The sequence below is a fragment of the Muntiacus reevesi genome, chromosome 5 (genome assembly GCF_963930625.1).
Source record: "Muntiacus reevesi chromosome 5, mMunRee1.1, whole genome shotgun sequence".
In the NCBI taxonomy this organism is placed as follows: Eukaryota; Metazoa; Chordata; class Mammalia; order Artiodactyla; family Cervidae; genus Muntiacus; species Muntiacus reevesi.
In genome coordinates this window covers 40,372,159-40,507,512 of record NC_089253.1, presented here as the reverse complement: position 1 = coordinate 40,507,512, position 135,354 = coordinate 40,372,159, and the positions used below count along the sequence as shown (strand labels likewise).

The 135,354-nt window shown below is 55.0% G+C and overlaps 10 protein-coding genes and 1 non-coding gene across 17 annotated transcripts in view; 3 read left to right on the top strand and 8 right to left on the bottom strand.

The window, feature by feature from the left end:
* Positions 1–36,002: 36,002 nt before the first annotated feature.
* TRNAE-UUC (transfer RNA glutamic acid (anticodon UUC)) lies at positions 36,003–36,074 on the top strand. Its single transcript has one exon. It is a non-coding gene; the product is annotated as a tRNA-Glu (tRNA).
* Positions 36,075–39,607: 3,533 nt separating this feature from the next.
* RPS6KA4 (ribosomal protein S6 kinase A4) lies at positions 39,608–53,630 on the bottom strand. Of its 2 annotated transcripts, none has more exons than XM_065937634.1 (17): positions 53,477–53,630; positions 53,301–53,372; positions 52,422–52,640; positions 52,229–52,344; positions 51,351–51,458; positions 51,055–51,135; positions 50,878–50,981; positions 50,634–50,784; positions 47,716–47,880; positions 44,583–44,711; positions 44,305–44,438; positions 44,120–44,213; positions 41,890–42,063; positions 41,614–41,808; positions 41,140–41,299; positions 40,786–40,949; positions 39,608–40,537 (listed from the first exon to the last, which is right to left on the bottom strand). In XM_065937634.1, the coding sequence occupies exons 1-17, from the start codon at positions 53,529–53,531 to the stop codon at positions 40,343–40,345; spliced, it is 2,316 nt and encodes a 771-aa protein (XP_065793706.1). In that variant the 5' UTR covers positions 53,532–53,630; the 3' UTR covers positions 39,608–40,342. The 2 variants fall into 2 exon arrangements, with proteins under 2 accessions (XP_065793706.1, XP_065793707.1); XM_065937635.1 differs by having other exon boundaries at positions 53,347–53,372; positions 53,477–53,562.
* Positions 53,631–55,798: 2,168 nt separating this feature from the next.
* Positions 55,799–70,547, bottom strand: CCDC88B (coiled-coil domain containing 88B). Its single transcript, XM_065937074.1, has 27 exons — positions 70,488–70,547; positions 70,009–70,154; positions 69,732–69,843; positions 69,579–69,648; positions 69,421–69,479; positions 69,239–69,322; positions 69,022–69,165; positions 68,678–68,823; positions 68,475–68,556; positions 68,163–68,321; positions 67,464–67,610; positions 67,070–67,178; positions 66,533–66,669; positions 65,099–66,220; positions 61,657–61,784; positions 61,462–61,579; positions 60,857–60,952; positions 60,615–60,755; positions 60,027–60,283; positions 59,570–59,713; positions 59,172–59,358; positions 58,871–59,016; positions 58,546–58,644; positions 58,205–58,371; positions 57,436–57,642; positions 57,233–57,301; positions 55,799–55,997 (listed from the first exon to the last, which is right to left on the bottom strand). The coding sequence occupies exons 1-27, from the start codon at positions 70,545–70,547 to the stop codon at positions 55,942–55,944; spliced, it is 4,392 nt and encodes a 1,463-aa protein (XP_065793146.1). The 3' UTR covers positions 55,799–55,941.
* A 13,400-nt stretch (positions 70,548–83,947) lies between these two features.
* Positions 83,948–87,094, bottom strand: PRDX5 (peroxiredoxin 5). Its single transcript, XM_065937632.1, has 6 exons — positions 86,735–87,094; positions 85,413–85,547; positions 84,603–84,734; positions 84,492–84,530; positions 84,305–84,366; positions 83,948–84,193 (listed from the first exon to the last, which is right to left on the bottom strand). The coding sequence occupies exons 1-6, from the start codon at positions 86,918–86,920 to the stop codon at positions 84,088–84,090; spliced, it is 660 nt and encodes a 219-aa protein (XP_065793704.1). The 5' UTR covers positions 86,921–87,094; the 3' UTR covers positions 83,948–84,087.
* Positions 87,095–87,555: 461 nt separating this feature from the next.
* TRMT112 (tRNA methyltransferase activator subunit 11-2) lies at positions 87,556–88,502 on the top strand. Its single transcript, XM_065937633.1, has 4 exons — positions 87,556–87,696; positions 87,786–87,887; positions 88,041–88,130; positions 88,218–88,502. Exons 1-4 carry the CDS (start codon positions 87,619–87,621, stop codon positions 88,323–88,325), a joined length of 378 nt encoding a protein of 125 aa, XP_065793705.1. The 5' UTR covers positions 87,556–87,618; the 3' UTR covers positions 88,326–88,502.
* Positions 88,461–96,907, bottom strand: ESRRA (estrogen related receptor alpha). Of its 2 annotated transcripts, none has more exons than XM_065937630.1 (7): positions 95,556–96,065; positions 94,872–95,208; positions 91,154–91,270; positions 90,870–90,998; positions 90,297–90,464; positions 89,929–90,198; positions 88,461–89,509 (listed from the first exon to the last, which is right to left on the bottom strand). In XM_065937630.1, exons 2-7 carry the CDS (start codon positions 95,194–95,196, stop codon positions 89,250–89,252), a joined length of 1,269 nt encoding a protein of 422 aa, XP_065793702.1. In that variant the 5' UTR covers positions 95,197–95,208; positions 95,556–96,065; the 3' UTR covers positions 88,461–89,249. The 2 variants fall into 2 exon arrangements, with proteins under 2 accessions (XP_065793702.1, XP_065793701.1); XM_065937629.1 differs by lacking the exon at positions 95,556–96,065 and adding an exon at positions 96,706–96,907 and having other exon boundaries at positions 88,462–89,509.
* Positions 96,908–97,630: 723 nt separating this feature from the next.
* CATSPERZ (catsper channel auxiliary subunit zeta) lies at positions 97,631–100,976 on the bottom strand. Its single transcript, XM_065937072.1, has 5 exons — positions 100,553–100,976; positions 99,717–100,220; positions 98,806–98,885; positions 98,558–98,624; positions 97,631–97,830 (listed from the first exon to the last, which is right to left on the bottom strand). The coding sequence occupies exons 1-5, from the start codon at positions 100,974–100,976 to the stop codon at positions 97,721–97,723; spliced, it is 1,185 nt and encodes a 394-aa protein (XP_065793144.1). The 3' UTR covers positions 97,631–97,720.
* KCNK4 (potassium two pore domain channel subfamily K member 4) lies at positions 100,758–108,424 on the bottom strand. Of its 2 annotated transcripts, none has more exons than XM_065936759.1 (7): positions 108,407–108,424; positions 106,734–106,999; positions 103,419–103,542; positions 103,133–103,293; positions 102,759–102,945; positions 102,130–102,269; positions 100,758–101,439 (listed from the first exon to the last, which is right to left on the bottom strand). In XM_065936759.1, the coding sequence occupies exons 2-7, from the start codon at positions 106,920–106,922 to the stop codon at positions 101,035–101,037; spliced, it is 1,206 nt and encodes a 401-aa protein (XP_065792831.1). In that variant the 5' UTR covers positions 106,923–106,999; positions 108,407–108,424; the 3' UTR covers positions 100,758–101,034. The 2 variants fall into 2 exon arrangements, with proteins under 2 accessions (XP_065792831.1, XP_065792830.1); XM_065936758.1 differs by lacking the exon at positions 108,407–108,424 and adding an exon at positions 108,184–108,258.
* A 1,755-nt stretch (positions 108,425–110,179) lies between these two features.
* Positions 110,180–114,562, bottom strand: GPR137 (G protein-coupled receptor 137). Its single transcript, XM_065937628.1, has 8 exons — positions 114,058–114,562; positions 112,583–112,961; positions 112,450–112,499; positions 111,523–111,748; positions 111,261–111,410; positions 111,007–111,135; positions 110,781–110,896; positions 110,180–110,485 (listed from the first exon to the last, which is right to left on the bottom strand). Exons 2-8 carry the CDS (start codon positions 112,937–112,939, stop codon positions 110,326–110,328), a joined length of 1,188 nt encoding a protein of 395 aa, XP_065793700.1. The 5' UTR covers positions 112,940–112,961; positions 114,058–114,562; the 3' UTR covers positions 110,180–110,325.
* Positions 114,563–114,678: 116 nt separating this feature from the next.
* On the top strand, positions 114,679–126,206 carry BAD (BCL2 associated agonist of cell death). 2 transcript variants are annotated; one of them, XM_065937626.1, is made up of 4 exons: positions 114,679–114,769; positions 115,051–115,245; positions 124,946–125,136; positions 125,700–126,206. In XM_065937626.1, the coding sequence occupies exons 2-4, from the start codon at positions 115,059–115,061 to the stop codon at positions 125,823–125,825; spliced, it is 504 nt and encodes a 167-aa protein (XP_065793698.1). In that variant the 5' UTR covers positions 114,679–114,769; positions 115,051–115,058; the 3' UTR covers positions 125,826–126,206. The 2 variants fall into 2 exon arrangements, with proteins under 2 accessions (XP_065793698.1, XP_065793699.1); XM_065937627.1 differs by lacking the exon at positions 114,679–114,769 and adding an exon at positions 114,780–114,934.
* A 2,284-nt stretch (positions 126,207–128,490) lies between these two features.
* Positions 128,491–135,354, bottom strand: part of PLCB3 (phospholipase C beta 3) — a 16,193-nt gene continuing 9,329 nt past the window's right edge. For 2 of the 3 annotated variants that reach the window (XM_065937623.1, XM_065937625.1), the window contains exons 15-31: positions 135,175–135,271; positions 135,011–135,095; positions 134,620–134,744; positions 134,137–134,291; positions 133,896–134,057; positions 133,212–133,311; positions 133,022–133,126; positions 132,711–132,802; positions 131,280–131,445; positions 131,155–131,190; positions 130,850–131,042; positions 130,140–130,281; positions 129,967–130,043; positions 129,715–129,804; positions 129,567–129,624; positions 129,172–129,266; positions 128,491–129,089 (exon numbers count right to left, since the gene is read on the bottom strand). In XM_065937623.1, coding sequence (XP_065793695.1) covers positions 128,795–129,089; positions 129,172–129,266; positions 129,567–129,624; positions 129,715–129,804; positions 129,967–130,043; positions 130,140–130,281; positions 130,850–131,042; positions 131,155–131,190; positions 131,280–131,445; positions 132,711–132,802; positions 133,022–133,126; positions 133,212–133,311; positions 133,896–134,057; positions 134,137–134,291; positions 134,620–134,744; positions 135,011–135,095; positions 135,175–135,271 — 2,073 coding nt within the window. In that variant the 3' untranslated portion in view covers positions 128,491–128,794. The remainder of the gene's footprint in view (positions 129,090–129,171; positions 129,267–129,566; positions 129,625–129,714; positions 129,805–129,966; positions 130,044–130,139; positions 130,282–130,849; positions 131,043–131,154; positions 131,191–131,279; positions 131,446–132,710; positions 132,803–133,021; positions 133,127–133,211; positions 133,312–133,895; positions 134,058–134,136; positions 134,292–134,619; positions 134,745–135,010; positions 135,096–135,174; positions 135,272–135,354) is intronic. The other variant, XM_065937624.1, reaches the window with a different exon arrangement.

Sequence of the window (135,354 nt, the reverse complement as noted above, 5' to 3'; positions counted from 1 at the left end):
AAAATACTCTAGACATTATTAGCCATTAAGAAAACGCTACTAAAATCACCATGATACTATTTCACTCCCACTAGGAGGACTTATAAAAATAATAATAACAATAATAGTGCTGGCAAGGATGTGGAGAAATCGGAACCTTTGTACTCCGCTGGTAGATATGTAAAATGATGCAGCCAAGAAGAAAGTCTGGAAGTTTCTCAAGAGGTTAAACATAGAGTTACCGTGCGTGTGTGTGTGCCAAGTCACTTCAGTCATGTCCGATTCTTTGCAAGCCTATGGGCTGTAGCCTGCCAGGCTCCTCTGTCCATGGGATTCTCCAGGCAAGAAAACTGGAGTAGGTTGCCAGGCCCTGCTCCAGGGAATCTTCCCCACCCAGGGATCACATTTCTTGTGTCTCTTGCATTAAAGTAAAGTTGCTCAGTCGTGTCCGACTCTTTGCGACCCCATGAACTGTAGCCTACCAGGCTCCTCTGTCCATGGGATTTTCCAGGCAAGAGTACTGGAGTGGGTTGCCATTTCCTTCTCCATCCACTTGATGTTTTCAAGTGCTGATTTGTTATTTACCACTAGTATCACCTGGGAAGCTCATAGAGTTAGCATGTATGCATGTATGTGAAAGTCACTCAGTCATGTCCAACGCTTTGCGAGCCCATGGGCTATACAGTTCATGGAATTCTCCAAGCCAGAATACTGCAGTAGGTAGCCTTTCCCTTCTCCAGGGGATCTTCCCCACCCAGGGATCGCATTTCTTATGTCTCCTCTATTAGCAGGCATGTTATTTACCAGTAGCTCCACCTGGGAAGCTCACAGAGTTACCATATAATTCAGCAATATTTTTTCTCAGTATGCCCAAGAGAAATGAATACACCCACACTAATTAGCTTCCATTCAAAGGGAAGCATCATCCGACCTACCCAGACTCTAAGTTACAGCCTGACCTCAGGCCAAACCCTTCAATGGTCAGAGATCTAACAGGACTTAGAGCTGCAACAGGGAAGAGACTGGCAACTCCAAGAATGTTCCAGGTCTTTTATCCTTGGTTCCCAAAGGACAGCATCCATCCTTCGAGACACAACTCTTTGCTCAGGAGCCATTAACCTCACAGCCTCTTCCAGAAATGGATCTCTGTCTTCCTTCCGTCACCACAAAACCTGTCTATCTTCTCTACAATCTTTCCCTGTGCTTGGCGCTTGGTATCTGTTTTCCCATGTTCTCCTGCACTAACCCTGGGAGGTTAGTGCTTTTATAGATCCACACATCTTGCTCCAAAAGCCCTGAGGCCAAAAGGATTGCAGAAATCAGATTTCCTCAAATTTTAGAAAGGTAATATGAGGCATACACTGTGTATTATGAAACACCCTCAGGGGAGCCTGGGCAATGCCTTGTAATCAGACATATTAATATTTCCACAGTGAGATGTATGAATATTCACATTGAGTGAAATGAATAAAAGCTATAAATAGCCCTTCATCAGCTCAGATCACATTTTGCAGGGTCAAATTTCTAACCTGGTCTGTCTGCTTTGAAACCGCTGCCTTCATTCCCTGCAGTAACCACCTCCTAAACACACACACGCACACACACACACGTAAAACTTCCACCACATTGATTTCCTTTCTCCATCTTTCCATACAAAAGCCAGCCTTTGCTATATTCTGGGGCCCCAACCTATGTGTCCAGTCCTAGGGGACTGAAGAAATTTGATGCTTAGAGTCCATCAGATAATAAACAAATAAATGTATAACATAATGTCAGGTGGTGAAAAGGATCATGAAGAAAAATAAAACAGGATAAGCATATAAAGAGAAAATGGGGGTCTTCGGGTTCAATCCCTGGCCCAGAAAGATCCCACATGCCTCGAAGCAGATAAGCCCGGGCTCCACAACTACTGAGCCTGCTCTAGAGCCCACAAGCCTCAACTATGGAAGCCCACGCACTCTAGAGCCCGTGCTCTGCAACAAGAGATGCCACCGCAAAGAGGAGCCCAGGCACCACAAGTAGAGAGTAGTCCCTGCCCACCGCAACTCGAGAAAGCCTATGAGCGAGAACAAATTTTGCTGTTACCACTGAGACTGAGCAGGATGCTGTGGGGCTCCTGGGCTCCAGACCCTTCCTATGTCCCTTGGTTCTTGTTTGTAGGGAATAGACTTCAGCCTCCATGACCTTCCCTGAGATCCAAAAGGCAGGTTCGAACAGTCACTAATCAGGGAAGAGAGGGGACACAGAGACAAAGGATGAGCAGCCAAGAGGCAATTGTGCAGGGGACTTCCCTGGCAGCCCAGTGGTTAGGATTCCTCACTTGCAGTGCTGGGAGCATGGGTTCCATCCCTGATCGGGGAACTAAGACCCCACACGCGACAAAAACAACAGCACAGCCTTGGGACAGGGTCTTGGTTCCCCCACAAGGGATACACATAAGAGTATCTTTGAGTTCTTCTGCAGAACTAAAACCCCCAACAAACGGAAGATGTTAACTACTTGATATTAACTACTTTATTTTCTTGGGCTCCAAAATCACTGCAGATGGTGACTGCAGCCATGAAATTAAAAGATGCTTGCTTCTTGGAAGAAAAGCTGTGACAAACCTAGACGACATATTAAAAAGCAGAGACATTACTTCGCTGACAAATGTCCATATAGTCAAAGCTATGGTTTTTCCAGTAGTCGTGATGGGTGTGAGAGTTGGACCATAAAGAAAGCTGAATGCCGAAGAATTGATGCTTTTGAACTGTGGAGTTGGAGAAGACTCTTGAGAGTCCCTTGGACTGCAAAGAGATCAAACCAGTCAATCCTAAAGAAAATCAGTCCTGAATACTCATTAGAAGGCCTGATGCTGAAGCTGAAGCTCCAGTACTTTGACCACCTGCTGCAAAGAGCTGACTCATTAGAAAAGACTCTGATGCTGGGAAAGATTGAAGGCAAGAGGAGAAAGGGACAACAGAGAATGAGATGGCATCACCGACTCGATGGACATGAGTTTGAGCAAGCTCCAGAAGTTGGTGATGGATAGGGAAGCCAGGTGTGCTGCAGTCCATGGGGTCTCCAAGAATTGGACATGACTGAATAACTGAACTGAACTGAATTACTTGATGAAGCATTCTTTATTCCAGCGAGATCAGAGTTTGATAATCTCAAGAACCACAGAAGTTCATCAGGAAGCCCTCTGAGGTCAGATTAAAGGAATACATACACCCTGATCCTTATTATCAACCTTACCCTTTGAACCTGAGCTATAAAAATCCTCACTAAATCCCCTGGGTGGGGACACACAGTTTTTGAGGTCATGAGCCCACTGTGTCCCCCTGTGCCTGGCAAAGCAATAAAGTTATTCTTTTCTACTTCACCCAGAACTCTGTCTTCGAGATTCAGTTCAGCACCGGTGCAGAGAGGCTGACTTTTTGGCATCATAAGCACTCTGTTTTGGTGATTGTTGATCACTCAACAAACCCAGCAAAAGCCGATGGATGATGTAATAACATTGCACCAGCCTTGTGGGATGCTGTTTTCGGAGCCTCCTCTCCTGGCTCAGAATGCTTTCTGGCTGATCATTCTTCCTCAAAATTTGGCTCCCAGGGCTCATCCCGATGGTGTCTGAGCAGCTCAGAGTGTCTCAGATCTAAGTGTCACACAATCACTCGAAAGCTTCCTGAAACTTGGGGGACTGTGCTCTCTGGCACCCTCACAGTCTGGAACATGGAAAGCTCCTACATCGCTAGAGAAGAATGTCTCTGGGAACCAAAAGACGTCATCACAAGTCCACACTCTAAGGCTTGGGAACCTGACCCTGAGGACAGCCTTCGAGCCTCCTTGGAGCCAAATTAAACATCTTAACCTACAACCTAACGAGCCTGATGATATGGCTGCTGAGTCCACAGCAGACCCAAAGGAGCAAATTCAAGCTGAATGTCCAGGCCAGGCAACGAGGCCAAATCAAGGAAAGAAACAACAGATTCTGAAGGGCAAACAGCACCAGTGTATTAGTCGCTCAGTTGTGTCCAACTCTTTGTGACCCTGTGGACTGTAGCCTGCCAGGCTCCTCTGTCCTTGGGATTCCCCAGGCAAGAATACTGAAGTGGGTTGCCACTTCCTACTCCAGGGGGTCTTCCCCACCCAGGGATCGAACCTAGGTCTCCTGCATTGCAGGCAGATTCCCTGGCACAACCCAACTCACAACCACTCTGCCGGAGCAGTATTTACACGCCCATTTTACAGGAGAGGTAACTGAGGTTAGTAACTTGCTAAATTCGCAGACTTGTCAGTAAGGGTGTAGTGCGGACTCTGTGGACAGTAGTTCCTGATGCTCATGTTGACCTTGGTGTTGCTCGTAGGTAAAGCAGAAAGAACCAGGGAGAGATTAAAGGGTAACTATAGATTTTCATGGGGTGATGTCCCAGGTGAAGGGGAATCATCTAAAGAGCAGGGCACTGGGAGGAGGGGGCAGCTGAGAGCCCAGAAAACCATCCCCACCTCGGCGAGGCCCTGCTGCGAACAGGCTGCCCCCTGCTCTTCTCCTCCAGAGACCAGCATGACTGACCCTGCACTGTCTATCCTGGGTTCATGCAGGGCTCTCTAGGACTGGCTGCCAAGGTCGAGGGTCCTAGACAGACTAGGACATAAGTACAGGACCAGGTTGGATGTCAATGCTGGTTTGTTGCTGAGAAAGCCAGACTAGAGAACTCTCTCATCCTCCTGAACCTAGCTTGCCAGGCAAGGTGCAGGCCCCTGGTGAGGGGTCCCTTGGGGGCTGCCCCTGGAGGAGTGGAGACTGGTGTGGCCTATACGTGAAGACCCAAGAGTCACAGAGACTAGAGCCTGGGGACCCCTGCTCCCCCTCCTTCTGCCAGGCTCTGTGATGCTCTGAGTCCTATCTCTTCCTCACGCAAGGAGGTGGGCAGAGGTGCCCTGTTTCCTCTGGGGAGGTGGAGGGGACCCACGTCCCCCTAGGTGAAGTGATCCATGGGCACAGGCAAGGTGGGGGGAGCAGCTGGGGATGCATGCTCAGTCTGGAGTCCGATCAAGACCAGACAACCCTGGGATTTTGGAAGCCTTGGTGAACTGCCCCCCGTCTCCCAGGGTGGAGTTAATTTTTTTTAATGGTAAAATAGACATAACATTAAATTTACCATTTAAAATATTTTGAAGTGCATGGTTCAGTGTGTATTTTGGCCACCTGATTTGTGAAAAGCTGACTTGCTAGAAAAGACCCTGATGCTGGGAAAGATTGAAGGCAAGAGGAGAAGGGGACGACAGAGGACAAGAAGGTGAGAAGGCATCACTAACTCAATGGACATGAGTTTGTGCAAACTCTGAGAAATGGTGAAGGACAGGGAAGCCCGGTGTGCTGCAGTCCATGGGGCCGCAAAGAATCAGACACAAATGAGCAACCGAACAATGGCACCATGGTTCAGTGGCGTTAAGTATGCTCATGTTGGTATATAACCATCACCACCATCCACCTTCAAAGTTTTTCCGTTTTCCCAAGTTGACACTTTGCACGTGTTAGACACTAATCCCCCATTTCCACCCCCCCCCATCCTCTGACACCCACCCTGCTGCTTCCTGTCTCTATGAATCTGACTGCTCTAGGGGCCTGACACAAGTGGACTCATAGGTGTTTGTCTTTCTGTGTGACTGTCTTATGTCACTTAGCATTATTGGTATTATTTCACTTAGTTCTTCAGGGTTCGGCCTTGTTGTAGTATGTTTCAGAATTTCCTTTCTTTTTAAGGCTGAATAAAATTCCATCACGTGAATAGACCACACTGTTTATCCATTCATCTGTTGATGGACACTGGGTTGCTTTCACCTTTTGGTTTTTGTGAGTAGTCAAACACCATGCACAAGTATCTCTCTGAGACCCTGTTTTCAAATCCTTCGGGTATATATATACCCAGCAGTGGAATTCTTGCATCATATGGTAAATCTGTGTTGAAGTTTTTGAGAAACCACTAAACCATTTTCCACAGTGGCTGCATCATTTTACATTCACATCAGCAGTGCACAAGATTTCAATTTCTCCACGTCCTTGCCAACAGATGTTACCTTCTTTATCTTTTTCTTTTTTTTTTTTTTTTAGTAATGAGATGCTAATGGGTATGAAGTGGTATCTCATTGTGGTTTTGATTCACATTTTCCTAATGATTAGTGATACTGAGCATCTTTTCATTTGCTTATTAACTGTTTGTACATTGTCTTTGAAGACATGTCTGCTCAAGTCCTTGCCCGTTTTTTGATTGGATGTGGTTTGTTTCTTTGTTGTTCAGTTGTAGGAATTCTTTTTATATACTAGATATTAACCCCTTAGTATCTAGAATGGAGACTTTTGAATTGTGGTGCTGGAGAAGGCTCTTGAGAGTTCCTTGGACAGAAAGGAGATCAAACCAGTCAATCCTAAAGAAAATCAACCCTGAATATTCATTGGAAGGACTGACGTTGAAGCTGAAGCTCCAATACTTTGGGCATCTGATGTGAAGAACCAACTCATTGGAAAAGACCCTGATACTGGGAAAAATTGAGGGCAGGAGGAGAAGGCGTCAGCAGAGGATGAGATGGTTGGATGGCATCACCGACTCAATGGACATGAGTCTGAGCAAATTCTGGGAGAGAGTGAAGGACAGGAAAGCCTGGCGTGCTGCAGTCCATGGGGTCGCAAAGAGTCAGACACGACTTAGTGACTGAACAACAATTAGCCTCTTATCAGATATACGGTTTGCAAATATTTTCTCCCATTCAATGAGCTAACTTTTCACTTTGTTGATAGTGTCCTTTGATGCACAAAAGGTTTTAACTTTGCTGTCCAATTTATCTAGTTTTCTTTTGTTTTGCCTGTGATTTTGGTGTCACATCCATGAATCATTGCCAAATCCAGTGCCCTGAAGCTTTTCCCCTATGCTTCTTTCCAAGAATTTTATAGTTTTAGCCATTAAGTTGAGGTCTCTGCTCCATTTTGAGTTCATTTTTGTGTATGGTCTAAAGTAAGAGTCCAACTTCAATGTTTTGAATGTGGCTATCCAGTTTTCCCAGTGCCATTTGTTGAACAAATTCTTTTTATACAAACAAAAAAAGCTATGTTTACCGTTCTTACAGAACTGTAAGCCACAGTGAAAATACAAATTAAACACAAACAAAACCAATGACCAGTAAAATTCAAACAGCACTAAATTAACACAAGGGATGATGTTATTTTGCTGAAACAAAATCCCTGTCACCCAGCAGAGTATAACAGGTTCAGTTGAATGGCTCACCACGGCTCTCTGCTGGAACCGCTGCCTGAATGTGTCTGCCCCACATTACTCTGACTCTTCTGTTTCCATCAGCTGTGACATTTAACACTCCAATATGGTCATAAACACACACAGAGATCATGAAACCACATGGCCACGTGCATTCACACATGGTCATGCAGGTGAACCAGAATCGAGTGTTTAAGTTATTGTTAATGTGAAACCCTAAATTAAGAATCCTTGTTAAAAAAAAAAACCATGAATCTCAGACATAACGAACAGACTGGTGGTTGTCAAGGGGGAGGGATTTCGTGGGAGCGATGGAGTGGGAGGTGGGGGTTAGCAGGTGTAAGCATTTACGTATAGAACGGATAAATAACAAGGTCTTACTATAGAGCACAGAGGTCAGGTCAGTTCCTCTCTCAGTCGTGTCCAACTCTTTGTAACACCGCGGACTGCAGCACACCAGGCTTCCCTGTCCATCATCAACTCCAGGAGTCTGCTCAAACTCATGTCCATCGAGTCGGTGATGCCATCCCACCATGTCATTCTCTGTCATTCCCCTCTCTGCCTGCCTTCAATCTTTCCCAGCATCCAGGTCTTTTCCAGTGAGTCAGTTCTTTGTATCAGGTGGGCAAAGTATTGGTGTTTCAGCTTCAGCATCAGTCCTTCTGATGAATATTCAGGACTGATTTCCTTTAGGATCGACTGGTTTGATCTCCTTGCAGTCCAAAGGACTCTCAAGAGTCTTCTCCAACACCACAGTTCAAAAGCATCAATTCTCCAGTGCTCAGCCCAGAGAACTATATTCAAAATTCTATGATAAATCATAATAGAAAAGAGTATTTAAAAAAAAGAACGTATATATGTGTTTAAGTGAATCACTTTGCTGTATAACAGAAACTAATACATTGTTAATCAACTATATATCAATAAATTAATAAGTAAGAACTCGTGAATCTTGAATGCTTGTCCAGGACCTCGGTGAGCCCATGGACTCCAGATTAGAAACCTTGTATTCAGCGGAGGTAGCTCAAAAGCTTCTAGAATAGAGAGGTGTGCAGTGGCTTTTCTATGGCATCTAAAGGGTTCTGTTTGCAAATGTAAACAATTAACTTTCCAGGGAGCAGAGCTGCATCCCTGCAGGTTATGCTCACTGAAGACAAAAGTGTCTTTTCTAAATCTGGATTCCTGGGCTCATCTCAAGTGGGCCGTTTTTGCTGCCCGGCGCTACTGCCCTGGAGGGGGCAAACCCCCTTCACAGCCAGTGGCTACTTCATCCTTCCCTCCAGCCTGCCCCCTTGCTTCCTTTTTCGCTGAGAACTTCCTCAGCTCCCCCTGCACGTCCTCACAGCCTTCTCTCCCGGTCCTTGGAGGATCTGTCTGTCCCCCAGTGCATGCCAGAGCCTGTCCCCTCTCTCGGGCTCAAAGACATCCTTCCAGTAAGTCTCCCCCTCCCTCGGCATCCATGTCTGTCCTCTCTGTTCAAACATTCCCATCAGCAGCTCACCCTCCTGCCTTACGTTTTAAAGATTCCTCTTGATCTCGCTCCCTCTTCAGGTGCCATCTTATTTCTCTCCTCCCTTCCCTCAAAGCCCCTCCGAGGCTTGGTCTCTGCCCTCTTCCCACCCTCCCCTAAACCCGCTCCAGGCGGTCTCAGAAGCCCAGCCGCTCTTCAAGTTCGCTCGATCGATCCCACGTTAGCAAGTCGATAGTCAGCCCTGTGGTATCACACCTCCAGCTCCTTGCTGCCCCCTCTCCCGTCCTGAAAGGCCCCCTCCGCTGGGCCTCCAGGCTGCTGCTCAGCTGGTTTTCCTCCTTCCTCATGGCCCAGCCTCCACTGCGGCTTCAGTCCCACCATATGCTGAGCACATCCCAATTGACATCTCAGCCCAAGCCTCCCCCTACACGCCTGACTCACGGCCAGCTGCCAGTCCCACGGCTCCACTGGGGCTCAAGCAGGTACATGAAGTTTAACCTGGCCAACTGGGCTCCCCTCCCACCGCCTTCCCAGTCTCACTTATCGACAGTTCCACCCTCTGGTTACTCAGACCCTCACTTTGGCTCCGCTCATGACCAAAAAGCACAAGAAAAGATGCTCAAGCATCATTAGTCATCAGGGAAATGCCAGTCAAGTCCACAATGAGATACCCCTTCATGCCCACTAGAGTGGCTATAATGTAAACAAGCAGCAGACAATAACAAGTGTTGGCGAGGATGCAGAGAAAGTGGAACCCTCACACACTGCTGATGGGATTGCAAAAGGGTGCAGCCACAGTGGGAAAAAATTTGGCAGTTCCTCAAAAAGTTAATCATAGAGTTACCATATGACCCTGGAGAAGGAAATGGCAACCCACTACAGTCCATGGGGTTGCAAAGAGTTAGGCATGACTCAGCAACTATCACATTACCATATGACCCAGCAATTACACATCTAGGAATATATCCAAAAGAATCGAAAACAGTGTTCTAACAAAAATTTGTACATAAGTGTTCATAGAAGCGCTGTGCACAGGAGCCAAAATGTGGAAGCAACTCAAACGCCCATCGACAGATGAATGGATAGACAAAGTGCGGTGTAACCGTACAATGGTGTATTACTCAGCTTTAAAAAGGAAGGAAATTGTAGGAACTTCTCTGGCAGTACAGTGGTTGAGATCCTGTTCTTCCAGTTCAGGGGGGCATCGGTTCGATTCCTGGTCTGGGAACTAAGATCCCACATGCTGGGCAGCGTGGCCAGAAACAAGGAGGGGGGAAGGGAAGGAAATTATGACACAGGCTACAACACAGATGAACCTGGAAGACATTATGCTGAGTGACATAAGCCAGACACAAAGGCCAGCCTATTGATTCCATGAATAAGAAACATCGAGAACAGGTAAATCCATAGAGACAGAAAGCAGATCAGTGGTTGTCAGGAGCTGAGGGGAGTGAACGTGGGGACTGATTGCTTAATGCATACAGGGTTTTCATTTTGGGATAAGGAAGATGATTTGGAACGAGATCTGGGTGATGAGTGTAGAACACTGTGAATGTACGAAAGGCCACTGAGTCGTACCCTGGAAAATGGTTAGTTGTATTGTTGTTTAGTCGCTAAGTCATGTCCTTCTCATTGCGACCCCATGGACTGTAGCCCTCCAGGCTCCTCTGTCCGTGGGATTCTCTAGGTGAGAATACTGGAGTGGGTTACCATCTCCTTCTCCAGGGGATCTTCCCAAGCCCAGGTTCGAACCTGAGTCTGCTGCATTGGCAGGTGGATTCTTTACCAGAGAGCCACCAGGGAAGCCCCATTTAACTTTATACTGTGTGAATTTTGCCTCAGTAAACAAGCTTCCCTTCTTCCCCTTATCCTGCACCCTTACATCCAAGCGCCATCAAAATCTGTCCTCCCCCACCCCTGTCCTAGCCACTGTCCCCTCTCACCAGAGGACTCTAGGGCCCTCCTAATGCCTAGCTTTGGCCTGCGCTCCTCACAGCATCCAGGGATCCTGTTAAAGCACAAGTCAGATCACGTCCCGCCTCTGCTCTAAACTCTCCCCGGGGCCAGCATCACACCCAGAGTCAAAGCCAAAATCCTCTTTCATACTGAGCGAGGTAAGTCAGACAGAAAGACAAATATCATATGATACCGCTTATATGTGGAATATTTTTTAAAAAGGTTACAAATGAACTGATTTACAAAACAGAATAGAGTCGCAGATGTGAAAAGCAAACTTACAGTGAGCAGGAAACGGGGAACAAGTTGAGGTTGGGACTGACCCGCGCACAGTACTGTATATAGAATAGATGACTAATAAGAACCTCCCATACAGCACAGAGAACTCTACTTAATACTCTGTAACGGCCTCTATGGGAAAAGAATCTAAAAAAAATAGAGTGGATATATGTTTGTGTTAACTGATCCACTTTGTTGTACACCTGAAACTAACAGAACCTTGAAAATCCACTACAGTTCAATCAAAATGCTTAAAAAAACCAAAATCCTCACGGAAATCCAAGACCCACAGAGCTTTCTGTCCCCGTCGCCCCTCATCTCCGCTACTCCAGCCATGCCAGCCTCCTGTTGCCCCTGCCCTGGGCCACCACCTCCCTCCCCAGCCCCGCAGAGACCCTGGCCTCTCCCTGCAGAGTGCCCCCCCGCCCCCCGCTGTCTGTGTGGCTCAGCCCACATCCCTCCTCCATCCCTTCCCTTCCTCTCAGCGCCACGCAACCAAGCGCCTCCACCCCCTTCTCCAACGGGGCTTTATCTCTATCACCTGCTATTGTCTCACCTATAATACAGTTTACCTCTTAACCTTGTATTCAGTCTGTCTCCCCCACTGAAATATAAGCTTGGGCGATGGGGGAAAGGAGGGGGGAATTCCCTTGAGAACACGCCCAATAGATATTTGTCAAATGAATGAAAGGGTTCAAATTCATCTGACCCATCTATTTGTATTTGTTTTGCAGAGGGTGTGTGTGTGTGTGTGTGTGTGTGTGTGTGAAACTGTTGCTCGTAGGGATTTCATAAGAAACCAACAATGCAAAGCTGGGAAGACTTGCCATCAAAGAGGGAAGGATGTAAAAGGAACGGGATTGGCTTAGACTGTCCCATATGGGATGTGACTCAAAAGCAGATTACTCAGACTCAGGGAATGTTCCACGCCAGTGACATGTGCTGACAGCAGCTACCCTGAAGGAAGCAAATATTCTCACCGTCATCCTGAGACAGGCAGAGCCTGGGCAAAAAGCTGAGGGCCTTTGTCTGGGGTGAGGCCACACGGGGGGAAGGGGCCTTTTGTGGGGCAGGGCTCTGAACGTGTTCGTTTATCCCTCGTTTAGTCTGACTCTCTGCAGCCCCATGGACGGCAGCACTCCAGGCTTCCTTGTCCGTCACTGTCTCCTGGAGTTTGCTCAAGCTTGTGGCTATTGAGTTGATGATGCCATCCAACCATCTCAACTTCTGTCACCCCCTTTTCCTCTTTCCCAGCATCAGGGCCTTTTCCAAACAGTCAGCTCTTCACATGGGCACCTCCTTGAATCCCCCGCTCTTGACCCCTCACGTACTTCACCGTAACCCTGCACTACCCACCCTTCCACCACCAGAGCCTCCTTTCTGCCAGTTCCCAGGTGAGCTATACCTGTGAGCCAAGCTAAGGTGTCAACTTCATCTCAGAACCACTGCACGACTCTCCAGAAAGAATGTTTTCCTGGACAGATGTTTTGTGGCAGCAACTTGAGAAAGGCTCATGTTTCTTAGGCAGCTGGTCCTCCTCTCCCCCCAAGCTTGCAGAGGTCGAGGGATGTGGGGTACCTGCAGAGCTAATCATGAGATCTGTCAGTTACAGGACACAGGCTATGGATGATTTATATCAAACTCAGTGGTCAGAGAGCAGGCATATCTGGCCTCATCCAGCCTTGTTCCAGATGGGAGTCGAGGTGGCTTAATGAGAATGTATAAACTACAGCTAGAGAATATAAATTGGAACAGGTTGTGAAAGAAAATAAAATAGCTGAATACATGGAATGAGCCAGGGAAATGGGAGGGTGAACAAGAACGGAGAGAGGGACACCCAACCATCCTGGAAGTGGGGAAGGCTTCCTGGAGGAAGTGGTATCCAGGCAGACTCCGAAAGTGTCGTTGTTGTTATTATTCAGTCACTAAGTCACATCTGACTCTTTACAACCCCATGGACTATAGCCCGCCAGGCTCCTCTGTCCTCCACTATCTCCCAAAGTTTGCTCAAACTCATGTCCATTGAGTCAGTGGTGCCATCCAAGCATCTCATCCTCTGTCGCCCCCTTCACTTCTGGCCTTCAATCTTTCCCAACATCAGAGTCTTTCCCAAAAAATTGACTCTTCACATCAAGTGGCCAAAGCACTGGAGCTTGAGCTTCAGCTTCAGCAACAGTCCTTCCAACAAATATTCAGGGTTGATTTTCTTTAGGATGAACTGGTTTGATCTCCTTCCAGTCCAAAGTACTCTCAAGAGTATTCTCTAGCACCACAGTTCGAAAGCATCAATTCTTCGGCGATCAGATTTCTTTATGGTCCAGCTCTCACATCCATACATAACTACTGGAAAAACCATAGCTTTGACTAGACGGACCTTTGTTGGCAAAGTGATGTCTCTGCTTGAAGGGTCAACAGAAGTTTAATAGGCCAAGACCTGGAGGAAGGGCCCTCTAAGCTGAAGGGCTAGAGTGTACAAAGTTACAGGGTGAGAGAGGGAGAGACCAGTGGGTAGTGGGACCCCCCACAGGTGAGATTCCCCTCCCCGCTCACAAAGTCTTAGAGAGACGCCTTTGACCTGGCTTCTCAGGGAGTCGTCCTGTACAGCCTGGCTCCCCAGGGCCAGTAGCACACACTGATAGATGGGGGTCTGCTCCCACCCCTCCTGCCTGAGCCCCGGGAAATCAGCCTGCACCATCTGCCTGTGAAGACAAGGCTCAATTCAGAGGGGCTGGCAGAGACCCTTGACTCGCAGTCCAGAAGCTACTAAGCTTCCACTAAAAGATGAGACTCACTTGGCTCCCTGGGTCCGTTCTCAGAGCGGGAGTGATCCCGAGTGACTTTCAGCGACCTCTCCCTCTCTGCACAGTGACTCACAGGGACTGGGATTCTGGTGCCCCACGTGATGTCCCACGTGGAAGGGACCCTGTTCTGGTCATCCACAGGCCTTGAGTCTGCACAGAATGTGACTGGCATTTATTACAGTCACTGCTGATATGGAAGGGTGTGCCAGGGCAGATAATGCCAGGTGGAATAAGGAAGGATTCAGGAGGAAAAAAAAAAGCCACACATGGGGAAAGGGTTTCATCTTAGGACAGGTCGAGACTTGTCCAGGAACTCTGTAAGCACAGACAGAACCCTGGGCTAAGATAGAGCTCAGGCTTGAGTGAGCAGCAGCTGACCTCTAGGGACAAAGTTTTGTGGGGACACGGGCCCCAGGAGGCAGTTGGAATAAAGTAGATTTTCACTTGCACGTTTGTCTGTTTTCCCTTTTCGTTCAATTCCTAAACCAGCTCACTCAACACAACTGGAATTTCAGTTGTGCAAACTCTAGGGACTGTGGCCATGGGAAAGAGCAGGAGTCACCCTGACGTCAACAGTCCCCTCCCTTGAGCGGCCCCTTCCAAAGGCCAGGGAGGGGCGTGGGGGAGCTAGAGTTTGCGGCCTGAACCTCACTCAATGTGGGGCTGGGGGTATCCTTAGAAAAAGAATGCAAAAGTGTGAGTACAGTTTGCTAGGGTTTGGGGGTGGCGGGGGGAAGATGAAAATCAGCAAAGGAAATAGGCACATAGGGCAACCAGGTGCAAGCTTCCAGCTGTCCTCTCCCAGTGGAGAATTTAATTGGGCACGAACTGGAGAAAGGCCAGTGTTGAATTCTCCCAGTAACAACCTGGGACAACATCTGAAGTATGGCCAAGCAGGGAGGTCACGGAGCCTGCAGAGCTGTACTGGGGGTCAGTCCTGCAGGCAGGCAGCTCCCACATGGCTGAAGTTAACCACTCATGCTCAGCCTCCCTAGAACCCAGACTGCTCCAGTGTGGCCAGGGCCCCAGGTGAACAAAAACAACCACCAAAAACATTGCTGGCAGAAACTAGCTAGCAGGCCTGAGACCCCAGATGAACAAAGATACTCTATCAGGAAGGATATTCCAAGGACCCAAGGATTAGCCCCCAGCAGTTGGTCAAGGCCAGTTCTCTCTCTGGCTCAGGCAGGCTTGGAGCAGCCCTCTTCTGCTGAGTTAAACCTTTACTGCACAGACCCCTGCAATGTAGGCGGAGTTCAGTTCGGTTCAGTTCAGTGACTCTGTTGTCTCCGACTCTTTGCAACCCCATGAACCACACCACACCAGACCTCCTTGTCCATCACCATCTCCTAGAGTCCACCCAAACCCATGTCCATCGAGTCAATGATGCCATCCAACCATCTCATCCTCTGTCACCCCCTTCTCCTCCTGCCCTCAATCTTTCCCAGCATCAGGGTCTTTTCCAACGAGTCAGCTCTTTGCATCAGGTGGCCAAAGTATTGGAGTTTTAGCTTCAACATCAGTCCTTCCAATGAACACCCAGGACTGATCTCCTTTAGGATGGACTGGTTGGATCTCCTTGCAGTCCAAGGGACTCTCAAGAGTCTTCTCCAATACCACAGTTCAAAATCATCAATTCTTTGGTGCTCAGCTTTCTTTATAGTCCAACTCTCACATCCATACATGATCACTGGAAAAACCATAGCCTTGACTAGATGGACCTTGGTTGGCAAAGTAATGTCTCTGCTTTTTAATATGCTGTCTAGGTTGAGTTAACATGCTGGAAAAACCACAGCTGGGCCCAGCTCTATTGCTGCTGGAGTGAAAGGTTTGTGGAGGTGATGTTCACAGGGACAGAAGGGAGCAAGACCCTTCCTCCTCCAGCCTTATAGTCACTCCCTCCAACATCCCTAGTGGGACCAGAGTCCCAGCCCTGGCATCACATCATAGATGAGTACTGAAGGGTAGATATGAAGCTGAAAGGCGCTAACTTGTTGATGAGTGACGTCTACCCTTTGCCTATTTAGCATCCATATACACTCCCTGTTCACATTTGAACTTCCGTACAACAACAAAAAATAACTCTCTGGTAACATAACAAGGTGAAACAAACCTTCATGCAAGCTCATCCTCTCCCCTAAATGTTTAGTGAGGACCAAAGTCCTAACAAATACTGTGTTCATCACCAAAGGCAAGCATACTCTCAGTCTCCAGGACTTGCTAATTTCTCCTCCAGGACTTGCTAATTTCTTGCTAATTTGGTTGCAACCCCATCTGAAAATTCTGCTACATAAATTAGAAAATTAACTTTGCTGTTATTGCTGCTCAGTCACTAAGTTGTGTCCCACTCTTTGCAGCCCCATGGGCTGCAGCACACCAGGCTTCCCCGTCCTTCACTACCTCCTGGAATTTGCTCGAACTCATGTCCATTGAGTCGATGATACCATCCAATCAACTCATCCTCTGTTGCTCCCTTCTCCTCCTACCTTCAATCCTTCCCAGCTTCAGGGTCTTTTTCAATGAGTTGGCTCTTTGCATAGGTGGCCAAAGTATTGGAGCTTCAGCTTCAGCATCAGTCCTTTCAGTGAATATTCAGGACTGATTTCCTTTAGAATTGACTGGTTTGATCTCCTTGCTGTTCAAGGGATTCTCAAGAGTCTTCTCCAGCACCACAATTCGAAAGCATCAAAATTAACCTCCAGCTTGTCAAATAATGATAAAATCAGGAAGAGGAGGAGAAAGAACAAAGAAGAAATGTGCATTACAGAGCAGGAACCCAGTTTCCCCTTGGTGATCAGACTCAGTAACCCCAGGAGCAGAGTAACTAATCCCCTTTGCCTGTTGGTTAGTAGGGGAGGAGCCCAGGGGGGCCAACTCAGTTCACTAACTAATCACATCCGCTGAAAGAAGCAGTCTGTCCTTGAGAACTAAAGACTCCAAACCAGCAGAATTCAGAGTTATTGGGAGAAGAAACAAAACAAACAAAAAAAAAAGCGCTGAGTGGGATATTAGGGGTTATGAGGAAAACTATTCTCACTCCATCCCTTGATTCCTGAACCCGTGTATTCCAGCCATGGGAAAACAACCCCCGAAGTGGGTCCCGGGGTCAATCAGATACAGCATCCTGTAAGGAAGAGCTCCATCCTCTCAGGGTGACATCTAAGTGAGTCTTCAGAGACCATCCCATAGTACCACCAGGCAACAGTTTCTGGGTGGTCATGTATTTGGTAAGAACAGAGAGCCCCCATGAGCATAAGACCATTGCCACCCTTCTTTTGCCATGAAACAAACTCCTTGATCAGGAGTAATCCTGTACAAGGCAGTAAATGAAGCCCCTGCAGAGTCCACAGTGCTGGCGCTGGCAGAAGCAGGATGGCCAAGGAAGGAAAATCCATCTCCAGAACATGTGTCTCTTCCAAAGGAGACACCATAGCCATGTGAACATGCTCTGTGTGAGCAGGCCCTGACTAGAGGGAAAAGGCCCCCAGACATCCACAAGAAACCCTTTCCTTCCCTCCCATGTCATTCCATCCACCTGACTCCTGAGAGCCACGTCTGCAGCTGGGGGCACCCCTTGGGAGCTGTCAGGGTAGTTTGCCCATCCTAAGAAGTCCCACCACTGATTTCTTACCCAGACCTCCTTGTTTTTGGCTGCATTGGGTCTCCCTTGTGGCACGTGGGCCCTCTAGTTGTGGCACATGGGCTCAGTTGCCCATGGCATGTGGGATCTTCACTCCCTGACTAGGGATAGAACCTGTGTCTCCTGCATTGGAAGGCGGATTCTTAACCACTGGACCACCTGGAAGTCCTTCTCTGTCACTTCTTCATCACCCATCTTCCAGTTCTTTCCAAAGCCCGGGTCATTCTGCTGGGTCAGGGGTTGGCAGATTTTTTCTACCAAGTTATAAATATTTCAGGCTTTGTGGGCCAGAAGTTCTCTGTCACCACTACTCAGCTGTGTTGTAATGACATGAAAAAAGCAGAGACAGAAAGCGGACAAACGGATGTGGCTGTGCTCCAATAAAACTTGATTTACAAAATCAGACGCTAGCTGGATTTGGCCTCCTGGAACTAAACCATTTTCAGCGGCCCATGAAGTACTCTAGGTCCAGAGTTCTGGCTTCCCATCAGTCCAAAAAAAAAAAAACCCTCAAAACTCAGTGTTTTGCTTGAATGTCTGCCACCCAGAAGGATTTCCTTTAACCATGTTCTTCGGAGCAACCCTGGATGGGGCCACAATGCTGCAGGCATCCACTTCCAGTCGATATCAGAACATGAGGCAGAATCATCCAGCTTCCCCGGTGGCTCAGTGGTAAAGAATCTGCCTGCAGTGCAGGAGACATGTGAGACGTGGGTTCGATCCCTGAGTCGAGAAGATCCCCTGGAGGAGGAAATGGCAACCCACTCCAGTATCCTCGCCAGGAAAATTCCATGGACAGAAAAGCCCGGTGGGCTACAGTCAGACATTACTGACCACACAGCACACAGATCTGTAAACCAGGTTCACAAATATCTTCTCCTCGATCAAATGTTCATAAGGCCACAGGTGCAGATCGGGGGAGACTGAATCCAGCGTCAACATGGAAGCAGACGGATCACGTGTTCATGCAGTATCCTTATGCTGAGCACATCCCCACTTGGGAGCTGGTCCTGCCGCAAGTGCTACCTCCTGATTCAGTGGGTCTGAGGACACCCAATTTCCACTTGGATGCTCTAGAAGATGCTGAGCTATTCAGCAAGACCCCTACCTCCAGGACTGATTCCTCTGTTCCCCAGCCACAGGGACAGTGCTTACTAATTATTAGCTCACAGCTAAGTCAGTCCAGGACTGGCCTCCACCCAAGGACATGACTCCACCCTGGAGGAAGTCTGAAGCTGATGGTCCAGCCAGTGGAGGGGACAATGGCCCAGCTCCCCTCCCTCAAAGTAGGACCTCTCTGAAAGGCCAACCCAATTCCAGAGCTGCCCTGGGACTGGCTGAGCCTTCTGTTGCTGCTTCATTGTACTTCAACCTCTTGTTGCTGTTCAGTCACTCAGTCGTGTCCATCTCTTTGTGACCCCATGGACCGCAGCACACCAGGCTTCTCTGTCCCTCACCATCTCCTCGAGTTTCCTCAAACTCATGTCCATTGAGTCAGTGGTGTCATCCAACCATCTCATCCTTTGCCACTGTCTTCTCCTCCTGCCCTCAATCTTTCCCAGCATCAGGGTCTTCTCCAGTGAGTCAGGTCTTCACATCATGTGGCCAAAGTACTGGAACTTCAGCATCAGCATCAGTCTTTCCAGTGAATATTCAGGGTTGATTTCCTTTAGGACTGACTAGAGAAGGGAATGGCCCCGTGAATCCCACAAACAGTAGGAAAAGTTCAGCGTTTCCCTCTGCCCAATTTCACATTCCTCACTGCCATACAGGGCTTATATATATATATATATATATATATATATATATATATATATATATATATACTTATTTATTTAACTTGTCTGCACCGGGTCTTGGTTGTAGCACAAATGATCTTTTTTCGTTGTAGCATGATAACTCTTAGCTGTGGTATGTGAGAGCTTAGTTTCCCAACCAGGGATCGAACCCCAGCCCCTCTGCATTGACAGCACAGAGTCTTAGCCCCTGGACCACCAGGGAAGTCCCCAGGGCTTATTCCTAAGAATACACCCCAAGAAACCTCCTGCCCACAAATCTCTGCCCCAAAGTCTGTTTCAGGGGCACTTGGCCTGAGACAGAAGCCCAGCCACGTGGCCACCTGATGCCCGGTGTTCAGCCTCTGCCCAGCCCTCGGCCAGGAGGGGATGCTTAAAGGAAAACAGGGCGTGCTAGAAGAGGGCGTGGTTTGCTCCCAAGTCCTGGGGGCCTGGGCCATGGCTCTCCTGCCGAGGTTTTCCAGCAGCTCCAGCAGCATTCCACTCCTCACTCGCACTCGGAGCGCCGTGGGTGGGCTGGGACTTAAGGCCCCACGAAGAGCGGCTTACAGGCAGTCTGGACTTGCCGCAGAGTCTCCTGATCTGGTCCCCACGAAAAACGGACACCGTCCGGCCCACTCAGTAAACATTCGGCATAACTCAAATGCAGTAATGTCGCCTCTGGGTTCAACAAAGAAAATCTCCATTCCAGAGGGGTAGGACGGGCTGGGAGGTGGGAGGGAGGTTTAAGACAGAGAGGACATAGGTATACCTATGGGTAATTCATGCAGGTGTACGGCGGAAACCCATAACACACTAAAAAAAGAAAAAGAAAGAAAGCAAATCTCCATCGTTTTGCGGTGAGTGGTGCAAGGTGCGGCAACTTGTCTTTCACCTTGGCAGGATATCCTGACCCCTGGATCCCCAGAAACCTCACTGAGGCATCTGGCCCCTGAATTTTTATGGGGTTGGTCTCTTCCATCTCACCTGCATGTGTCTTACTCATGCATCTAAGAAGCCTTCGCTCCCCAGGCCCAAGCAGCACACCAGCCAACCTCCAGGTAGCAGACGAGCGTCATGCTCTTCGGTCGTCGGAGATGGAGGTCTCTGCCGACCACACTGCGGCAGACAGCAGGAGGGTTGGGGGCTTTCCTGGTGGTTCAGCGGAAAAGAATCCACCTGCCAACGCAGGAGACACGGGTTCGATCCCTGGTCTGGGAAGATCCCACATGCCGCGGAGCAACTAAATTCATGCGCCCCAACTATTGAGCCTGTGCCCTAGAGCCCAGAGCCAAAACTACCGAACCCTCATGCTACAACTACTGAAGCCCACGTGGCTAAGAGCCTGTGCTCTGCAACCAGAAAAGCCACCACAATGAGACGCCGGCTCGCCACACCTAGAGAAAAGCCCATGCAACAGCGAAGACCTAGCACGGCCAATAGATAAATAAAATTATCCTTTAAAAAAAAGAAGGAGAAAGAAAGCAGGAGAGTTGATCTGACCCTGAGGCAAGCCTGGGAAGGGGACAGGTAAGAACAAACTGCCACGGGCGGGCCTTGGAAATCCGTAGAGAGAAACAAGACATCTGGCAGGTCGAGTGCTGCTTCCAGGGACCAGGGGCAAGCTGCTTTGCTCCGTGAAAACTCTACCTCGAAAAGCACCTGTATTTGGAGTCACTACCTGATGAAGTTCACCTAGAGATTCCCCAAGATCCACCTACCTTCTGTGCAGAGTGACAGACAAGGTAAATGGGGTGCGCAAGGAATCATTTCCTCTGTAACCCTCAAGCCTTTGATCTTGAAAGCTGCCCAGGGAGCCACACTGATCTGGTTTACTATTCATTTCAGTGGGGGGAGAGGAAACTCCAGAGACTCCTACTTCGCCCTCCATCCTCACAGCTCTTTCATCAGAGGCTGGAGGGACAAGATGGGGAGTCCGCCTGTCCCCAAGAACGTCTCCCCCAAATGTACATTCAGGAGCCGGGGAAGTAACCTCGGGAGGGGTCCATGGGTCCACCATGACTGGAACTCAGACCCAAACTCCATCTATCACTTGTTCTATTTTAACCAGGGGTCTGCAATAAGGAAAATAATTTTTAAAAGAGGAAGGCTCTATAACACAGCAAAGAGTCTAAGACTATGCAAACAAGGAAAAGAAAGGACCAAGGTGGTTTTGATGTTTAAAATCCTTCCTGAGCCCACAGAAAAGTCCCAGTTCTCAATTCCAGCTGCTCCATGCATCTGAGAACTTTACTAAGACACTGATGAGCTCCCTGCATCCCATCCCAGATGGATTCATCAGAGTCACCCAAAGTGGGACCTGAGCGTAGGTGTAATTGTGATTCCAATTGCTGCCAGTGTTGGGAATGTCCGTGGGAAGGAACCCTGGGTGGAAATAGACTCTGGAAGCCTGACCCTCTGCTGCAGACACGGGAGGGGCAGAAAGGAAGGTTTCTGCAGTCTCTGTAGAAATAACTCACATCTCTCAAATCCTAGAAAATTCAGTGCAGGAGTACTGAGTCACTTCAGTCACGTCTGACTCTTTGCAACTCTTTGTGACTCAATCTACTGTAGCCCGCCAGGCTCCTCTGTCCATGGGATTCTCCAGGCAAGAATACTGGAGTGGGTTGCCATGCCCTTCTCTGGGGGAGCTTCCCGAGCCAGGGATCAAACCCTCATCTCTCTTGTCTCCTGCGTTGGCAGGAGGGTTCTTTACCACTAGCTCCACCTGGGAAGCCCCAGAAAATTCAGAAGCACGTGGGAAAAGGTACATTCCCACCCCAGGGCCTCTAGGAACACCAGGATTCGAAACCCGCTTTGGATCAGGAATATCCCACGGTGATCCTTCAGCTGAGACACCTGTGGGGCAGTGTTCCCCAGACCTGAGCAGCCCAGGTCTGGGGGATTCCTGGGTGAGCGCAGCTGCTTTGGGGCCTTGCGGGGGGATCTCCAAATGAGACAGGAGGCCGTGTTCTCCGGGAATGATTTAATGAAACTTCAATCCCAATTTGGTGTCTCCTGTGTGGTCTCCACTGGTCAGAAAGTGGAAGGGAACAAGAGTAGAGTAAGGAATGAACTGCTCGGGACTTCCCTGGTGATCCAGTGACTAAGGCTCCACTCCCAATGCAGGGGGCTGGGTTCCATCCCTGTTCAGGGAACTAGATCCCACATGCTGCATTTAGGGATGAATAGCTGGGGGGTGGGGGGAGGGGGGCGGGGGGCGTGGGTTGACTGGATAATAAGACATCAGTCTGTCAAGGAAAGAAGGCAGATAGTGCCATCTCACTCAAACCTCCTTTTCCCTGACTTCCTCTATTAGAGAACCAGCAAACTAAAGGCGAGCCTTCCCAGACTCCCTTGCAGCTTGAATGGCCATAGTGGCCAAACCTACCCACCAGACTAAGAGGTCTGTAGGAGATTCTGAGAAAATAACCTTTCCTTTCTTCATCTAAGAGCCACCCAGTGGTAATATACAGGATTCAGTCACCAACTGATCAGAATGCCACTTGGGAGCAGAGTCTTTGAGCCCCAGCCATGCCTGGAATTAACCCTATCATTACCAAGTAGTAAGGAAATGGTTGAGTGTCCTCAAGGGCAGAAGAGGAGCGCTGGGGTCAGCAGCTGTTTACCAGCTGGTCAGAGGTGTTTCAAAATCATAACGACCAGGGAATGAGTCCTCCCAAAAGGTACTTGCTGAATCTCAGGCTTGGCACTGCTTCCGCCATCACTGGCCCTTCTCCCTTCTTCTGGCCTTAAACACACACACAGTGTGACCCTTTTAAAGGTAGGAGGAGGGACTTCCCTGGGGGTCCAATGGTTAAGAATCCACCTTGTGATGCAGGGGACACAGCTTTCATCCCTCCCTGGTCTGGAAAGATTCCATATGCCTCAGAGCAATGAAGCCCATGGGCCGCAGCTCCTGAAGCCTGTACCCTAGAGCACAAAACGAGAAGCCACTGCAGTGAGGAGCCCGAGCACCACAACTAGAGAACAGACCCCGCTCACTGCAGCTAGAAAAAGCCTGAACACAGCAATGAAGACCCAGGGCAGTCAAAACTGAATTGATTAATTTTTTTTTTTTTTAAGTTAAGGGATAGGTTGGGATGAGTCTCACCATCCTGCCTGGACCACTCAGGCAGGGAGGGGGACACGGCCATTCCTGAAGGCAGGGATGAGGGGCTGGTGGCCATGCTGATTGTATTCCAGGCGGGATGAAGTGGAGATGGCCGTAGGGCATCCTGAGGTGGGGAGTTTGTCCACAGTAGGAGGGTGGACTCCCAGGTTGGAGTCCATTCATGGAGATGGGGCTGAAGATGCAGACTGAGGTGGCATCAGTGTCAAGAGGACATTGAAATCATAAGAATGGGTGAGGCTCTATGCTAAAGCTGCAAGAGAATGCAGTTTGTCAGATTTCTTCTTGCTGTGCTGGCGGGGTCCAGAACCCACACAGGGGTGCAGTTAAGCTGAGTCACTCTGGGTGCCATGGAACAGCATTGGTCACTCTGGCCACCCGCTACCCATCTCTGGGGCATCCCTCACCACAAAGGTTGGATAAGAGGCAGAGACCACCATCCCCTCTAGAAGCAGAGAAGCAGCCCTCACTCTCCCGGCCTCCTTCCCTCTCTGGCCTAGCCTCAAGCAGCGCACACACCCACCCTAAACTGAATCAAGACAGTGGCGATCAGCGACGGTGTCCAATGTCAGGGACAGTAGGAGCTGTAGGGTCAGGGTGTTACCTGGGCACAGAGCCAGAGGCAGCAGCAGGGCCAGATGTGGTGCCCTATGTTCAGCAGTGGCCTCGGCAGACAGGTCCTGTGCATGATTTTTCCTGGGTCCTGGAGCCCCCATTTCTGGTGCCTGGTTCTCCAACCTCCTTACTTACACCCAGAAGAATCCCTTCCAGCCCGTCGGTGAGGTCAGGCGCCCCCCTCTTGGTACTTCCTAGGACAACTTCCCTCTCTGTCCTCTCTTGTTCCCCCCACCAGACTAACAGCCCCCACAACAGGGACCATGTCTTTGTTCACTTCTCTACCCCAGCCCCCAGCCCCCAACCCAAGAAAATGTTTCTATTTTTGAATGAATGTCTGACTCTTTGGGAACAGAAACAACCTGGGAGGGTGTTGACCCAAAGGCCTCATCCTGCAGGGAGACTCAAGGGCTGAAGGGTGCAGGATTTGAGAATCCCCCAGATCCAACACTGCAGAGGCAGGACTCGGGAAACGGGCCCCAAGAGGAAATCAGGAACCAGCTCAGTGATGGCCTTTCTAAGACCTGCCTGAGATTCGGGGGCCTCTGTCCCCTCTGCATCACCCAGTGAGCTGCGAGAACCACACAGAAGCAAGAGTTCGGGGATAACAGTCTCTTTCTCGTAAAGAAATCCTAAGAAGCAGAGTAGTGAACAGTGAAAGTTGCTCAGTGGTATCTGACTCTTTGTGACCCCATGGACTGTAGCCTGCCAGGCTCCTTTGTCCATGGGATTCTCCAGGCAACAATACTGGAGTGGGTTGCCATTCCCTTCTCCAGGAAGTCTTCCCAACCCAGGGATCAAACCCGGGTTTCCTGCATTGCAGGCAGATTCTTTACTGTCTGAGCCACCAGCAAAGCCCCCATGAAGCAGAGTAATGACAACTGTTTCCAAAGGGAAGGCTGGTCTCCCAAACTTGTGGGGGAGGGCAGGACTGGCCAGGACTTAAGCAGCATGGGATGGTGATGCACCTGGGCCCTGGGGTCCAACAGGGTTTTTACAAAGCCTCAGCCCTGACCCAGGCCACAAGAGATGAAACCTCCCTGTCCTCAGCTTTCCCATCTGTAAATGGGGCTCTCATGAGACCCACCACAGGCTGAAAGCAAGTAACACCTGTGAGGTGTGTGGCATATCGCAGGGGCTCATACTGCTTCTTGCCTGCTGGTCACCACGATGTTCCCAGACGGTGACACCTGAGGATGGTTATGTAGGGAAATCCCACCGTGAGGAGTCTGTCTAGGCGCTGCCTGCCTAGGGAGAAACAGACTTGATGGAGAACGCCCACCCCCCTTCTCCTCCTCAAGTTCCCCCAACCAACTTCTGAGCCCTCCCTGGCCTCTGCATTCAATTCACTGCCAGAAGGGACCGCCTCAGGCAAATTGCTGCCATCGATCGATTAGGTGGACAGAGATAGCTGCCCTGCAGATTAATGAATTGGCTCACAAGCCCATAAATCACCCCCAGTGACAAGCCTGGCCTGTTCCCAAGAAAATGTAGCGTCTCAGAGTGAACCACCTCCAGTGCAGTTTCCCAAACCGCATTCCAGGGAACCCTGGTACCTCACAGGTGTTCCTTGGTGTGCAGGGCATGGGGGGAGAGTTGGGAAACTCTGAGTCAAACGGGCGTTGTGGTGCAGGACTTGTCAGATCCTTGAATGTACTAATAAACTTCGTGACTTTCAAAAGAGGGGGCAAAGTAGACCGGATGACAAAAGCTCTGTACAGAGTATCTATTATTTCTTACAAATACCTTGAGCTTCACGGAACACAGTTTGCAAAGTGCTCATTGAGGGAAATTTCCCACCTCGATCTTGTTGAGGAGACTGAGGGCCCACCTCCTGCTGGGAGCAGTGGGGGTGGTCAGCCTGCTCTCCCCACTCTGGGGCTCTCCCGATGACATGAAATCTCAGAGCCCGCTGAGCCAAAATGCAGACTTGGGGTGTGAAGGGGCCTCTGCCTCCTCCTCTGGGCCCTTCCCCCGCACCCCCTTAGCTCCAGCCAAGCCACCGAGGCACAGAAGCCCCCAGGCTCCACGGCCACACACTGACATTCCGCCCCCTTCCAGCCAAGACTCTCTCCATCCTTGCCTTGGCCCCTGCAGGCCGCAGGAAGGCCCCTCAGCAGCACTCACTGCAGGTAAGTGGAGAAGCTCAGCCCCCTCAGGGAAGTCCCAAACCTTCCAGTGTCCTGCTCATCACACCTGAGGCTGGCAGTGGGGCGCAGGGGAAGGCGCCCAGCCCCACCCCTGGCCATCAGCTGTCTTCTGGAGCTCCAGGCCTCCAGGCTGGCCAATGCCCACACTGGGCCAGCTGCCTTGGCACCTTTGCCATCGCCGAGCCTGCTCCCTCTGCCAGCCACACACACACCTGCCCAGGTGGGACTTTTTGTTTATAGTCGTGATGTGTCTGGGGGCCATAGACCGCGCCGGGGTTGTGTGCTTCCTTGGCTATGACTGGTGGAAACCCGGGAGTGTGTATTCCACGCATTGTGACTTTGGCCAAGAAGTGACCGAGAATGGGCTTAGGCCGCGGAGGGATGGAGTGGACGCCTGCAAGAAAATCAGGCTTTTTTAAGCAGGTGTAAGTCGGAGACAAGGACGCTGAGTAAGCTGTACGTGTTAAATGAAATCACATCTCAAAGGCACTTGGTGCTGTGCCAGACTCACAGTTGATGCTCACAGATAAGTAACACTTTTATTCTATTTAAACACATATTTTGGCTATTGGTGAGTCCATCTTCCTTTGCTGCGGATAGTTTGGAGGGTGGTAGAACATAATAAAAATAAAAAGCCCTGATATCTTTTTTTAAAATCAGTGATCATGGAGAAGGAAATGGTAACCCACTCCAGTACTCTTGCCTAGAAAATTCCATGGATTTCCTCCGCCTCCATGGAGGAGCCTGGTGGGCTACAGTCCATGGGGTCGCAAAGACTCAGACACAACTGAGTGACTTTTCATTTTCACTCTCACTTCCTAAATACAATGGTGGTTCTGATTATTGCACTTAAAACTGGGATGTTGGACTATATTTTCAGTATTCTGTTAAACAGTAAAGTACTGTATAGATAAAATGATATTAAAAATTTAGAAAAAAAAAATCAGTGATCAATCACTGTCCACCTCATCACAAAGAAGACCCAACCATGAGGACTTCCCTAATGGTCCAGTGGCTAAGACTCCATGCTCCCAATGCTGGAAGCCTGAGTTCAACCCCTGGTTAAGGAACTAGATCCCACAGGCTTCAACTAAGAGTTTGCATGCCAAAACTAAGACCCAGTAACAAAAAATAAATCAACATTTCTTTTAAAAAGACCCTACCTTTGATTCTCCATCTGTGAAAATGAGCATTAAAGTAACTCAGAGAAGAAACCAGGCTTTATAAACTGCAAAGAGGTTGACTGTTATGTTTCTGACCCTCACTGTGTCAGATACTCATTATGAGCATCAGTTGGCAAAGGGATGTTTCTGAGGACTGAGTCCTTTGGCAAGCGCTAGGCTAGACAGAGCTACTAGGACTGAGGTAGAGGTTTTCGCTTTAAAAATAAAAGTTGTATATACCTTTAAATCCATCCAGTTGAATTGCTGATTCAATAAGCAAATATAGAACAGACGGAGAAAATTTACGAGCTCCAAAGACAGCAAAGAAGGCTGTGAACTTCAAGGATGTTAATGGAGCAGTTGCTGAAACCAGCTTTGCCAAGGGGGTAAGTCCCTACTAGGTCATAAGAAGGCTACCACATTGGGAGCCTGGCAGGATTTATGATGTTAATTAAGTTCATCTGATTCCAACTCCCAGTATAACCCACTTAGCTGTCTGAGGCTATAAATGAAGTCTCATCCATACCCATGTCTAAACTGCCAAGCATCTTAGCGCCCAGCTGTACACTCCCAGGGACATGGCCCATCTTCGCGCCTTCTCATGTGTTTTGCGAGTGCTCAGGTATAAGCCCCAAACTGTCCACCTCCTCAGCCTCACCCTGTGTCTCCTGCGCCTGCTGACCCATCCTCCAGGAAAGCAGCCTCCCACTACCGGCCATCAGGGCCCCTCTCCACCACTTCTGTGATGCAAGGCTGCTGGCAGGTCAGGCAGGGGTTGGGGCAGACGTGCAAAGCTCTGTGGCCTTCCCAGAGCTGTGCTGTCCTTTGTCACCCAGACCTGGAGGGGACACTGCCCAGGCCCAGAGCCTCACCACCTCTCCCAGAAATAGTTCCATGGATCTCTGGCCCCAAGCCCTCCCCTCCCCACCCATCATGCTCCATCATTCTTGCCTCCTCCTCCTCTCGCTGGGCACTTCTACACAAAACGTCTTCATTCTCCCTTCCAGTTCTAAGAGATGAAACCACATGTGTGTCCATTCCAACAAAGAGGACCAGACTGACACAAGTTTCCAGGCCTGCAAACTACAGGCTCTGCCTCCCAGTATACACAACTCTTGGATACCCTCCTACATCCATATCAAACTCCTCTTTATTCATGAAGAGAGGTGGGAAATTGGTATCAGTTAAGAATTGCACTTGGCGATAAGTTACAGTAGCTGAAATAAGAAAGAGATTAAACTTTTCTTACATGTAAAAAGAAATCTAGAGGCAGCCAGTCCAGGGTTAATATAACAGCTCCATAGCCCATCCCTGACAGTCTCCTCTATCCTGCTCTCTGCCATCATTAACACGAGGACCGTGTCCTTGAGGTCACCTCATGATCCCAATATAGTTACTGTAGCTCCAGACATCACATCCAAATTCCAGGCAGCAGAGAGTAGAAATGGGGCAAAAGGGCCTGCCTCCCAACTAAGTCAGCCTGCTTCAAAGAGCATTCCCAGAAACCTCACCCAATAACTTTTGCTTACATCTTCTTGGCTTCTTTCTGAGCATCAAGGAAATGTGGTATTGTAAAAGTCCAATGACACACCTAACACTTTAAGCTTTCTATTGCTAAGGAAGACAGGGGTGTGAATTTTGGATAAGCAAGTAGCAGCCCTGAACACACTTTCTTGAAAGTTAAGTGAAAATCAAACTAAGTTCTTCCCTAGTTTCTTGTGGAGGGCCACAGATGAGTGTAAGTCCATAAGCAGTGATTATGGCATCAAAAAAAGAAGCTGTGCAGGGTATTCTCAGCCCATTCTACACTTGAGATGGGATGCCACTTTGTGGTGCTCACCCTAACAATTCTACTACCATGTTCCCCTGCTAAATAGGTGTTTAAAACAGGAGCTAACCTGCTAACGCTCAGCTGGTGGTCTACTAGGACCTCAGGGTCTTTGTTTGCTAAACGTTTTCAGAATTCACTGCTCCTCATCCATCTTTTGTTCATGTGGTCTGTTCTTCTCCTTGAAACAACCTACTCAAGAATCCTGTTTCTAGTCTTTCCGGACCACAGTCTTCTCATTGTGGTACCAAGTTGTTGATCAGGATGGAAAACTGAGCTCAGATGAGGGATGCAGCAAAATCGTGTGATGACCAGCGTGATTTGTTTCTAAAAGGGCCACTGCCGTGTCTGTCTTTTTGAGCTGTCACATCTGCCTCCAATAAAGAAAGTCCAGGCTCTTCAGGCTCTACAAGCTGAGGCAAGAACCAAACTCTGGGTGCAAAGAAAGCTAAAACTTCTAGACAAGGGAGCAAATAACCACATATCTTTTAGGGGGAAATGTCTTAAAGGCCAGAGATAACTTTGGGAGACAGGTTGACATTATGATTAAGGCCTCAGTAGAGAAAGCTGAGTTCCAGGGCCAGCACCGCTGGATGTGATTGTGTGACTTTAGACAGTCTGTCTCGCTGAGCCTCATTTTCCTCATCCATAAAATGGAACAATAACAGATAATTACAATAATGTAAAATCTATTCGTAAAATGAAATCACCCATGCACAATACTTGGGCCAGTGCCTGGCTCCTAGTACAGGGCAAGTGCCCAAAACATCAGCAATTACTATCACTTGTTTAACAACATTATTAGTAATAATAAGGGTGCTGACTTGTCCTGTATGGCATGAACGATTTTAGCACAGGCTCTCGCTTGTAAATCTCGATAAATGGGTTCAACATCAGTATTATCCTTGTTGGTGATGGAGGAAATATCCAGAAAGTGTTTCCTCTTTCCACAGGCAACAAATGACAATGCCTCCCAGACTTCTGTGGTGGTCCAGTGGTTAGGACTCCACACTTCCACTGCAAGGGATGCAGGTTCAATCCCTGGTCAGGGAACTAAGAGCCCACACACTGTGTGACACAGCCCCAAAACACAAAAGAGATCACTTCTGGACCTGGTTCCTTCCAACAAGAAGAACCTTCCGGTGTGAGCCTCCAAGCCTCAGGCAGGGGAGAAGCAGGATGTGGCAGCCCCTGTGGGGAAGCTTAAGGAGCGCTGAGATGCAAAGTCCCCTTGGTGTCTGCAACTCCCACCCTCCGTCCCTCTGCTAACCCTGCAGTGCCCATCTGGGTTCGTGGGCTCAAAGGCAGCTTCTCCCCACTCCCTTCTGTGTCCAGCATCCTCCCAGAAGCCTGCTTTGTGACAGGTTTTTGGGACACAGTCAGCGAGCAGGCCCTATTGGCATCTGATGGGCAGAAAAGTAACATACACTTAGGATCTGGGGGTGAGGGGCAGGGGGCATGGCAGACACCCCTATACCCCAAAGGATACCCTCCTTCCAGTAGAGCTGTGATGGCCTGAATCTCTGGCAGAGGATACTGGTTTCTGAGAGCTCCTGCCATAAAATTGATTGTGTCCCTACGGAAAATTCCACGTTACAGAAAGCATGCCCGATGAGGCAGGAAACTTGAGCTGGGAGCATCAGGAGACCTGGCTTTGCCCCTCTGTAGCCCTGTGGCTGTGACCGAGTCTCTTTCCCTCCAGATCTCGGCCTCCCCATCAGGAAAGTTTAGGGGGTGGTCAGATCCACACTCTAGATTTAGATACAGCTCTAAAAACTGAACATGCATCAGGGAAGCTTGTTACAAAGGTGGATTCCAAGACGCTATCCTATAAATTCAGATGCAGCTGGACACCCCGGGCCCAGGAAAGTACCCGAGCCCCTCCCAAAGGACAGGGCACCTCCGGCTGCCACTCAGCGGGTGATTTCAGGCATCCTAGAGGCTCACTCTGAGCACGACTGTCTCCCGGGCCCCAGGGAGAATCAGAGGGAGTGGAGGGTCTAAGAGGGGAGCAGAGAGGGGGCAGAGGGTCCCAGAGGCCCTGACCTGGTGACTATTGTCTGCACATCACACCACACCCATCACCCACCCTGGCCAGGTACCCCCAGTCCACCTTCCCTGGCACCATCAGGGCAGCTGCAGGCACCCCTGGGAGATGCACCTTATGGAAATTGATCTTCTTGCCTTTCCTGCAGAAAAGTCCTTACCTTTGAGGTTTTCAGAAATCTGAAAAGAACAGCTATCTGGACTCCATCTGCCCTTCAAGCAAGAAGCAAGGGTTTTCTTTCAAGGAGATATGGTGCAAGCCCACACTCACAGGCAGGTGTGCGCTGTTCTGTGGGAGCCAGCCTGGGTCACTGGCTTGGACAGCAGCAACCTCCCAGCCTGGCCCCCAGGGACCGTTCCGCCCTCTGCCACCTCTCCAATTCCCACTCTGCTCCATCACCAGCATTGAGTGCTACCTGGGAGGTGTTCTATGGGCTTTGCGTGTTTCACCCCATCTAACCCCCACAACAAGTCCATGAGGTAGCTGGTATCATTGTCCCCATTTCACAGATAAGGTAACTAAGGCACTGAGAGATTCAGTAATTCGCCCTAGGTGACCCAGCTAAGAATTGGTGGAGCTGGGCTTTGCAGTCCACCAGTGAGGCTCCTGGAGGCTGAGCTCTGAGATCGCGTGTCCTCAAGCTCTCACATCCGCAGCCCCACCCAGGACCATGAAACCATTCATCCTGGTCCAGGTTGAAATCCCACACACCCCTGTTATTAATAAAGCACATCCAGGAACCTGGTGTGGGCAGGGGGAGGTGGTGACCAACAGGAAGAATAAGGTATTTGCTGCAAAGCTTCTTCCCGAAGGCTCTGTGCCTCCCTCAGAGAGTCCAGTGTGTACACACTCACACACACTCACACATATATGTGCATACTCTCACTCACATATACTCAAATAAACTCACCAACACACGTTTTGCTCATGCATGCATACACATTTGCACCCTCACACTCACACTGACACAGCACATTCATTGTGCACAAGACAAACACACATGTGAAGACACGCTTGCACACGTTCATATGCTCTCAGAACACACACCTCCTTTCACAGTCACATACACACACTCACACTCAGACACTCACACATCCTCACGCTTACACACGTATGTCCTCACACACACACATTCGTGTACTCACACGCACGCGGGTGTGTTCCCAACCGTCACCCACGCCCTGCTGGCTAGTCTGTTCCAAGCTGCTGACAGCACGTCAGTGAGGAGAGCTGCGAGCCGGGCTCGCGCTGGAGGGTGAGTGGCAGAGGAGGGGCGCCCATCTGGTCCCCACACCTCGGGGAGGCGGGGACGCCATCAGCGCTGGCGGAAGCTGGAAGGAGGGTGGGAAGAGCGTGCCCACTGTCTTGCCAGGACGTGGGTCCCTGTCCCAGGCATGCCTGAGCCGGTCCTCATCTTCCCCAGGTTCTCTTCATTTCTTTCCAGCCAAGTCGCTGTTTGTGAAGGGCTCAGAGTGTGCCCAGCGTCTCCCCGGGGGCCCGGCCAGCAGCCTTGCGGCTCTCCGCCGTGGGCGCAGCTCTGGCCCCGCTTCACCCAGTCAGCAGTGGAGACCCACCCGGTGAATGGCTCCCTGGTGTCCCAGACGCATCCCACCAGCCCTCACCGCTCGCCAACTACCCCGGACTCCCTGGGGTTCACTGCCAACCTCTCCACCCGGACACCCCAGCCCATCCCTGCCTGGAGAGAAGGAGGGGCTTCCCACCATCCCGCCCCGCGGCCTTGTGCCCCCCACCGCCACAGCCCAGCCAGCCTGCAAGCAGAGGAGAGAAGGGCCCCCTGGTGACCTCCAGGAGCTCTGCCAAGAACAGCGCGGGCGGGCGCGGGTAAGGACACACTCAGTTGCTGAGACGCGTCGTTTCATTTTCAAGGAGACAGCGGGTACTGGATCTTACCCATGCTGCTACAAGTCATATAAAATGATAGGATCTCTCTGAAGGGTAGTTGGATCGTGTATATAGAAGGCCTTTAAAGTGTGCAAGCGAGGGTGCATCTTTTAGCCTATTAATTCCACTTTGAGGAAACGTATCCTGAGGAAATATCTGGATAGTTGAGCAGAGATGTAGTACAAGGATGTTCATTGCAGCATGGCTTAAAACAGCCGAGGAATTGAAAACAGCCCAAGCAGCCAAAAATAGAGAACAGTTTAAGTAAATCTTAATATAATCACACAACAGAATATTATGTGACTGCAAAAATTTTTTTCATGTATTTGTTGATGCAGATATTCACAATCTATTTCTGAGTTTAAGACAGGCTACAGCAACTTATTTAGATTTGATGCCATTTCCTTTAAGAATTTCTATCCAGAGACTTCCCTGGTGGTCCAGTGGTTAAGAATCTGCCTTTCAATGCAGGGGACTCAGTGAACTAAGATCCCATAGGTCATAGGGCTACCAAGGCCACAGGCCACAACAAGGATTCCACATGCTGCAGCTAAGACCAAACACAGCTAAATAAATACACATTTAAAAAAATCATTATTAATAAAGAAAAATCAGGAAGTGAATACATCAAAATGTTAGCTAACACAGGTTCTCCATGGAGAGTCATGCCACCAATAATGAGTTTCATTTTTTCCTTTTTGTGTTTTCTAATTTTTTTCCTAAAACTGACATTCAATGAAGGTGAGTTTTTTCAATCATATGTACATATTACTACATTGGTTTGACTATACATGAACTATTACTGAAAGACTGCATAAGAACTGGCAACACTGGGGCCTCTGGTAACAAAAGGTTGATGGCAAAGGGTCACGACATATGAAAGGAAATTTTCTTCACTATGTACCTTTGTAGCCTTTGAATTTTGAATCATATGAGTTGATATCTTTTTACAAATATAAACTAAATTTAACTTTTGAAGCCAACAAATGAAAGATTTAAGGGGCATCTTCGACATTTCACAAAGCCCCTCTTTGCTACACAAAAAAATGTGGAAGGAGACTATTCATTTTGGAATTGCGAGCTCAGATACCTAGAGGGCTCAGAAGGATAAAGGAGGGACACAGCTGGTGTGAGCAATAGAGAGCGGTGGGGACTGGAGCAAACCAGAAAGTGGGGGCCCTCTCTATGAGGCAACACGATTCTGCTCCAGCTGACCAGGCCATCAGTAAAAGTCAAATATCCAGGCTTTCACATGCATTTTCTAATTTTAAAACATGTGCTGTTCCCTCCCCCAAAAAACTAAGTCTCTATAGGCCAGGTACTGGTGTTCGCAATTCCTACTACATTTTGTGGGGGTGGGCGGCTATGCTGGGTCTTCATTGCTGCGTGTGGGCTTTCTCCAGCGAGTCAAGCAGGGGGCTACTCCCTAGCTGCGGTGTGTGGGCTTCTCATTGTGGCAGTTTCTCTTGTTGCAGAGCACAGGCTCTGGAGCGCAGGCTTCAGTAGTTGTAGTACCTGGGCTTAGTAGCCTTGCGGCATGTGGGATCTTCCCGAACCGGGGACTGAACCCGTGTCCCTTGCATTGGCAGGTGGATTCTTTAACACTGAGCCATCCGGGAAGCCCTGGTAGGCAGATTCTCAACCCCTGGGCCACCAGGGAAGTCCCCTACTACATTATTGTGGAATATTCTTATTGAGAGATGCAAGGAACGTAAGGAGGGGTCAAACGGTGCATGTGGGGCACAGACTAAAAGCCGGCATCCCAACTTCAGTTCTACCAGCTGTTGATTAACAGTGACCTGGAGGGAGGTGAACACTTATGGGTTCCCAGGCCTTCTCAGAGGCATCAGGATTTTAACAGAACTGGGAGCTCAAGCTTGCCCTCTGAGGCCATATAAGAGTGAAATGTGAAACTAGGGGACTTCCCAGGTGGTCCAGTGGTTAAGAATCCTCCTTCCAGTGCAGGGGACGAGGGTTCAATCCCTGGTCAGGTAACTCAGATACCACATGTCATGAGACAACTAAGCCTGGGGCAGCTAAGCCCATGTGCCACAACTAGAGAGAAGCCCATACCCACGACAGAAGAGCCAAGTGCCGCAATCAAGACCTAGAGCAGCCAAATAAATTGTTCAGTCGCTAAAGTCATGTCCAACTCTTTGTGACCCCATGAACTGCAGCACACCGGGCTTCCCTGTAAATACAGAAAAAGAATGGAATTAGAGGTCCAGTGTAGAAAGGCAAGCCCTTCTAGCTCTCTAGAAAGAGACAACCTCCACATAAGGCTGACCTGGTCAGAAGCCAAAGTCAAGGCCAAAGTCAAGGTGCAGAAGCAGGCTGCCAGACCGCAGGCCTTGATCACTTGCCTTTGGGCTCCCCACCTCTCTGCCGTGGCCGCCCTCTCCCCGCCCACTCTGCTGGCTCACACCCTGTCCTGACAACGGCCCAAGACTCCTGTCTGCCCTGCTGACTCCCTGACTACATGGGGCGGAGGCAGGACTCAAACCAAAGCTGCTCATGCCTCTGAGCCCCAGCACTTTCCATCCAACAGGCTTCCTCCTTGGGCTTACTCCCATCCTGAGTCCCAAGAAATGAGGCTAGAAAGACCTCTTTCTTAGGATGACTGTGAGTTGTGTGAAATGAAAGGTAAGGAAACTGAAGGTAACCGACTATTATTTTATGCATCAAAGCAGCAACGGTTTTATCACTGAGTGATAACACTCCAGGCTCATGAGCTTATAATGGGACATTTTCATACCCTGCTTCTGAGACTGTATGCCAGTACATTTGTGAATGGCTATTTGAAAGTATATTTCAAAGCATATATCAAAGTATGTAGGCAAATCTACAAAACAAGGTTAGATGGATGTCTGGCTAGGGCTGGAAGATGGAGGGAACAGGGAGAATGACTGCCAGTGGGTACAGAGTTTATTTTGAAAGTGAAAGAAGTGTCCTAAAACTGGGTTGCAGTGATAGATATACAACTCTGACTATTCTAAAAATCACTGGGGAATTCCTTGGCAGTCCAGTGGTTAGGACTTGGCACTTTCACTGCCAGGGCCTGGGTTCAATCCCTGGTCAAGGAACTAAGATCCCACAAGCCATGAGCCAATGTCAAAAAAAAAATCACTGAAATGTGCTCTCAAATGGGTGAATAATATGGTATATTAATTGTCTCTCAATTAAAAATTATATCTCAATAAAGTTTTTTTTTTCAAACCTTATAGCTTGCAGGATCTTATTAATAGTTCCCTGACCACAGATTGAATCCAGACCCCAGTAGTGAAAGCACCAAGTCCTAACCCCTGGACCACCGGGAAATTCCCTCAATAAAGCTATTTTTTTTTAATGCACAGATTTATGTACAAACTTGTCTCCACACCATTTATGAGAGAAACAAAGTTTTAAACAATCCAAACATCCAGCCTTGGGGTAAAATTAAAGCCCATCCTCACTGCAGAACTCCTATGGTTGAGGGGGGTCTGGAATTGAATCACTGGGATGGAAGGCACAACTAGGTCAGTGACCTTGAGCAAGCTGTTGACTTTCACTGAGGTCCACTTTTCTCACCTCTTGAATGGAAACGGTGCTTTCTTCATCAGCAAGCTGTGGGGGGACAAGGAGATCACCCATGCAGAGTGTTCAGTGTGGTCCCTTTGCACTGGAAGACCTCAGTCAGTCTCAGGAAATGCTGATGATCAAACTACCCCACCTGCACACATTCTCTAGTTCAGGGGTCCCCAACCTCTGGGCCAGGGACCAGTACTGGTCCATGGCCTGATTAGGAACAGGGCCACACAGCAGGAGGTGAGCAGCAGGCAAAATTGAAACCTTCCCCTACCTGGTCCATGGAAAAATTGTCTTCCACGAAATCAGTCCCCTTTCCTGCCAAAAAGGTTGGGGACCACTGCTCTGGTTCATCCTAACAGTCACAAGACTCCCTTTTGACAAATGGGGAAACTTGGGGGGTGTTAGGTGGCTTACAGTCCATAAAACAAGAGTCACAATGCCTTCCCCTCCCCTCCCCAAGCCCTTCTCCTGGGCCCCTCCCTCCTCCTTCAGACCCATAGGATGGGGTACAGTTGGGTGTCCTCACACCCCAATGGCCCTTGATTCACACCCGTGGGGTCCCACCTGCCCATCAGGCTCACTCAGTTTTACCCAGCTCCCATCCCCATGCCTCCAGTTACTTCCTTCTCTAAGGGGCAAACTTCAGAACAGGGGGGGAAAGGTCCACCCTGAGATGACCCCGCAGGGTGACTATGGGGAAAGAAGGCCTGAAGCAGCCCAAGCGGGACGGGGGTGGGTGGGGGGGGCTCTCGGGACAGCTGCACCATGCGGACAAAGAGCCCTGAACAGGGGGGCACAGAGGTGCTCGGGCCAAACTGCCCCACAGCCACAACCTCCCAGCAGGGATCACACAGGGGCAGTCTCGGGCCCCTGAGAGGACCACACTCTGTTCACTGCCAGGGCCAGGGGTATGAGCTGCTCTTCTGCTCCTCTCCCTCCCTGACAGGCACCAAGCCCCATCCAACTGACCTCTCTGTCCGACTGACCTCTCTCTAAGGATCACCAAAGGATGGTCCTCCCCATGAGCTTGCAGAGGGGAACCCATGACCCAGATCTAAGCCAATCAGCACTGCAGCCCAGGCCGCAGTGATTGGTTCAGGGTAGGCCTCTGACCTCCCAGAGTACATGGATCCAATCAGAGTACACCTCAGGATTCCTGCTGGGAATAAAGATTCTCTTTATTACTAGATTTCAGTTTGTAGCAACCTGGAGCACCTGCCCCCCATCTTGGGGCCAAAGGGGAAGCCATCCAGTCTGTAGCAACACCAAAACACACACACACAGAATAAAAAGCTGAGACTGGGAAGCTGAGTCTTGATCATATGTTTGCATCCTGATCAGTTCAATCCCTGGATAGGGAAGATCCCCTGGAGGAAGGCACAGCAACCCACTCCAGTGTTCCTGCCTGAGAATCCCATGGACAGAGGAGCCTGGCAGGTTACAGTGTGTGAGGTTCAGAGTCAGAGAGGACCAAGCGACTAACACGTTCACTTTCACTTTTTCACTTTCAGGCCTTGCCTGAAGCGACCCCTGGATTGTGTAGTTCAAAAAGCCTAAAACTCCTGTTCTGCTGAAGCAAGTTTAGGTTGGATTTTCCTCTACTTACAACCAGGAGAATCCTAAATGATACACAGCAGAGCTGTCAGATAAACACCTAAAATGACTGTTTGACCCTCATGTCAAAAGCCAAGAACAGACATACAGATGGCAACAAACACATGAAAAGATGCTCAACATTGCTTATTATTGTTGTCAGTCACTAAGTCATGTCCAACCCATTGCAACCCCATGGACTGCAGCACGCTAGACTTCCCTGTCCTTCACTATCTCTTGGGGTTTGCTCAAACTCATGTCCATTGAGTCAGTGATACCATCCAACCATCTTATCCTCTGTCCCCCCCTTCTCCTCTTGCCCTCAATCTTTCCCAACATCGGAATCTTTTCCAGTGAGTCAGCTCTTTATATCAGGTGGTCAAAGTATTGGAGCTTTAGCTTCAGCATCAGTTGTTCCAATGAATATTCAGGGTTGATTTCTTTTAGGACTGACTGGTTTGATCTCCTTGCTGTCCAAGGGAGAACTGCATGTCAAAACTATAATAAGCTCTCACTTCACATCAGTTAGAATGGCCATCATAAAAAAATCTACAAAAAATAAATGCTGGAGAGGATGTGGAGAAAAGGGAAACCTCTTGCACTGTTGGTGGGAAAACCACTATGGAGAACAGTATGGAGATTCCTTTAAAAAAAAAAAAAATTAGGAATAAAACTACCATGTGACCCAGCAATCCCACTCTGGGCATATGCCCTGAGAGAACCATAGCTCAAAAAGTCACATGTATGCCAGTGTCCACTGTAGCACTAGTCAGGATATGGAAGCAACCCAGAAGTCCATCAACAGATGAATGCAAAAAGAAGTTGTGGTACATACATACAGTAGAATAGTACTCAGCCATAAAAAGGAACAAAACTGAGTCAGTTGTAGAGAGGTGAACGGACCTAGGGTCTGTCATAGAGTGAAGTCAGAAAAATATCATATAGTAATGCATATATATGGAGTCTAGAAAAATGGTACTGATGAACCTATTTGCAGGGCAGGAATAGATGTAAAGAACAGGTTTGTGGACACGGTGGGGGAGGGAGAGGGTGGGAAAAATTGAGAAAGTAGCATTGACATCTATACATCACCACGTGAAAAACAGCTAGTGGAAAGCTGCTCTATAACACGGGGAGCTCAGCTCAGTGGTCTGCGATGACCTAGTGGGGTGGGATGGAAAGGGTAGGAGAGAGGCCCCAGAGGGAGGGGATATATGTACACATATGGTTGGTTCACGCTGTTGCACAGAGAAACCAGCACAAATTGTAAAGCAATTATCTTCCAATTAAAAATAAATTTAAAAAACACCAAGGACAAAGGGCATCATCTTATCCAGAAGGGTCTGCCCTGTCCCTCCTCTTTGAGGCCCAAGGGCCCAACGCCTGGAATTGAGCCCCCAGACCCCTGCCTCCACACCCCCCACACATACAAACACAGGTGCCACACAGCACTGAGTAGACTTTTATTTTAAAGTCAAAGGCACAGCCTGTATGGGCGGAGGCAGTGACTGTGGAAGCCCAGCTCAGACCCCCAAGGCCCCACCCCCCAGCTAGGGGCAGCCGTGCCAAAGGGGAGGGGACGGATGAGAAGGGGGCCGCCCCTTTTAGGGAGGGTCGCCTACCTCCTAACTTAGCCCCAATAGGGGGAAGCAGGTGACATAAAGTGAGGCAGAAATGCTTCAGGGGGTCCCCCAGGGCCTCTCGCTGAGCGCCCCCCCCCCAACACAGGTCTTTGGTGGACGTAATTGCACAGACAGTCCATAAAGTGACAGCTTGAGAGGTGCCCCCTCCCAAGAGCAGGTCCTCAGGGGAGGGCAGGGGAGAGGTCCCAGTTTCTCCCTGTGGCAACTCAGTGCTTAGAAATGCAGGAGCCCTTCCCAACCGGAGCAGCCCCTTGGGGTAGAAGGGCCTTCCACCAGATGACGCAGTATCTTGGCAGAGGGCCCCACACCCCACTCCCCAGCAGGCCCCTTCCTTCCCTGCATCTCTAACTGTAATCTGGTAAGACATTTTTAAAAAAAGAATTCTCTGCTTATAAAAATACTTCTGCTCTGTCTGGGGGTAGGGAGGGGGAAAGGGGGGGAGAAGGGTAACAATCCTGGGGAGAGGGGCGGCGCCGATGCAGGAGGCAGTGAGCCGGCCTCCTAGATCACAGACACGACGGGGGAGGCGGGGATCACAAGGGCAGGGGCTAGGAGGGGGGTAGGGGTCCATTGGCTCGTCGGGGGCCTCCCTTGGCAGCTGGGGCCCGGCCCGGGGCGGCGGGCGCGGGGGAGACGCGGCGGGACGTGGTGGCGCTCCGTAGCTTCTGTTTCCGCCGCTTGGCCAGAGGCGCGTTTTCCACGCTCTTCAGGAAGAAACCCTCGCGTTTGCCCCTGTTGAACGCCTGGCGGAAAGGAAAGGGTGAGTCCCACCGGCCTGGCCTCGACTTCCAGATCCCGGCTTTGGCCCCATCCCAGGCCCTCCTTCCCATCCCACTAGGTCAGGTCCAACAGGTCTTTGGCCTCCATAGCCTCTCAGAAGCTCAAGGCCTCCGCAGGTCACGGGTCTGGACTCCGCGGACCTCAACCTGGCAGGACTCCGCGGAGTCGCCTTCCCGAGGCCCCGCCCCCAGGATCAGGCCCCGCCCCTCACCATGAAGGTGGCGTTGAGCCCCGAGCGCACAGCGGACCCTGAGGATTCCAGCACGTCCGGCGTCCGCAGCGGAGGCGAGGAGCGCGCGCTTCCGTCCTGCAGCCATGAGCTGCCCCGCAGCCCCTCGAGCTTCAGCCGCTTGGCGGGATCCACAGTCAGGAGCCCTGGAGGCGGGGCGGGGCAGCGATAGCGATAGCGGGCCGCGTGTAGAGGCTGCACCCCAGAGAGGGCAGCCCCACTCTCCTCCCCGACAAGCCCCCCATCGGGACACCTGACCCGGGGGCACTCCTTGCCCCATCACGACCCCACGGCCTCCCCCTTCCCAACCATAACCTGTGACCTCCAGCTCCGCACCTCGGACCAGCTCCTTGGCTTCCTCAGACACGCCTTCCCAGGCCTCCCCGTCAAGAGAGAAGCGCCCCTCGCGGATCTTGCACATGATCTCCGCCGCCTGGCTCTGCCCGCCTTGGCCTGAGGCCCCCTGGAAGGGGACCTGGCCCGACAGCATCATGTACTAGGGGTGGGGGCGGGGGGAACAGGTGAAAAGTGAGACCAGCCCAGACTAGGGAGCAATGGAGGCCAGAAGACTGATTCAGCCCACCACGGGACAATGCACACTCTCCAAGAGGCTAACACCTGAGGCCCGTGGGTGATGAACTCTACCCATCAAACTAGGATGCCTAGACCCCAGTACCAGAGCGACCCTACCTATGTATCAGGGCATCTTCTGATCCCAGCCTCAGACCAAATCCTGCCACCCCCACCAAGAGGACTGCTGTCCCCAGGCTCGGAGGACGCTGACATCCCCTCAGAGATGCCGTCCCATACCAGAATGACGCCGAGGCTCCAGAGGTCACAGGACTCGTCGTAGCCCTGCTGGGCCAGCAGTTCGGGGGCCGCGTACTGCAGCGTGAAGCAGGGCGTCTGCATGGGCCCTGCGGGGCTTTGCGGGCGCAGGCGCGCGAACCCGAAGTCGATGATCTTCACCGGGGCCCCGGGCGTGTCATCGGCGTACAGGATGTTCTACGGGGGTGGCGAGGCGGCCGTCAGAACCAGGCCCTCCGCGCCGAGCCCCTCCCGGTGCGCTGAGGCCCCCGCGCTCACCTCGGGCTTCAGGTCGCGGTGCACTACGCCCGCCTCCTCGTGCATGAAGCTCACGGCCGACACGAGGCTGCGCAGGATCTGGCTCGCCTCGGACTCGCTGAAGTGCCGCTTCTTGCGGATGTGCTCCAGCAGCTCCCCGCCCTGCAGCAGCTCCAGGACCAGGTACGTGTGCAGCTGCGGGCAGCGCGACGGGCGGGGTCACCACCTACCGAGACCCCACCCGCCCGCCAGATCCCTCCCCGAGGTCACCATCGAGCCCCGCCCCCAGTTTCGGGCGCCTTCCACGTTCAACTCCGATCTCAAGACTACCACCCTCCCAACCCCCCACCCCCCAAGAACCACCTTAGGACTCGCTTGCGGCTCTACCCCGTACTGTTTTCCTTCCCAGGTGGCGCTAGTGGTAAAGAACCCGCCTGCCAATGCAAGGGAGGTAACAGATGCGAGTTGGATCCCTGGGTGGGGAAGATCCCCTGGAGGAGGGCATGGCAATCCACTCCAGTGTTCTTGGGCCTGGAGAATCCTACGGACAGAGGACGTGGCGGGCTTCGGTCCACAGGATCGCGAAGAGTTGGACACGACTGAAGCGACTTAGCAGCAGCAGCAGTCCCTTGGGCCACCTTAAAGTTCAGTTGCTCAGTTGTGTCCGACTCTTTGCGATCCCATGAACTGCAGCACTCCAGGCTTCCCTGTCCATCACCAACTCCTGCAGTCTGCTCAAACTCATGTCCATCAAGTCAGTGATGCCATCCAACCATCTCATCCTCTGTCGTCCCCTTCTCCCCTTGCCTTCAATCTTTACCAGCATCAGGGTTTTTTCCAATGAGTCAGTTCTTCGAATCAGGTAGCCAAAGGATTAGAACTTCAGCTTCAGCATCGGTCTTTACAATGAATATTCAGGATTGATTTCCTTTAGGATTGACAGGTTTGATCTCCCTGCAGTCCAAGGGACTCTCAAGAGTCTTCTCCAACACCGCAGTTCAAAAACATCAACTCTTCAGCACTCAGCTTTCTCTCACATTCATACATGACTACTGGAAAAACCATAGCTTTGACTAGGTGGACCTTTGTTGGCAAAGTAATGTCTGCTTTTTAGTATGCTGTCTAGGTTTGTCATAGCTTTTCTTCTAAGGAGCAAGCATCTGTTAATTTCATGGCTGCAGTCACCATCTGCAGTGATTTTGGAGCCCAAGAAAATAAAGTCTGTCACTGTATCCATTGTTTCCCCATCTATGTGCCATGAAGTGATGGGACCCGATGCCATGATCTTCGTTTTTTGAATGTTGAGTTTTGTGTTTTTTTGAATGTTGAGTTTTAAGCCTGCTTTTTTCACTCTCCTCTCTCACTTTCATCAAGAGGCTCCTCAGTTCTTCACTTTCTACCATAAGGGTGGTGTCATCTGCATATCTGAGGTTATTATTGATATTTCTCCTGGCAATCTTGATTCCAGCTTGTGCTTCATCCAGCCTGCATTTTGCATGATGTACTCTGCATATAAGTTAAATAAACAGGGTGACAATATATAGCTTTGATGTACTCCTTTCGCAATGTGGAACCAGTCCGTTGATCCATCTCTGATTCTAACTGTTGTTTCTTGACCTGCATACAGATTTCTCAGGAGGCAGGTAAGGTGGTTTGGTACTCCCAACTCTTTAAGAATTTTCCAATTTGTTGTGATCCACACAACAAACTGTTGTGGCCACCTTAAAACCCACACGCAAAAATCGTCCCCCTGCCCTGTTCCCTTGTCCATTCCCACATCCGCCTTCGAGTCCTCAGGCCCTCCTAGGTGCTTAGTCCCTCAGTCGTGTCCGACTCTTTATACATATGTAGCCTGAAGCCTGCCAGGCTCCTCTGTCCATGGGGATTCTCCAGGCAAGAATACTGGAGTGGGATGCCCTCTTCCAGGGGATCTTCCCAACCCAGGAATCAAACACAGGTCTCCCACGTTGCAGGCGGATTCTTTACTGTCTGAGCCACCAGGGAAGCCCAAGAACGCTGGAGTAGCCTATCCCTTCTCCAAGGAAACTTCCCGGCCCAGGAATCGAACAGGAATCTCTTGAATTGAGGCGACTTCTTTACCTGCTGAGCTACCATAATCCCGCCTCCCTCACCTCCAGGTCCTCAGGCCCCACCCACGGCGCACCCAGGCCCCGCCTCCTGCCCGCCTCCCCGCCCTCCTCGGGCAGCCTCCAGCACCCCTGCGCTCCGCCCCAGCCCAGGAAGGCGTCACCTGGTCGTGATGCACTTCGTGCAGCTTCACCACGTTGGGATGCGACTGGCACAGCCGCAGGGCAGCCACTTCGCGCTGCGTGTTCTCCTCCAGCCTGGGGGCAGGGTAGGCGGGGTCAGATGACCTCTGGCCCCACCCTCCCCAAGTCAGCTCTGCCGGACTCCGCCCGCCCCGGGCCCGCCCACCTGCGACTGAGGATCTTGACCGCGAACTCTTGGCCGCTCTGTAGCTGGCGGCAGCGGCGGCACACGGAGAAACTACCCTGGCCCAACGCGGGTTCCCGCAGGTCCAGTTCGTACTGCTGGAAGAAGGGCGAGTCCTGGGGGCGAAGGATAAGTGTCAGAGGTCGTAGCCGGAGCCTTGCGGCTATGCCGCGCCCCACCTCGGAGAGGCTCCGTGTGCACCTGGTGAAGACAGGTCTGGAGTCCCCACGCCCACTTCTCCCCACCCTGGCCCGATCCACCTGCATCATGACGCTCCTGGCCAACGCCGCCGGGCCGGGCCGGTCTCCAGCGCCAGATGCTTCCAGCACATCAGTCATCACCGCGTTGTTGCGGTCAAACAAGATGGATGGCGCCACGAAGGAGTATCCCTGGTGGAGGAGGGGGGTTGTCAGGGCTGGATGGGCATCCGGGGGCTGGAGGTGCAGAAGGAGCCGCTGAAGGCCCAGACCCAGCCAGGAGGAGGGCAGGGGGCAGAGGAAAGACCCTGCAGTAGGGAGTTGGGGGTGTTGCTTTTGCATCTCGGTGTACACAGGCTGTTGTGGACATTTTTACTCCACCTTGGATCCCTTGGAACCAGGTCTATCCCCTCAGCACTCTGGGACTCCACCTTTCTCATCACAGTGGTCCCCCAAGTGCCAAGGCCATCATCTGGCACAACGTAATGGCCCAGAATATGATGGGCTGAATGAATGAAAGAACTGTGCCCTGGTATCACACATACTTAGCTTAGGAGAATTCAGCTCTACCCACTCAGGACAAAAAAATCTTTATTACTTTCAAATCAAACTTTGGCCTCCTCTGCAAGGGGCTACTGAGGAAATGTAAGAGAAACCAAAGTTAATTTTTTTGCCTTTCCTAAGGATCCATGTCCTGGCAATTCAAGGAATTCTCAAGGGTAATTTTAAGGATGTATTGTTTTCTCCTAAAAACACAGCGCCACTGTATGCAGTCCTAACTAGGATGCACACAGGTGGAATTTTTGTCTATTAAGTTTGTTGATATGTCCCCAGTACCCAAGTCAGTGCCTGGCCCTTTGAAGGCACTCAGTACATATTTTTGAATCATTAAATCAATGAATGAAAGTAACCATCAAAAAAAAAAAAGTAACCATCAATTAGCAAGAAAACTTGCTCATTAGGACTGTGAGATCAAAGATAGATCCCAGTAGATCGAGGGATATTCAAGCACAGAGCTGTCACTTGTGAGAGCTTCACAGAGGGGACTGATCCATCCATAGTTGATACTGGCCTATTATTTACTATTTATGGACCGTGTCCTACCCAGCCATGACCCCAAGCTGGACCTAGGGACGCAGAAATTAAACACATAGCCCCCACCCTCTGAGAGTTTCAGACCAGGCGAGGTGGTCTCCGTCAGTGTCAGTATACAACCTGACAAACTGCTCAGAAGAAGGTTTTGTCTTCAGAGGGCTGGTGCCCAAGAAAAGGGCAACCTAGGGCCAGAGGAGCAGGGAAGTCTTCTCACAGGGCAGCGCTGGACAACGAGGCTTGAATTTTGCCAGGTGGGCAACTGTAGGGAAAGAACTCCAGGTGGGGGAAACTGCATGTGCAAAGGTACAGAAGTATGTTCTGGAACCTCTGAGAAGTTCCAAGGTGCTGGAGCACCAGGTGAAATAACAGAGAGTACTGAGCAAAGACCAACATCATATATAAATGAACTGATTTACACAACAGAAACAGACTCACAGACTTAGTGAACGAACTTCTGATTACCGGGGGGGAAGGGTGGGGAAAAGGGATAGTTAGGGAAAACCAGACACAGAACAACGGGCTGGGTCAAAATTGGGAAAGGAGTACGTCAAGGCTGTATATTGTCACCCTGTTTATTTAACTTATATGCAGAGCACATCATGCAAAATGCCAGGCTGGATGAATCAAAAGCTGGAATCAAGATTGCATGGCGAAATATCAACAACATCAGATATGCAGATGATACCACCCTAATGGCAGAAAGAAAAGAGGAACTAAAGAGCTGCTTGATAAAGGTAAAAGAGGAGAATGAAAAAACTGGCTTAAAACTCAACATTCAGAAAACTAAGATCATGGCATCTGGTCCCATCACTTCATGGAAAATAAATGGGGAAAATATGGAAACAGTGGCAGATTTCATTTTCTTGGACTCCAAAATCACTGCAGATGGTGACTGCAGCCATGAAATTAACAGACGCTTGCTCCTTGGAAGAAAACCTATGACAAACCTAGACAGCGTATTAAAAGCAGAGACATCACTTTGCTGACAAAGGTCCATATAGTCAGAGCTATGGTTTTTCCAGTAGTCATGTACGGATGTGAGAGCTGGACCATAAGGAAGGCTGAGCACCAAAGAATTGATGCTTTCAAACTGTGGTGCTGGAGAAGACTCTTGAGAGTCCCCTGGACAGCAGGGAGATCAAACCAGTCAATCCTAAAGAAAATTGATTGGAAGGACTGATGCTGAAGCTGAAGCTCCAATACTTTGGGCACCTGATGCGAAGAGGAACCGACTTGTTAGAAAAGATCCTGAAGCTGAGAAAGATTGAAGGCAGGAGGAGAAGGGGGCAACAGAGGATGAATGGTATCACCAACTCAATGGACATGAATTTGAGCAAACTCCAGGAGATAGTGGAGGATAGGGAAGCCTGGTGTGCTGCAGTCCATGGAGTTGCAAAGAATCAGACACGATTTAACAACTGAGCAACAACAAGGGAGTTTGAAATTGACATGTATATACTTCTATATTTAAAATGGATAACTAACAAGGACCTACTGTATAGGACAGGGAACTCTGCTCAATGTTAGGTGGCAGCCTGGATGGGAGGGGAGCTTGGGGGAGAATGGATACATGCATATGTATGGTTGAGTCCCCTTGCTGTCCACCTGAAACTATCACAACATTGTTATTCGGCTATATTCCAATATAAAAGTAAAAGTTAAAAAAAAAAAAAGACCACATCATGCAAAGCCTTGTATACCAAGCAAAGAAGCTTGGACTTGTCCAACAGGCCTAAGCTTCTAAAACTGGGTAGAGGGGGCCTGTGTCCCCAGGAATGTGATATGGTATGCCACAGTATAAACAAAGCATCTCTTCCTAGGTGTCCCCTTAAAACAATAGTTTTACCTAACAATAAAGAGAGATGATGGAGAAGGGAAATCGACATGAAATTTCAAGATAAACCAGGAAATTCAAAGATGTGTCCTGCCAAGGCAGTCTCGATGACGGACAATTCGAAGTTCGTCATGAATGGAGAGCAAGGGAGATGCCGAGTCCCCCTCAGGACACAGGGCTGTGTAGTGTCCACAGGTCAGCCGGGGCTGAGGCTGGCAGCAGCACCCCACTTCCCCTGCATCTGTGGTTCCATGAGCTCTCACTCACCTGGAAGATGCGAGGGTCCCCAGGTGGGGGGCTGCCAGGGGGTGAGTAGACAGGCTCCAGTCGGGTAAATTCCTCTGCAAAGTTGCCCACATCCAGCTCTGAGCGGATCTGGGGTCGGAATGGGGCTGGAATCTTCCTAGCAGCCAGAGCAGCCCAGTCCAGACCCTGGAGAAAAGGAATGAAAGATAAGGGATCAAAGAGCAGGAAGTGGAAACACTGTCCAGTCAGGCCACCCTCACTGGGCAACTCCTAAGTGAGGCAAAGGTCTCCGTGGCACTTGTGTGCAGAGCTGTTCTTCCTGCCTCCCAGCTTCTGTTTCCCTTTCTCTGATAACAGGTTCCCTGTTTCCCTTGGAGAACCACCCCTCCACCACCCTCAGCCAATTCTCGGACTTTTTATAGAACTGGTATGCAAAAAAAAAAATCTCTTTCTTCTACTGGACTTAAATCTGGAAGGATATGGGTCTGGAACTGCTGTGGTCCCCTCAGTGTCTAGTGATGAAAGGCCCAGGCAGAAAAGCAGAAGCAAGAGACAAAGTAAGAAATTCCTAATAATATAGACTCAGCACCTGGATCGATCCTTGCCTGAAATTAGACCGTTTTTCCTGACTTTTCATTTATGGTAGCTAAAACATTCCTTTTTATGTTTAAACTAGTATGGCATAGCTTGTTCTTGTTGCCTGTCCAACACCCATTCTCTCTCTCATTCTTGGGACTATAGCCCCTATTTTATTTCAGGAACCAATGTACAAACTAAAAAATAGTATTTTACAAACTTCCTTACAGTTAGCAGTGACCAATTACTTGTAAGCAAAAATTATGAGGGAGGAATTCAGAGAAAGACCTGAAGAGGAGGGGGACCAGTTGTTAAGTACCCTTTTTGCCCTTCCCTCCTTCTTCCTCATGCTTCCCACCTAGACAGCAAGAGGTCTAGCAGTCATTTTGATACCGGGAGGCAACCGTGGGAATGCAGGCTATAGTGTAGTGTTAGTTGCTCAGGCATGTCAAACTCTTGTGACCCCACGGACTATAGCTCACTAGGCTCCCCTATCCATGGGATTCTCCAGGCAAAAATACTGGAGTGAACTGCCATGCCCTCCTCCAGGGGATCTTCCTAACCTAGGGATTGAACCCGCATCTCTTATGTCTCCTGCATTGAGAAATGGGCTCCTTACCACTAGCGCCACCTGGAAAGCCCTGGGAATGGAGGCTACGTGCTAAAAATGAAGGAGCATTTAAAAAGAAAAAATCAAGCTTGGCTCCTTGACGACACCATAGCAGCCCTAGACTGCTGACCTCTGGATTTCTTTTATGTAGATAGATAAACAGGCAGACAGACAGACAGATAGATCTCTATCTTTTTTAGACTACCATTCATTCCAATCTCTGTTCTTAGAAGCCAGACTCTATTCCACAGATATCACCATCTTCGGTGCACTTATTGTCACATGCAGCCTAGAGGCATGGCTTGGGCTTAAAGGCCCCAGTTCTGGCACCAGGGACCTCAGCATTGCTATCAGCAAAGAGATTGTTTCAAGAGAAGGGAAAATAGCATCAGGCCTCAAAAGACCTGGGGAGGGGCGTGCGCTGTCTAGTCTGACAAGTGGTTCACCTGCTCCCAAGCACCCAGGGCCCAGGACGCACTCAGGGTGGGCTGATAAGGAAACTTACACTGCTCAGTCACTCTGCCCATAATGGAACACCTTCACCGTGGACACTTAAGACTCCTGTTTGAGAAAGCTTCTCTGAGGGCCCTTCCAGGCAGTACTTGCTGGGAAGATCCAAGGAGGTGGTATTCATAGCAAGGGTAACTGGGTGCCCGGCCCACAGTAAGTGCCCAGAATGGATGCTTTTGTTACTACATCAGACAAGGCAAATTTAATACCCACGTGTAAACAGAACATGACACTTCAGAGCATGGGCCTTCAGGCCACCTAGACCTGAGCTCTGTCACTTCGCTCAGTGATCTTGGGCAAATTACCTAACCTCTCTGACCATGGACTGTATAGTCCATGAGGTCGCAAAGAGTCAGACAGGACTGAGCAACTTTCACTTTCACTTTTTCTGAACCTGTTTCCTTGTCTGTGAAGATAAGGATAATCAGGTTGGTTCTGAGGCTTACATGAAATTATGCAAGCAAGGGGCCAAGACACATTCAATGTTACAGGGTCCTGCTAGGCAACGGGGGCTTCCCAGGTGGCTCAGTGGTAAAGAATCTGCCTGTTAATGCAGGAGACGTGGGTTCAATCCTTGGGTTGGGAAGATCCCCTGGAGTAGGAAATGGCAGCCCACTCCCACGGACAGAGAAGCCCGGTGGGCTCCAGTCCAGGGGATCGCAAAGAGTGGGACATGACTGAGCAACTGAGCATGCACACATGCTATGCAATGACTCTGGCCACACACAGTGCCCAAACCAGCGAGGGCTCACAAGGACAGAATTCACTCTGCACTGCACCCTAACCCGCGTGCAAGTTGCTTAGGACAAATCCCACGTGGCTGATTCAGACACATCCATCTGAAGTATAGGCACACAGACTGTACAGGTACAAAGACCAAAACCCTGAGTGGATGCTAACAGTCATGAGATGGGCCGACAGTAGACCTGGGGTCTGTTCCCAGCTCTACATTTGTACTGTGTGATCTCTGGCAGATCACCTTGCTTCTCTGAATTGTCCAATGAAAAGTCCATTCTCCAGTCCCTGCCAGTCCTGCCAGGCAATGAACCTAGAATTCTTTCCCACAAGGGCAAATTTTAATAGAGATGAATGAGAAGACAAGTCTGCTTTTTTTACTTGCCAAGTTTTCTAAATCAAGTGAAACTGTCCAGTCTCAGACCACCCCTCCAGTGTCCCCCAGCCCAGAGCAGTAGCCCAGCCCCGGTGTGTATAGAGAGCTATGGGGGTGAGCCAGGAGCCTCACCTGGAAGAAGGGGTGGTCCTTAACTTCCTGTGCCCCCTGGGGTCCTGCACCCAGTCGCTTCCTGGGGTCCTTGCAGAGTAGCCGCTGCAGTAGGTCCTGTGCCACTGGCCCGATCCGGGGGGGGAAGGGAGGGGAGCACTTCAGGATCCGTCTGGGAGGATTGGGGGGGGCGTCAGGGGCAGCGAGCCCCCCCTCCAGCCCTGCCCAGGCTCCTCGGCCGCCCTCTGCTTCCAGCTCTGCTCACCGAGACACCTCTGCCTGCGTGTTCCTCTCGCCCTCCAGGGTGAAGGGTGAGGCCCCTGTCAGCAGCTCGAAGAGCAGGATGCCAAGGCTCCACCAGTCTACAGCCTGCTGGGCAGAGCCAGGGTGAGGGCCTGCAGCCACCCCCGCCTCACCCCACCCCACTCCCGGGCCAACCCACCTTGCCGTGGCCCGACTTGCTGCGGATGATTTCAGGGGCCATGTACTCGATGGTGCCGCAGAAGGAGAAGGTCCGCTCTTTCTGGGAGGACAAGAGGACCCATTTGGGCACCCAGCAGCCCCCCACCATGGCCCAGAGTAAGACTCGCCGGACTTGTAAGAGTTGGAGCAGTGGGAACTTCCCAAAGGCAGAGCTACTGCACCCCCCCCAGAAATGCAGAGCCAGGCATGAAGCTGGAGCCAGGATAGGAAGCCCTGTATGGGGGGTTCAAGAGGCTGAGACCTCCCTTCACTCACCTCCTCTGTCAGGAACTCCTTGCTAAGCCCAAAGTCGGTGAGGACAATATGGCCCTCGGAGTCCAGAAGCACATTCTCCAGCTTCAGATCTCGGTAGATGATGCCCAGCTGGCAGAGGGAAGAGGGCGCTGAGGGTCCCTCCCCCGACACCCCCATCCCCCGCTCCTACAGCTCCTGTTCTGCACCAGAGCCCTGGGGCAGGGGCTCTCCAGTGGGGTGGGGGGCAGGATGAGCCTGGGCCATTGGACAGGAGAAGCCATTTAAGATGCAGCAGCACAGGGGCTTCCCTGGTGGTCCCGTGGTTAAGAGTCCGCCTGCCAATACAGGGGACACGGCTTCCAGCCCTGGTCCGGGAAGGTGCCACATGCCGTGGAGCAACTAAGCCCGTGGGCCGCAACTGCTGAGTCCGCAGCAAGAGAAACCACCGCAACGAGAACCCTGAGCCCCGCAACCAAGAGCAGCCCCCAAGCGCAGCAATGAAGACCCAGCATCGCCATCAGTCAATCAATTTCCAAAAAGCATGGAAGGGGTGGAGAAACACCGGAGAGAGGCCCCCGGGAGGAAAGCCGTGTGAGGAGCCCCGAATCACGACAGCTCTGGGAACCAGGGCATGAGGTCTCCATTTGAGGAAGTTCTGTGAACCTAGCCCCAGGAAGCAGCCTGTGAGAGTTCCCCGTGCGAGGAAAGCCCCCTCGAGGAGGCGCCAGCAGAGGAGACCCCAGCAGGCAGCACCCAGGCCTTCCTCCCAGGAGGCTAGGGGAAGTGGATCCAGTCCCCCCCACCTCACCCTACGGCCACCCCCTCCCAGGAAGCCCGAGGCGGCCAGGTCCACAGGCCCCTCCGGAGGGCCATGGCCTGGTGGCCGGGCCCTCACCCACCTTATGCAGGTGCTCCAGAGCCAGCACGATCTCGCCCCCATACACGCGCACCTCGGCCTCCTTGAAGTACTGGCGCTGGTAGAGGTGGGTGAACATCTCGCCGCCGTTCACATAGTCTGGAGGGGGTGGGAGTGGACGTTGGGAAGCGGCCCCCACGGGTGGCCCCGCCTGCCCCCACTGGGCCTGCCCTTACCCAGGATGAGGTGCAGCTTGGCGTCGGTCTGGAAGGCGTAGTGCAGCGTGACCAGGAAGGGTGCCTGGCGCACCAGCTCCAGCACGGAGCGCTCGGTGCGTGTGTGCTCCTGTGTCTTGGCACGCTGCACCAAGGCTGCCTTGCGCAGCACCTTCATGGCATACAGCTTGCCCGCGTCGTGCCCGCCCGCCTTCCGCACCAGGAACACCTTCCCGTAGGCTGTGGGGGCAGCGAGTGGGCGGAAGGTAGGCCATGAGCAGAAGGGTGGCTGCGAAGGTGGGGGGGTAGCGACGCCCCCACCCAGGAGGGTGTGCAAGGTGGGGGAAGGAGCCGGGGCGAGAGGCAGGTGTGCACAAAGCTGGCAGCGCTTTCTAAGGCAAAGACGTGCACACCCCCGGGAGGGTGCTCAGCAAACCTAGGGAGGGGATGTGCAAACCAGGCTGGGTGGGGTGGGGGCACGCAACTCCCCGGAGGCCTGCAGCACAGGGTGGGGGTGGAGCGTGTGCAGACCTGGGGATGGTCTAGAGAGGCGGGCAGGCAGAGGAAGGACAGTCAGCCCCGAGGTGGGGAGTTTGCAAAGTGGAGGAAGGCGACTCTCATATCTCACAAGGTGGGGGGAGCTGTGAAATCACACGGGGTGGGCTGCAAGCCCCCAAGAGTGTTGGCACATCCGGGGAGGACCTTGCTCAATGTGGAGCAGCCGTGGGAGTGGGCATGCCAACCCTGGCAGGGCAGGGCCAAGCAGGCAAGGCGGGCTATGCCGGGAGAGGGTGGGGGGCATTGCTGGTGGCCTGGCCCAACCCAGGCGGGTGTGCCCGCGCGGCAGGCCCAGAGCACCCTGCGGGGGGAGGGCATTTGCCGGTGGATAGGGGTCCTCACCTCCCGTGCCCAGCACCTTGAGCAGCTGGAAGTTCTCCACGCCTACCTTCTCCTCGTGCCCCGTCAGGTTGGCTGTGGGCACAGGGGGCAAATGAACCCAGCCAGTGCATGAACCCTCCCCGGCCGGCCGGGCCAGCCATCACCCGGCCGGCACCCCGGGCCACCCCCTGCCCCACCTTCGGTGATCTGCAGCTCCACGGCACAGCCCTCGTCCTCGTCCTCGTCCCCCATGGCCGGCGGGTCGCTGGGGCCCGCGCGGCTCGGCTCCGGGGCGGGCGGCGCCGGTTACATGGCGGCTCCGGCCGGGGCGGGAGCTTCCTGGTGCCGCCTCCGGGGCCGAGGCGGGCGCCGGCGCCGCCTCCCAGCTCCCCGCCCCGCGCGGCCTGAGTCAGGCGCTGGAACGTGACAGCGCCCGGGCTGCGGGTGGGCGCGCGGCGGGGGGGGGGGGCGGTCCGGTCTCCCGCGGGCGCAGGGGGTTGCCGCCAGGAGTGTGCGCTCTGGGACCCTGGGCGACCCTCCTGGGGACCCGGGAGTCCCCCTTGGGAGCCATGCCTGGGGTCTGTGGATAAGCCGGAGCCTCTGTGGGGCGGACACTCCCCAGCCAGGTATCGGCCCCAGGGCGGTAAGTCCACCGCAGGCTGTGCCCCGAGGGTGTGGGAGTCCCACTCCGGTGCTTTAGAGCCACCTTCCTCGCCAAGGCAGCCAGGCAGCTCTGTCCAATTCTTAGCCACCAGTGAAAGTGAGGAACTTCATACAGATCACATCCCTCTTGCCTGGTTCTTGATCACTTCTTGACTGCAGCAAATAGGGGAGGGGATCTGTCAGTCCCCTTGACCGATGAGCAGCGTGAGGCCACAGGCCACCTCCTCCTGCACAGCCCCAGCCCCGCACGCCTCACTCAGTGTGGCTCTTTGCTCTTGGTGCTGGGTGGGCTAGGAGGGTCCCAGAAGCCACGTGGCCCAGCCCTGCTTCCTGTCTGTATCCTCCGCCGCCAGCGAAGCCCTCTTCCCTGCGGACTTGCCTTTGCAGGGGAGGCCTGGGCAGGGGCAGGCACCCTGAGGGCCGGGTCTTGTCTCTGGGCTCCCCCTACCCATGAGGGTGCTTACAGGGGGCACTGAGAGGGCACCCAGGCTGACCTCCAGCAGGGATGGGCAGCCCGTTTTCTGACCAAATCTCTCTAGAGCGATCAGGCCTTTAAAAGCACCTCCAGGAACTCCCTGGTGGCCCAGTGGTTAGGGTGTGGTTCTGCCCCCTGTCGTCCCCAAGTCTGGTACAGAATGGACCCCAAAAAGGGGTGTCAGAGCCACATAGGGGTGGCCTCCCCCCCATCAGACTCAGCACCCCTGCCCGGCTGGTCCTCCAGAGCTTCATCTCCCTCCCTGACAGCTGATAGGGGCCACCGACCGTGGGGCGGCCATCAGAGTCACCACCCAGAGGCCGTATGGGAGGGGGCTTCCAGCTGCTCAGCCTCTCTAGAGGCCAGGGCAGGGGGTCCACTCCCATGCCACCGACCTCAGAAACTCAGTATGAGAGGAGGGCAGAGCGGTGGGTGATCCCCAAGGGGAGCGTTGTGGAAGCCCAGTCAGTCAGGCTACAGCAGGTCACCCCGGGGAGGCAGGCCTGGCCACCCCTCCCAGCTCTTGCCACCCCCAGATTCAGGCTGCCTCACCTCAGCCGTGCAGCCCCACCCTATTCTGGGTGGCCCCAGGTGCCCTGACTCACGTCCTGTCATCCTGTCGCCCAGCCTAATTGCTCCCCTCCCCGGCGTCAGTCACCCGAGAGGCCCTGGTCAGAGACCCCGGCATCCTTCCCAGCTCCCTGACAGCGCCCCCCTCCACCCCACCTCCTGCAGGCTGTAACTCCCTGGGGAGGGGCTCAGCCCCAAAGAGGTGGAGATGAGAGATGAGGAGGCAGGAAGCAGTAAAAGGAGAGAAGGGGGTGCAGGGGGCGGGGTGGGGGGCCCTCTGGGTATTTCACTGCCCCACAATCAGGACCCCAGACCCAGACCCCCACCCACTGCTGGCTACTCAGAGCCTCCCCGCGCTGGGATATCCCCGCCAGCCCAGCCAGCCCCTCCCGTGAGGAAAGCCCTTTGCTGCCCCACGCAGGGCAAGGAAGCCAACAGCCACCAGGCCCCTGTCAGCAGAGAACTCCAGGCCCCGTGTCCCTGGCACCGAGTGGCTCCTGGACGTGGCCGGTAGACACAGCGCAGTCAGTGGTCGTGTCCCGGCTTTATTCTCCTGTCCCTCACATCTGAGCCAAGGTTCAGAAATGGACCCAGGTCACAGTCCCCAGGGAATGGTCCTTGGCCCCCCTCCTAGGCCGGGCAGGGGGCGCTCTTGCCCACTCCTGCCTGCCTCCCTCAGCTGGGAGTTTCCCCGGGGACTTTCTCCTCAGTGAGGGCTGCAGGGCGGAGCCCCAGCAGGGAGCTGTCTGTGGGGGCCAGCCGTCCCCCTTGTCCGCAGACTCGTCCCAGCTCCAGCTCGGGCCCCCCGTGCAGGCCGTGGAGGATCTGGGGGCCCAGGACTCCTTGTCCAAGGGCTCGCCATGAGTGCCCTGCCTCCCCACATTCTTGGGCTGCCTGGAGTCCCCACTGAGACTCCAGTGCTGAGAACACTCCAAGCTCTCCATCCACGCGGTGTCACTGGCTGAGCGAAGGGGCGAGAGTTCGCTTCTCCGGTTCCTGCACCTCGAGGCCTGGAGGGAGAAGCTCAGCTCAGGCTTACCCTCTCCAAGGGGTTCCCAGCCGCCTGGCTGGGCCTCCAACACACCAGGCTTTCGCTTTGGCTCTTCCCTCTGCCAGGAACGCCATTCCCCAGATACATGGACAGGACACACTCTCCCCTCCAAGCCTTTGCTTCAGCTTCACCTCTTCTTGGAGGCCTGCCCTGAGCACCCTACCTGACCTCGCCACCTGCCCACCCGGGGCTCCTGATCTCACCCACCCTGCTCTCCTTTTTTCCCAGGACACTGTCACCTCCTAATACTGTAGGGCTGAGTTCCGCAGGACAGGAATGGGCACCTGAGATGTGGCCAGTCTGAACTGCAATGCGCTTGGGTGTAAAATACCACTGGACTTCAGACTTAGGGTGAAAAAAATGAAATATCTCATTAAGGATTTTTTACACTGACTACATGTCTAAAATGGTAATAGTTTAGGCATACTGAGTTAAACAAAATATATTAATATTCTAATGTCAATATATGTTAATAATGTGTTGTTAACATATATTAATAATTAATGTGAATATGTTAATAATGTTATTAACATATTAATATATGTTGTGGTATTGGAATATATTAATATATAATATCTATATTAATATGTATTAATAGAGTATGTTGGTGTATTGATGTATAATTTATTAAATGTATTAAATATATATGATATATAATATATTAAATATATATCATATATTTATATAATATATTAATATGCTAATATTAATTAATTTTACATGTCTCATTACTTCCTCTGATGGAGGTTTCCCTGGGGGTCCAGGTGGTAAAGAGTCTGCCTGCAATGCAGGAGACCCAGGTTTCATCCCTGGGCCAGGAAGATCCCTTGGAAAAGGAAATGGCAACCTACGCCAGTATCCTTGCCTGGAAAATCCCGTGGACGGAGGAGGCTGGCAGACTACAGTCCATGGGGATCGCAAAGATCCCCTGATGAGGCTACCTAAACATTTTAAATTACACGTGGAGCTCACGTCATAGTTCTAATTGGACAAGCTATTGTAGAAACTATTATTTTTATGCATATCGTGGGCTGTCTCCCAGCTCCCCATACCGGAATGTTCTGTTATATTCCCAAGTAACACATCACCTGGCATTCCAGAAAGGCTCATGGTCAGATGAGTGAATGGGTGAACGAGGCCTGCAAGGGGCCCAGGAAGGGCAAATACCCGCCTTCCTCCCAGACCCCCACTCACTCTCTCTGTTGGCATCTGCTTCGTGTTCCGCCAGGGTCTCGATGGAGCCGCCCCATCCCACGCCAGGTCCTGGGGGCACAAGGCGGCCACTGGGCCATGAGGGCCAGACAGAGGCAGCAGAGTGGGTGGGAAGACACAGGAGCCAGGAGGGAAGCCCCCTCCCCCAAGGAGCCGGTGGGCCCCCAGGGACCCTTCTCTCTCACCTTTGCCATGGGAGCTGGGTGCCCCCAGGGGCCCTGGGCGCCGCTGTCGGAATCGCTGCCGGGGGGTGTCCCCAGGACTGAATGACTCAGAGCTTCGCCCCACGGGGAATCTTGAGCTGAGTTTCCGCCGCTGCCCACCCGCCAGTGTCTCATCCCGCAGACACAGGGAGCTCTGTGCCCGGCGCATGGGTGCCGGTGAGGGGGACCCTGCAAGAGGCACAGGCGGGGGGGGGGTGTCCGAGCAGTGCCGGGAGGGCTGGGGGGAGCGGGGGCAGGGGGGCGGGACTGGCAGAAGGAAGCAGCATGGGCACCACAGGGGACAGGAGGCTGCAGAGATGGGGGCTGGGAGCCGGGGGGTGGGGCTAGGTTGATGAATGGAGATGGTGACTGGAGGCAGGACCCTGTGCTGGCTCTGACACTAACTCACTGTGTGACCTTGGGCAAGGTGCTTCCCCTCCCTGAGCCTCGGCTTCCTCGTCTGCTGTCTGGGATAAGTGACCTCTGACTAAAGTCCCCGCTGCTCCGAGGTCCTAGGCACCGCTCTGGATGGGTAGGACCGGATGGGTGGCAGTGCGGGCGGGAGGGAGGTGCCAGCCAAGAGGGACGCAGCAGGGACCCAGGGCAGAGAGTCACTGGAACCATCTGATGGGGGGCGGGCGGGGGAGGGGAAGCTGCAGCAGGAAAGGCCAGTGTGGGACACACGCACAAACCACACAGGAAGACCGGGGCACTGGCAAGCCCCTGGGGGCGGCGGGCCCCCCAGACCCACCTGTCCCATCCGCCTCCCTGCCCTCGGGGAGCTCCGTCTCTGGGGGGCCCCCCAGGCTCTCGGTGCTGCCAGCCCCATCGGCCCCCAGGCGCGGCCCCCCATGGGGGACCCCCTCCCGCCGGGGCCGCATCAGCCTCTTCACCTTGTCTGCCAGCCAGCTGCCCTTCCTGGGGGCAAGAAGGCACAAGAGGGGGGTCAGGCCAGGGAAGAAGGAGGACAAGAAGGCCATGTTGGGGGTGGCAGAGGCCAGGCCAGCCCTCACTTGGGCCTGGACCCAGAGGGCAGGGCAGGGGCGAGGTAGGGAAGACCTCCGGCCCGCCGGGGTGGAGGGGCCCGCTCACTTGGTCCGGGGCAGGGGCCCAGGCTCCAGCACGCGGTATTGGTCCATGATTTTCTCCACCAGCTTCTGCTTCTCCCGGCGCAAGGCGTTCAGCTGGTCCCTGGGAGGATGGGGAGGGAGGAAGTGGGCTTGAGGCCTGGGCAGGAACACGGGGTACACACGGGTACACCCCTGCTGGTTAAACAGCCACATGCCCCAGGATGGGTTGATACACTGTGCTGCCTGAGCCCCCGGGAGGGTCAGCCTCCCCTTTCCCCAGGCCTTCCCAGGGAATTGCCCCATAAACGTCCCAAGGGGCAGCCACGCCAGCCGCCGTGGCCCCTCACAGGTACTCGCGCTGCTCGCGGTGCAGGTGGTCCCGGCTCTCCAGGCTGCGCTCCAGGAGCTCCCGGTTCTCCCGGCTCAGCGCCTGCACCTCGGCCAACAGCTGCCGGTTCTCCTCTTCCTGGGTGCTCCGAAGCTCCATCAACAGCTGTCACAGGCAGACGGCAGGACAAGCAAGCGGGGGAGGCTGGGGGACGCTTAACCGGGCTCAGGGCAGCGGCCTTCCACCCGATCCTGGCTCTTTCCAACCCCACCCTCCCCTCCAGCCACCCTCCCTCCCCAGCCACCCACCCCTCACCGCACCTCGCACTGCGTGGTCAGCCGGCAAGCACTCAAGTCCAGCTGCTGGTTGGACTCCCGCAGTCGCTGGCTCTGGGCTTCCAGCTGTGCCCGCTCCAGCTCCAGCCTCGCCAGCCGACCCCGCAGCTCCCCGCGTTCCCCCTGTAACTCCCCGCGCTCCCGGGACACCTCCGCCAGCAGCATCTGAGCCCTGCGGAGGCAAGGAGATCTGATCTCCAGGAGGAACCTCCCCCTCCACCCCGCCTTAACTGGGCCCTTCCTGATGGCAGAGGACCCACGGAGAGGAGAGGCGGCAAAGCCAGACCCCGTGGGGAAAGGGACTAACTCACCATCAACCCACTTCTCAGATGGGAACACTAAGGACTGGCCCGGGAGAGGAGGGGCTGTGCCCAGGCTGGTACCTGTCATGTTCGCTCTGCAGCCTCCGGAGCTCCTCCTCCAGGCCCCGCTGCCGATGCCCATCCTGCACCAAGCGTTCACGCTCTGCCAGCAGGGCTACCTCCTGTGCCTCCACGTTGGCCCTCTGGGCCTGCAGCTGTTCGTGCCTGCGATGAACTAGGGGCTCAGGGGGCTGCAAGGACCGGGGCCAGGGCAAGCAGGCAGCTGGACCGTCTGGAAGTCCTCTGTCTCCTGAGCATAGGCCCCAGGGGGGCAAAGCCACAGGGCAGAATGCTATGCCAGGCACCCGCCACTCCGGACCACCGATGAAGCCCCAGGGTGAGCCCACCCCAGAAGTGCAGACAGCCCTGCCGCACAAGAGGGCACAGCCTGCTGGTGGTTCCCAGGGAACAGGGGGCCCGCTCTGGGCGAACAGGAGGCACCCGGGAGAGGAGCTGTGAGCTTGGAGGGGGTGCTCACCGGCCCTGCAGCTCCCGATGGGCCAGCTCCAGCGCACGCATGTTGGCCTTGAGGTCGCGGTGCCGGGCCAGCAGCCCCTCCAGCTCAGCCTCCTGCCGCCGCTGCAGCTGCGCCAGGGCCTCGTGGTCCCGCAGCAGGGCCTGCTGCTGTCCGCGGGTCTCCTCCTGGGAGCGCCGCGCCGCCTGCACCTCCTCCTCCAGCAGCCCCAGCTTCCGGTGCAGCTCCTGGCCCTGCGTCTCCAGTACAGACTTCTCGGCCTAGGCCAGAGCGGGGAGCGGAGTAGGGGGCTGCTGCGGGGGGGCATCCCAGGCCGGAAAGGAGGGTAAGGGATGGGGTGCAGAAGGCAGAGGGTGGAGGAAAGGAGAGAGAGTGCCGGGGAGCCGAGGGCCAGGGGCACAAGGCGGGGAGGGAACAGATGGGGCTGGGGTCGGGGCAGGGAAGGCCAGAGGGACGGATGGCCGGCCATGGAGGGGAGGGCTGGAGACGGGGTGAAAGGGGCACTGACGGGGGTGCTGGAGGCCAGCAGGCGGGTAGGAGCGGGGTCAGGGGGAGGGCCGTGGGCAGGAGGGGACGGGGGGCCGGGCCCACCTGCAGGCGGCTGCTGTTCTCCTGGGCCCGCTGACTCTGCAGCAGCAGCTCCTGGGCACGCCCCTGCAGGCTCCCCAGCTGCCCCTCCAGGTGCTGCAGCTGGCCCTGCAGAGCCGCCTTCTCTGCTGCCAGCGTGGCATTCTGTCGGGTGGGTGGGGAGGGAGGGTGGTTAGCAGGGGGCCGGGTCTCCGGGACACTGCCCCCTGCCCCCCCAGCCCTGCACCCACCAGCCTAACACTCACAGTGCGCTCCACCTCGATAAGCCGCACGCTCTGGGCCTCCATGCCCTTGGGCTCCGTCTTCTCCTGGGACTCCAGCCCCGCAGCACCCTGGCGCAGCTGCAAGGAGAAGCCCTGGGAGGTCACACAAGGGAGTGGCAGGGGTCTCGGGGCGGCCCAGCAAACCCCTGGCAATCCCACAGTTGCCAGCCGGGTGGTCTGCTGGGGACCCGCTGGCTATGTTCTGTCCTAGGTGGACAGCGAGCCCCCCCAAGGGCAGCGGCGGCCTGGTATGGGGCCTGCACCACACTGGTACTGAGCCCATGTGCAATAAGGGCATCAGAAATGATTCCTGACTTATGACCGTCGGCGCTGACCTCAGGAAGTGGTGGGGCCCCCGCAGGAGAGACACAGCAGGTGCCTCAGAGTCAAGCCACCAGGCTCAGTCGGGTTGAAGAATGGGGGCAACAAGGCCCGGGCAGAGCTACCTGGCTCCCAGCACAACGCTTCCTCCTACAGGCCCTGAAAGGGGGTGCAAGGGGCGAGACGAGAGGGGAGCCCTGAAGTACCTACCCGAGGATGGAGACAGGGGTGGGCTCAGGCCCCAGCAACCTGGGCGGTGGCCTCACCTTGAACAGCTCGTCCTCCAACTGCAGGGCCCTCTTTCTGAGCTCCATCAGCGCCTCCTCCTTGCTGGTGGCCGCCGCCTGCAGCTCAGCTTCCAGCCGCTGCTCCAGGCCCTGGTACCTGCCAGGAGAAGTCTTAGCACCCAGCCCTCCCCAAATCTTTACCTGCCCCTCTCTGCCCCTCGTGCAGTGCCCCACCTCTGGTGCTGGAACTCCTGTTCCCGCAGAAACTCCTGGCGTTCCAGGGCTGCCCGTTCCAGCTCATTCTGCAGACGCTCCAGCCGGGCCCCCAGCTCCCGGCCCCGCACCACGGCCTTCTCCAGCTCCTGAGGGCAGGCAGAGTGGGCTCAGGGCCAGAAAGGTAGACTGCCACCCCCCCAGGCCTGAGCGTCAGGAGACCTGGCCTTCTGTCCTTGCTCTGTCACCCCAAGCAAATATCATTAACTCTCTGGGCCTCTACTCCCCCATCTGTAAAATGGGAGCAAAGCCTGATGACCTTGCAGAGGGGGTATGAAAGAGCAGGGGATTATAAGCCTGCCAAGGAGTGAGGGAAGCCCCTGGACCAGGGCTCAGAGACACTCGCTGGGCATATGTCTTCACCTCTTTGAATCCATGGTTCCTCATGTGCCCAGTGACAGCTGGATGCTCCCTGCGTGCTGAGGCCACACAGGGCAGTTGAGGGGAAGAGGGGCTCAGAGGCAGCGGGTCTGGAGAATACTCTCAGCCACAGGGGGATGGCCACAGAGGGCAGGAACTTGGTGAAGGCCAGGCCTAACCACAGTGGGAGCTGGGAGGGGGAGGGCCAGGATGCTTGCTGCTGACCAGGCCTGTGGCGGTTGGGCCATACCATTGAGGAAGTGGGTAGGAGACCCGCTCTGGCCTGTGGCCCCCGCCCCCAGAGAGGTAAGTCGAACCATTCTGAGGTACAGGGTAGGGGTGGGGGGGCTCCGGCAGGATGAAACCACGCGGAAGGGCCAACCATTACAGCCGCCCATCAAGTCCTGCTCTTGGAAATGGAGCCTACCCATCTGTGCTCTGGTCATCCTGGCTTAGCAACTCCACCTAGGCCAGCCCCCCGGGGTCACTGCACTTCCAGACACCCTTGGCCACTGCCTCTTGCTGAAAAACTAAAAGTCCCACGAGGCCATGCTGCCCACAGCCCCCAGCCACAAGAGCCCCAGGACGGAGAGCAGGCAGAACAGGGATGCCCACGAAGACCTGCATCTCAGGTCAGACCCCTGTCCTGCCCCCTCCAGACCCTGGCCACAGCCCCCAGGGCCCCACTGCACCTCCTCCCCCCACTGGCCCCTGCAGGGGGAGGCCCTCTTGGACAACCCCCTTGGCCACTGGTTCCCTAACCTCCCTCCCCTGGCCAGCCACCTCCTCCCGCACCACGCCCAGTTATCACCAGGAACTGCTCCACCAGGAAATCTCACAAAATTCCCCTTTGTCCTTAATGTCTTCCATCCTCTTGGTCCTCAAAGCCAGCTCTTTTGGCTGGCCAGCTCTACCAGTACTTCCCTACCCACCGGCTGGCAGTCCCTGTCCACTGATTAAGCCCATACTGAGTGCCAGGCGCTGCCCCAAGTGCTCTACATTCATTATCTTCCAGGATCTTGTGACATAGGTATCATTTTTATTCTGGTTTTACAGGTAAGGAAACGGAGACTCAGAGAGGTTAAGTAACTGGCCCTGAGTCACATAGCTGAGCTATCACCCAGATCTTTCTGCCAGCATCTCTCAGCTCCTCCAGAGTGGACCCCAGAGACAAGCTCTTGGCCTTACCTTCTCACCCACACTCTCAATTCACACGCCTCAGACCAAGCCAACAGCATGTTCCTGACTCCTCACCATCAGGAGGTGTCTCGGAGCAAATAACTTCTCCTCTCTGAACCTCAGTCCCTGCTCTGTGTAACAGGGAAACTGCTCAGCTTCCAGAAGATTTGATACTTCCCAAGTGGTACCAGTGGTAAAGAATCTGCCTGCCAATGCAGGAGATGCAAGAGACGCAGGTTCAATCCCTGAGTTCAGACGACCCCCTGGAGTAGGAAATGGCAACCCACTCCAATATTCTTGCCTGGAAACTTCCGTGGACAGAGGAGCCTGGCGAGCTACAGCCCATGGGGTCACAAAGAGTCAGACATGATTGAGCACATATGTACTGCAGCATACCCTCGCCCCAGCCCTGGGCCACACTGGCCCAAACAACCATCCCCTTGCCTCATGGTCTGTTCTGCTTCCTCTGAGGAGCCTCCAGACCTGCAGATCTGACCACTCCGCTCACATTATACCCTCCACTGACTCCTTGTCACCCTAGTGAAAACAGCTGCAACTCCTTCCTTTGCTTGGAAGGAAGATGAAGCCTTGCCCAATAGGAAACCTGCTTAAGGAAGTCTTCATGTCACCTCGCTCCACTCCCTGCCTCTCGCTCCACCCCTGCAAACGGGCCTGCTCCTCCTCCTGGCTCATTGCCATTCTCTCTCCTCCTCCAGGAAGCTTTCCCTGATGAGTCCCAGCCCGAGTCCATTGTGCTTCTTGGACCCCTACGGCTCCCCGCACAGTCCTGTCTCCACCCCAGATTGTGAGTGAGTGTCTCCCAGAGGCTGCGAGTGCTGGCTGCCTAGTACAGGGCCTGGTGCCAAGAAGATGCCCGCAAACATGCTTGAATGAATGAATACAGGGGTTTCCAGGTTTTCTCTCTTCTCCAACCCCCATCCCAGCTCTGGCCTGCCTCACCTGCCACTTTTTTTTCTTTTTTTGGCCACGCCATGCAACTTGTGGGATCTTAGTTCCCTGACCAGGGATCAAACCTGTGCTTCCTGTACTGGATGCAGAGCCCACTGGACCACCAGGGAATTCTCTCACCTGCCAACTTGACCACGGGCACTGCCTTCCTATGGCCCCAGGTCCCCTTGTACACCAAGGTGACTCTCCCCAAACCCAGCATCACACAGGTTGGCCCACACCCTTGGGTGAATTTCCCTGCCTGGGGATGTAGTACCAATACCCACAAAGCTGGCCTGACACACCTCTCCACCTACCCCCACGTCTCCCGGGCCCCTCAGCATTTCTAACACCTTCAAGTCTTTGCACTTGCTGTTCCCCCTGGATGAAATATCCTTCCCCACCTAGTGAGATCTCAATCTTTCCTTAGAACCCTCTCTGAAGCCTTCTTGCCCCGACCCTGGCATCAGTTCCCGTTCCCATGGATTGCCAAAGCACTTTGCCCAGGACAACCAACATATCTTGAGCCTTTGCCCACCATGAACTAGGCTCTTCACACCATTATTTCCGTCCGCCTTCCAAAGCCCCACTGAGGCAGCTATGAAGAGCACCCCTATTTTACAGAGGGAGGTACTGGGGTGCAACTGAGTAAACTGCCACAGTCAGAGAGTCAGGATTTGCACCCAGGCCATCTAGCTCCACGCCCACCACCTCCTACAGCCATCCCATCAAAGGCAGGGGCCATCTGCCCCGGTCCCAGGCCAGGTGTGCCTTTTGAGGCAGGAGTGGACTTTGCCCTTCCCTCTCCAGCCCCAGCTCAGTGCTGGGTACTCGATGGTTGCTGATGGAATTAATAACCCCCAAGCCCCAGCAACTGGCCTGGAGCCCTGTCTCCTGGCCATGAGCCCCGCCGTACCTCCTGGAGGGCCTGCTTCTCCCGGCGCTGCCGCTCAGCCTCCTCCAGGTGCCTGCGGCCCTCGCCCTCCAGCACGTGCAGCTGCTCCTCGGCCTCTTCGGCCCGGGCCCGCAGCCTAGGCACCTCTCGCTCCCACTGCCTCCGCTCACGGCCGGCTGTTGCCAGCGCCTCCGCCAGCGCCTCCCGCTCCCGCGACGCAGCCTCCAGCTCCCGGGCAGAAGACTCCACCGCCTCCCGCAACCGGGCCAGCTCCCGGGCCTGGGCCTCCGCCTCCCGGTGGGCCTCAGCCTCTGCCCTCCGGGCCTGAGCCAGCTCCTCCGAGAGGCGGGCAGCCTCTGTGCCTCGGGCCTCCAGCCTCCGGGCCTGGGCCTCCAGATCTGCTCGGAGGGCCTCAGCCTCTCGCTTCAGCCGCGCCGCCTCCTCCTGGAGGGCCTCCCGCTCGGGGACACCACTGACCAGGATCTCCTCGGGGGCCCGCGCCTCCCGGGTCCGGACCTCAGGAGCCCCTTCCAGTTTCTTCTGCGGCTTTCGTTGGGTTGCATCCCCGACCAACCCCCCCACCCTCTGTTCAGGCTCTCTGGCCTCTGTTTGCCCCTCGGGTAGGTCCGGCCTCTGGTCCAGGGTCCCCTGCTCCTCCAACCGCACACACAGGCTGGTCTCCGAGGGTCCCGGCTTGCTCTCAGGGTCCTCCTGTTTCACCCTCGGGGCCTCCGGCACTGACTCCCCAGTCTCTCCTCCCAGAGACAGCTGGGCCTGAATGTTAACCTCGGGACCCTGAGGTGGGGTCACAGAGGCAGAGGTCCGGAGAGGGGGTCCGAGGCCAGCCTTCTTCGGGAACTCCTGTGCCTCTGTGTTGGGGTCTGACTCCTGGGGCATGGAGCCTGCAGGGGCCAAGACATCCGTCTGGAGAGGCCTCTCCACCACCTGCGGGTCCAGATCAGATGCCGCGCACTCGAGGGCTGACTCAAACGCCAGGGGAGCTGGGTCTGAGGCCTGGGGGCCTTCATCCGCTGCCTGAGCAGCCAAGGCCTGGGGGTCAGGGTCTGAGGCCAGGCAAGTCTGCGGAGCTGAGTCCGGCTCTCGAATCAACGAGTCTTCGTTCTGCTCCTCCAGTAGGGGGGGCTGAGGGCACATGAGTTCAGTTCAGTCACTCAGTCATGTCTGACTCTGCGACCCCATGGACTTCGGCACACCGGGCCTCCCTGTCCATCACCAACCCCCGGAGTTTACTCAAACTCATGTCCATTGAGTCAGTGATGCCATCCAACCATCTCATCCTCTGTCATCCCCTTCTCCTCCTGCCTTCAATCTTTCCCAGCATCAGGGTCTTTTCAAATGAGGGCACAGGGTCTTTTCATGAGGGCACATGAGAGGGATGGTCAAACCCAGAGGAGGTGGCCAGGAAGGGCCTGCAGATGGTTGAAGGGGACTCACCTGGCCACCTGGCTGCCTCTGCAGCACCCGAAGCAGGCCTCGAAGCTCCTGATTCTCCCGCTCCAGGGTCCGCAGCCGCCCAGCCTCTGCCTCCCTCACTTCATCATGCAGCGAAGGAGCTGCTCCGGGCAGGGGTTCTGGGGTGTGGAAGATGAAGTCAGGACCCCTCTGCTCCCTTATGATTCCTCACATACACTCCCACCTCTGACACCAGACCAGGGGGAAGGGGATGAAACCAGAAGCCAACCCCACTATGAAAAAAAAAGAGGGAAAGTGTTAGTTGCTCAGTCGTGTCTGACTCTGCGACCCCTTGGTCTGTTGCCCACCAGGCTCCTCTGTCCATGGGGTGCTCCAGGCAAGGATACTGGAGTGGGTAGCCGTTCCCTTCTCCAGGGGATCTTCCCAACCCCAGGACTGAACCTGGGTTTCTTGCATTGCAGACATTCTTTACTGTCTGAGTCACTAGGGAAGCCCCAGTAGCTACAGGGAAACAGAGGCAGCTCCCACCCGCAGCCCTGCCACTGGGGCCCTGCTCACCCTCCCCAGGGGAGCCTGGGGGTGGTTCCAGGCTCCGCTGAAGCTCCAGTTCCAGCTCCACATTCTCTTCTGCAAGCTGGTCCACCTGATGCCGCAGGGAGTCCAGCTCCTGGAGGGGAGAGCAGGGTCAGGCAAGCCTTCCCCACTATGGCCAGGCCCATTGTGGGGGCTAGAGGGTCACTGGAAGGAAAGGGCAACCCACTGCAGTATTCTTGCCTGGAGAATCCCAAGAACAGAGGAGCCTGGTGGGCTAGACTCTGTGGGGTCGCAAAGAGTCTGGACATGACTGAATGTACACACACACACACAGGAATCAGGGAGTAGGAGTCAGAGATCACCAAGGAACCCTAGGGACCTCTGAGGTCACGGATCACTGAGTGAGCCGGGGTCTCACCGCGTGGGCCTCGCCCAGCCGAGTCCGCAGCAGCAGATTCTCCCGCTGGGTCTCGTGCAGCCGAGCACAGCGCTCCTGAGCCGCCTCCAGCTGCTCCTCCAGGAGCGCCTTGGAGGCCTCCAGAGTCCCAGAGAGCACCCGCTCCTCCTGGTGGGGAGCAGAGAGTCGGTGGCGGGATGCCCTCCCCCTCTCCCCGCGCGCATTCCAGGCTCCCCTCCCCATCTGACCCTGCACCCTAGTGGCTCTCCAGGCCCCGCCTCTCCCCTCCATCTGCCCCTCCCTCTCCAAGTTCTCTCCAGGGACCACTTCCCCAGCACCGGGCCCCGCCCTTCTCCTGTGTAGGCCCTGCCCCTTCTCAAGAACAGCCTTCCAAGGTGGCACCCTTCTAGCCCCGCCTCAGCCCCAATGCTGGTGCTATAGACGCTGCCTCCCCTACCGCTCCCACCCTCCTCTCCAGGACCTAGCCTTGCCTACAGCCTCCACGGCTCCCCTCCACCTGCCCCATCCTCCAAAGGGCCGAGCCCCAGACACCCCCTCACCCCGTTCTCCTAGCAATGCTTGGGGCCGCCACTAAGGCCTGACTCTCGGCCAAACTCTCTCCTCTCTTGGCCCACCCTGTCCCCAGCGCCCACGCCCACCCTGTCCCCAGCGCCCACGCCCACCCTACGCCCAGCCCCGCAGCCCCGCCTCCCGCCTCACCTCTAGCCGGCCCTTGCAGGCCTCGGCCGCCTGGAGGCGCTCTCGGCAGCGTCGCAGTTCTTCCTGAAGGCGGGGCAGGCGGCCCGCCCGCTCCCGCAGCGCTTCTGCCTCCTCGCGGTACAGCTCGGCCCGCTTGGCCTGTCCCGTCAGCGCCTGGGCCTGAGCCAGACGGGTGCGGAGCTAGGACCGGCCACCCGCCAGCCACAGGGATTGGGACGGGAAGGAACCGGGTTGGAGGAGGCAGGAGGACGGGGAAGGTGCGGGGAAGGGGTTAAGGAATGCGCGACCATGTCTGGGGACATCTGAGCGCACCTCCTGGCGGAGCCTTCGGATTTCGGCCTCCAAGCCCTGCACCTCCGCTTGGGAATCCAGCAGCAGCTCGGCTTTCTCCTCGCTGGAGGGAAGGCACGCAGGAAGGGTCTGGGGACCTGCCCCTTCCAGCCCTTTTCCTCCAGCCCTGATCCCAACCGGGACCCCACCCTGCCGCCTGCCCCCAGGTCCCTCCCAGCACTCACAGCTCCTGCCGGAGGCGCCGCAGCTGGGCCTTGGCATTGGCCAGCTGCAGGGCCAAGGTGTGCGAGGCCCCCTCCAAGGGAATCCTGGCGGGAGTCTCAGGCAACATGGGGGCAGGCTCCCGGTCCAGCAGCAGTTCGGCCAGCCGCTGTGGGAGGTCAAGGGTCAGAAGCAACCCCTCCCAGGACCCCCACATCCGCCCCCAATTACCCAAGCTGAATCTGGCTGTTGCAGCCCTGCGGACCCAAGACCCACAACCCCAGCGCCACACCTGGACCCCAGTGCCCCCTCCCACACATGTCTGGATCCCCATTATCCTCCTGTTCCTTGACCTGCTGCCCCCTACCTGGGCCCCCAGGTCGCGCTCCCGTGCCAGCTTCAGCAGTGTCCCCATCAGGCTCCGGGAGAGCATCTCCAGCTCCGGAGTTGCCAGCTCCCCAGTCTCCGGCCCAGTCAGCGCCAGCACCAAGCCCGCCCCGGGCTGGGTCACCTGGAGCCCAGGGAGAGCAGTTCAGCCAAAGAAGGGGGCCGGGTGTCCCGGAGGGCAGCCCAAATCGTCGTACCTCCTGGATGGCAGCAGCCAGCTCGCTCTGAACCTCCAGGCTGAGGCCCTGGATGTGGCGGATGAACAGTTCCCGGTGCTCACACTGCGGGGGGCAAGGAGAGGGCGGTTAGACTGGCGCCAGAGGGCATCCCGCCACCTCTGTGCCCGGAGCTGGACCCTGCCCTTCCCTGCCCCGCTCACCTGCACTGACGCCCCCAGCAGTAGCCTAAGGATGCCTTCCAGCTCCTCCACCGCCTCCTCTGAATGGCACAAGCCACAAGGGGTTAACCGGGGGGGGGGGGGGGGGGGGGACAGCGGGTAGAAGCAGGAAGGGGTGGAGGGGTGGTAGGAGAGAGCACCTGAGAAGGGGTCAAAGCCCAGCGTCTGGAGGTCTGGGGGCGGCGACAGGATCAGCAGCTGCAACTCCTCCTGGGGTCGAGGGGGCGGGCGATAAGAGATGGGCCTCCCCCCAGGGGGCTCCCGGGCTCAGCCTCCCCCTCCCAATCCCTCACCTGGTAGAAGTCCCTCAGTCGGCCCCACAGGTGGTTCAGGTTCCACACCCGCCAGGCTTCCGGGCCGTCACGGCCCCTGATCATTCGAGGGCCCCCTCGGGAACTGGGAGCACTGTGGGCACGGGGCGGGGGGGCAATCGGTGGAAGGGAAGATTGAGGACCCACCTCCTCTGAAGCAGGCTCTGCCAGCCACCCCTCAGGCTCCTCCCCCCAGGCCACCTGGCCCCCTCCCCTCACGCACCGCCCCCCCTCCAGGTCATCCTCTGATGCCCCTTACATGATGCCCAGCACCCGCAGGAGCAGGGCCCCATCGCTGAGACGCAAGAACCTCTTCTCCGGACACAGAGGCCCCTCTCCTTCCTCCTCCTCCTCCTCCCCCTCCGGCTCCTCCGCCTCCCCCACCAGCCCGGCTAGTCCCAGCGCCTGTGGGAACACAAAGGAGTCATCTGGCCTGCCCGGGTGCGGGGCGGGGGAGACCCCCACTATCAGAGTGAATCCTGAGCCCCTCTGACCTGCCGCCCTGCACCCACATAGTCTCCTCCTCACCGGTTCCCTGAATGCCAGTGGCCCTGGGTCCAGACACCTTTTCCTTCCCACAGCTGCCTGGACTTCTCCATCCCCACTTGAGCCCACCCCTCCCCTCAGCCCCTTCCCCCCCACCACGCCCCACTCTGCCCCCTCTCCCCTTACGCCCACACCAGCCCCTCCCTGCTGCTCGTTTCCTCCCCCCAGACCCCCCTCCCACTGCACCCTCACCCAGGTGGCCAGGCTGCCACTCAGGAAGTCTCTGATCCTGGGCCCCTTGCCCCCATCCATGACGGGGTCAGGGTGTTGGTCCCGCTGCGGCAGCTACACCTGCCCTGAGAGGAAGAGGAAGTCCCCGAGTGGGAGATCCCAGGCCCAGCCACAGACACCCTGTGCCGCTTCCTCCTTCCGGGTGCTGACGGGCCTATGCACCCCCAGAGTCCTGCCTCAGCCCCTCTTTCGCCACGCCACATCCTCCCAGCATCTTGGGCAGGGCCGGCCCTGAGGTCAGCCGGGGAAGGTGAAGTCAGGGCCACCCAGGAGCAAGGCCCACCGCTCTCCTGGCTCCGTGGACAACGGTGGGTGAGTCCTCCCCTTCTCTGGGCCTTGGTTGCCCAACTTGAAACCGAAGAGAGTGACCTCAGCCCTGCATCTTCCAGGGCCCCAGAAAGGGTTCCAGGCCTTATATGGTGACACTAGGCACCCACGGTGCATCTTCCAACTTGCCTGGCTTTCCTTTCTCAAACTCACCCAAACCACCCTCCCAACCTGTGACTCTAGGCAGGGGCCACCTCCCACATCAAGCCTCCTCTGAATCCCCACCAGAAGTGAGTAACCCTCCTCAGACCCCACCCTCCCCCAGCCTCTTTATACACCGGACTGAAACAGGACGTCTACTCCATGTGCTAGTGACCTCACGAGCCTTGATTTCCCGTCTGTAAAAGAAGTGGGTTAGAATCCAGCATCTGAGGGATGAAGTTCAATGCAGAGACCAGAGGCATGTCTTGGGGATAAACCAGGAGGATACCCTAGTTCCCCCACTGCTCACTAGGGGGCGCCACGTGGGACACTGCTGGGTACCGAGATGTAGTAAAAAGTCACATTGTCCCCGCCCCTGGGGGATGCACAGCACTCTGGGGAGAGAGCTATGCAGAAAGTCGCACACACACCCAAAAGGTAATGTTGCAGCTGTGCTATGTGCATTGACAGGGGAGGGATTTGACTTCAGTGGGATGATCAGGAGACGCATGGTGAGGGAGGAGGGCAGTGACCGCGCAGCTGTGATCAGGGATGACTGGGTTAAGCAGGCGATGTGGGATGAAGGAAGGGCATTCCCAGAGGCCCAAGCAGAATGTGCAAGGGTTCTGTGGCAGCTGGAAGTGTGAAGTCCAGAAATTATTCATGTTTCATAGATTTCCAGACACTTTATTTCTCACATGTCAATCTCTAAAGTCGGGTTATATAGTAGAGTCGCTGGCTAGCTGGCGGCACTCCTGACATCGTTGTCATTGCCTGCACATGCCCACACTTCAAAAGCGTCCAACCCTGCAGAAAGGGCATCAGCAGCCTGGAAGAAAACCCCAGAGACAAGAGCAGAGCACTCTTAACCCCAGGCTCCAAATGGTGGAGGCTCCCAGTGGAGGGGAACCAGATTTGTCAGCAACACTTCCGAAGCAGGAATCCAGAGTCAGCTTGCTCTGCAGACATGCACGGCTGGCTTAGGACTCCAATGGCTACTGGCGGGTTTCTGCCTGCAATGCATAAGACAGGGGTTCAGTCCCTGGGTCAGGAAGATCCCCTGGGGGAGGGAATGGCAACCCACTCCAGTATTCTTGCCTAGAGAATCCCATGGACAGAGGAGCCTGGTGGGCTACAGTCCATGGGGTCACAGAGAGTCGGACAGGACTGAGAGGCTAACACTTTCACACTTACACTTATGAATTGGGGGGGTGCAGTGGTGGGGAAGAGTGCTCTCCTGATTTTCACCTCACAGGAGTGGGTGACGGGAAACATACCAGCATCCCGCCTCTGTCAGATTCCAAATGTAAAGGAGTTTTCTGAACACCATAAACTATTTTGCTTCTATTTTCCTTTTTATGTGTGCATTCGAATTATGTATGATGAGAATCTATGTCTAAGGCAAAAAGAGCTCCTTCGGGAGGTATAAAATAAAGAGTCTAGTGATGAAAGAGCCTTGGGACACAGTTAACTGGCACCATTCCTCTTTTCTTTAGTGGCAGCTTTTACCATTGTTGACATTCTGGATTTGCTTAAAACACAGGGCCATAGTGAAAACACAGGCTTATCACGAGCCAGTCCTGGTTACAAGTATTTTACGATTACTGACTTATTTGCATAGGTCTAGGTTATGAAACACGGAGAAGGCAATGGCAACCCACTCCAGTACTCTTGCCTGGAAAATCCCATGGACGGAGGAGCCTGGTAGGCTGCAGTCCATGGGGTCGCTGAGAGTCGGACACGACTGAGCGACTTCACTTTCACTTTTCACTTTCAAGCATTGGAGAAGGAAATGGCAACCCACTCCAGTGTTCTTGCCTGGAGAATCCCAGGGACGGGGGAGCCTGGTGGGCTGCCATCAATGGGGTCTCACAGAGTCGGACACGGCTGAAGTGACTTAGCAGCAGCAGCAGCAGCAGGTTATGAAACAAGGATTGTGGATTATCTCCAATTCACAGAGGAGGAAAGTGAGACTCAGAGAGGTTAATAACTTGCCCAGAGTCACACAGCTCTCAGACTGTAGCCTGACTGGGCAATGGGAAACTGCTTGGAGTTGTTAGCAGAAGAGAACATCTAGTTGTTTAAGCCTCCCTAGAGGCATCTGGAAATGCAGATAATCCTCTCAGAGGGCTGTTAACGAGGATTCCACGAGCTGGTGCCCGGCCTAAGCGTTCATTAAACGGTCCCTGGTGTGGTTATTATCTTTAGTGTTAATAATATCAAGTATCCGTCCAGATTTGACCCTCTGTGAATCTTACACCTATTTGCATCCCTCAGGGATTCCAGCCCAGGAATCACTCTGGAGCGCCTTCTCTGGGTTAGCCAAGCGTGGTAATGTGGTAACAGGGGCCAGCAGCCACGGGCCCCTGCCTTGCCCAACACTCTGAGTCACACCCTTCTTCCAGCCTCCTTGGAGGCTGGGCCGTGTCGCCCCATTGCTCTCGCTGATTGCTCTCACATTCGTCACCCCAGACATGCCCGGCTGCACCTCAGTCTCTCAGTCTGGCTCTATGACTTGGTTCAGCTGAGTCAGCCAGAGGGAGGCTCTCATCAGCGGACAAGATCCTGGAATTTCAAGGCTTAATTAACCATTGAGGGATGCTCATCAGAGGCTGGCTATCCTCATCCTTAGGCTAGATTCTTCCTTTAAAAAATTGTTCAAGGACTTCTCTACTGGTCCAGTGGTTAAGAATCAGCCTTGCAATGCAGAGGACATGAGTTTGATCCTTTTTTGGGGAACTAGGGCCCCACATGCCCTGGAGCAACTAAGCCCATGCACCGCAACTAAAAATTGATGCAAATAATATATTTTTAAATGTTCTTTAAAACAGTGTTCAGGTGCATGATCAAAATGTAAAGAAGGATTTCCCTGGTGGTCCAGCGGCTAAGACTCCATGCCCCCAATGCAGGGGACCTGGCATTCAATCCCTGGTCAGGGAACTAGATCCCACATGCCACAACTAAGAGTTCACATGCAGCAAATAAAGACCCTTCGTGTTGCAATGAAGACTGAAGATCCTTGCATGTGCAACTAATACCTAGTGGAGCCATATATATATATATATATATATATATATATATGATATTACAGGAGGATTCTTTACCATCTGAGCCACCAGGGAAACCCCCTTTATACAGATATAGATGTGTATATGTATATATGTGTGTATATGTGTATGTGTGTATATATGTGGTATATATGAGCTTGTATGTTTGTATATATGTGTGTGTATATGTGAATAGTGTGTATATACGTGTATATGTATACATGTGTGTTTAGGTGTCTGTGAGTATATGTGTGGTATATATGTATATATGTCTGTATATATGTATATATATATGTGTATATGTGGATGTGTGTATATATGTGTAATGTGTATATGTATATATGTGTGTATATCTATATATGTGTGTACATATATATATATCAAGAATACATTAGTATATGGAGAAAAAAATTAAGTCATTCTCCCTTTCATCACTCCTAACTCCAGTCCCCAAGGCCCCGTTAGCATTTTCTGTGTTCTTTCTGAGATGCAGCTGCCCAAGTCTGTCTATCAGAGGTGGTCTATCAGAGGTGCACACAAGTGTGCACCTCCATGCTTTGAAATATATTTCCCAATCTGCTTCTCTTCTGTTCAGAACTATTGGCCTTGGTCTTTTGAATGGCTGCATAGTATTCCATGACATTATCCCATCATCATTTCAACTATCTCTTTTTTTAAATTAATTTTTATTGGAGTATAGTAGCTTTACAATGTTGTGTTAGCTTCTGCTGTACAGTGAGGTAAATCAACCGTACGTATACATAGATCCCCTCTTTTTCAGATTTCCTTCCCGTTTAGGTCACCACAGAGCATTGAGTAGAGTTCCCTGACCTTGTACAGAAGATTCTCATTAGTTATCTATTTTATACATAGTAGTGCACATATGTCAATCCAATCTCCCAATTCCTCCCATCTCCCCCACACACTTTCCCCTTCCATCTCCCCCACACACTTTCCCCTTGGTCTCTACTTCTGCTTTGCAAATAAGTTCATCTGTATCATTTTTCTAGTCAATTGTCTCTTATTGACAAAGATTTTAAATATTTGCATCTTTTGGGTCATAATGACTGCTCTTCTCAAATATCTTTTTCTGGAGGTTTTTAAGAGGGTTGGTTCTCACTGCTGCCAACATGTGGACCCCAGAGACAGGCAAGAAGCAGAGACAGATGCATGAATGGACAACATCATCTACTGCCTGCAACCTCCTCCCTCAGGACTCAGCTTCCCCAGCTGCACAGAGAGGGACTCCCACTTCCCTCTGGCTTTGAATTCTCTGGATATCCCTGGTCTGACCCCAAAGGCCAGAGGCAGGAGCGTTCTGGAGCTCTGGGAAATAGAGGTCAGGGAGGCCAGGGAAGCTGGCAACCAGCTTCAGCCAGAGCCCGGGACTGACCAGGGCTGAGTCAGAGAGGAGCTTTTTCTCCCTGCCTATGGCAAGCCCAATGCCCTGCCTGGCACCCCAGCAGCTTGGCTGGGGCCCAGCTCCCTAGCCAGATGGTTAAGGGCCCCAGGCTCAAGAACTAAAATCCTAAAACAGCCTCCAGGGACTTCTGGGCACCTGGCCCTCTGGTGTGGGGTCTGAGGCATGCCCGCCTCCCCACCCAAGTGTCTGGGAAGGGGTGGTTTTCCCACTCCCCATTTAGGGGTGGAAATAGCCAGAGCTGGACAAGAGCAGAAATGCTCAAGGCTGTGGCCCAGATGAGCTGCCCAGGTGGGAGGAGGCAGCGGGAATCCAGAGCCAGAGAGGCGGGGTCCAGGGCCACCTGCCAAGCGGGCCAGATGCCCAGGGACTCGGGGTGTGGCCCCAGCACTGAAGAGGGCCTGGTGCAGCCCGGGTCCCACTACCTGACCCTCAGACAGCTCTCCCTCCTCTCCCCAGGGTGCCCCCCAACTCCTGGGGCCCCTACCTTGCCCCAGGCCTCTCACCAAGCCTGGCTCCCTGACAGCAAACCTCCTGGTGGGCTCCGCCTGTGACCAGGGAGTCGCTGGGAGACACCGACTGGCTCATGACCCTTCTGTTGGACTTTGAGTCAATTTCCAGAGTTTCACATGACCTCCGAGGCCCTGCAGGGCCCCCCAACCCTACCTCCTCAGCCGCACACCTGCTCCAGCTTCCTCAGTCTCTCTGTCACTCTCAGCACCTTTGCGTTTGCTGTTCTCCTAAAGAATCTGCCTTCCGTGCAAGAGACCCTGGTTCGATTCCTGGGTCAGGAAGATCCGCTGGAGAAGAGATAGGCTACCCACTCCAGTATCCTTGGGCTGCCTTTGTGGCTCAGCTGGTAAAGAATCTGCCTGCAATGCAGGAGACCTGGATTCGATCCCTGGGTTGGGAAGAACCCCTGGAGAAGGGAAAGGCTACCCACTCCAGTATTCTAGCCTGGAGAATTCCATGGACTGTATAGTCCCTGGGGTCGCAAAGAGTTGGACACGACTGAGGGACTTTCACTCTCACTTTTCAGCCTGGAACAACCCTGTCCACCCAACACATCCATACCCTCTGCCTCCCTTGTCTTGCTCCTTCTCACCCTACTGGCGTCTCTAAGGGCCTCTTTCTCAGAAAAGATCTTCCCTTTCTAAAGGAGACTCCAGTCTTTCTGCGAGGGCTTCTCTTTGCCGTGGCTTCTCTTGTTGCAGAGCACAGACTCTAGACACACCAGCTTCAGAAGTTGTGGTGCATGGGCTTAGCTGCCTTGTAGCCTGTAGAATCTTCCCAGACCGAGGACTGAACCCGTGTTCCCTGCATTGGCAGGTGATTCTTAACCACTGGACCGCCGGGAAGTCCTCCCCTCGTAGTCTTCCTCCACTGCATCTGTCCTTGTTTGCTCCATCTGCTCCCCACTAGATCAGAAGCTCCCAAGGCCAGGGACGCCATAGGGTTGTCCAGGGACATGGTCTGGGCCGAGGAAACCATAAGAGTGACAGCGTATGCTGACAATTTGCCCATACCAGCTCTGGCCTTCATACGTGTTCATCAATGTGAACACATATGATGTGTTCAATGCCCTCTACAGCCATAAAATACAGATGCTATTATTACCATCTCCCTTTTAAGAAGAAACCGAACACAGAGAAGGTAAGTCACTTGCTTCAAGCCACACAGCCAGGAAATGATTTCGAGCAAACTGGACTCCTGTTTCAGAGATGTGGAAAGTGAGACTCAGAGGGGTGTGAGGGTCAGTAGGATGACTGAGGGTAAACCCCAGACCTCACTCTGGGAGTTGCTGCTTCTACCCCCCCCCATCCCACTGCCTTGTTGCTGCCTGGTAGGAGGGCAAGGCTGGCGCCCAGAGCCCGGTTAGTGAGTGCGGGGAGGCCCAGCGCCAAGCCCCGAGGTTGCCTTGTAATTAAAGACGCACTCATCAAAGACAGCTCCAAGGTACCATTAAATATTCATTAAGCAAGGAAAGAATAAATCCAGAAGGTAAAACGGGTTGGCGCACTGTGGGGTGACGAACATAAGAACACGTCCCCACAAGACAAGTAACTGGTTCTTAAAACGGCCTCAGGGTTTCCAGACACCGGTAAAACCACCAGCGCCCTTTGACCCAAGCACTCTCGGCATCTGGGAACATGCCCCCAGGAAGGAGCCCAGGAGGAAAGAAAATCAGGAACGTGTCTGATGTTGCTCCTAACCAAATCCCGGAGGCGCGCAGATGTCCACCAAGAGAACTCAGGGGTGCCTGAGGACAGAATCCCCTCCCCTGGGCTGCTCAGTCCAGGACGCTTTCACCTGCCTCACCTCTAACCTTTACACAGGCTGTTCCCTCTACCTGGAAAGCCCGTTCCACCTCTGCTCACCTGGCTCTTGCCTAACCATTTCTTTAAAAGAAAAACTCCATTTTTTATTTGATGTATTTATTTCAGGTTGTGCTGGGTCTTCTTTGCTGCGCTCTGGCTTTCTCTAGTTGCAGTGAGCAGGGTCTAGGCTTTGTTAAGGTACACAGGCTTCTCACTGCGGTGGCTTCTCTTGTGGTGGAATACAGGCTCTAGGAAGGTGGACTTCAGTAGTTGCGGCTCCTGGGCCCTAGAGCTTGGGCTCAGTAATTATGGCACACGCGCTTTAGCTGGTGTGAGGCACGTGGAATCTTTCACATCGGGGACTGAACCCATGTGTCCTGCATTGGCAGGCGGATTCTTATCCACGGTACCACCAAGGAAGTCTGCCTAATCATTTCTTGGCCGCAGCTAGAAGTCCCTCTCTCCCTTCCTCTCCCCCATGGGAAGGGCAGGTAATGGGCAGGTTCCTTCTGTGACACCCCAAACAACCTGACCGGTGCTGCTCCCTCGAAGCTTCACCACACTGGTGGTAAGCGCTCACCTGGAGTGCTTACTGGCGCCCTCTCCAAGACTGTAAGCACCTGCAGGTGGGAACCAGAACTGCCCTGGAGCCGCCCAGACCAGGAGACCTGTGCTGGGAGTCATGTCTGGTCGTGGGGCTCGCAGGACTCATGCCCGGCTGTGTCCCAGAGCCCCGCACGGTGCCTGGTGCGGAGGTTACCCTCAACGAACAGTGGCTGGATGCAAGGTACTGATGTGATGCTGAGGGTTCCCCAGGGCAAGCAGAACCCCTGAAAGTCCAGACCTGCTTTCCTAAGTACACAGAGACACACATGCATTGCGATGCTCAGCGAGATAAGCATCAGCTTCATCTTGGATGAAGTCACTGAGATTAAAAACCCATCTCAGTAGCGGTGATGGCTGAACAACTTGGTGAACAGATTGAAAACCACTGACTTGTTCATTTTTAAAGGGTGAATTTTACGATGTGTGAATTATGTGTCAGAAAAAACCTTCATCTGTGGACTTCTCTGCTGGTCCAGTGGTTAAGATTCCGTGCTTCCACTGCAGAAGGGCTTGAGTTCAGTCCCTAGGACAGCTTAGTATGTGCCCTTGCCAAGGCTGATGGAAGCAGCCAGAAAGTGACTCTGTCCCTTGGGAGGCCATGAAGCCCCTAAAGTCTTCTCTGCTCAGAGGCAATCCCCCCATGTGGCCCACACTGTTTGTTGTCCACTCCAAATCCTTTCTCAGTTAATAATAGAATCATGGACTTTTTAGTTAGACACAAGACAGTGTGGAATAAAATCAGTGTTTCCCATGTGACTAAGTTCTGGCCAATGAGATTTCAGCATAAATAACATGGCCGCTTCCAGAAAAACTTTTTTTTTTTTAATTTATTTTTGGCTATGCAGGGTCTTCATCGTTGTATGGGCTTTTCTCTAGTTGCGGTGCACGGTGCATGGGCTTCTCGTTGCAGTGGCTTCTCTTATTTCAGAGCACAGACTTTACAGCACGTGGGCTTCAGTCGTTGTAGCACATAGGTTCAACTGTTGTGGCTTAGTTGCTCCATGGCACGTGGGCACTTCCTGAATCAGGGATCGAACCCATGTCTCCTGCATTGGCAGGCAGATTCTTTACCAATGAGCCACCAGAGAAGCCCCAGAAGAATTTCTTAAAAGACAGCTCTGGCAACTACAAACTGGCACTTGATGGGGGTGCTTGCCATCTACCTCTACAAGGATTAAATCCTGTGCTGCTATAGCTGCTGACCTTTAACATCCCCTGAAAGGAGTTTAGGGTGGAGAGCAGAAATGAAACACTCTGTGCTGGGGAAATACTGGCAGGACAGGTCTTCAGACGGTTAGATATTTCCAGGAGCTGATTTTATGAGCCCAATTCTCGTATCTCCTCATATCTAGAAAAGCACTAAAATCCTTCATGATGATGACTGTTTATCGTGACTAGCAGGAAAGCTACATGAGACTAGCAGAAACCTTATAGAAAAAATATGTGCTTGATTGCATGTACTCTTCTTTCATCACAATCACATATATACTGTCCTTCCCTCCACCTCTTTGGAGTAGTTTCTCAGAGTTATCTGAGATACTGTCTCCTGGGCCACAGTCCTCATTTTGCCCCAAATAAAACTTAACTCACAACTCTCACACTGTGCTTTTTTTTTAAGTCAACAGCTAGTAGGGGCCTTTTATCTCCTGTTCCCCATTTCCTCCATCCTGCTGGCTGGATTTTGACTGTGATAGCTGGAACTCAAGCAGCCACATTGGATTGTGAGGTAGAAGTCACTTGTTTAACACAGCAGAGCAGCAAGACAGAATGTACATGGGTTGGGAATAATCATGGAGCTGCCCTACTAGCCCTATGTTATCAACCTTCCCACTGTATGTCTGTAAGCTAAGCCTCTATATTAAGTCACTGGTATTTACATCACTCTCAAGAAAATCTAGTTCTAATTCAGAACCACTGTAGTCAAATTTGCTTCCCTGGTGGCTCAGATGGTAAAGAATCCGCCTGCAATTCAGGAGACCTGTGTTCAATCCTTGGGAATTGAATCCCTTGGGAAGACCTCCTGGAGGAAGGCAGGGCAACTCACTCTAGTATTCTTGCCTGGAGAATCCCATGGACAGAGGAAGTTGGTGGGCTACAGTCCACAGCGTCGCAGAGTTGGACACAACTGAATGACTAAGCACAGCACAGCACATAGTCGAGTTTATAGTGAAACAGTGAGGACCAATATCCAAGAAGCTGAAGAGAAGATAGCTTTCTGTCTGCCTCCTTGCACTTCTTTACTTCTTCCCAAAACACATGTTAAGCAGGTTACTTTATCTGTGTTTAAATTAAAAAAAAAAAAAAATCCCAAACTCAAATGGGAAGAGTTGGTGCAAATATTAATAATGTAGCACGGGATTCCCTGGCAGTCCAGTCGTTCAGGCTCATTTGCTTCCACTGCAAGGGGCAGGGGTTCAATCCCTGGTCGGGGAACTAAGATCCTGCACGTCATGCGGTGCATCCTACATAAGTGGAAAAAAATAACATAGCAGACGATGTGCATGTTTGTGAACACCAAAAAGCTATGCATTTACACAGATGTTACTAAAATTTGTCTAGAAGTTATACAGACACACATGTACATACACACACAGACACACACATACACATTTTCCTCTGTCACTCCTTGATGCCTGTGCAGCTAAACTCCAACCATGATCAACAGGGTGTGTTCCCCTGGGGCCAGTAGCCTCCAGGGCTCCCAATCATAGTGCCTGCATGGCTGCAGCCCAAGCCTACTCTAGGCTAGAGAGGCTGGGACCCTCTCCAACTCTCTCTTGATATCAGAAGCTCAGGTTTGATTCTCTAAGAGATGACAAAGATTCCCCCAGAGATATCTTCCCAGCTCCTTCACGTGAGCCTCTGAGTGCCAGGCAACCTAAGGAGAATACTGGGGGCCTTGCCCTAACAGCATCACTAGTCCCATTATACTGATGAGGAAACTGAGGCCCAGAGAGCCACAGAAAGTAATCACCAAGGACAGGCCTGGGATTTGGCCTCTCTGCTACCTCCCAGCTCTTTCCCTACCAACATGCAGGCTGAACGGTGCAGAGCAGGGTTTTTTTTTTCTTTTTACAATCATTTATTGGGCACTTACTGTGTACTAAGCACTCTACCAAATGCTTTAGGTAAACTGTCTCATGTGTTCCCCACAATGACCCTATGAGGTCGGTTGGATTATTTCCACTCTAAAGATAAGGGAAGTGGGGTCAGGACTTCCCTGGTGGTCCAGTGGTTAAGAATCCGCCTGCCACTGCAGGGCACACAGGTTCGATCCCTGGTCTGGGAAGATTCCACATGCTGCAGGGCAACTAAGCCCGTGTGCCACAACTACTCAGCCTGTGCTCTAGAACTCGGAAACCGCAGCTACTGAAACCTGCACGCCCTAGAGCCTGTGCTCCGCAACAAGAGGAGCCACCACAATGAGAAACCCGAGAACCACAACTAGAAAGTAACCCCGGCTCGCCGCAACTAGAGAAAAGCCTGCCCAGACATGAGGTCAGGAGTGGAGGGACAGAGGCAGCTGAGTGGCATCGATGGAGACTGGGCTTGCCCTGACGGTGAGGAGCTGCCAGGGCGGCCTGAGGTCTGCTGGGAAGGCGAATAGGGTGCAGCCCGCGGGGGGCCCCCTTGACCCACCGTCTACACCAGCAGACCCCAGGCTCTGAGAGCCCAGCTGCCAACTCACACGCTCACTTCTCCCTCGGGCTCCCGGAGCCTCCAGACCACTCACCAGGGTGCACGCAGTGACCATGGCGGGAAGTCTACATGCAGCTCGGTGTCCTCATCTATATGATGAGAAAATTGAGAGATGGTGTCTGAAAAGAAAGGGCCTTCCTGCCATCCAGTCCAGGACAGCACTGTGACCTAGGGCTTGGCGGCGACAGGTCACACGGGCTTGGGAGGGGTGGTCAGCCCGCTCTCCTGCCCCAGCCCAGGACTCCTGAGGGGTGACAGGTTGTGGAAGAGAACTGAAGGGAAAAAGGTCAGTGGGTGGGCTGGCTCAAGCAGGCTGAGCAGCTGTGACCCCTGTAGGGAGGCTGGCCCCCTCCCGAGGGCCCTCCTCTCCCCAAACCACCCACCCCTTAGACCTCCAGCCAAGTGGCCCCCTGGACTCACGCTTCCAACACCCAAAGGTCCCCTGTCCCAGCCCCCACCTCCTGGACACTCAATCATCAGTCCTGCCCCATGCTGGCCTCTCCTCTGCCTCCCGCCTGTCCCTCTCCAGCTCTACCCGCACAGAGGAGTCCAGGTATGAATCTGACCTGTCACTGCCCTACAGACATCCTTCACTGGTCTGAAGGGCCCGCAGGGTGAAATGTAAGCAGCTCACAGGGCTTCAAAGGCCACCTGCCCTCCTAGCATTCCCTCACTCAGGTGCTCCACCACCTTGGGGCTGTTCTGCCCTCTGTAACTATGGCCACATCGTTCCCTCCACCGGGCGCACAGTCCCACTGCCTCAAGGGCTGTGTCCTCCAAGATGCCTTTCCTTGTTCTTTCCCGAGATCTCTCAGCCTGCCATAGCCAGCTCTGCACTGCCCTGAGCCTCCCCAGATGGCCTGGAAGGCCAGGGAGAACCCTTCGGAACATGGTGCTGACGGGGCCCCGAGCAGGGCTATAAAGCTCCCCAAGGCCAACTGACTGGCTCAAATCCAAACTCCTCTTACGTGGCTGGATGAGCCAGGTCCACTTGTTTAAATTCTCTAACAGTTCACACCGCCCAGGATCGCGTGAGGATTTTTAACATACCTCAAGCATCTGCCTCCCTTAGACCATGAGCTCCTAAACACAGCAGGTGCCTAATAATCAGCCTGCTTCCAAGCACAGGGCTTCCCGAGGACAAGAGGCAGAGGCCCAAGGGCAAGGCCTGCAGACAAAATGCTCCTCAGCCTCAAGCCCTGCTGGCCTCCCTGACTCCCCACCTCTAACAACAGACAACATACTCACCGCTGGGCCAACCTTACCAGCGTCTCCTCTCTTCCATAGCTCACCTAGGCTCTGCCCGCGGGGACCCTGCACCACCCATCACCTCCCACCCCTGGGGCTGAACCAGCACTGGCTCTGCCGATAGAGCCCTTTTTGCCCATCAGATGATCCCAAGGCGCCAGGGGCCCTTCTTGGGATGTGGGTGCTCCCAAAAGGGGTTCAGCAGAATTTGAGAGTATGTCTGGGCTGAGGTTTGGCCCAGATGAGGGGGGGATGCCTTGGGCCAACGTGTCCACCCTGAGGTCTGCAGTCAAAATGAGATCGGCCATCATCCAGATATCAAATACAAAAGGTCACAGGCCCTAGCCAAGCTCGGGTCTGTCCAGGGCCTTCCCCGAGGAGCTCCCGCGGCAGGACCACGCCTTCCCTCACTCTTCAGACCACTGGCCCTTTCTTAGCTTGTAGATGGATGCTTCATGACACCTCCCTCAAGAGGCCTTCTCTGACTGCCTCCTAAGTTAAATCAGAGTCCTTTATGAGCCCCCACTTCAGCCTCTGCCCACTATCCTCACAGTTGGACTGTCAGTGAGGACTTGCCTTGGGCAAAGCAGCAATTCAAAACCAAGGAGACGGACATGAACCAGAAGTGTTTATTGCAGAAATTTGGCCAAGATTTCAGCTAAGTAATCACAGGTGAGGCTAGGCTAGGGCCCTCTGCCCAGGATTGGGCAGGTAAAACAGGAAACGGCCAAAGGAGGATATCTAGGCTCCAAGCCTCAGAGCTGTGAGAGGATGTTGGGGGCCAGGCTGCAGGTGAGGCCTGTGCCATCTGGCTCCACGTTCAGGGATTTGACGATGCCATCCTCTATCACCATGGAGAACCTGCCAGAAAGAAGGGTCGGGTCAACGTGAAACAGCCTGGGCCTGGAGGCTGGCAATGGAGACAGGCGGGGTAGCAGGCGAACGCCCCACAGGGGACCCTCCCACTTTTACCTTTTCAGTCGTTGATTCCCAAAGAGATACACCAGTGATTCATCAAGTAACAGATCTGTCTCCTGAAAGGAGAAGCAGAAAAAAGGTCAGGAACCCCCAAAACAGGCCAGGTCCCCTGGCCGCTCCCCACACTGGCCGTGTCCCTCCAAGTCCCTGCTTCCAGGATGAAGGCTGGGAGTGCACTCACCTTCCCAAAGGTCCCAGTGGGGTCTGCCAGAAGCCGAACCTAAGGAGAAAGCAAAAGTCACAAAAAAATCTTCACCTTGGCCCCAGATCCCCTGCAGGATCCATAGCTCACCTTGCCCTCTGCGTTGTGGGCACGTGCCCACTCTTGAGTCACAAAGACATCATTAACCGTCAGACATGCCACCACCTGGACCCCCTTGGCCTTCAGAGCGCCAGCCTGCTCCACGAACCCTGGCAGGTGGGTCTGGGGAGGAGAACCAGAGAGTTAGCAGGTGGATAACTGCCTCTGCTCCTCAGCCCACCCTTCGTCTCCAAGCCCTCCTCATTTCCCGATGTCAACAACTTTGATCAGACAATGAGAACTGTGTAAGCCACAGTCCCTTTTTGCTTCCCTAGTGGCTCAACAGTAAAGACTCGCCTGCCAACGCAGGAAATGTGGGTTCGATCCCTGCATCAGGAAGATCCCCTGGAGAAGGAAATGACAACCCACACCAGTATTCTTGTCTGGGAAATCTCACGGACAGAGGAACCTGGCGCCCTACAGTCCATGGGGTTGCAGAGAGTTGGCACAACTTAGCAATTAAACAACAACAACTAAGAAGCTCGGCTCCAAATTCAAGTGTTCCTTGGTCAACACCATGAACGTCCCATGAACAGGACTGTCTCATTCACCCGAGTCCCAAGTCCCTTCCACAGCCCCTGTCACCTAGCAGGATCAAAGAGAGGCATTGCATCACCTTTTCTCCTACATCCCTACACTCACAGTCACAACTTATTTCTTAAAAACCTGATATGCTTCTTTAACTGTCATATCACCTACGTCCCATTGGTACAAGCTGTCCCAGGACTATGCAGGACTCATGAACAATACAAACATGCATACAAGATCCCGACTGCTGAGCCCCAGAAGTGCAGGCCTCACCTTGGAACAACCAGGGGTAAAGGCACCAGGGAGGCCAAACAGCACTCCCTTCTTGCCTTTGAACAGCTCTGCCAGGTTCACCTTGTTCCCAGGCTCCTTTTCAAATACCTCCACTGACGGAATGGCATCTCCCACCTAGAAGGAATGACTCCAAAGTTAAGGACAGGGGCAAGGCAGCAAGGGCGGGGTGGGGGTGCCCACAGAGGGCTGAGTAGCCCTGCCTGGTTCCGTGGAGCCAGGGTTGACACCCAGCAGGGAAGTCCACCGCTGTCAGAGCTTCCAAAGGTCCCTTTCCTGCGACCAGCTGGTTACCCCACATCCTCCAAGTTTCAAGGTGGCCCTATTCCTCTTAAGGGCCAGTTGGTGACCACAGAAAAAAGGAGAGACGGCCTCTCTGGCTGTCGCAAGAGATTGAGTAAACAAGCTGAATTACAGGAAAGAAGTGGGACAGAGCGGCAGGAGGAGGCCCTGACAACCCGGAGGGAAAGGACGCCGGGCACGGCTGAGTGTGCCACATTCAAGACGGGAAAACGGGAGGGCAGCAGAAGGTTGGGGAGCAGGGTGCAGGTCCCTACATCCAGCAGGTAGAAGTATAGAAGGACTCCCTTCAAGGGGGAGGGATCAGTGTTCCTGGGAGTGTGTGCGGGCTTCATGGGCCAGAAAAAGTAGACAAAAGGAGCAAAGTCAGGGGTGAGGGTAGAGCCTGAAGAAACCCAGCAGTGGGTGGTAGGATGAAGTAGGAGGAGGGGATCTCAGAAGACTGTGAAGCAAGGGGGAGCCCCAAGGAGCTGGGGATGGTTCCAGAAGATATGAGGGCTGAAAAACTCAGCAAAAGGGTGCACTGGGGGAGACAAAACAGGGTTCTAAGGGACATCACCTGTTTCAAAGGATGGGGAGAGTAACACCCAATAACTTGACAAAAGCAGTGGGAGGGCGTGGAGGAGGGCACCTATAGGAGTTAAAAAGAGTAAAGGAGATGGTTCCATAAGGTGGGGAGAGCCATGATACCCCACTTGAAAATGGTGGAGACTCATCACAGGTGTCCCAGAGTTGGTGTGGCAGGGAGACGAGAGGAAGGCCCGAAAGCCTTGAGAACTGTTAGAGGAGATGGGGCACAAGACCCCTAAAACTGGCGACATCGTTGCAGCCACGGGGGTCTTGTTGAAGGAAACAAGGGGAACGGACGGCGGGAGGAGTCTCTATGGCAGCGGGAAGGTAAGAAAGATGGTGACTTTCCCCCAGACAAGCAGGACGAAGGGGCGTGCGGAAATGAGTGGAGCTGGGGAGGCAAAGAAATCAGGCCTGGCTGGGCCCGCGGTCACCTTGATCGGGGCCATGGCTACAGCAGCGCTTCTGAAACCTCGGACCCCGCCAAACGTCCACTCGAGGATTCTTTCCAGGCACCCTCGGGATCCCGCCGCTGTCGTTGACGCACTCTCAACGATGGCCGCCCGGGACACCACCGAGCCCGGTCTGCAGCCCAGGACGCGTAACCACCCCAGACGCATGCCGAGTCATAAACTCAGAACAGCCCCGCCCACGCCTCGAGGCTGAGGTAGAAGACTGGGTGGAACCGGAGCGCTACGACCCAATACTGCGAAAGCAGAGCAAAAGATGGAACGGGGGCTTAGGTTACCTGGCCCCCCGCGAGGCGCCGCCACCGCGCAGGCGTGGACGGCGCACGAATGGGTGGGGCTTCCGACGAGCTCGGTGTTAGGGGCTGGATCACCGGCGCGCGTGCGAGCGGGCGGAGCTTATTTGCATACAAGGACAGGTTCCCGCTGTTTTGATTGTGTAATTTACGGATTGGGGCAGTATTTCCATTTTTAACCGCAAGCAAGTGGCAGGAAACGGTGGTGTCAGGAGCCTCTGTAGGAGTAAAGCGTACTTATTTTGCATTCCACAAAGATCCTTGCATTGTAGCCGTTTTACGTATGATTTACATTGTACACGATTTGTAGCAACTTGAGGTTTAGCTCAGCCAACACCACTAGGCCTGCACCGTAGCAATCTCCTGCCGAGATGCTTCCAGGAGCAGCGCACGACACCAACCGACCTCGGCGCCGGCGAGCACCGGAAGTCCAGAAGGTTCGCCGTTTCCGCTCCTCCCAGGTGTCCAATAGGATAGAGCGGGACAGCTCAGGAAATGACGTAGCGAGCCCACTCTCCTTCCGGTTCCGGCTGTGCGGGAGTGCGCAGCGTAGACATGAGGCTGCTCACCCACAACCTGCTGAGCTCGCACGTGCGGGGGGTGGGGCCCCGTGGCTTCCCCCTGCGTCTCCAGGTACCGGCCGTCTCGGGCACCTCTCCCAGGGGCTGGGGTAGGGGAACCAGGATGCGGTCCTTGCCTAACTAAATCTCTGCGCCCCGCAGGCCACGGAGGTCCGCATCAACCCTGTGGAGTTCAACCCCGACTTCATAGCGCGTATGATACCCAAAGTGGAATGGGCGGCGCTTCTGGAGGCTGCGGACACAGTGAGGACCCTCCTCCCCACCTCCCCAGCCCTGTGCACACCGTGGGTGGCGGGCGGGGCGGGGGGTTGTGGAGGGGATAGTCATCAGCCCTTTACACCAGGCCTCAGGGCGAGCGTCTGGGAAACGGAGATGATTTAAGCCTCTTGCCCACAGCTGCATCTCATCGAGGTGCCTAAAGAGCCAATTCAGGGATATGAGCGTAACGAGGAATTTCTGAGAAAGATGCACCACGTGCTGCTGGAGGTGAGAACCGGCCCATCGCTTGCTCTCTGGCTGTACACCCACACCTGACAACTGCCAGTGCTCAGTTCTGGTCCTTTCTTCCCGCAGGTGGAGGTCTTGGAGGGCACCCTGCAATGCCCAGAGTCGGGACGTCTGTTCCCCATTAGCCGTGGGATCCCCAATATGCTGCTGAGTGATGAGGAAACTGAGACATAAACTGTGCCAGGCGCCGGTTTTTCACTCTGGTTGTGTGAATCTTTTGTTTACACGTTATCTTGTTTGTTAGTCCTATCCTGTGTATCCCTAATCCTTGACCCAGTGACACACCATACACAGTGTTTTTGAGCTCGATATTATATATATTTTTTTCTCATTAAAGGTTCAAAACCAAAAGCGGTTTCTCTTTGCAGCAAATATACATTAAAATAGAGTCTCTGTACAGCCAAGGGCTCTGGGCCCTGGCTTGCCCCGTGTCCCTGCGCCTCCCTGGCCAAACCCAAAAATAAATATAGTGTTATTGCTCTGCAGGGCATAGAGGCAGTGCTCTCCCTGCCCCCTGAGGAGACTGGGTGGGAGCTGATGGGGGGCCCTGGCCACCCCAGGGGTCCAGGGGCTGGAGCCTGCTTGGAGTTATTGCTTCAAGGTGGGGGGGGGGGCAGTAATGCCCAATGCAAATGATGAGAGAGGAGCAAAGGGAGCAGGAGCCTTTGCTCTCCGAATCCCCCTCCGTTCTGGAGGAGAAGTCGGATTAAGCAGCAGCAAAAGCATCACCCACTGGGAGACTGTGGCCTCCACTCCCTTCCCTCCCTGAGATCAGGCTTCTGCCCACCCCTCCCCGCAACACACACATCCCCTGCAGCCCCCTATGGCTTCCGCAAGGCCCCCTACACCCTGGGGGCACGTTATGGCTTGCGAGGGGCAGCACTGTGTGCCCAGAGCCTGGGCGCACATGTTCCCAGCTTCTAACACCCCCAAGGAGGGGGGAGGGGAGGGTGTAGGGCCTGCTCCCAGGGGCTGATGGTGTTGCCCTGGCCCTGCCAGCAGGCTGTGGCACTGCCTAGACCCCAGCTCTGCCCCCTTGGGGCCGACCCCGTGCTGGGCGGGTCCTGCCAGCACCCCCACCCATGCCCACCCCTTGCCTCAGTCCATCATGGCCTCGAGCATCTCCAAAAACAGCTTGTGCATGGGCACCTTGCCCTCCAGCTTCACCCCGTAAAAATGGGCCAGCACTTTGCCTGCTGTCTGGCGAAGGAGCGGTAGTGTGAGCAGCAGCCTGCCTGCCCGCCTCCGCTCAGCGCCCCCTCCGGGGCCCGCCCGGCCAGCTTCGTACTCCAGCAGGGCCTCATGTAGAGCTTCTCGCAGCTGCTCCACTGCTTCAGCATCTTCAATGTGCACAGAGTCTGCAAGGCAAGACGAGAGAACTGTTGACATGGGCCATCTCCAGAAGGGGCAGAGCCACATCGACCTGGGTACTGCCAGGTGGGGGCACAAGGAGCCACACCAAGATCTGCTGAAGCACTACTCACTGCTCCTGCCCATGAGCCAGGGCCCACTCCTTCCTCAGCTATGGCCACCTCCGGTCCCCTTCCCCTTCCTTCCCCCTAAGTGGTTCACCTGTCTACAGAACCACGGGCACTAGGGCTCAGAATTCAGCATGCATTTCCTGGACCTGTCCTCGCCTGGCTTCGTGCCTTGCAGCAAGTCACTGTTCGTGCCTAAGCCTGTTTTCCCTGTCTGCAGAGTGGAAGCGTGCTACCATCACAGTTAAAAAACCAAAGCGCCTTATGGAGAAACCCATCAGTACAAGCCCCAGACTCACCTGAATTGGCGAGGGCCAGGGCCTTCAGCAGAACGTACTCCTCGCGCTCCAGCCGCAGGGCCTGCAGTCGCCGCACCAGCTGCAGCAGGGCAGCCCCCAGTTCCCCCAGGCCAGCGGCTCGTGCCCCCTCTTCGTCCAGGACCAGGTCCTCGGCGAAGGCCAGCTCATCCTGCAGCGGCAGGGAGCGCTGGGCCACACCCAACACGAGTACCTCCATCCACACGCTCTGCAGTACTGACATCTGGTCAGACAGTGACAGTGACGAGAAGCCTGGAGGGCAGGGGGAGCAGAGTTGGCTAAGCAACTGCACCAGAGCCGGTCAGGGCCCGGCCTACCCAGGGAAGCCCCACGTTGCCTGGGCCCTCTACCTGGGATGCTCTTGGCCCAGCTGATGGTGACCACGATCTCTCGGTCAAAGAGGTCACAGAGGGTGGCCACAGCTGGGAGGTGTCCGTCGGGGCCCGCTGGGTCAGGCATGGCATACAGCTTCTCAGGTTCAACCACCAGCAGGTGGGACACCAGTGCGTTCACCGGGGCTGCAGTGACAGTTGGAAGAGGCACGCATTCATCCCTCTGCCAGCCCTTCAGGGTCAAACATCTTCCCAGAGTCAGTCCCCCTGTGGCCTTCCTCAACAGCCACTGGCCAGCCTGGCTCGGACACCTCTCTCCGGAAAACGCCGCACTACCTCCCAGGGAAAGCGTCTGTCTGTGGACAGGTTCTGAGCGTTAGAAAACCTCCCCTGCTCCCAGCTGTACTGCTCGAGGTCTGACACAGAAAAAGGTATTTTCATAAATACTTCTTGAGGGAAATGTGTGAAGGAACAGATGAAGGGAAGAAGTAGGTCCCAGCACTCAAGAGAACTCCAATCCCGTGTGAATGACATCAGACAGACGTTGCCCAGCCCGACCCCAGAGCCCCAATGACCCCACGGCGCTCTCACCTGTCTTCCGAGGGCCTCCAGCAACTGCGAGAGGTCCAGCAGGGAAGGGGCCCGGGAAAGGTAGTGGGTCCACCTCCGGCCGCCGCTTGTACTTCTGTCGCCCACCGCGGACGCGGTCCAGACGTACCCCTTGAATTGCAAGACAGCCGCTGTGTCCACGGGACTGAGGCTGGCCTCTCTAGAGCCCGCCTGCCCAGCCCAGTCCACCAGGACTTCCCAGGCCTCACCGGCCTGACCCCATGCACCCAGCCCCCAGCCTCACCCAGGCCCCCGCCAGCGCTCACCCTCCTTGAGCATGCCCACCCGCAGGCACTTGGTGAAGCGACAGGCCTGGCAGGCCTTGCGTCTCCGCTTGGTGATCTCACACTCGTTGGAGGCCGGACAGCTGTACTCGATGCTCCCTACCAGGGAAGAGGCAGGGCTCCAGTGGCGGCCTCCCGGGGCCCAGAGGGGGCCTAGCCAGTGGGGAGTGCCCTGCCACTCCAGGCAAGCAAGGTCTGGGGAGAGCGGGATGCCATGAATGGGGCAGGAAAGCCCGGGCACTGAGGGGAAAGGCGACTGGGCTGGGAATCCCAGCCTGGGCAAGGGAGGGGCTGGGACCAAGGGAGTCAGGCGGCATCCAGCCCCAGCCTCTGGTCAAGTCACATCTCTGGGCTGTGCTGCCCTCATCTGTTCTCATCAAGGGCCACAGTGGCCTCCACACTGCTACATCCAGCGGTCAGTTCTCATCCTTAAATTACTAACATCTAACACTGCTGATCCCTCCTAGAAACAAACACTTCTCTTCTTTTGCTTCTAGGACACCTCGCTCTGGGTTTTCCTCCTACGTCACTGCTATTTTGTGACTTCTATGCATCTGCCCACACTCCTTCCATTGAAGACACCCTGGGCGGCCCTCCAACCTGTCTCCTCTGACTCATTCCCATGGTGATCTCACCCAGGCTTTCAAATCTGTACCTCTAGCCTAGACCTGTCTGAACTCTAGACACATCCCACTGCCTCCTCGGCATCCTGCACATCTAGAAAGCACTACAAACTTATCTTGTCCTAGATGGAGCCCCCCACCTACTCCTCCAAAACCTGCAATCTCATTTGTCCAGCTGCTCAAGCAGAAATCTAAGAGATATTTATAATCCCTCTCCCACCCCAAATCCAAGCCACTGACAGGTCCTGGTGGGCTTTACCTCCTAATATGTTCAGAAGCCACCCCTTCCTCCCCTGGCAACCGTTTCTACCCTTGACCAGAGTCACTGTCACCTCCCTTTCTGCTGTCTTTGCCTCCTTCAGTTACTATCAACACAGAGGCATCCTCTTAAACCTGACAGGGAATTCCCTGGTGGTCCAGTGGTTAGGACTCCACACTTTCACTGCTGAGGGACTGGGCTCCATCCCTGGTCAGGGAACTAAAGCCAAAAAAAACCCCCTAAGACAGATCATGTCCCTTCCCTACTTAAAACCCTCCGGATGCGGAGGAGGGAGGCTCAAGAAGGAGGAGATATATGTATGGTTATGGCAGATTCACACTATTGTACAGCAGAAACCAACACAGCACTGTAAAGCAATTATCTTCCAATTAAAAATAAATTTAAAAAACCCTCCAGGTGAACCCCATGGCCTGAGACCTGCATCCCAGGTCCTCGCCACCTTTCTGACCTCATCCCCTTTGCCCTCTGCCCGGCTCTGTTGGCCAGCTCGGTGTTCCTCAAACAGGCCCTGCCTCAGCATGGCTCCCTGACCTCCTTCAGATCTCTGCTTCCTGGGGAGGCCTTCCCAGCCACTGGGTAGGAATGGAAGAGCCCCTCCACGGACACCTCTGGGCACTTGCTCCTGCTGTATATTTCCTGCCCTTGCTTCATGGCTTCTCCTGAGCTCTTGCCCCTGTTGCTGCTAAGTCGCCATCAGTCGTGTCCGACTCTGTGCGACCCCATGGACGGCAGCCCACCAGGCTTCCCTGTCCCTGGGGTTCTCCAGGCAAGAACACTGGAGTGGGGTGCCATTTCCTTCTCCAGTGCATGAAAGTGAAAAGTGAAAGTGAAGTCGCTCAGTCGTGTCCGACTCTTCGCGACCCCGTGGACCGCAGCTCACCAGGCCCCTCCGTTCATAGGATTTCCCAGGCAAGAGTACTGGAGTGGGTTGCCATTGCCTTCTCCCCGTGAGCTCTTAGCACCGTTTAATATGCAACATCTGTACATATTTATCTTCTCTGTTATGTCTACCCATATTAGCACCAGTTCCACGAGGGTCAGGACTGTGCCCAGTGCTAGGAACAGGGTCTGGCTGAATGAATGCATGGTGGCCCTCCCAGCTCCCGGGGCGACCACAGGACTAAATGGCTCAACTGGCCAACATACCCAATGTGAATTTTCCCTCACAATCTGCTCTCTCCTCCACCCGACCTGGGCTTCTTCAGCTTAAGACACCTCCTCAGGGAAGCCCTCCAGCATCAGACCCAGCCAGGTTCCCTAGCACACCCTGCTCCTGACCCTCCAGCACTTACCACAGCTGTTAATAACAACTGTGTTCAGTTCACTGTTTTCTCTCCTCCTCTGCAGGGATGTAAACTGAGGACAGAAGCAATCCCTAGTCCCAGCTGTGTCCCCACACCTGGAACAGTGGCCAGGGCAGCAAAGCACAAGTTCATGAAGAGTGAGGATCCTGGAGGCTGCCACTTACCAAGTGGGTGACCTTGGGCAAGCCCCACACCTATGCCCTCGACCCTCAGTTTCCCCACCTGTAAAACTGAGATGATTAAAAACTACTTCCTACAAAAGTGGGTTGTAAGAAAAAAATGGGATAATTGAGGTAAGACATTTAGCAGGCTCCAGCACCTAAATACTCAACAATGATCACTATGTATGACTAGTGCTTGACAAATACTTGTCAACAGAGAACGAAGTGTTCCAGTGTGGGTAGGAGACATTTGAACCCAGACCTGTTGCCTCAAGTCTGCAGGGCCAGAAGGGAGCACAGAGCTTTTAGACCAGCGGGTCTCAGCCAAGTCAAAACTTGCTAGAATGTCACAACTGGCCATGAGGCATCTGCCCAGTTATTTGTAATAAGCAGAGGCAACAGTCTGGCCTTTTATGAGCTTAGCTCTGGACCTCAATCGACCCAAGTTCAAATCTTATTGCTGCCATTTGCTACCCATGGGACCTGAACCAAGTTTCAAAAACCTCTCTGGGCCTCAGTTATAGTAATGCTGGTACCTTAGAGACTGCTCTGGGGGGTACCAGAGCTTAAATGTAATAGGGCACGGTGCCTGACACTCAACACTGACAAAGCCTATGTATTATAGCCCCAAAGTAACCAATGGTTTATGTAAAAATATAAGTAACAGGTACATCCCAAATAATGCTTCTTACATCGCCATCTTGCTCACTCATATTTTGATATGCTTTCCTGAGTGGAAAAATTCACTGAGTACTATTGGAAGGGATGTCTAATAATCTTTTTTTTTCCCCCCTGACCACACCATGTGGCTTCTGGGATCTTAGTTCCCTGACCAGGGTCTGAACCCGGGCTCTTGGCAGTGAGGAGTCCTAACCACTGGATTGCCAGGTAATTCCCTGGCCTAACGGTCTTTTTAAAAGTAGATACTGAAATATGATGTAGCCCCCTCTCAGTTAACCATAAAAACCTGCCTTGTGCTGGGGCTGCTTCAGGAAATCAATACAACAGAGGGCATGTTCTCTGCTGGGGAGAGGACAGCAGCGGCCAGAAGACTCAAGCTTAGAAGCAGGGGCTGCTGTGGAAGGTGCTGGGCTTGGCATACCAGAAACCTAGGAGGCATCCTGAGTCCAGCTCTCACATCCCACATCCGATCCATCAACACGTCCTGGCGGCTTTATTTAACTCTTAAGGGAAAGGGCATTCCTGGGACATAGGAGGACCTGCGAACTCCAGGCTGCCAACCCTAAGTGGTACCACGGCACCCAGCAGTGCACCAGTTGGGCAGCCCCAGGCACAGAGGACAAAGGGCACAGGAATGGGGTGGGGGCTCACCCTGGATGGTCCTCTTGAAGAAGGCTTTGCAGGCCTCACAGGATGCCACACCATAGTGGTAGCCGGAGGCCACGTCCCCACAGACCAGGCAGAGACGTTTGGGCAGGGAACTGAGCACCAGCTTCCCACCACCCTGCTCGCCAGGCCCAGCCCCCTCCCCATCCTCCTCTTCCTTATGGCCTGGGAGGCAGCGGGTGGGAGCTGGGCCAGGAGCCAGAGCCACGGGGGGATCGGTCTCAGTCTCCGAGGAACCTTTTGGGCTGTCAGGGCTGGCTGGCTCTGCCTTGATGTAGAGAGGCTCAATGCCCACCACCTGGCTGGACATGGCGCTGGTCACCTGCGGGAAGAGACCCGTCAGGTCACAGGGAGGAGCTGCGATGGGGGATGGAGACACCCTGTCACCCTGGTTGCCCAACCCCAGGCCTAGGCAGGCTTCCAGGCTTAGCCAGAGGGTGGAGGGGGGACAGAGTCCAAGGAAGACTGCCCATGAAGAGGGCCCCCCCCAGCTGTTGCCATAGGAACAGAGTCTCCAGAGCCTCCAGGGCCAGTAACTGACAGCAGGTCTCCCACTTGGGAACTTACCGGAGGTTTGGAAACCCCCAACCCCCACCCAGGCCAAGCAATAGGGTAACCTTACCCCCAACCTTCAACCCTATCTGGAATCCTCAGCCAAGAGTGGGATACCTCTCAGTTTTCTCCAGATGCTGGTGATCTCAGCAATCTCCCCCACACCTGGGGATCCTCCACTCAAGAGCCAAAACAGAGACATACAAACCCAAGGGCAGTCCATGTGCTCACACAGGTGTGCTTATATCCTCACCCTCCCACTCACTTGGGTCCTCAGGAGTCCTGACCTGCACACACACACTCACGTGCTCACACACGGTCACTCTACTGGGCAGGTTCACACTCACATGGCCTTCTCAAACCCCAGCTCTCACTCATGCTCCCATTTGCCTTCACACACTCCTAAAGTGCATACTTCATAACAAAGTCACACTCAAGGCTCATAATCACACTCTCGCTCATAAACGCAGTTACACTCTCACCATGACCGCCCCCCCCCACACACACACACAGGTTTAGACACTTATGGAAACACATTCGGAGCCTCTCACACCTGACACATCTTCCCCTCCAGCCCCAGGCACACCCGCTGGCGCGGCTCCACCTCCTTGCACACTCTTCCACACATTCACTCTTACACTCCTGCTGCCGCAGAATCCTCCACCACGGGGCGCCCCGCCCCCCCCAACCTGCGCACACCTACGGGAAGTTGCCTAAAGTTACTGCGCCTCCCCTCCCCCTCCGCCCGCGGGGGCCCTCTATCAGGTTATCAGGAAGTAATGGGGGAGCGCCAAGGAGGAGGAAGCTCTCCCCAGCCAGTGCGATGACCTTTGACCCAGAGAGAAGGGTGGCCCGAGGCCCCTTCTAGCGCCCCCACGTGGTCTTCAAAGCCCCTTCCCCGACCGGGAACCCTTCCCATCTTCCACCCTGGCCCGCCCCCGGGACTTCGGCATGCTCCAGGTGCCGGATTGAACCCTGCCTTGGGATTGGATCCGAAGCCCAAGCCCGACCCTGGCCAGAACCTGCAACCCGAGTCAGAACGGGCCCCGGGTCTCGGGCCGGCGCCTTAAGCCCTGGACGCCAGATCCCGCCCGCACCCTGACCCCGTCTGGCTTTCAACCGGGTGCCGACCGTGACCTGGGCCGGACCCAGAATTGGACCCCGCCTGGAGCCCGCCCCCCGCCCGCCTCCCAGCCGCGCTCGCACATGGCCCCCGCGCCCCGCCCGCCCGCGCACCCCCCAGCGGCGCTCCCCTCCGCCCCCGGACCTGGGGCTCCGGCAGGGCGGGCGGGCAGGCATGGGGGCCGAGCGGCCCAGAGCGCCGGGTGAGCCGGGGGCCGCGCGCGGCCCCTCCGCCGCCGCCTCCTCGGGCCGCGCCGCCCCGCCGCGCCGCGTCCCCTCACTCGGCGGCGCCGCCGGCGGCTTGTAGGACACAAAAGGACATCGCGGCCGCTTCCTACTCCGCTTCCTCCAGCTGACAGCGGGGGCGGGGCTGGCCGTGCGCATGCAAAGCAGGGGGCGTGGCCCAGCGCCCTATGCTAATCAGGCAAGTGGGGCGGGCAGCGCCTGCGCGCCGGGACGTGCCGGGGCGAGGCCAGCGAAGCCGGCTGCGGCGGCGCACTTGCTTGCGTAGGAGGCGGCTGAGGGGGCGTGTCCAGAGGAGACGCTGAGTGGCTTCGGGGTGGGTAGGAGCCTTCTTACGTAAAGGGAGGGGCGGGGCGCGCTGTTCGCGAGAGAAATGGGAACGGTCGTTGAGTGGCCGCCGCTGAGAGGCGGGAGACTTCATACATATGCAAATAGGAGGGCGGGACGAGCGCCCAGGCTTCTGTATCTGCATATGCATAAGAGGCGGGGTCTAGCGCGCCTAAGTTAGAAGGGAGGTGCTGCCTCTTTCCTTTTTACCCCCTTCCAAGATAACACCAACGGGGCACTGGCACCGCACACCCAGTATCCCCGCAAAGCTGCTGAACCCGGAGTGGGAGAAGCAGACCTAAGACATGAAAGAAGTCCTGGATTTCGAGTCCGGGGAAGGCGGAGCCCATAGTGCCCGAACGGAGAACGCTCAAGGTCACTGCGGTGACCGAGTGAAGGTCACAGGGAAAGGCGGGGCCACGTGCGTCCGCCTCTAGCGGGCAGCCACGCATTGACTCATGGACCGTGTACAGATTCTTTTATTTCTCTAAGGGCTCAAATTCCACGTGGACAGGGTCGAGCTTGGATCTGGGGACTGGACAGGGACCAGGGCTGGAGTCGGGCAGTCTCTGGAGCCCGAGGCGGTGCTCTCATATCGCCAAGACTTGCAGCCTCCTGTTCCGGCGCCTTTTGAGCCCCTCGATGTATCGCTGCAGCTGTTTGGTCAGGGAGTGGTCCCGGCCGATCTCTGATTGGTAACCTGGAGGGCAGAGCTGTATTCAGGGCAGTGAGCAGGGGCATGGCCTCCCCAACAGCCAGTCTATGTTAGTTCGGAGAAACTGGATCTTCAGGGTACTGGAACCTGCTGGTTTTGTTTCAAATGGTCAAGTCAGAGACCTGTGCTCCAAACAAATGGGAGATTCAGAGTAGGATGGAGTGCTGATGTGGAGGATGGATGAGGAAGGCAAATTTAGAGAAGATGTTGCCGGCCTGAATTAGGGCACTGAGGACAGGAAGCTTTGGGGACACCTCTTGGACCACCCCCTCTAAGCCATTAGCCCTTAGCCCTCCCCACCCCACCCTTTCATAAAGTAAGCAGGGCGACCAAAGGAAATTTACTCCAATAATCCACTGTCCAAAGGCTCTAGGAAGACGCCAAGGCCACACGAAGGCTGTCATTCCCAATAGGCAAGTGGAGAAATGGCCTTAGAAAAGCCACAGCAGGTTAAGAGGAGTTGCACTGAGGCTACAGCCCAGTCCTGTGACAGTCACCCCGTACTCTGACTTTTTGCTTTTCCTAAAGCTTCTGGAATATTTGTGGGTGGTAAGGGAATCTGATAGGCAGACACATCCTGAAACCACTCATATAGGACCAAGGCCTGCAAAGTCCCCCAGGGTCTCTTCTGGAAGTTGGGGGCGGGGGGGGGGTGGGGGGGGTGTGGGGGGGGGGCGGTGGTGCACGGGGAGTAGGGGGTGGGGAGGCTCACTCCGGAGGGCTTCGGTGAGTATTTCCAGAGCTTCATTCTCCATCAGTTCAGTCAGGGGCAGGGGCAGCTGGAGAGACAGCAAGAGACTCAGATGTACAAGGGACCCCAGCTCTGCCCACAGCTGAAATGCCCCACCTATGCCCTCCAGTTCCAAGACCCCCAATTGACCTGCCTGCCCCTCCACCCTACAAAGCACCCCCACCCAACTTGCTCACCCTTCACCCCCCACTACTCTCCCAGCCTCCAACCCTGCTCTGCTGCTCCACCCAGTAGGCCCGATGGGGTGTGTGCCTCGAGATATTGAGCGATGACGCTGAGGTAGCCTTTTCTGGGAGAAGAGAAAAGAGGGATTAGTCATCTGTAGACTGCTCGGGCTTCCCTGGAGCAGAGGAGATGTAGGGGTAGGTTGAGGGTCAGGGGGCTCCAGAGACCAGCTCCAGATACCACTTGAGTGGGAAACAGTATGGGACAGTGGTTGACAAGCCTGGGCTTTGTTGTTCCACCCTCTGAGGTGCCAGTTCAGACTACCCCACTTTGTGAGACTTAAGGCCAGTGACTGACTTTCTGACCCTCAATTTCTTCATCTGTACAATGGGATAATAAAATCGGCCCCTTATGGAGGTTGTGAAGTTTAAAGGCGATCATGCAAGGGAAGCTGAGTGCCTCGCACAACAGCAAGTGCTCAATAAATAGCATATTGTTGTCTGCTCCAATTCCCTAATGAAGGCCTGAAGAGCAGAGGTGGCAAGGAGAAGGGCATGCCCCAAACAGCCCAGTAAATAGTATTTACAACTGGAAGTAAACAGTATAAAAATTGTAACCAATGATAATGAATGAGTGACAATTTGAGCCCTGAAACAGCTCAAATCCACAGAAAAGGCATTAACTCCCTCCTTTCAACTATTCGGGGATTCCATGGCAAACACTGCGCGCTGCCTTGGCGTATTTTCCTGCGTGTCTCTATGGCCCCGGGACCTTGTGAGACGCCTGCCCGGTAGGGGGCGTTCCTAAAGCGAGAAAGATTAGCGTGGGCGCCCCTTCCAGGGAATCCTAGAAACTTGGGTCTGACTGTTTTCCCCCATTTTACCGCAGTAAACATTGAGGTTCTGGCCAGCCCCCTGTCCGGTGGGCGCCCACAGCCCGGTGAGGCCACACTGACCGTCGGTCTTGGAAGCATCCTCCTCTAAACTGCTCCCCCGGGAGCTGTCGCCGCCAAGCTCCGGCTCTTCCGGCTTGAAGCGGTCCTTGTCCTCTCCGCCGTCGGATGCTTCCCAGCCACCCTCCGCGTCGTGGCCAGCCTTCTGGTCGTAGGACCAGCGGGTCTTACTGCTTACGCTAAAGTCCTCCAGTTCCGAGTCCTCGCGGACCGTGGGCAGCTGCACGTTCAGCTTCGGCTGAGACAGAGTAGCCGTGGACCACATGCTCCGGATGTCGTGCAGGCTCGACCTGCCCGAGCCATGGTGGCTCGAAGACTTGGCCGATGCCTGTGGGCCACACACAACGAGGGAAGCCGAGGGTCGTGGGGAATCGGGAGGGGAGGGAGAGCAGGCTGGGAGCAGTGATCCTGAACCCAACCAGGGCCGACACGCCCCTGCTGGAGGGGTGGGGGACGGCGGGTAGAGATGGGGGGTGATTGATTGTTGGGAGCTGCCTTGAGCCAGGGCTGAGTGAGAGGACAGTCAGGGGCCCAGGGTGAGCCTGGGGGCCGGCAGGGTGAGGAGAACCAGGAAGAGTTCTTACTTTGAAAGGCTTTCCCTCCATGCTTCTGCCCCAACGGACCCAGTTGCCACAGGCCTCCGGGCGAGGAGGTGGGGGGTGGGGGGTGGGGCGGTTCACGCTCCAGGAAGGGAACGGCCAATGGGAGTCTCACGCGCAGGGAGTTCAAGCTACAGCCCTCCACACTAGATGCCCTTCCGACTCCCCATCCCTGGCCGCATAGCCGCACGGGGGATGGACGCCCCGCGCATCCGGGCTGATTCCCACGCCAGACCCTACCGGTAACCTCCAGGCAGAAACACCGATCCAAGTACCCCCGAGAGTGCGGTCCCTTGACCGACGGGAGGGGCAGGGGTTCGGCCTGGGGGCCCTGGCGGGAGGGGAGGGAGGGAGCGGGGCCTGACTTGCCCGGGAGGTGGCCGACGACGCAAGCACTCGCACACCCTCTCGCGTTCCCGCAGCTCCACGCCCGCAGCCGTGCAGACTGTTTCCGTTTATTGATGCGGGCTTTGAGGCACAGTCGTGAGGTGTTGTGAGGGACAGGCCCGGCCGGGACAGCGAGACAGAAAGCCGTGGGAGTCTGGAAATGGATGAAGTGACAGGGCCAGGAGCAGGGGGTGGCGGACAAGCAGCCCGTGGCCTCCTCCCCAGGTTTCGGTCCGGTCGGTCGAGAGAGGGCTCTTTGGTCAGACAAGCGGAGCATGCCGGGGTGAGAGGGCGAGAACGAAGCCCTTTGAGAGGCCGGGGCCGGGGTCCTCCCCCTACGCGGGCACGCCTTTGTCCCGGGGGCGCCCCGGGCCGCGGGGCCGCGCCGGTTTCCTGGGCGGATTGAGGGGGCGGCGGCGACCCCGTGGCGCGCGGGGCAGCGCGCAGCCGCGCTCGCTCTGCGTGTCCGAGGACTCGTCGATGAAGGCCAGATTCTCGCTGGGGTAGTCCAGCGCGGAGGCCGTGGGCGGGGTGGGCGGCGTGGGCGGGGAGGACGGCTCGGTCTTCTCCGGGGCCGCCGGGGATAGGGGCCTGCTGGCGGGCTGCGCCGGACACGGCGGCGGAGGCAGGGGTGGCCGCTCCTTCTCCGACGGCGGTGGTGCCGTGGGCCCAACTCGCTGGGTCACCCGCGCGGTCACCGTGCCCGTCCAGCTGGCGGCCTGCGCCGTGAGGCCACCCATCTGCGCGGGGAGGAAAGGCAATCCTCGACCAGGGAGCCTCGACCGTCTCTCCGCAACCCCGGGAGCCTGCGCCGTCACCCGTCAGGCACGGCCCCTCTTTTCCGCCTGGTCCTCCTGCCTCAGGAGTGGGGAAAGGCCGGAGGAGGGAGGGCAAAGCTCATCACCAGCCACATCCTCTCCTTTCCTCCGCCTGCACTGAAATGCTCCCTTCTCCAGAAGAAAAGACCCGAGGCTTTGTATCAGCTCTCCCGTGGCCCCAGACACCTTTGCGACTCCACCCACTCCACGGCCAGGAGGGGGGGGGTTTAACAAAATAACACAATATATAAACCTACAACGACAAAAGGCAGCAACAAATAAAATTTTAGTATAAATATGTCCCATGCAATATTTGAGACATACTTGTACTCAGATATTATTTGCAACTTATCCAAAATTCACATCCAACTAGGATTCCTTCATCTTTATTTGCTAAATGGTAACCTTTAACCGTGAGAGTAGAGACTGGATTCCCCTGCAAACCTGTCCGAGCTTATCCCTTTCTTCCCGACCGGTGCACACCGGGGCTCCCTCAGTCCCCGTCTTGGGGAACCCACACTCTGGAAGGGAAGGCGGGGTGGTCCACTGGCTGCTGGGGAACAGCGCGTCAGCACCACGGCGCAGGCGCGGCGTCGAAGCAGGGGCGCCTACCTCTGCGCGCGTGCGGCGGGACACGACTCGCAACCAGTTTCCGATGGTGGTGAGCACCGACGCGAAGTAGGCCAGGCCGAGCAGGATCCAGAACCACACCAGCGGCTGGTAGGCTGCAAAGTTCTGGTTGGGGCTGGCGCCTGGGACACCGCCGGGGAGGGCAGAAAGAAGTTGATTGTGAGACACTCCTTGAGCCCGTGAGTCTCGGGTTCACTGTTCTTCCCAACTCCTGGAGAGGATCCGCCCTCCCCAGGGCCAGGGGTCTGAGCTAGAGTGCGTGAATGGATGCAAAGAGACAGACTGGGAGTGACTTGACGGTGTGCAAGAGAAGAGTCAGTGGAGGTGCTCACGCGCAAGAATGTGAGCATGTGTGAGGGGTGCACATGTACAAGAATGTGGCACGTGTGAAGGGGTCACTTAATATACGTGCGAGCATGCATGGGGGTGCAGGCATGCAAGACTATAAGTAGGCAGGAGCCCCGCCAAAACGTGAGGGTGCATTCAGTGAGCGGATGTAGGGCGTGGAGCAAGCGTGTGTGAGCGCACAAGCGCCCTGTGGAATTTCGAGGGAGAAGCCAGATCGCAGAGCCCGTAGGAAGGGAAGAGCAACCCAAGAAAGGTGGCCTCACCGGCCACATAGTCCCCGAAGCCCACCGTGGTGAGTGTCACCACCACGAAGTAGATGGCCTCCAGCTTGCTCCAGCCCTCCATGTAGCAGAACACGAACGTGGGCGTAAGGACAAAGAGCAGGCAGCCGATCAGCAGGAAGAGTACGGCAGATAGAATTCGCACCAGCCCCGGTGGCACGTGCCACTTCTGCAGGGAGGGGCCGAGGAGTCACCAACACCTCCACTCTCACACCCCACATCCCCTCTTCTCGGAACCAGTGTTCGAGGTTCACAGGACTCAGGCGCACCCCACCCCGCTCACATGCCTGGGCTGGGACGTACGTAAGGGTATCCCAAACCCAACGCCAGGGCGCACAGGGCGTGGAGCAGCTCACCAGGAAGATGGCTTCGATGTGACCGATGCCTCGGCGAAGCGAAGAGCCCAGCCGGTCCCCGACCCCGGCCAGCAGTATCCCAAACAGCGGGATCCCCACCAGCGCATAAAAGATGCAGAAGAGGCGCCCGGCATCTGTGCGCAGGGCTGCGTTGCCATAGCCTGGGCAGAGGGGCCGTGCAGCAGGTCTAGGGGCTACCTGGCACCCCCCAGCCCCCCTGCACCTTCCCCCATGAGAAAGCCCAGCCACCACTTGCCCCCTCTGCATGCCCAATCCCCTCCCCCACCGATGGTTGTGATGATGGTGCCTGAGAAAAAGAAGGCACTGCCCAGGTCCCAGGCTGAATGGTTGCTGTTACTGGTTGAGTTGGTGTCAGGGTTCGCGCCCCCTCCCAGGGCATCAGCCACCTCCTGCAGGACAAGGCACAAAAGGAGGAACCTCAGTCCTTGCCTCCTATCCTGGCCAACCCCTGGCCCTCCAGTCTCTGAGTACTTCCCTCCTTACCCCTCCCAGCTCTACCCTATCCTCTGGTCTTCTTGAAGGCAGTCCTTCAGAGCAGACATTCCAGATTGGGCAGCCCAATTTTGTTGTTCGACCAACACATTGCTTTAGAGACGTTTGAGTTATCAGCCCCTTAATTTCACATAACAGATTTCCAGTTTTACAGTGGTCAGGAGCACAGACTCTGGGACTAGACTGCCTGGGTTCACATCTTGGTGCTAAGTGAAGCTGAACTGTGCTTCCATTTCTGCATCTATCAGTTGGGGATGGTAATAATAGTACCTTCCTCAAGGAGTTATTGTGAAGAGTTAAAGCATTCCCAACAAAGCAAGCACTGTGTATTTGTTAAATGATTACCCATGTAGACAGCATGCTCAGTGAGTTCAGCTTTCCAGGGGCCCCACCACCCCTACTTCCCCCTAGGAAGCTGACTTTGAGTCAGTCTCTTGCCTTCAAAAATCTGATGAAAGTTAGGGACCCTCTCTCCAGGAAGGTTCTCATACCAACAAATTTTGCATCCAATCTGGGGAGGGTCATGGACAGACAAACCCTTCCCCACCCAGCTGAAGCCCAAACCAAACCCTGTGCTACACAGTAGATGCTCACTGGAGGTGAAAGTGAAAGTCACTCAGTCATGTCCAACTCTTAGTGACCCCATGGACTACACAGTCCATGGAATTCTCCAGGCCAGAATACTGGAGTGGGCAGCCTCTCCCTTCTCCAGGGGATCTTCCCAACCCAGGGATTGAACCCAGGTCTCCCGCATTACAGGCGGATGGATTCTTTACCAGCTGAGCTACCAGGGAAGCCCAGATGCTTATTAAATATGATTACATTAGTGAAATGGCCATGTGTCTGCCCATCTTGCCAGCCAGTCTGCCTCCCTCCCAAGGCGGAGTCTGTGTTTTGAGAGTGCCTGCCCTAAGTGATGGAGGTCAGAGCACAGTGAGGAGAGAGTGCAAGGGGCCCTTCCCCAAGCAGCACAGAGCCAGGACACAGGCAGTAGTGTGAAGGAGGTCATAAACCACCTTCTTTCTCTCTGACTGCAGTCCTTATTAGCAGGACACATTCCAAATTAATCTTCCTAAAAGTGACAGCCCCAAATCTTCCATCCCTCTCTGCTATCTGCAGAATAGAGTCTGAATTCTCCAGCCCAGCCTGTAAGCCCCTTCTCCATGTGGTCCCAACCTCCCTCTCCTGAGTCTTCTCTCCTGGGACTTCCATTTTGGAACCCAAGTTACAGTGACCTATCCTCAGATTTTGAGATGATTCCATTTCCTGTAATAATCTCTTCATGAAGCCAAGGAGTGAAGTGTATGATTAAAAATTATTCAATTTTATTTTGCAACACTTTTCCAATAAATTCACAACTTGGAAAAAAACCCTTTGTCATTCTGGGTGTTCTAATTTTTACTTCAAATGACTAGGCATCTGCTAAATCCAAGAACTGCAAAACACTCTGAGCTTTCCAGTTTCCACGCCTTTTTCCATGCTGTTCCTCTGCCCGAGAGTCTCTTGCAACCCAATCACACCTTTCTAAATTCTACCCATCTCATCTGCTTCATCAATTACCGGCTCTTCCCAAAGACCCTGGGGCATCTCCCTCCTTGCCATCAGCCTCACGCTGCACCTAGGCCCGGGTTCAGCATACAGTTAACAAAGCAGGAAGTAAGGCAAGCTCCCCTTCTACTAAATCCCACAGTGAACTTTCCCTGGAATCGGCCCCTTCACCTAGATGTGACATCCTCTAGACTGCAGCCTGCATCTGTCCACCCCAATATCAATTTCCCTGCTCACCCTATCCTGGACAGCATGGCGCCTAGCACACAGTAGGTGCACAACTGCTGCCTGACTGGCTAATTATAGAAGAGAAATAAAGCAGCTGTTGCCCGCCTTGCATGTTTCTGCCCTTCCTTTTCTTCTTTTTTCATATCCAGGAAAAAAGCAATTCTTTTGTGAAGATAAAATAGGTCAGGTTCCCTCTCTCCTCCTGCCCTGTGGTGTGGTCAGACACTCTCCTACCCAGAGTATCAGAGAGCCTTTCTGGGCATTCTCTGGGTCAGAGACAATGTCAAGCTGCCTGTGTCCTGGCACCGCCCGCCACCCCCACCCTCAACTCTGCTCCAGGTCCTGCCACCTTGGGAATCAGCTGGAACACTGAGTCTCCATGCTGATGCCTCCTCCTTCCATAAGAACAGGCAGGAAAGGAAAGGGGTGGGGTATGTTATTTCAATAACATAATACACATTAATGTAATCAAGTTAAATGTTAGGTGTTTTTATTTTATTTTTTTAATATGACAGTGGCTCAGAAATCAGAGAGAGAGCAGAGATGCTTGCCTGACAGTAGCATGAAAGGCTGCGGCCCACTCTTCCTTTAGTCACTGGACCAAAGCCCACCCCATCCGTGACTTGCACTCCCTCTAGCTTTCACTTCACAAGCACGTGTTCTCGCAGGAAGGTGTGCTCAACCTGGCATCCATGATGGCATGGATTGGCTTAGGGGAACCTGGAACCCTCCGAAATCAAGGGTAAGTGTTTATATGTGCACTTTTCTGGAGGTAGGGGGTGGGGAAGTGTTCACAATGTTCTTGGGTTTCTCTGAGGCATCTGTGACTCCAAAGAAGCACAGGAACTAGTGTAGAGATGCCAGATTTAGCAAATAAAAATACTGCATGGGACAAATTTGTATTCTAAAAGTATTCATCCTTGAGCTGAAATTTACATTTAACTGGGTGTTCCAGCCTTCATCTGGTAACCCTAAACCTATGAGTTAGACCTGGGAAGACATAACATATCTCATATGCTACAGCCGTTTATTCATTTCTTCCTTCATGGGTTCCTTCATGCAATCACCATCACACGCTAGGATGAGAACCCAATGCCGGGCACAGCAAGGAAAACAAATGCAGCCCATGGCCGCCATATTGAAAACACAAGAGACCTGGATCCCAGCCTCTGCCCCGCACCCCTCCAGCTGCACCCTGCCTTCAGGTGCGTGGGTCAGGAAGCAGCACTCCAGAACAGGGCCCCAGCGGCATGCAGCTGGTGTCAGGGGGGTCACGGGTGCCTGCTGCGGGGTCTCTCCCCCACCCACGCACCTTGATGAAGAGCCCCACGTCCTGGTCGCTCACACATGGATGGGCCCTCAGGAACTTCTCTCGCACCTCCCCCAGCTCCCTCTGGGCCTGCTGCTCATGGGGCTGCTCCAAGGCTTGGAACACCAGGGCACCGGACACCAAGTAGAGCAGGACCAGAGCCAGCAGTGCCAGTAGTGTGGTGCTGCGCATGGCGCGCCCAGGGGCCCGGCCAACTCCACTGCCCGCCTGGGGAGGCTGGGCAGGGGGTTCCTGGGGAGCTGCAGTCACTGCGGGCAGAACCAGGGATGCTGGGGTCAATCACCTGGCCTGACACCCCTACACCCTCCTCCAACCCCTACACACCCAGAGGTCCTGGGAGCCCCCGGCCCTACTACCTGCAGAGGGTCTCTCCTGACACCCCTCTGACCAACTTGACGCTTGGTTCCAGGACACACCCAGTGCCCACCCCACCCCCACCTCACTCCTCCCCCTTACCTCCACTGCCCGGCCCTGGACTCCAGGGTGTGAGAAGAGGGCACAGGGAAGGGGAAGGACGGAGAGTGGATGGTGGAAACAGAGACAGCCTGCCCAGGGAGAGGCGGGGCCAGAGAGGAGATGCTGGGGGCACCCGCCTTCCAGCTGGGGACTGAGGGGGCGCAGAGGACCCCGCCGGCCGGGGACGGGGATGGCGGTCCGGCTTGTCCGCCGAGGTTGCAGCAGCATCTTCGCGGCTTCTCCCTCCCCTCCTGCCTCTCCTTGCTCGGCTTCTAGAGGCGATGGGCCGGGCAGGGAGCCCCCAGGGTCCCCAGCGCCCCTCTGGGCTTTCGAGGAACCCAGGGGCGGGTCCCGGTCGCTGCGCAGAGGCGAGGCAGGGTGGAGGGGAAGGGAGGGTACCAGGTTCCCGGAAGGAGAGAGGTGGGGGCGACCAGGGCCGGACCAGCGCGGCATCCCCCAGGACAGCTGCTGGCTCCCCCAGGACAGCACGCGGCGACGCCCACGCGCACACACGCGGGCACAAAGACCCGCGCACCCACGCTCCGCCCTGCGGCTCCAGGCGGTCTCGCCGCCCCGGTTGCACGCACACCGTCCACCTGCACACACGCCGGACTCCCGGGCACACCGGACCTTCAGGGCCGTGCGCACTGGGCCAAGGTCCCCAGAGGCCCACACACATGTGTGCACACACTCACGTCCACGCACACCCAGATCGCGGGGCCACCAAGCAGCGCCCGCCGCCCAGACACCGCACCACCCCGCCACTCGCTCCCACCGCCTCCCCGCGTCTTCACGCCGACGCCTCGGAGCGTGACGGGCGGCGGGCGGGACGCACGGCCGCAGGACTCCCGGAGGTGGGCCCCCTCCCGGCCGGTCTCCCCCCGCGCGCCCCAGCCCGGGAGCCGGGCCTGCGGCCCCCGCCGTCCCGCACGCCCTCCCAGCGCCCGCGCGCCCGCCCGCTCCGCCCCGCACTCACTGTCCGCCACGCTGCGGCTGCGGCTGCGGCCCGGGCTCCCGCGCGGCCTCGCCGGTGCCGGCGGGGCCGCGGAGGCGGCGGCAGGGGCGGAGCGGGCGGGCGCTGGTGCTGAGACCCCGCTCCTGCCGCCAGAAGCCCCCCTCCTCCCGCGTTTAACCCCTCCAGCACCGCGCTTCCCTCGGTGCCTCCCTCGCCTCCGGCTCAGCTCTCCGCAGCCCCTTACCTGAGGTTGCCCAGCCCCCCAACCCAGCCCGTCCCCGGGAGGTGAGTGGCAGAGGAGCCCGAGAGGGGTCGCCGCTGGGTCAGGCCTGGAATCTCAGACTGGGGCCCTGGGACTGCCCTGTGGGCCAGCCAGTGTGGCCAGCGGCACAGCCCCAACTTGGACATCAGCCGGCTCACCTTTCCGGGCGGGCTCCACGCTCATTTCCCAGCATCTTCCAGGCCCACTACCAGAGCAGAAGGGCCCTCAACTCCCCGCCCCGAGGGACAGCCCTGCCCTTGGGCTCTGCACTTCTGAGGGAGAGACCCCAGGGGACAAATGGGTGGGGGTCCACGGAGGAAACCTGGAATTGGCCGAGGTAGGGTTGGGACCAAGCTCTGAGAAATCAAGCTGGGCACCGCCTGCCTCTACTTCAGTATCCCCATCCCTCGCTCCTCAGTTCCATGCCCATCCCAGCCTAGAAGGGGTGCCAGCACTTCCTCCTGCACTGTCTGAACAGCAGGGCCCTGAACTTAGCTCCCCTCTTTTCTTGCTTGCTTCTTAGCAACTCTCTTCTTGCCAAAGACCCTCCCCTCCTCTGGGGTCCTCAGCCTTCACTTGGGTGGTTTTAAGTATGGGCTCTAGGGCTGACCACTCCCTAACAGTAGGGGGCCTAGACTGGTGACCGGATTCTCCAGGCCTCCCAGTCCCCACTTACAGAAAAGGGATGACTAATTATCACCTCAGGATGCTGTGCTGAGGATTAACGAGGTTGGTATCTGTAAATGTTCCAAACAGAGCCTGGCACTCACAATTGAGTGCCCTACAAATGTCAGCAATTTCCCTTTCAACTGAAAGTGATTGTCCAGCTTTGAGCTGCTTCTCTTGAGTCTCAGAGGCCCATCTCTGGAAGTACTGAGGCTTGGGGCTCAGGACAGTCCCAGGTGAAGGGTTTCAAGGCAGGCTCAGTGCTAGGTCCAAGGAACTGGACCAAATGGCTAGATATATGGGCGAGATAAATGATTCTCTGATAAATGACTCCCGGCCAGGGGATAGAGGACAGATCTGTAAGGCCTGTGATTACAGAGGGCAGCGACTGCACTATCAGGGACAGTCAGGGAAGGGGCTCCCCAGGCAGACTGTGTGGGGGCAGCCTGGCCAAATCCACACGGGCTAGGGAGATGGGCACTGCTGTTCCTCCACCAGTCCTGGACTAACTCCTGGACCTGAAGGCCAGGTTGGGCATAAAGACAGTGAAACAGGGTCTCTAGAAACCCTGATCCACTGAGGGAAAGAGGCATAACAGCCATGCAGTCACAGTGCCAAGGGACCTGGGGTGGGTTGTGGAGGGACACAGTTCCCTGACCTGGAAGTGGCAGGGTTCATAAAGGAGGTGACATTTGAAGCAGTTCCTGAAGAGTAGAAATTGTTCACGCAGGGAGGGGACTGGAGCGGGGACTGGGTTCTTCTGGTCTCTCTTTTTCCTTTGGACGCAGGCTCATCCCTCTCTTTACCCACCAGCCTTAGGGGAGGTAAATTACCCCGGCCCAGCCCAGTAGCCCCCTTCAAGGGCCAGTGTCCAATCGGACACTAGACCAAGCGGACGATGGTGTGAGAAACACAAGCAGACAACTGACGGACAGAGAAGGGACTCGGGGCACAGACACTGTTTATTGAGTGGCAGACACAGGAGAGGTAGCTGACTCCGGAGTGGAAGCAGAGGTGGCGGGTCATGCCAGGGCGCCGTGAGCATCTGGCAGCCAGGGCCATGCCACCCCATCCTAGGGGACAGCACAAGCTCACTGCAACAGGAGTAGCAAGGAGCCGGCCTGGGGAAGCTACAGCCCCCAGGATCCTGGGCAAGAAGCAGCAGATGAACTTGGCACAGGGGTCTGGGGTGGGAGGGGCTGGGGGCTGGGTGTTCTGCGGGGAGATGAAGGGGATCACGTCTGTGGGGTGGAGTAGAGACTGTGGTGGTGGCCACCTGGTCCCAGAACCTGGGAGAAGAGCAGGGGCGTGGTCCGAGTCTGGCTGCCTCCACACCAGCCTGGTTCCCGCCCGATGGTGCCATACCAGCTGCTGGAGCCTAGGCTACCTGACATGCTGCAGGCAGAGAAAGAGGGTCAGCCCCCCAGCAGTCACTAGGACCACAGTCACAAGAGTTGGGGGAGGAGAGAGACTGAGAACAGAGCTCAGTGACCCAGAATTCTCTGACTATGGCAAACTGCATCTTGAGGGGTTAGGTGGGGACTTTAGCAACAGCAAACCAGAGGGGACCTCACCTAGTATACACCATGGCACGGGCAGGGGTGGGTGGCAAGACCCAGCTCTAGGTCCCCATGGCTTGATGGAGCAACCTGGGAGCCCCCAGGTCCTCGGGTGGGGCCGGGATTCCTACCTGGTGCTCTCGCCCCGGCTATGCTCCCAAGAGCAGCCCTCATCCTCGCAGTGTGCCCGGTCGAAGAAGTAGGAACGCGAGCCAAAGACCTGCCCGTTGAGGATGCGGCTGGTGCTCTAGGGAAGGGAGTCACCATTGATGCTTCCCTCTGCCCCCCACTAGCCTCCCACACCCCCAGAACCCAGCCCAGGGACCGCCAGTGCCGCCCCTCTCCACTGGCCCTCACCAGGTCCTGTGGGGGCCGATGCACCCGGAAGAAGCCCACCAGTAGGGTGGTGGGCAGCAGCTCCCACACAAAGAGGATGAGGCCAAACACCAGGTAGCCTTTATTTCCCAGGTCATTCACCAGGTCCGCCTGTGGGGAGGCAGGGGCTGTGCCAATCTGCAGTCGTGCCAATGGGGCCCCCGGACAGGACCCAGGCTAGCTGGGGGCCAGGAGCCACAGCTACTGGGGAGGGGGCAGATGTGTCCAATGCCCACCTGATCAGAGACGTTGTACCAGTCGTAATCGAAGGTGTCCAGCCGGCTCCGCGGGGCCAAGGCCAGGGCCGCCAGGTTGTAGCAGGCCCGGCTGGCATAGAGCAGGACCATGGCGCCACCCATTGCAGCTGCCTGGCACACACTGGTCCCCTGGCACAGACGACAACAGGGGACCCTTAGGGAGGGGAGGTTCCAGCTTTGTCTCTACTCTGAAGACCCCAAACACCCAAAGACACCCAGGCGGCAGCGCTTGTGGCCCTACCTTGGCCTCCAGGTAGATGCTGGTGGAAGGGGCCCGCCGGGCCACAAGGCAGAGGCAGGCGGCAAGAGAGAGTGCGCAGATAACAAACAGGGAGTCGCTCACCAGGACGCGCACCAGCAGGAGGGCCCAGGGCTGTGCCCGGCGCCGGCGGGACAGCACCGCGCACAGCACATTCACCAGCAGAAAGAGCAGCGAGGCCCCCACGAAGGCCCCTCGGACAGCCAGCCTGCGGCCCACAGCAGAGTCAGCCCAGGCGACCACCCTTGCCACTCCCCAACTACCCAACCCTTCCCAGGAGACCGGGGTGTCAGTCAGAACCTCAGGCCACCCAGTCTGAGCCCCACTCCTCCAGGTTTACAGATGAGGTAACTGAGGCTAAAGAGGCCAGAAGATGACTAACATCTGTGGTACAGCAGAAAGAGCCCTGGCCTGGGAGTCAGAAATCTGGGTTTAAGCCCTGGCTCTACCTCCTGCCGGGTGTGCGACCTTGAACATGTTCCTTAACCTTGCTGGGCCTCAGTGTCTTCATCTCTCAAACGGGGACACATCAACTTCGAAGGTAAGTTGTAAAAATTAAAGATGTCTGTGAAAGCTCTTAATAAACTGCGAGATGTTGTACAAAGGACAGGAGTTATCACTGCCCAAGGTCACCCAGAAGTGCCCTTTGGAGCTTCCGAGGGCCGGAGCCTCCAGCTCTTCCTCCATCATGGATGACATTGGTATCCTCTCCCTTCACCATATTTCAGTGGTTTTTATTATAGTTGAGCTTCACATATGTAACACCTCTGCAGAGCCATCTGCACCATATGCCTAATGTTCCCAAGCCTTTCCCAAGCCTCCTGGGTTGTACTCCCCTCAGCCCTACCAGGGGGGAAGGAATGGACACTGGGCTTCTCCCTGCCCCTGACTGAACCCACCAGTACTTACAAGCCTCGGCTCATCTCTGGCCGACGCTTTGCCTTGGCTTTGAACACCACCTGGGGGCAGAGAGACCCATTATTCTTTGGGGCCCTGGGGCTTGCTACCCCAGGGGCCCACCCCCACCCATCACCATGGTTACCTGAGCAAAGTAGAGGTTCATGAGCGTCAGTGTGAAGAACTGCAGGCAGACAGGACAGCAGTAGAGAAGCCAAAAGGGCAGGGGCCCCAGATGGTTGGCTCGGGGTGTGTCTCGAAAGTAGAAGGAAAAGAGGGTGGTACGCAGGGCAGCCCAGAGCAGACAGAGCGCCAGGAACACCGTCTGATAGCTGAGACGCTTGTGCCCATACAGGAGGACCAGCCAGAGCTGGGCATACACGGAGAAGAAGAGCAGGGCGTACAGGGTGGTGTAGGCCGCAGTCAGCCCCAGGGTCACGGCGGGCGGCAGCGCAGGTACCAGCCCAGCAGCAGGCACCAAGCCAGACAGGTTACTCTCCATGTCAGGGAGGGAGGCCTGAACCCTGAAGACAGAGATGGAGGGGCCGGCAGGGCGCCAGGGAAATAAATACGGAGGGGTGGGAGTTGTACGGTGCTCAGGCGGAAAGAAGTGGTGGTTGGCTGACCCCTCCCCCCCTAGACAGAGGGCCCCTTGCCTTTGCGGGGCACGGGCAACCTGGATCCCTCACTCCCGGGTGTGGAAAGACAGCCCTTCCTCTCCAGGGCAGAGGCGGGTGGGGAAGTGGGGAGTACTCCTCTCCGGGCCAGCCTCAAAGCCGGGGATAGGGGGATGGAGGTGCAGAGGCCGAAGGAGAGGGGTCCCTGGCCTCGGTCGCTGTAGTCGTCCCGGCAGGAGGGGGAGAGCCGGCCAACGCCAGTCTATTCAGAGCAGCGGCTGCTGCTGGGGACGCTCAACGTCTGGCTCTCCCCCTCCCCAAACTGGAGGGCTCTCTCCCCTCCAACAATCCGGATGGGGAGGGCCTCTGCCTTCCGTCCTCGGGATTCCGGACACTGACCCACCCCACCCCCCACTGCGTCCACTCTCCAGCCGCGGGGGGGCGGGAGGAGGCCCACGCCCGGTCCTCAGGCCGCGGCTGGGGGAGCCGGCTCCGGTCGCTGGGACCCGGGACTCCGGCTCCCCGGCTCCCGGGCTCCCGCTGCTCCGCCCCCTCCTGCGCCTGCGCGGCCGCCGTTCGCAAAGCAAATTGCTCAGGGTCTGGTCCTGGCTACGCAGGCCCGCGCCGCGCCCGGCGCGGAGCTGTTCGAGAATTGGTGCGACTTGCGCCACCGCCGGGCGCCAGGGGTTACTAGAGGAGGCGAGAGGCCTTGACGTTCCGGCTGCGCCGCATCCGGCCAGCGCCCGTGTGGGCATTGCCCGGAGCTACCGGCCCTCGCTTCCATGGGAAGCTGGCGATTCCCATGCTTCTCTTCCCCATTCCCAAATCGAGATTGTGCCGCCGACCCGGGGCGGTAACGCCTTCCCTTCACTCGGTCTCTGAGGGAAACTTCCGCCCTCAGCCAAGATGGCCTCCGGGCCCCGCCCCCGGGCCTTAACCCGGCTCCCCGCGTCCCGCGCGAGCCCTCCCGCCCATTCCCTGGCTGGCGGCGTTTCCCGCTCACCTGGCCTGCGGTCTGGCAGGCGCGAGGCCTCCGCGCGTCCTATTGTCACCCTCTGAGGGGCCCCTTTCCCTTCTGCGCCGGGACAGTCATCCCGCCCCGGGTGGAGGCTCCCTCGCTTATCTCTAGTGCCCCCGAGTTGGCACGGGGAGTAGCGCCCCTGACGCGGGCGATGCGAGGTTCCACCGCGGGGAGAAGGGAGGGGTGCTTCCCTAGCCGGTCACCCGGTTCGGATGGAGCAGTGACGACAGCAACAACAGTTGCCTCCGATGGCTGAGCTTCGATTACGGCTTTGCGAAGTGCTTTCACCCACAGTAATCACCGCCCAGTTTACAAGGATCACTGACTCCTGAAAGAGGTGTCATTATCCCCATTTTACAGGGGTGGGAATTAAGTCCCAGAGGGGCTGAAGGACTTGTCAGCAGGAGCTGGCTCCCAAATGGGGACCCCGGAGAATCCCTCAGCGGCTCCCACAACGCCCAAAGCCTAAGGAAGTCGGGAGCTGAGCATCCGGAGACGTAGAAGGGACTCAGGAGGAAGGCAGTGGGCGGGGCCCCGGGGAGTGGCCCCGCCTACTGGCCAGCTAGTGACATTTCAAGAGCTGATTGGGCCGGGTCGGTGACAGTTTCCGTTACCTAGGCAACTAGGGCCGGGCTCTCTTTTTGCTAGAGGGAGGCGGCTGGCCCGGGTCAGGGGCCTCCTTATCGGGCTTGGGGTGAGATCTGTGTGCCGTTACCGCGGGAGGGTCTGGCCGAAGCCTGGGTAGGGGCCTGAGGCTTCTCTCCAGCCGCAGGGCTCTGAGAGTTTTAGATCCTGGGTGGATAAGTCGAGCTTCCTGCCGGGCCAGACTCAACGGACAGATGTGCGCCGGGGAGGCAGGGTGAACCTGGGGTGCTGACTTGGGAGAGGGAGCCAGGGACATCTGTGCCCCCAATCCTGCCAGCCACCCTTAGCCCCAGCTGTTCTCTAATTACCTGCCATCTTGCCCCCCCGCAGCCCAGAGCATGTTCCAGATCCCAGAGTTTGAGCAGAGTGAGCAGGAAGACTCCAGCCCTGCAGATAGGGGCCTGGGCCCCAGCCCCACAGGGGACAGGCCCCCAGGTCTCAGCAAGCACTGGCTAACAGCCCCAGGCCTCCTGGGGGAAGCTGGTCACCAGCAGGGGCAGCCGGCCGGCAGCAGCCACCATGGAGGTAGGCAACCCCCCTCCCCAACAACCACCTGCCTGTCCAGCTTGCCTCCAGCCCAGTAACTCTCAGCACCCCAGCCACATCCACACTCGGGGGGGCTTTGAGTAAGTCCCTCACTGCTCTGCACCTCAGTTTCCTCTTCTATAAAACAGCAGTTCATCACCACCCTGGTAGTGCTGTGGGGAAGATTAACAGACATACCTTAGAAGCACTTAATTATAGAGCTGGTGTTCAGTAAATGCTCCAAGTATGTAGCTCTTAGCATAGGACCAGGACAGAATCACCGAGAGGCCACCAGAAAGGGGAAATGACTTGCCTAAGGTGACACTCACTCGGCATTTCCTTTGGGCTCGAAGACTCTGTGCTGCCTTGCCCCAGGCTCTGTTCTTTCCCGCCCTACGGCTCACACCCAATGTCTAGGGCTGTCCTTGACATTGCAGGGCCAGGTAATCCCAAGAGGCAGACGGCCCTACCAGGCAGCGGGTCTGTGTGGGACTGGGAAAGCATCAGCTGTCCTCCATATCTACCAAGGGAGACCCAGCTGAGATGGAGGGATGGGCCCTGGAGGGAAGCGGCCATGTCTTAGTAGTCCCTACCACCTGGGTGCCCAGCACAAGCCTTGGCACCTGGAACAACCACAGAAATCTTCTGAAAACAAAACTCCTGTCCCTTAACTGCTGCCGATGTGACACCCTTCCATTTTCAGGAGCAGGAAGGCTTATTAATACCCCTACCCCAGGGAGTTCCCTGATGGTCCAGTGGTTACACTGAGTGCTTTCACTGCCCAGGACCCTGGGGTTCAATGCCTGGTCAGGGAACTGGGATTACAGTCAAAAAAAGAAAAGAAAGAAAAAACGTTGATATTCAGTTATTAAGGATAAAAAAAAAATTAAAAGAAAAAAAAAAAGACCCCACCCCACCCCCCAGCCTGCTGTATGTCACACTGAACTCCACAGGTTTTCTTTAACTTCGAGATTTTTGCACTTGGAGTTTTTCTGCTTGAAACTGCTTTCCACTCTGTACCTGGCTGTCCCTTGCCCTTATGGGTCTCCTACATTCTAGAAGATAGGGAGAGACAAGCCATAAAGAAAGAAACAAACAGACCAGTGATACGGTGCGTCAGAAGGTGACGCCTTAGGTGATATACCCTTGACTTTCTCTTTGGAATCCGGAGTGCTGGGGGCTGGATGGAGTGATTTGAACTGAGGTGGTCAGGGTGGGCCTTGGTGGTGGTGGTTTAGTTGCTAAATCATGTCTGACTCTTGCTACCCAATGGACTGTAGCCCTCCAGGCTCCTCTGTCCACGGAATCTTCCAGGCAAGAATACTGCAGTGGGTTGCCATTTCCTTCACCAAGGTGGAGGGCAGGGCAAATGCAAAGACCCTGAGGGCAGTGAGGGGAGGGGCTCGGAGACTACTCAGGAGTTCAGGGAAGGGGAGGGGCTGATGGGCGGCGCCTTGAAGGCCCGGGTCAGGGCTCTGGCTTTCAGGTTGAGTGAAAACCTGGAGGACTTTGATCTGATTTGGACCTCAAGAGAATCACCAGGGCCCCTGGGTGAAGATGGGTCTCCGGCAAAGGTAGGGGTGATGCCACAGGGGAGGAGGGTAGCCGGTGTGAGCATGGTGGTGGTGGAAGTGGTAAGTATTAGAGCTAGATTCTGGGTTTCTTTTGAAGGTAGAGCTGGTGTGATTTGCTGATAGACAAATGTGTGAGGCCCAAAGAGGATGACCTGGGCACCTGGAAGGATGGAGTGCTCTTAACTGAGGTGGAACTGAGAAGGTGTGGGGTGAGATCAGGAGCCCTGCTCAGGCCAGGTCAGGTTAGAGGTGCCTTTGGGGCATCCAGGTGGAGATTTCTAGAAGGGATAGATACATGTGGGAGTTGGCCATTGATGATGAAGTGTACTGTGGGCCCCGGGAGACAGTGTAGACAGGGTAGAGCTTGGGCTGAGTCTGGAGCTCCAAGGCTGCAGAGGGCAGCAGAAGTGGAGAAGCCCGCACTGGGGTCTGAGAAGGAGGGAGCCACCTGCTAGGGAGGGGAGTGTTGAACTGGGTGATGCTCCTTTGAGGTCTACTGGAGGAGGGCTGGGAGTGGAGCGCTGGACTGGACTTAAGGTCGGGGCAGCTTGGGTGGAGAGTGCAGAGGGATGATGGGAAGAGAATTGGAGGTAGAAAGGAGAGCCCGCTCTTGGCAGCTGAGCTCTGGCAAAGAGGAGCAGAGGAGCCAGCGGCACCTGAAGGCCCAAGGAGAGTCAAGGAAGGATTGTTTTATTACTTAAGATAAAAAGGAAAAAGAAAAAAAGAGGTTCTTTTTTTTTTGGGTGTACCGTGTGGCTTGCACGGTGTTAATTAATTCTCTGACCAGGAATCGAACCCATGCTCCCTGCAGTGGAAGCGTGGGGTCTTAACCGCCAAGGAATTCCCGAAAGAGCATGTTTATAAGTTGATGGGGTAATCCAGGAAGGAGGAAAATACTGGAGGATGCAGGGGAGAAAGGAAGCTTACTGAGAGGTGTCCTTGAGTAGGAGAGAGTGGTCTGGTGTTCAGGGCAGGGGTAGCTCAGCTGAGTGCAGTGGAGGGGTGGAGGAGGGCAAGGAGATACCTCGTGGGAACCAGCAGATGGTTCTCTCATGGATGCTTCCAATTTCTTAGTGAAAGGAAGCCAGGTGCTGAGCCAGGAGTGAAGTTGGGGAGAGGGGTGGAGGTTGAGGCCGAGAGAAGGAAGAGCAGGTTTGAAGTAGTTGTCTGGCCCAGAGTATGGAGTTAGAAGGTGTGCTGGGCACCTCGGGGGGGGGGGGGCCACTGGGTCTTGTGACCATGAATTTCAACAGAGGTGGCACAGCTGAGCTTTTCTCCAGCCATGCTGGCCACCCAGGTGCATGTAGGAACTGGCCGGGAGTTGGCCTTAACCAGGGCTGTGTTGGTATCAGCCCAGGGAGGGAGGCGGTGCAGGGCTTGGCTTGTATCCAGTGTAAGCTGGCCAAGTGTGAGGAGCCCTGCATCATCAGAGCTGGGGTGCCAAGGCAGGGAGCTGGAAAGGACCATTTCTGTGCTATGAGTGAATGAAATAGGAGTGGCAAAACCTCCTGCACCCACTAGGGGCCCATCCTGTGGGTGGGGGGCACCTGAGGCCCCAAGGGGGAAAGGTGGCACAGCCCAAGAAACTAGATTTGGGGAGGAGAGAGGGAGAATGGACTGAAGCAGCAATAAGCCAAGGGGATGCCTACCCCAGCTCCAGGCCCAGCCATGACAAGGCCTGCAAGGGATGCAAGAGACCTGCCCTGGATTCCTTTGGACTTAGTTTTCGACATCTAAAAAGCAAGTGGTTCTCCTTGAAAGACCCGCAGGTGCCCATAACCTGCCAGAGCCACAGGGCCGCTGCCCCTCTCTGCAGGGGCAGGGTGCTGTCACTCTTCATGTTCCCTGCCTCCAAGCCGCTGCTGCGGTGAACCGTGTGTGTCTCCAGGGCAGGCCCCTGGCCGCCTTGTGTGCTGTGACAGTCCAGTGCATAGCCGGCTGCCTGGAGCAGCTGGTGCGTGAATGGAGACATGCGGTGAGTAAATCAGCCCAGTGCCAGGCCCCGGGCTAGACTGCAGGGTTCAAATCCAGCTTTTTTTTTTTTTAATTGAAGTATAGTTGATTTATGTGCTCAGACATGTCTGACTCTTTGTGGCCCCTTGGACTGTAGTCCGCCAGGCTCCTCTGCTCATAGAATTTTCCAGGCAGGAATACTGGAGCGGGTTGCCATTCCCTTCTCCAGGGGATCTTCCCGATCCAGGGATTGAACCCAGGTCTCTCACATTGCAGGCAGATTCTTTACCGCTAGTGCCCAGTGGTAACTATGGGAAGTCCATAGTTGATTTGTGAAAGTAAAAGTGTTAGTTGCTCAGTCCTGTCTGACTCTTTGTGACCCTATGGACTGTAGCCCACCAGAATCCTCTGTCCATGGGATTCTCCAGGCAAGAATACTGGAGGGGGTTGCCATGACCTTCTCCAAGTTGATTTATAATGATATGTTAGTTTCAGGGGTACAACAAAGTGAGTCAGTTATATATATATATGCGTATATATATATTCCCTTTCAGATTATTTTCCATAATAGGTTATTACAAGATATTCAATATAGTTCCCAGTGCTACACAGTAAATCCTTGTTGTTTATCTACTTTATATATAGTTCAGTTCAGTTACTCAGTCGTGTCCGACTCTTTGCAACCCCATGAACCACAGCACACCAGGCCTCCCCGTCCATCACCATCTCCCAGAGTCCACCCAAACCCATGTCCATTGAGTCGGTGATGCCATCCAGCCATCTCATCCTCTGTCACCCCCTTCTCCTCCTGCCCTCAATCTTTCCCAGCATCAGGGTCTTTTCAAATGAGTCAGCTCTTCGCATCAGGTGGCCAAAGTATTGGAGTTTCCGCTTCCACATCAGTCCTACCAATGAACACCCAGGACTGATCTCCTTTAGAAAGGACTGGTTGGATCTCCTTGTAGTTCAAGGAACTCTCAAGAGTCTTCTCCAACACCACAGTTCAGAAGCATCAATTCTTCAGCGCTCAGCTTTCTTTATAGTCCAACTTTCACATCCATACATGATCACTGGAAAAACCATAGCCTTGACTAGACGGACCTTTGTTGACAAAGTAATGTCTCTGCTTTTCAATATGCTGTCTAAGTTGGTCATAACTTTTCTTCCAAGGAGTAAGCATCTTTTAATTTCATGACTGCAATCACCATCTGCAGTGATTTTGGAGCCCAAAAAATAAAGTCAGCCAGTTTCCACTCTTTCCCCATCTATCTGCCATGAAGTGATGGGACCAGATGCCATGATCTTAGTTTTCTGAATGTTGAGCTTTAAGCCAACTTTCTCACTCTCTTTCACTTTCATCAAGAGGCTCTTTAGCTCTTCTTCACTTTCTGCCATACGGGTGGTGTCATCTGCGTGTACCTATCAATCCGAAAGTCCTGGGAATTCCGTGGTGGTCCAGTGGTTAGGACTTAGCGCTTTCACTGACATGGCCTACGTTCAGTCCCTGGTTGGGGAACTGAGATCTCATAAGCCATGCAGTTCTGCCAAAAAAAAAAAAAAAAGAAATTCCAAAGCCCTAATTAATCCTCCCCACCCCCACTCCCCTTTTTTCCCCTGTGGTAATCATAAATTTGTTTTCTATGTCTGAGTCTATTTCTGTTTTATAAGTAAGCTCATTTGTATCATTTTTTGTTTGTCTTGTTTTGTTTTTGGCAGCACCAGGAGACAGTTTGTTTTCTATGTCTGTGAGTCTATTTCTATTTTGTAAATAAGTTGATTTGTATCACTTTTTGTTTGTCTTGTTTTGTTTTGTTTTTGGCCACACAAGGGGGCCTATGGGATCTTAGTTCCCCCACTATGGATCAAACCTACGCCCCCTGCATTGAATGCATGGAATTTTAACCACTGGACCACCAGGGAAGTCTCCTGTATCATTTTTTTATTTTCCCTGTATCATTTTTTAGATTCCATATTTTTGTCTGACTTACTTCACTTAGTGTGATAATCTCTAGGCCCATCCTTGTTGCTGCAAATGGCATTATTTCAATTTTTTTTTAAATGGCTGAGTAGTATTTCATTGTTTATATATACCGCATCTTCTTTGTCCATGGAATTCTCCAGACAAGAATACTGGAGTGGGTTGCCATTTCCTTCTCCAAGGAATCTTCCTGACCCAGAGATCGAACCCAGGTCTCCTGTGTTGCCAGGCAGATATTTTACCACCTGAGCCACCAAGGAAACCTTCTTTATTTATCCCTTCTTCTGTTGGACATTTAGGTTGCTTCCATATCTTGGCTATTGTAAATAGTGCTGCCATAAATATTGGGTGCCTCGTTTTTTTTTATACCAGTAAAATGGGACTAGAAGTAGTTCCTCATTGCGTTGTCATGAGAATCTGATGCATTCATACAGGAAACATGCTTAGAAACAGGGCCTAGCACAGGGGAGGGTCTGCTGTCCTTACTATTACTGCAGTTGTTGTTGCAGTGAGTTGGCCCAGGACCTGAGCAGACCTGGGGACTGCCATCCACTTAGAGGGAATAGGGAGACATGAGTAACCAACGCCCCCCTGACGGCAGACAAGGGAGTGCAGGCTGGAACCACAATATAAGGGCCCTGGAGGCCATGCCCAGGAGTTTGAAGTTTATCTCATAGGCAACAGGGAGCCATTGAAGGTTTTAGGCAGAGGACAGACATAGTTGGGTTTAGAGCAGAGGTTGGCAAACCACAGCCAAAGGCTAAATCCCTCTTTGTTGTATAGCCTGTGAGCTAAGAATGATTCTGACACTTTTTTTTTTTTGACACTTTTAAACAGTTGACAAAACTCCAAAGAACAGTATTTTATTTCAGTGTTCCAAATATAGTTTTAGGGGAACGCAGCAGTGCACAAGCACTTGTATATTGTTTATGGCTTCTTTCAAGCCATGGCCAGTGTTAAGTAGTTGTGACAGACTACATGGCCTGCAATGCCCAAAATATTTCCTCTCTGACCCTTTACAGAAGACATTTTCCAGCATCTGCTTTAGCGTGTTCAATGATTTTCTCAGCTCTGAGCAAGGTAGGGGTATGTTCTCTACATGCCAGTAAGGGACTTTCCTACCCCAAATGGCTTTAGGGGACACAGGAAACCTGGGCTGAGACAGGACAGGCCGCATGCCTACTCAGGCGGAGCGCCGAGCTGCTCTCCTGCTGAAGTTGAGCAACATGTGAGCCACCCACGTGGTGGAGCAAGATCCAAACCCAACCCTGCCTGATGGCTCAGCCTCACTGCCACCAGCTGTCTGGAACAGCACTATTTTAACGAAGTGTGCAAGGATGCTCACAGGAGCGGGAATGTGGATGTGTGCAGCCCCACCCACTTACCCAGAAAGCCAGTGAGTAAAGAATTTAAAGCTTGGGGCTCCGGACACCTCCAGCCATAGGCCCCTCCCACTTCCCCACCCAGCCCCAGGCAGGCACTCTGGAAGGATGGGCAGGGAGGACAGGCCTGGGCACCCACCTGTGCTCACAACCAGAGGCCACAGAAACCACGCCTCCTCCTTCCTCCTTTCCTTCCCAAGACTGGGAGAGGACACCTCTGCACTATCTAGGGGCATGAAGGAGTGACCGCTGATTGAAGGTTGGATGGATGGAGTGGATAGGCATGTCTGCTCCCCCAGGGAGTTCACAGAAAAGCATTGATTTTTTCCCTAGTAAATAGGACACTTAAATGTTCAGTTTACACATTTGAGTGTCATTTTGACAATGGCTGGCTTGTCGTTGCTTAATTCATGGCTTCAGTAAAAATCCCCACCCCATGGGTAGGCTCCTGGTAGGACTGGCAGTCACATTAGGCCCATGGTGCTGCCGAAGGGAGCCGGGGTCTGAGAGTTAAATACACAGACCCAGAAGGCAGACTGGTTGGGCTGGAATCTGTCACTGACTAGCTGTGTGACTTTGGGCAAGTTACTTACTGTGCCTTAGTTTTCTCCTCTGTAAAATGGGGACAGTGAGTAACCTTCCTCAGGAGACGTGGTGAGGACATAAGGAATTAATATACAGGAAGCATACTGCCAGCCTGCCACCGGGAGTGCTGCTGTTCTGCTTGTTCTGATTCCCAGGCAAGAGGGCAGGGCCCAGACCAAGTGCCTACCTACTAGTCACTTGCCTTCTGACCATTGGGCCCTGCATCTGTCAAGTGTGGAGGTCGTGTGGGTTCTTAGTGCTAGTAAAGTAGAATAATAGCTGATAGTTCCTGAGCATTTAAGCGACCAAGCAGGCTGTGCCAGCTGTGACCCTGGGCAAGTTCCTAACCTCTCGTGCTTCTATTTCCTCATGTGTAAAATAGGGAAAACTCGGCCTCTGTCTCACTGGGCAGATGGGAGGCTTCAGGACATGAAAAAGGCACAACAGGGTTCTTTCTCTGGGTCATCTGTCCTCATGGGGCTCCTGGGGGGTGCCCCCATTTCAGAGGACACCACTGAGGCCCCAAGGGATTAAAAAGAAAAAGGCCCAAGGTCACAAAGCAGGAACGTGGTGGAGGTGGGAACTTCTGTCCTGATGCCCATGGAACCGGAGAGTCCTCTGCAGACAGGCCTGTTCTCATCAGGGCTCTTGCTGCCCTCAACTCCTTAGCCCCACCCAGCCCCAATCTGGACAGTTGATTTAGCTGCCTGTTACCCACTGCCATATCGTTGCTCAAAGGCTTTATGGTGTCCCTGCCTACCTGAGCCCAGGCTTTGGTGAAGTTTAGGAATCCCAGCCACCCTCTTGGCCTAGGCCTTTCTGGATCCAGCCCCCTCTTCTTTTCTTGGCTTTCCCAGCCCTATGTTTGGAGCTGGGACCCTTGGAGGCCCCGGCCCTGGAGCTGGCCCACAGGCCTTCGGGAGAGGATGAGACAGTTTACCCCTGGCTTCGAGACCTGGCCTAGATCATACTTTCTCTAGAATGCCTCCCTGACAGTCATACCTTGCTGTGGATGCTGTTCCCCTGCACTTGTTCCATCTTTCAATGTCTTTCAATCCAGCTCTGGATTTATGCTCCTGGGAGTGTTCTAGGTCTTTGTTGGTCTGGGTACGAGGGTGGGGTTGACAGGAATTTGGGGGATGGAACACGTGCAAAAGGCAGACAAACTCAGGACACACCTCTTTGAATAAGGATCCATCACACACTTTCAGCTTACAAAGGACTTTCACGCTCTTTATGTGAGGCAGTCACTGGCATTAAGAACTAGGTTTATCCCCATAAAGAGGTGAAGACACAGGCTCAGGGAGTTGAAGGGTGGCTGGACAAAGATGTATAGCTCAATGGATTATCACTGGACTCTGGATTCCAACAAACCTGTAGGGGCTTCAGACCTCAAAGCTTCGCAGCTATGTCACCCAGGGCAAGTCTTAACCTCTCCAAGCCTGTCTTTTCATCTGCACCATGGAAGCAATATTAATACTTACCTCTTGGCATGTTTAGGAGGATAATGTGGTAATGCCCAGGACCTAGTAAGTGCTCCATAAGTGTTACCATAAAAAGTCAACAGAACTTTTTGGACAGTTTGTTCAAAGTGGGTGCTGTGGGAGGTACAGATATGCTGACAGGTTCTTGTTCTCAAAGGGTTCCTAGGTCTCCTGTAGGTCACAACAGTGAAACAAATGGGCCCCAGCTGGTCACCTGCGGAGGTGGGGTTCAACCCTGTCTGGCTTGGTTGGGGTACCTCCTCAACCAGGAGACTGATTTCCTCTGCAGGGGACTAGAGCTGATGAAAGAGTTAACCTCCCAGGGAATCGCTGGGAAGCCTCAGGATCTTACTTACACCCACAGCTCTAACTACTATTTATGCCCTTATTCTGTACCAAGCACAGAGATTAAGTCATTTTATAAACGAAAGGTCTGGTCTGTTGAAAGTGACTCTGCAACCCCACAGGACTGTAGCCCGCCAGGCTCCTCTGTCCGTAGGATTCTCCAGGCAAGAATCCTGGAGTGGGTAGCCTTTCCCTTCTCCAGTGGATCTTCCCCACCCACGGATCGAACCCAGATTCTTTACCATCTGAGCCAAAGGGTCTAGCCCATTATTGGGGATCAATTAAGATTCGTGGGATTAATGAGAAGTTAATTCGAAACTTCACTAACACTGCTGCAGGGCTGGAGATGCGAGAGGAGGTGAGATTCACGTCATCCCCACCGTATGATCTTCTCTGCAGGCACTGGGGCTGTGGAGACCCGGAGTCGTCACAGCTCCTACCCCGCGGGGTCAGAGGATGAAGGGACGGAGGAGGAGGATCTCGGCCCCTTCAGGGGACGCTCGCGTTCGGCGCCCCCCAACCTCTGGGCTGCACAGCGATATGGCCGCGAGCTCCGAAGGATGAGCGACGAGTTTCACGTCTCCTTCAAGGTGAGGGCCGGCTGAAGTGCCCCGCAGTCCCGGGCCACACCGGGACCTGTGCTCCCGGACCTCCTCCCACTGGGCTGTTCCAGTGCACGTCGGAATTTCCGTTTCGGGGCTCCTTGGCTCCTTTTGGAACTCCAGCCAAACCCTTGCCGAGTTCCAGGGTATTCGGGGATCTGACCCTGCTCCAGCAGGCCAAGGCTCCTGGGTTCCCCAAATCCCCGGAGCGCGAGGCATTTGTGCTCCTAGCCGACCCCTTTCGGATATCTGGGTTCTTGGCCTCAATTTCCGAACCACTTCTTTCATTTTCAAATTATGGTCCCATCTTCCACGTGCTAAGTCTCCGGCTCTGGCGCTTACAGAATCCCAGGCGTTCTCTCTTTCTGCCCGCAACATGGAGGGACCATGCTTAGTAGTCAGGAGACCTCTCGGTACAAGGCCTGTTAGGATCTACGGTCTTTTGTCTCCGGGATCTCACGTGGTGGTGGGATTTCATAAGCGGAGGGGCCTTGATTCGGGCTGCCAGAATAATCTAATTCATTCTACCCTTTCTTCTTCCCACCCTGAAGGGGCTTCCTCGCCCGAAGAGCGCGGGCACGGCGACGCAGATGCGACAAAGCCCCAGCTGGACGCGCTTCCTCCAGTCCTGGTTGAGCCGGAACTTGGGGAGAGGAGGCTCCGCCCCCTCCCAATGACCTTCCGCCCCGCATCCCGACTCTCCCAGCCGCTGCTGGTGGCCATCTTGGGAGCGGGCGGAAGTTTTTCTGCAGGCTTTTTGTAAAAGGAGGCTCGGTTTCGTTCCTTTCGGAAGACTGAGGTCTGACCCAGAGCCCGATCCCCTTCCGGTGTGTGCGAGGACCACGGAGGGGCTCAGCCCCCATCGTAAGTTGGAAGTTTTTCTGCCCTTACCTGCCGGAAGCCGCCCCGTGACCCCGCCCCCGGCGCTGGGCCGCCCCAGGCGCCTGCGCCAGTTGCGAGCCGAGATTAACCCTAACTTCGACGGAACCTTTTCCTTCGCGGTAACGCTGCGGACCTACGCCCGATACTAAGATGCTAATAAACCCCACGTCTGTGTCGCGGAGTCTCCTCTGTCTGTCGCCTGGGGCTTCTCGGGCGGAGAGAGCGCTAGCACTGACAAGAGTTTCAAAAGATGTCCCCGCTTTACATATGAGGGAAACTGAGGCTTTTGCGGCCGACATCAGGGAGGCATTGAGGCGGCGAGCGGAGCTACGGCCGCCTGGACTCCGGGAGGCGCAGCGCGATCGGGCTTCGGGGACATCCAGGTCCTTATCTCTAATATGGTAATTGAGAACTGCAGGCCGGCTGGCCGCTGGAATTCCACGCACTGCAAACCGTGCCGCCGTCCCCCAGGGAGGGTCATTTGCTCCTATTTGGGTCAGTCTTTTTGAGCAGCTACTGTGTGGCCGGCCTGGGGCCAGCGCTCCTCAGGGAACTGGCAGTACACGCATCGGGCGGGGGAGGGGACGGAAGGCTTGGCCCAGGGCTGTGAGTAGAGGGATCGCTAGGGAACCAGAGAAGCTTCACCAGGCCCTGGGAGCCGAGCTGAGAGCTCAATTCCAGAAAGATTTATTGGCGCCCCCTACAGACTAGCCAGCGCTTTATACTAGGTGCACAGATCTGGATTGTGCCACAGCCCCCTGTTATTCCTAACTTCCTGGCGAGGGGAGAGGCAGCCTCTCAGCCAGGAGTTAAGGCCAGCGCAGTGCTCTAACAGGGACCTGGAACCAGGGGTGAAGGCGGCTCCCTCCAGCAGAGGAAAGTCAGGGAGGGCTTCAGGGAGGAGGTGAGCTAGACCTGGGACTTGAAGACATGAGGGAGGGTGCTGTCATTTCCAGTAGAGGAAATAGCAGACCTATGGAAGGATGGGGGAGCTACAGAGGCCAGGCTTTTCAAGAGCTGGAATGTCATACCCAGGAGTTTAGGGGCTTCCCGGGTGACTCAGAGGTTAAGGCATCCGCCTGCATTGTGGGAGACCCGAATTTGATCCCTGCGTTGGGAAGATCCCCTGGAGAAGGAAATGGCAACCCACTCCAGTACTCTTGCCTAGAGAATCCCATGGATGGAGAAGGCTGGCAGGCTACAGTCCACAGGGTTGCAGGGGTTGCAAAGAGTTGGAAAGGAGTGAGCCACTTCACTTTCACTTTCACCCAGGAGTTTGGAGTTGAGCCTGGTCTTTGAGGACCTGGGGACTGTATAGTGTTTTATGTGTGAAGTCAGGAAGATGGGAGTTGCTTGCTGAGGGGCCTAGATGGGGCAGATGTGGAGCTAGGACAAGGCCTGACTGCAGAAACAGGGAAGGCCTTGCTCTGGAAGCCCTGTTCTCTGGCCTCCCCACCCCATCTGTTTGCCTGAGGCTGCAGCAAAAACAAAGAAAGAAAACACTCAATTGGCAGGAGATAAGCCCAGATAAGAGGCTGCCTTCCTCTGGAGGAGGCAGGCAGTCAGCCCGGGAAGCGCCAGGAAGCTGGGAGAGGCCTTGAAGAAGTGCCAGCCTGACCCTGCTGTAGAACCCAGCCGCACCCTCGCTTCGGGGTCTCTGCCACTCCACACTGTCCCAGGGCAGGAGGGGGAGGCGTGGAGCAGGTCCTCCAGGCTGGCCGAAGACAGTCTGCCCTAGAGGGTCCATGGCCCCCCTGCCTCCAGGTCAGGATGTCTTGACTTAGCTGTGACCTCAGTTTCCTCATCTGCAAAACAGGCATAACATCTCCCTCACAGGGAGGGGGATGCAGTGTCTCCCCTGCATGTTCTGTGACCATCAGCGCCCCCTTTCCCAAGGGTCACTTCTAGGCCCATCTACTTCCTGTCTATTGCTGAGAGCCTGGGTCCCCTGATGTTGGGCATGTTTTGAGCTGCCCACCTGCACCCCTAGCAGGTCTATCCTCTGATAACAGAATCAACTGCCTGTGTGACCAAGAGCAGCTTCGGTGGAAGATGCTGGGTGCTTGGGTCATATCAGGCTACAGGAAGAGGGGGCAGGGGAGGCTTCCTGAAGCAGAGGCCTGAGCCTCTATGACGGGAGGACAAGAGCCCAGGAGGGAGAAAAGTAACCGGAGTAAGGGGTGGGGGAAGCAGACTGAGAGCCCAGGGCAGAGGGCAGAGAGGCGGGAAAGCCTGGGGGAGGCCAGACGGCCTCTGATGTCAGGTCACTGGCAAAACCTCCAGGCAGTTCCTGGGCAAGGATGTCTCAAAACCCTTTGTTGGGGCCCTGACCCACAATGTCCACAAGCCCATTTTATAGATGAGAAAACTGAGGCTCCAGAAAAAGCAGAACCAGATCTAGGACCCAGAATCCTCTCCAGTACTGCCCCACCCCAAACCACACTGCACACAAGGTCCCTGAAATCCACGTTTATTCACATAAAAAAAAATACCCAAAGGAAAGAGAAAGAATGTGACTTCCCGGAGCTTGAAGGCTCCACCCACTGTTCCCTGGGGAAGTGAGGGAGACAACTCCCACTCTAGGGTGTGGGTGTCATGGGGGTGAGGCCCTACTGGCCCAGAGTGACCCACCCAGCACCTTCCCTAGGACTGAGGGCAGGAAGGAGGGGCTGGGGACTAATGGGGCTCCAGGGGGGTAAAAGGAGGGAGTTAGTGTGGGGTGCTTGCCCTGGTTTAAAAAAATAAAATTTCTAAAGATAAAAAGTTAAAGAAAAAAAAGAGCATTTAGTGTCTTAGCCTCCTGCCCTCCTCCCAGCGCCCACCCTGGCCTGGTGGCCACCTCTTGCTCAGCCAGTTCAGAGCTTTGTAGTCTCCTCCTGGTTCTCTGAGTCAGCGCTAGGCAGGTGCCCGCTGCTCCCAGGCGCGTGACCGTTACTGGCACAGGCGACCAGATGCCCGTCCCCCAGTCCCTCCTGTGTTTCGCCCAGCAGGCTCCAGCGGATCTCCTGGGGCAGCCTCTCCCGCTGCTCCTGACACTCCTGGACCAGCTGGGCCAGCAGCTGCAGGAGGAGCAGCGTCAGAGAGGCCAGGCCAGGCCACCCAGTGCTCTGCCCACCTGCCGCCTGCCTGCCCCTCACCTACAGCCTCACCTTGGGCTCCTCTTCCGCCAGCTGTTGGAGGATCTGCTGCTGCCCGGCCACAAGGCGTTCCTGCCGCTGCTTCTGGGCCTCCTCCAGCTGTGTGTGTGGTGGGGGCAAGGGTTCACACAAGGGTCTCTAAGGGAGGGGCCCGGGCCCCAGGGCTCTGTGTGGGCATAGAAGTCAGGCAGACCCTCTTTCTGAGCAAGGAGGCGAAGGTTCCCGGGGCTGTGTGACCAGGGTCCTGAGATGACTTTTAACAGCAAATGTTCCAGACCCACAGAGAAAGGATCTGAAAGCCCCTCTAGGGCGACGGAGCACCAGGTTGGCACCCAGGATACTGGTTTAGGATGACTGAAGGAACAGGGGTGGGTAGGGTGGCACCTGAGCTTCACTCACCCGACGGATGGAGTTGACCGACTCAGTGATGTGCCGACGGTTAATCTCTGTCAGTTCCCTGCACGGGAGCAAGGAGGATGCGCTCAGCGCCCAGGGACCCGCCCGGCCTGCCCAGCACGCAACTGGCTCCCAGCCCCCATGCCCTTACGCCTCCTTCTTATGTTTCTCCCTGGTCTTGGCCTCTGAGATACTGTTGTGGCGTTTCCTGTCCAGGATCTTCTGCAGTTCCTTCTTCTCCCTGGAGGAGCCAGTGGGAGAACAGGCAGGGTCAATGGCAGGACAGGGGTGTGTGTGTGTGTCTGTGTGTGTGTGTGTGTGTGTGTGTGTGTGTGTGTGTCTCTGCCCACCTCGTGGCACCAGGGAGTACCCCCCTCTCCACCCACGAGATCCCAGCCTTCACCTCTCGTTTATCTCCTTCAGTTTCTTCAACTGAGTCATGTGAGCGTCCAGGACAACCTCCCTGAGCTTCAGCTGAGCCTACAGACACAGGTGGCCGACAGGTGACCCTGGGCTGACAGGCATGTCCTAGCGCAGGCTCTGCCCGCCCCCCGCCACACACCGCCCACCCCTCACCTGCTGCAGGTGCTCCAGCCTCCGCTCCGCCTCTGTGTCCGCCTGGGCCTCCCTCAGCTCCAGCAGACACTGCACCTGTTTCTTCTGGAACTCTTGATACCTGCTCACCTCTTCCTCTTCTGCCCTCTCATCCTCCCCGCTTCTGTGGGGAGAACCCCTCTGGATAATATTCAGGTCATCACATGGACCTGGGCCGGGAGGGCAGGGGGACAGAGCAGGTGCCCACTGGCAGTGATAGATACCAGCCCAGAGAAGTGGGATTGGTTATGCCAAGGAGGAGGCCCATTAGCTCCACGCAAATGTTAGGAGCCTGTCTGGGCAACAGTCCCTGGAAACATGCTCTTATGGGGACCTCAAAAAAGGTATCTCCTCCTGGCGGAAAGGGGCTTCCCTTGTGGCTCAGCTGGTAAAGAATCCGCCTGCAATATGGGAGACCTGGGTTCGATCCCTGGGTTGGGAAGATCCCCTGGAGAAGGGAAAGGCTATCCACTCCTGTATTCTGGCCTGGAGAATTCCACTGACTGTATAGTCCATGGGGTCGCAAAGAGGGTGGGACCCAGAGTTCTCTGTCTTCCTTGCACCAAACCTCCTTCCTGGGGGTCAAAAGGGCAACCCTGGGCCATCCATCCATGCCCACCTAGTGCAGAAACCCTCATTCATATTCATATTCACATCCACGCACAAAACACATGGGCAGGCGGGACACTCACAGGACACTGGGCCGCTGTCGGCACCTGCTCCCCGCGCGGGCCTGGGCCAGGTTGTCGAGCAACCGGCGTGTGAGGGCAACAGCCTTCCGCTGATGTTTCTTGTACAGCTCCCGGAAGTCTCGCTCTTGCCGGCTCCGGAGCTTCACCAGGGCCTTGTGGCCTCGGAGCTCGTCCAGTGGGGCCGGGGCCACCTCTGTGGACAGCAAAGGCGGGCTGGGCTGGGCTGGGCTGGGGCAGACCACCCCTGCCGGAGCACCAGTTCCTTCCAGAAGTAGCCCTGCCCCCAGGACAGGCCCGCCCCCTACCTGAGAGGATGCTGGCAATGAGATCATCACGCTGACCTGGAAAGCAGAGGCAGGGCTGGCTGTGAGAAGCTGGAGAAGCACAGAGCTATTCCCCTCCCTCCGCCTACCCCCAGGCCACCCCTTACCTGGGCTGCTGATGGAGGAGCTGATGGAGGAGCTGGTGGGGGAGGTGACCGGGCCTGGGGGCCGGCGTGGGGAGGTGTCCAGTGGGCTGGGCGTGGGGTTTGGGTTCAGCTGGTACCCCAGCTGCTGAGACTGGGTCTCCTGGCTTGTCTCCGGGCCAGCCTGAGCCTGCGAGGGCGGGGTGGAGAAAGTAGAATGCTCTATGCTCGTTCTAGAAATGCTCCTCTCTCCAGACCCTCCTTTTATTTTTTTAAATATTTTGGGGGAAGGGAGCCACACCATGAGGCTTGTGTAGGACCTTAGTTCTCCAACCAGGGATCAAACCCGGGCCCTCAGCAGTGCAAGTGTAGAGTCCTAACCACTGGACAACCAGGGAACTCCCCCTCTCTAGACTCTTCAGCCCTTCACAACCTCCCTCAGCCCGTGGCCCTGGACTCCTCTCATCTGTCATGTGGGGCTGTGAGAATAACTTCATGAGAACAAGATACACATTTCTAACCCCCTTTTGCACGTGGGGCATGGGGACGAGAATGTGAGATCATGTCTCTAGGATGCCAAGCCTTACTGCATATGGTTAGGAACTTCTAGATTGTTCTGGAAAGCCCTGGCCCAGCCCCAAGTTCCCTCCTGTCTCTGAGTCCCCCTCCACCCTTGCCCACAGCTGCTCATCTTCCTCGATGCTTAGCTCCTGATTAAATCAACGAAGGAAGTGACCGCAGAGGGGGCACTAGTCTCTCCCGCTAATAACTCCAGGCAGCCGGCTCTCTTCCCTGCTGCCGCAGGTCCCCAGGGGACCGGGCCTAGATGTGCGGCGAGCCTCTGCTCCTGACCCCTCCCCGCAGAAGCCACGGCCGCCTCATGGCTTCCAGGACCAGGCTTGAAAAGCTTTTAGGGCTTCCAACTGCCCTGGTGAAGCGGCTGAACTCTGCACCCTGGCTTTGAGCCTGCCAGCAGCCAGAAAAATTCTAGCCCTGGATAGTCCCGAAGGCCTTTCTCATGCAGAAGGGATTTCCACCTCCTTAAAATGTGCGGAGTAAGCCCAGGCAGCTGAGCCTCCTGAATGAGAGAGCCCAGGAGCCCCAGCCATGCAGCGTGGGGGAAGGGTACTGGAGGTAGAGCCCAGGGTTGAAGGGACAAGTGTGGGTGAACCCATGAAGCTGGTGTTGGCAGTAAGCAGGGAACAGGCCCCTCGGGAAGAAGAGTCCTATCGCCAGCTGGGACTGGCATGGGCGGTGCAGATGGAGGAGAGCGGAGAAGGCTGCAGGGTGCTTCCCCACCAGGGCTGGGCCCAAGGGTCAGCTCTGACCACTCCCCCACCCTGACCCCCAGGGTCCAGGTGAGCCTGAGCCCTGCTGCCTCCTGCGTGTCAAGAGTTCAGGCAGACAGACCCCTCCAGGCATCACTATGCCTGCCCCTGACCTGCCCTGGCTCACCTCGCTCTCCCCAATGAGGGCAGCCAGCTGCTTGGCCCTCTGGTCCATCAGGCTGACATGCTTGATAGGGTTGATCAGGGCCTCTGCATAGTCTGCGGGTGGAGCGGCAGAGGGCAAGGGTCTCAGAGACAAAACCCCCAGGCCCACACCCTCCCCAGCTCTGGTCTCATGCAGGGACTGCAAAACCACCTTCAGAGCTGTTTACCACTCACCTGGGGCCACCAGTCCCAGCCACTCCCAGGCCCTGGCGGTGTCCTTGTCCCCACCCTCCCTGCCTGGCCTGCCCTGCTCCTCCACCCCCTGTGGCTCACCCTGGTGGTCGTCGGGGATGTAGTCGGAGGCCTCGGTGTAGATGAGCAGGGCTGGCAGGCACAGCGGCTGGTTGGCCTCGTTCCGCAGGCAGATGTAGTGGTACCCTGGGAGGGCGGGAGGGCAAGGGGGCTGAGCACAGGTCCCCACACACTGTGCCCCCCAAACTGCCCAGAGCCCAGATGGCCTCACCTGAGCGGATGGCGGAGACAGGCAGGATCCGGTGCCCCACGAACTTGCCCCCCTCCTCAAAGGCTGCGATGCGCAGCGAAGCCAGCGTGGGCAGCACCACCTGAGGGCCCAGACTGGTCTGAGCCGCAGCTGACCATGGCCAGCAAGGCCACCATCCAGAGTGGGCCCCTGGACCACGTGACCTGACCACAGACCATCAGTCACCATGGCCCTGAGCCAATGGTGGACCTGCACCTCCGCAGCCTGGCCAGAAGTGGCCAGAGTCCCCCAGAGCCCTGAGTCCAGAGGACAGGGAGACAGACCCCCTCCAGGCATCATTATGGCGGGAAGGGTCTGGTCACTGCCAGCTTAGCACATAGAGTAAGCCACGCATCTGAGACTGAGGCCGCAATCTCAGCAGGCCCATCCATCTGGGAGACGGGGAGAAGCTGGGATGAGCTTGCGGCGAGTCCCTCCTGCCTGGGAGAGGGGGTGGGCTGTGCCCCCGGGGGGCTGCGGGACCTCCTTCCGTCTCAGCCTCCTGCCCCCCGACCCTGACCCCACAGAGGGCAGGGGGCTCCAGCCTGACGCGCAGACAAGCAGGACCTGGGGTGACAGGCCTAGCCTCGGCACCCCCGCCTCTGACCCCGACCACAGGGTGCTCCTGTTCCCCCACCAAGAGAGCCCGGCAGGCCTGGGGCTCACCTTGGGGAAGTCGAAGGGCTCCTCATCCCACACGGGGTTGAATGAGTTCCCCTGTGAGGTCCGCGTGCGGTACTTGCGCCGCGTGTCAACGGGGAGCCCGAACATGTCCACCTCCACGTAGATGCCCACCTTCCTGTCCGACAGGAACTGCCCCGAGATCACCTGGGGGTCCAGGAGGGTGAGGAGGCTGCTCAAAAGTCCCGACCCGGGACACCCTGGCCTGCACCCTTCCCGGCCCCACCTTGACCCGCACGGCGTTGGCCACAATGCCGTCCACGATGACTTCGGTGAAGGGGTCAAAGGACTTGTCTGGCCGCCGCATGAACTCAGGCTTGAGTAGGTAACCACTGCGCCCATTGTACTCGAACACACCCGCATTGAGCTGCATCGGCACATCTAGGGGAGCGACACGGGAGGGCAAGGGTCATCAGGTGGAACAGGGTCAGGGGTCAGGATGGACACTGCGTGCAGTGCAGTGGGGGGACCAGGGGTCATTCAGATCAGATCAGATGGCATCCAGGATCCAGACTCTGGGAAGACGGGACAAGGGGCCAGGTCTAGCATCAACCAAGATCAGGGGTTAGGGTTAAACGATGTCTCTGTTGGATGTGGGGATCTGGGATTGGAGTCAGAGGTCCCTGCAGTCAAGACCCACAGAGTCAGGGGGCAGAAGTTAGTGAGGCTGGGGGCTAGAGGTCAAAGGTCAAGGCAGGGCAGCACTCACCCAGGGTCTGAAAGTTGAGTGCAACGAGCTGGCAGCCCACGTTCCAGAAGAGCTGGGGCATGTAGTTGGACGAGTCCACGCGCGTGCCCTTGGGGTAGATGCGGCTGAGCTGCTGCTTGTTGTATCTGAGGTTGACAGTCAGGGACCACAGGCCTTCTGCCTTGAGCTCAGTGCTCCAGGCCCATCCTCGGCTCCCGTGAACCCACCTCCCGGCCTTGGCTCAAGCTGCCCCTCAATCCCCACTTCTCAGCCTAGGCCCTGGGCAGTCTCCCAGGCCCACTCCCAACCCAGACAGGGGTGCTAGAGAGTCAGGAGGGGTAGAACCACCCAAGCCTGCCTCCCCGTGAGCAGCCCCGCCCCGGCCCGCCGGACTGCCGGCGCAGAAGGATACTCCACAAACTCCATGGGGCTCTTAGTCAGTTGCTCCATGGCCTTGGTCTCCACGAAGGATGACATCTCGAAGCACTTGTTCCTCTCTGGGGGGTGGAGGTGGGAGGGGATCAGGCCTGGCAGAGCCCGATTGCCTCCCCTTCCCCCACCTCTCACCCCACTCACTTCGAGCAGCCTCGAAGGACTTGAACTTGACAGGCTCGATGTAGTTGACGAGCGTGGACATTTCCTCAGTGGCGTTGACCTCACTGCTGGCGGTACCCTGTGGCCCCCAATCGCGGGGTCACCAGTTCCGTGCCCCCCAGCCAGGAGTTGGAAGTTCCCTCACCTGCCCCCGCACCACAG

Bases quoted from the DNA above. Each gene is read 5' to 3' on its own strand.
- RPS6KA4 (XM_065937634.1), bottom strand. From the start codon at position 53,531: ATGGGGGACGAGGACGAGGACGAGGGCTGTGCCGTGGAGCTGCAGATC. The intron at 52,641-53,300 runs GTGAGGACCCCT...CTGCCCCCACAG, and splicing joins CAAGGTGCTGGGCACGGGAG to CCTACGGGAAGGTGTTCCTG. The intron at 44,214-44,304 runs GTGGGCGGGCCC...CCCTGCCCCCAG, and splicing joins GTCAAGATCCTCAGTCGCAG to GCTGGAGGAGAACACGCAGC.
- CCDC88B (XM_065937074.1), bottom strand. From the start codon at position 70,547: ATGGATGGGGGCAAGGGGCCCAGGATCAGAGACTTCCTGAGTGGCAGC. The intron at 69,166-69,238 runs GTACGACGATTT...CCTGGGCTCCAG, and splicing joins TGGCTGCTGCCATCCAGGAG to GTGACCCAGCCCGGGGCGGG. The intron at 55,998-57,232 runs GTGAGTGGGGGT...TTCTCCCTCCAG, and splicing joins AGCAGATGCCAACAGAGAGA to GCCTCGAGGTGCAGGAACCG.
- PRDX5 (XM_065937632.1), bottom strand. From the start codon at position 86,920: ATGCGTCTGGGGTGGTTACGCGTCCTGGGCTGCAGACCGGGCTCGGTG. The intron at 85,548-86,734 runs GTGACCGCGGGC...CATTCCTTCTAG, and splicing joins TAGCCATGGCCCCGATCAAG to GTGGGAGATGCCATTCCGTC. The intron at 84,194-84,304 runs GTAAAAGTGGGA...TCTTTCTGGCAG, and splicing joins GGGAATCAACGACTGAAAAG to GTTCTCCATGGTGATAGAGG.
- TRMT112 (XM_065937633.1), top strand. From the start codon at position 87,619: ATGAGGCTGCTCACCCACAACCTGCTGAGCTCGCACGTGCGGGGGGTG. The intron at 87,888-88,040 runs GTGAGGACCCTC...TCTTGCCCACAG, and splicing joins TTCTGGAGGCTGCGGACACA to CTGCATCTCATCGAGGTGCC. The intron at 88,131-88,217 runs GTGAGAACCGGC...TTCTTCCCGCAG, and splicing joins TGCACCACGTGCTGCTGGAG to GTGGAGGTCTTGGAGGGCAC.
- ESRRA (XM_065937629.1), bottom strand. From the start codon at position 95,196: ATGTCCAGCCAGGTGGTGGGCATTGAGCCTCTCTACATCAAGGCAGAG. The intron at 91,271-94,871 runs GTGAGCCCCCAC...CTTCCCTGGTAG, and splicing joins CTTCAAGAGGACCATCCAGG to GGAGCATCGAGTACAGCTGT. The intron at 90,999-91,153 runs GTGAGCGCTGGC...TTGCAATTCAAG, and splicing joins GGTGGGCATGCTCAAGGAGG to GGGTACGTCTGGACCGCGTC.
- CATSPERZ (XM_065937072.1), bottom strand. From the start codon at position 100,976: ATGCTCCGCTTGTCTGACCAAAGAGCCCTCTCTCGACCGACCGGACCG. The intron at 100,221-100,552 runs GTAGGGTCTGGC...CCTCTCACTCAG, and splicing joins TTTCTGCCTGGAGGTTACCG to CCCTGGCTCAAGGCAGCTCC. The intron at 97,831-98,557 runs GTGAGCCTCCCC...TCTGCCCTCCAG, and splicing joins ACTCACCGAAGCCCTCCGGA to GTTACCAATCAGAGATCGGC.
- KCNK4 (XM_065936758.1), bottom strand. The intron at 102,270-102,758 runs GTGAGGCCACCT...GCGGTGTCCCAG, and splicing joins CTTCGGGGACTATGTGGCCG to GCGCCAGCCCCAACCAGAAC. The intron at 101,440-102,129 runs GTAGGCGCCCCT...CTCCCCGCGCAG, and splicing joins CCCGCCGCACGCGCGCAGAG to ATGGGTGGCCTCACGGCGCA.
- GPR137 (XM_065937628.1), bottom strand. From the start codon at position 112,939: ATGGAGAGTAACCTGTCTGGCTTGGTGCCTGCTGCTGGGCTGGTACCT. The intron at 111,749-112,449 runs GTAAGTACTGGT...TGTGGGCCGCAG, and splicing joins CCAGAGATGAGCCGAGGCTT to GCTGGCTGTCCGAGGGGCCT. The intron at 111,411-111,522 runs GTAGGGCCACAA...CGTCTGTGCCAG, and splicing joins GCATCTACCTGGAGGCCAAG to GGGACCAGTGTGTGCCAGGC.
- BAD (XM_065937626.1), top strand. From the start codon at position 115,059: ATGTTCCAGATCCCAGAGTTTGAGCAGAGTGAGCAGGAAGACTCCAGC. The intron at 115,246-124,945 runs GTAGGCAACCCC...TCTTCTCTGCAG, and splicing joins CGGCAGCAGCCACCATGGAG to GCACTGGGGCTGTGGAGACC. The intron at 125,137-125,699 runs GTGAGGGCCGGC...CCCACCCTGAAG, and splicing joins AGTTTCACGTCTCCTTCAAG to GGGCTTCCTCGCCCGAAGAG.